The following is a 123733-nucleotide window of genomic DNA, read 5'->3' on the forward strand; positions in this document are numbered from 1 at the left end:
GCTTTGCTTCAAAATAGTGCTATTTTTGCAAAAAAAACAAGTATTGAATTATTGTTATCTTTGTGTTTCTGATTTATGAGCCTTTAGGATATGGCTAATCTAAATTTTCCTATTTTCTTTGCGAATATGAGTGCTGGATACTTTCTTATTAAAAAATCCAGAAGGATTTTACTCTTGCGTAATTATGGGTTTGCAGGAGCTCAAGCTTTATGGAAACACCAAATCTTTGAAATTCTTGATCAAATTGCAGAAGCTGGCAACATTGATGTTTTATAAAATAAAATTATTTTGTCTTCATGTCATCTAACAAAAATTAATTATTTTATATCTTTTTTTTTTCTTTTATGTGCATACCTTTGAACTGAGTCAAGACTGGAAAATTTCAGGCTTGAAAATCTTTCTTTTCCCAGAAAAGATTTTATAAGATTTTATTAGTAACTGAAAAGGCAGTTGTATCATTGTACAAAAATCATAGTATTTGCTACCCAAAAATCAATTTATAAAACATGTTGGGTAACAGAAGATAGTTCAGCATGCGGCTGGTGAAAGCAACACAGGTTAAAGTTCAGATTCATTTGAAAGAACATAATCCACAGGTTAAAAGAAATACTACAAGTAGCAGTTCAGTTGGAAAACATACAGGAAGGCTAGATCACCTAATTGACCATCCTCAAGAAACATATGTAGTTATGCTAAAGATTGAACAGTGAATTAAATAGTGGTCCATATAGCGTGTAATAGTACGTAGCTGGATTCTGGGTCTGCAGGCCTTAGGCACAGCTCATGGATCATTCTTGTTGCCTTCTATCTTAGGGGTTAGAGGGAAAAGGCAGCACAATGACTTTCATGGCAAATCCTGTCTTTCTAATGAAATGTCTGCCCACATCGCTGCCTGGCCAAGGCAAGGCAGGAATTGCCTCCGAAGTTAAAAGCAGTACTATGTCAATTCCTTTGGTTTCTACTCAACTTCAAGCCAAACTTTCCATGGATCTCAAGAGGGTTTGCCAGGTGAATGAGTCGCCCCACTGAACTGAATCACTGTCTGAGTGGTTTAGCTTGAGTTTGAAAGTTTGGAAGCTGAATGGACAGGTACCCATAGTGGACAATTATATAAAAATTTCCCATTAGGGGAAGTTTCCTATAATCCCAGTTATTCACTACGAGGCTTGGACTGTGGTATGTGAAGAGTTTATTTATCATTCTTAATTATCACTTTGCACTGCAAAGTACAGGCCACCAGCACCGCATGGCTGCTTGTATAATTGAGGAGCACCTTGCGCCAAGGACAGAGACAGATCTTGGTCTCCTCTGAATGTCACTGGAGGTTTTGGTCTGATGGTATCTCGTGGCAGGGAGTTTCACAGTTCAGTTGGACACGTTTCCCATTTCCATGCCTGTGTGTACATCATGTGCTTCAGCTTGAAAAAAAAGGAAAAGCAAGGAAGGACTTGTTCCACAGTTCATAGAATCATAGAATCATAGAATGGTTAGAGTTGGAAGGGACCTCAAAGATCATCTAGTTCCAACCCCCCTGCCATGGGCAGGGAAACCCTCCACTACACCAGGTTGCCCAAAGCCTCATCCAACCTGGCCTTGAACACTTCCAGGGATGGGGCATCTACAACTTCTCTGGGCAACCTGTTCCAGTGCCTCACCACCCTCAGAGTGAAAAATTTCTTCCTTATATCTAATCGAAATCTGCCCTCTTTCAGTTTAAATCCATTGCCCCTTGTCCTGTCACTACACGCCCTTGTAAAAAGTCCCTCTTCAGCTTTCTTGTAGGCCCCCTTTAAGTACTGGAAGGCTGCTATAAGATCACCCCAGAGCCTTCTCTTCTCCAGGCTGAACAGCCCCAACTCTCTCAGCCTGTATTCATAGGAGAGGTGTTCCAGCCCTCGAATCATCTTTGTGGCCCTCCTCTGAACCCACTCCAGCAGCTCCATGTCCTTCTTGTTTTGGGGACTCCAGAGCTGAACACAGTATTATTGCAGGTGAGGTCTCATGAGAGCAGAGTAGAGGGGCAGAATCACCTTCCTCGACCTGCTGGCCATGCTCCTTTTGATGCAGCCCAGGATACAGTTGCCTTTCTGGGCTGCCAACGCACATTGCCGGCTCATGTTGAGCTTCTCATCAACCAGCACTCCGAAGTCCTTTTCCTCAGGGCTGCTCTCAGTCCATTCTCTGCCCAGCCTGTGCTTGTGCTTGAGATTGCCCTGACCCACGTGCAGGACCTTGCACTTGGCCTTGTTGAACTTCATGAGGTTCTCACAGGCCCACCTCTCCAGCCTGTCAATGTCCCTCTGGATGGCATCCCTTCCTTCCAGTGTGTCCACACCACCACACAACTTGGTGTCATCTACAAACTTGCTGAGGGTGCACTCGATCCCACTGTCCATGTCAACAACAAAGATGTTAAATAGTACTGGCCCCAGTACTGACCCCTGAGGAACACCACTTGTCACGGCCTCCACTTGGACATTGAACTGTTGACCACAACTCTTTGAGTGCAACCATCCAGCCAATTCCTTATCCACTGAGTGGTCCATCCATCAAAATCATGTCTTTCCATTTTAGAGACAAGGATCAAGCACTAAAATATGGTCACTGATTTATCAGGTCAATAGTGTAATTCAGAGCACAAAACTTGACTTAAGGTCTTCAATCTGAAAACATTAACTCCAGTAGGGAAATATACTGGAGTTGAAATCATCTGGAAACCTCTGTATACAACCCCAGGTCTTCTTCATGTCCTGCTCCCATCTACCACCAGACCCAACAGTTGCATAGGCAGCAGATTGCATTTACTGCATTTTGCTTTGTCAGCAAGAAGCACAAATAATAACATTAGCGAGTTCTCAGACAAATTTCTAAATCACTCGTGGATCAACCTAAAAGATTGATTGACGGAAGAGATGCCATCCAGAGTGACCTTGACAGGTGGGCCTCTGGGCCTTGCCCTCATGAAGTTCAACAAGGCCAAGTACAAGGTCCTGCACTTGGGTCAGGGCAATCTCAAGCACGAGTACAGGCTGGACAGAGAATGGATTGAGAGCAGCATGGAGGAAAAGGACTTGGGAATGCTGGTGGACGAGAAGCTCAACATGAGCCAACAATGTGCGCTTCCAGCCCAGAAAGGCAACTGTACTCTGGGCTGCATCAAAAGAAGCGTGACCAGCAGGTCGAGGGGAGGTGATTCTGCCCCTCTACTCTGCTCTCATGAGACCTCACCTGCAATAATACTCTGTTCAGCTCTGGGGCCCCCAACATAAGGACATAGAGCTGTTGGAATGTGTCCAGAGAAGGGACACAAAGCTGATCAGAGGGCTGGAGCACCTCTCTTATGAAGACAGGCTGAGAGAGTTGGGGCTGTTCAGCTTGGAGAAGAGAAGGCTCCGGGGTGGTCTTATAGCAACCTTCCAGTACTTAAAGGGGGCCTACAAGAAAGCTGGAGAGGGACTTTTTACAAGGGCATGTAGTGACAGGAAAAGGGTTAATGGTTTTAAATTGAAAGAGGGGAGATTTCGATTAGATATAAGGAAGAATTTTTTTACAATGAGGGCAGTAAAACACTGGACCAGGCTGCCCAGAGAAGTTGTGGCTGCCCCATCCCTGGAAGTGTTCAAGGCCAGGTTGGATGAGGCTTTGGGCAACCTGGTGTAGTGAAAGGCGTCCCTGCCCATGGCAGGGGGATTGGAACTAAATGATCTTTAAGGTCCCTTCCAACCCAAACCATTCTATGATTCTAACTGGGAAATTAGGCTGAGCAGGTCTATGAAGATATAAATAAAAAGAAAGACTTAAGTATCAACATATATTCCCTATGTATTTTAGTCCTGTGCCTATAATGGTAATCAGTTCCCTCTTATTTTGGCTTGAGCAACAGCACTGATTTCCAATTAAGTGAGCTTAGTCTACCAGCTTGCTCTGCTCCTGAGCATTTCAGTCAGTAACTTGCTTTTTGCTTCAGTTTTTGATAGCATCATCATTTTAAGATCACCTGGCATGGTGAAGCCTTCAGGACGTCTTCATGAAAGACTTCTGTAAACAGAATCATCTAAGGGCTAAACTGAGATAGGGTGATGGCTCAAAATCTGCAAGATGGGTATTTTTCCATGCCCAAACATGAAAAGAAGGATTTATTAGACATCTGCTAAAAATGATTGACAGTGAATATCTGTATCTGCATTAATATCATTCTGATTTGTGAGCTTTAATGTTTCTGTGTTTGCTATAAGCAGGGCCTATGGTCAGTTGATCCAAGAGCTATGGAGTGCACTATCAATATTGTAGGAGGTAGGATATGTCACTTTTTAAAGTTTTAAACCAAGACCCTTTTCCTCACAGGCCTCCCAGACTGTGGGTTTGGAAGCCACGCTTGGGAAACAGCACCTCTCAAGCCATTGCTCAAGCCAATGAGAACCAGCTTGCTCAAGGTGTGCCTCATACACACCCTGTTCTGCTATATAATTCAGGGTAATTATATGCTCGCCGAAAACACAGAACAAAACCATAACTAGGAACAAATAGACAGTCTGGGAGAAAAATCTTTGGTCTGTAAGAGTTTTTAAATAGATGGCATTTGTTTGCTCCTGTAAAAGCTATCCTTAAAGCACAGCTGGACTTGTGTTCCTTACTTGCGACTAGCCTCACCCTTGCCGAGCTCTCACGAGAGTGGGCACAGTGTCAGGGTGTGGCAAAAGAAAGAGGTCCCCAGCGGAAACCTAACCCTCCCAAACTGGCATTAACACAGCTGTATTTTTTAAGAGGTGGGGGTTTGCTTCCCTAGACCCTGGCAACATCTCTGGTTTGACGTGTGGAGCAAGCAGGTGAAGGAGGCTTGAACAGCTGCCAGGCAGAACTGAGCAGAGCTTGCTCTCTCTTTGTGCTGGTGTAAAGGGAGCCTAGCACCCCTCAGTTTGAAGGCTGAAGTTGGTGATTTCTGCTTCTTTTTAAAACAAAAAGCCAAGGGGCTCGACTGGGGAGGGCAGAGCAGCAGGCCCTTGGTGCCAGCAGGTTTCTTACCTGCTTCAGGGAGCCATGAATGTATGGCTACACACTCTCCTCCTTGCTTGGCCTGACCTTTATGCAGCTGCCAGAGTCTCTTATTGCTCTTGATTTAGTCATAGCAAAGTATAAATTTGGTTTGAATTGCTGGGTTTGGTTTTATTTCTCAGGAGTTTGTTTCCTAAGGAGAAAAAGCATGGACTCATAATTCTCCCACTTAGAAGTTCACAGGCTATTTAATTTAGTGTAGTTGCAATACTGTGTTTTTAACAATTAGTCCCTACTAATTAGTTAATTACATTGTCACTAGTGTAGCTATGAATAGATGTAAAATTCTATTGCCGAGTGTGTTGACAGAATTAAACCCACATGCAATGAGATAACGCTCCCTACAGACTCTCCCATACTCCCCACAGTTGTTACTACAGAAAAGATGTGATAACAAAGCCAACCTTTTCCAAAATATTTTATATCAGGATATTGTTTCGAAATTATACCCCTTAAAGACCCCTGATGACACTCACTGGTGATCCATAGTAAGCAGTGCAGTTGGAGCCACGGACATTGGTGTTTTTTGGACACACCAGGGCAGGATTGTGTCCTCAGCAATCTCCCAGCCCTGCTGGAGATGCTCAGCTCTGCACAGCCCCTGGATCGCTGCAGTATCAGTTTTTGGGAGTCTCTCTGCATGTCTTGTGTGTGCTCATGGGGAATACAGTACAGTGTACGAGGCTGCTGGTGCCCATGAACCAGAACAGCTACAGGCATAAGTCCTATGTAGCCATGCTCAGATGAACATATATCCATGTGCTGTCATGTTTTTACTTTAGAGTCATGGGATCTTGATATAAAGAGTGTGTCCTTCATATGATAGTACACATGTATTTTCAAAAGACTGGGAGGACAAAGCCCCTTTGCCTGCTGAGGTCCATAGGCGATGCAGATGAGATTCTAATCCCAAGACCCTGAGAGCAGAAGCTGTACAGTAATTTTATTTCTCCACCACAAAGTGGCTGAGACCTGTCCAGTTGGATAGGGAACCAGCATGGTTACGGATGTCCTGAATAAGGCTTTTCTGTCAGCCTCCTTGTTGGCATCCCATGGAGGCCTAGCAGGAGTTGGGCATGGTCCTGCCACATCTCTGACAGAGGTGAGCACCAGCAGCCCCCAGATCGCAGCCTTTGCAGCTACTGGTTAACAGTCTGTACCCCTGCAGCTTTAGACGGAATTAGAGTCCTGCAGTCACATGGCCTTCAAAATATTAGTGTACACCAACCATATATCATACACAGGCACCGTGGTTATTTTGTAAGTATCCACATTCTGTACCACCTTATTCTATGGCCTGTGTGTACATTCACAAATATGTACTCATCCAGGCAAACTCTGCTGTCTTTTCTTGGTGAAGGGCATAAAGGCATAAGAATAAATCAGGATCCTACTCACTAAAAAAAAACCAAAAGAACAAAACATTCCTGTATAGAAGAACATCCAAAACAAGTCATCAGATATTTTAGAAAGGAAAATAATATTCCAAGTAAGAAATGGTAATAAGTCGATGGCAATAGTTGCAACAGTGAAGCTATAGATATGATACGGCAGAAGCAGCTGCAGGTAACCCAGAGCATTTCTTTTCAGTTAAAGAATACACTTTGTGAAGACTGCTTAATAGGGTAAAAATGTAGAAGGATTGTGAAGGATAGAAATAAAAAGTTTTATGGGCTAAACTATGTTTTGCAAATCAGAGGATGTGGAAGGAATTTGAATAGCTGAGTTTCATCATCTTCCGGTTGAAATGAGTGGTGCAATGCTGAATAATTTCAAGGGGAGAAAAATTAATTCCATTATTAGAGAAATTCGATCTAGCCATAGTAGCATGGTGTCACTGAGAATCACTTAGGAAACTCACAAATTTAAATGCGGTAAGACATTTAAATGACATTTTACTATAGACATCCATATGCAAATTAACCCTTGTAACCAATGCTACATGTATCTTCAAGTCTGGAGCTATTTAAATAATATATAACAATAGCTGATGCAGAATCATTCTAAGTTGATTTACCTGTTTCTTGTCTTCTTTTGAAATTTTAATTACATTATGACAGAAAGCTTGATGCTGTGAGCCGAAGTGAAAGGATTTGAAGATCAGAAATATGAACACTAACATAATGTGGACTGATATTCAAAAGAAAACAATGCCAACAATTGTGAATTTTAACCGTAAATGCTGGAAAAATAATTAAGGTTACATGTGATCTATCTTCATTATAATGAAGGCAACTCTCATGTAAAGCAATGTTTTCTTTGGAGATCTCCCTCTTGGAGATTCAAATTTTAAAAAGCAAAAAACTCAGAAAGGCAAACAAACAATGAAGTGTACAGCTTTCACATTTGTAAGAAAAGTTTGAAAACATAATGTGAGTGCAGAATGGGAAGGTAAATGCAACAAATCCCTCTGTTTTCAAAAGTGCAAGCATTTCAAGTTTGGTTTTCTGGTTTCTTAAGCCTGTCCAGTAAGTTGATTAATTTTTACTCCAGTGAAAACAGTGAGGCTTATCCGTGAAGCACATAACTCCATTGGGTGAGTAAGGGTAGTAGAATCTGGCCCGAATGAATCAGACAAATAACCATAATTATGTTAACTAAGTGCCTAAGGCATTACCTTAGTGTGCGCAAAACTCTGAGAGATGTCGAGCTCTTGATGAACCAGCTGCTCCTATTGGGAGCCAGGATGCTCCTTGCTGCTAAGGATTAATTCCTCTGTGGCTGGATAAACTGCGGGAAAACACTAAAATCAAGACATCCAGAAGATAGAGCATACGGACACTTCAGCATCAACAAATAGCACTTAGCACTAGGTGGTGCTCTTTTCTCTACTAAATTACTATTCAGTGGTTGTGAGACGAGGGGGCTTTTTCCATGACACTGACCCCTGTGTTACAGTAGGACTTTGCTCATCAGAAAACTCAAAAGCAAAACTGTAAGGCAAACCGGAATGCTTTCCTGTGTTGACGAGTCATTGCCTGTAAGCCCAGAGATATATAACAGGTCAAGTCGTCCATTTCTGTGGATGCTCACTGCTGTTGCTCCTGGTCCTTTTTTCCCAGTGCTGTTTGCAGTGTCCCGAGAGTGAGGGATTTCTTACTTCCCTAAAGAGATTCTCTTCGATCTGTACATAGGTCACTGTCATGAAATTTATTCCTGAGATCCTCTGTGTTCCCTTTACTTTTGTATTTTTCTTCTCAATCACAGTCTGTGTTCCACCCTAAGTCATTCTTCATTCATTCCCTCCACATATTTCTGTTCTTGAGTTAGGTGCTCTGTGGTTGCTATTTAGCCAACGATAGATGTATACATAATGAGTTATTTTAAGTCTTTTCCCTTGTATCAGTCTATCAGTCATTACAGGTCTTCCTCATTCCTGTTATTTTTCTATAAACAGTCTCAAATATGTCAATGCTTTTATCAACAGAGCCTCCTAAGAATCTTTGCTGAGATCTATGTTTTCCATGAAAAGCCAGTCAACGAGACAACTTTAATAGTTATGGAAAGATCAAGAATAATCTCCTAATATAGAATGACTTGGTGATTAACAAGTGGTAAATGAAATTCAGAGCACAGAGGAGAAAATGGTCTTTCATTTCGTGGGGGAAAAAAAATCATTATTACTATATAGGAAGAAGATGTTAGATGGTGGATAACAAATGTCAGCTCAGTGCCTGTCAAGCAGACATACAATCTCAGGACTTGCAAAAGGATTGAGAAAACCAGAGAACATCCTTGTGCCAGGGTAAGAATCCACAGTGCAGCCTACTCTTGATTTCCAGTCCAGTTGCCTGATCTCAGGCAAGAGGTAACTGAGCTGAAATGCATTCAGAGAAGGGCAGTAGAAGTGCTCGGAAGCACTATGAGGAGAAATCAAATGGAGTTAGAGCCTTCAGCTGGAAAAAGAGACAACTGTAAAGTCATGGCTATTTTGCTGCCCACTCTTCCTTTCAGTATCATTCCTGAAATTAAGGAATATCTGTTTTCATGCACTTTTTGGAGAGTGAGTCCTTTTGGTGCTATCCCAATCATCAGACTCATACTGCAAACTAAAGCTTTCTGTCTTTCTCCATCTATGTTTTTCTGAGCCTCGGTGAAGGGTCAAGGGGCTGGAAAATAAAACTTATGGGGAGCGGCTAAGGGAGTTGGGGCTGTTTAGCCTGGAGAAGAGGAGGCTGAGGGGAGACTGATTACAGCCTACAAATACTTGAGAAGGGATGGTGGGGAGGTGGGGGAAGGGCTCTTTCCATTAGTGATGGGTGATAGAACAAGAGGAAATGGGTATAAGCTTAGTCAGGGGAGATTCAGGTTGAATGTTAGAAAGTATTTCTTCTCTGAAAGGGTTGTCAGCCACTGGAATAGGCTGCCCAGGGAGGTGGTTGAGTCCCCATCCCTGGATGTGTTTAAGAAAAGGGTGGATGAACTACTTAGGGATATGGTTTAATGGGGGATTAGGGACGGTTGGACTGAATGATGTCTAAGGTCTTTTCCAACCTAGAAATCTATGAAATCTATGAATGGTTTGTTAAAGCCAGTTCTTTTTTGTCCTTTATAATGCCCTTCCAAGTCCACCATGCTGATTGCTGGCCTTTTCGGTGAGAGCAGCAGCACTTAGAACTGAACCCAAAAAAGCGTTAAGAAATGCTCTGCTGGATCAGATCAACAGCCATAAATGCTATTGTTGCCCAACACCTGTGATGGCACTGGGGTAGCTGCATGGGTGCTGGCCATCTGCCCTGATCAAGCCACGGGTTTTGAAGGCCCCAGCAGACCCTGCAAGGTCTCCCAGGCTCCCAGCGCGTTACCTGGGACAGAGCAGGCAGATCCAGATAGCAAAACCTGAAGAGTGACAATAGGAGATGCTGTTCTGGGAGAGCACGTGTGCCTGGCCTCCTCCCCTGGTCCAGTCTCCTAAGATCACAGTCATTGGAACTGCCTTTTCCTTTTAGTATCTGCTAATAGAGACATTGTTCACAAATCTTGTCTAATCCCTTTTTATACCTGCTAATAGCCTGCTTCCCCAACCTCCTGTGGCAATGAATTCCGGAAGTTCATTATCCGCTGTGCAAAGAAGTGCTCTTTCATTTCTTGAACAAACTATATCTACACTCCCTGTCCATAAAAGCAAACTTAAATAAGATTCAGTCTGTCACTGTTCTGAGCATTATCCTTTGGCCTAAGTGTTTCCAAGCGATACCCACACAATGAGTGTATGAAAATGACTTCAAATAGATATGAAGGAAAACAATGCTCAGTTTGTTGCATTTTTCAGGGGGAAGGTGAGGAATGGTTGTTTAGCCATGGCTGCTACCTGGATAATCTCCACCTACATGTAGCTCAGCGCAGACCTGGAAGCACGTGTTTTCTTGTGGGAAGGGGAGAGGAGGTTTGCAGCCTGCTGCAGAGCTTGGCACAGCAGCCCTGGCTGCTGCTGCCATTGTACAGCACATGGTACAGCAGCGGTCCTTCTGCAAACCCTGTTTGGGAAGTCCTGCTTCTCACATCTTCCAGCTCATTATATCACCATTTTGACTACTCCTTTTTTTCATGAGTCTGTGTGACAGTGCCAAGCCAGGCTGCTCACACATATGGAGTAAAGCAACTCATGCCATGCTTAATGTACAGCTGTCATCCCTTAATTTATAAATTCCATGATGCTATCAAAATAAAGACTCTCAGTTTTGTCTTGCAAGATCTATTCTTTACCCGCCCAACCCTCTGTTATGCAGGTGACTCTCCACCCACTCGCTCTTCCCCAGGCTCCCGTGCTGCCTGTGGCTTGTGGTCCCAGTATTGTTTAGGTAATTAGTCATGTCTTCACCCACCTTCCATCCTTATTTTTTTTGTTATTACTATTTATTGTTTTGATTGCGGTAATGCCTAAGGATGCCAATTAAGAAATAAGACTTCGTTGTAAAAACTGTATAGCAAGCTCTAACCCAAAGAACTCACCATCTGGGGCTTAGGCACACCATGGCTAGTGAATCCCGTATCCTGGGCTGCATCACAAGAAGTGTCATCAGCAAGTCGAGGGAATTGATTCTGCCCCTCTACTCTGCTCTTGTGAGACCCCACCTAGAATACTGTGTTCAGCTCTGGAGTCCCCAACACAAGAAGGACATGGAGCTACTGGAGCGAGTCCAGAGGAGGGCCACGAAGATGATTCGATGGCTGGAGCACCTCTGCTATGAAGACAGGCTGAGGGAGTTGGGGCTGTTCAGCCTGGAGAAGAGAAGGCTCCGGGGTGATCTTATAGCAGCTTTCCAGTACCTAAACGGGGCCTATAGGAAAGCTGGAGAGGGACTTTTTACAAGGGCGTGTAGTGATAGGACAAGGGGCAATGGATTTAAACTGAAAGAGGGGAGATTTCGATTAGACATAAGGAAGAAATTTTTTACATTGAGGGTGGTGAGGCAGTGGAACAGGTTGTCCAGAGGAGTTGTGGATGCTCCATCCCTGGAAGTGTTCAAGGCCAGGCTGGATGAGGCTTCGGGCAACCTGGTATAGTGGAGGATTTCTCTGCCCATGGCAGGGGGATTGGAACTAGATGATCTTTAAGGTCTCTTCCAACCCTAACCATTCTATGATTCTATGATTCTATGATAATATATAGACAAGTTGGAGGAAGCCTGGGAGAACAACACAGGAAGACAAGGAGCTTACATAGAGTAATCATAAAACTGGTCACTGACTCAACTCTACTGATAGTCATTAGCAGGCTCTGCATGGAAACAGAAAAAATCCTGGCCTCATTGATACTAATTTCATCTGGGTGTTTCACCAGGGATGGAGAACTTAAAATTTATTTCATCTGGAATGTGCTAGTGTTTTGATGCTTGTTGTTATATGTAAACATGTAAATATGTATGTCGTTGCATGTAAATATGTAAACTCACTTTCTCCTATCTTATCTAGAGCAGATTGACAAAGCTGCCCAGAGAAGTCTGCCCTGCAACTGCTAACACTGTGCTCACCGTATGCGTAGAGGACTCTTGCCATTCAGAACCTTCTACAAGGCTGAACCAAAAATTGAAAGTATGGTGGTGATGGGGGAAGGGGGAAGGACAGAGGAGGGATGAGGATACTATTGGGAGGGACATAATGAAAAATCCATCATGTTGGGTAACTGTATCCTTAAGGCAAAATTTGTGTTGTGCAACTGTGACACATTCAAGTCTGAACAGCTGGTTCTGGTGAGAGGCAACAGAACTGAATTTCTCGTGCAGCTTTTGTATTAATAATTCATCTCATTAAGGTGTGGTCCAATAGTGTTTGCATAGGCACAGAAGTCAGCCCTAATACTGGTTCTAACAAACATTTCTTTTACAGGCATCTGCGATTCTCACGTCCCTCTTGCCTCGATTTCCCCATATGAGAAAGGGGAAGAGCTGTACTTGCTTTGGTTCGAATCTGTAAAATTGTTGGCCTACCACTCTGTTCCTTTGGAGATATTTTGTAGTCTTCTGCAATAGCATGAAGAAAGCATAACATTCACTCATCCTGATTTAATAACATTTTGGGTTTATTTCAAGGCCTAGTGAATCAGACCTGAGGATCAGGTTTAGAAGCCCAAGTTTCTGACCCATGGTATGGAGTCCCTTGTAAAAAACTGTAGGACTTGGTTACACCTCAGGAGATATTTAGTAACCCAAAGCCACTGCAAGGTCACATCTTGCTAAGACCTGAGTTATTTTCTTCTTCATATTGCGCTAGATTTGAATAGAGTTATCCTAAATGACTAAACTAAATCACACTATTGTAATGGCTACTTTCTGACCTTTTTTCGCCTCATTTCCATTATTTATATTCTTCCTGCAATACCTGAAGGGACTTCCAATGGTCAGGATGAATTTGCAAGACTTCACTGCCAAACAGCTGATTGCAACTTTCAGTTGAACAACAAATTCTGAAAACACAGTGACATAAAAAGCATATCATCCTCAGTGTATATCCACTGATTTGAATCACAAGTCTGTTAAGATCATGTAGGGGAGGTTTTCCCCAGAGATGTGTTTTAGTCCTTTTCTCTTCCTTGTGTTTTCTTCTAGTCTAGCAGCACTGGGTTAGTAGGGATCTACTGTGCCTGTGTACTACATGGGATATAATGCAACATGTATATTTATATGAAAATATTTACCCTTAGATAATCATCTTAGTGTAGACAGCAGTTATAGTAGTACAAACTGTAGCAGTCCTTAGGCCCAGAAGAAAGATAAATAAATGTATGGGTATAAGCTCATTTTTGTCATGTAACACAAACACTCTGAGCTGCCAGGAGCAGAGGAAAACTGTACTGCTTTGTTAACAGTGATGCAGTTAACACAGTACAATTTTTGTGTGTAAAAAGTATTAATACATAAAGAAATTCTTTCTTTCTTCATCAAGTGTAGTGGTGTGGCTAGAAGCTCTGTTGCCATTGAATCCTCTGCTCATCTCAACCCCTTAATCACATGTTTCTTTCCATTATATTTTCTCCTTTACAGTTAATTAATTTTCTGGAAGATGGATTAAAAGAACTCATCTCTTTTCTCCTTGCTTTGGAGGTGCCTGATGCTCCTTTTCCTCTTGTGCTGACCAGCTCCAGAAAAAAACCTGTAGAACCATTGATTGACTTTGACTCCAGAGATCCATCTCCCTTCTCCTCTCTCCCCTTCCTGGTTTCTCTACCATCTTCTCTCCACGGTCATCTGTACTAAACCAGCCTGTTTCCTTTCCTTATCTGGTGTTATTCTGATTATTCAAACAGCATCTTGCAATTCTTTCTTCCTTCTCAACTTTGAAACTACCTTCCCCCACCCTGTCACAAGCCAAGTGATAATTTTCTTCAGCAGGCTCCTTTCTTTTCCAGTGTTATCAGAAGCAAAGACTCCCTTGTTGTATTTTTTAGCCTGCCAGTTTAGAGTGGCTTAACACTTTTCTTTCCTCATTGTTATTTAATCAAAAGTCTCTCTCAGTGAGTGATAAGAAGAAAATGGAAAGCGTTAGAAACACCTTTTATAAGCTTGACTGCTTTCCAAGACCTGCAGTTTGAAATGAGAAGCCAGTCAGAGAAGAAAAATACTACTGCTAGAAATTCCTTGAAAACCAATATGTAAGAGTTTTCAGGAGTTTAGTTTCGTTTGCAGTGAAGATCTTTCAAAAGATGACAATGGAAAAGCCTAAGGTTCCTGTAAGCCCAAGGCATCATATAGAAAATGCAACAGAAGTTTCACTTTGCCAAGTAGAAACCTGGAAGTACTATATATGTTAATGTTGAAGAGTTTAGTGTTTATTAGATAAAATGGAGTGATTATTGCTGATGAGTGAATACTGCTGACTTAATTTCCACCAGCAACAGCTCATGAAACCCAGTTCCACAGAAGTCCAGTTACCTTTCCTGTGTCAGAAGATACTGAATACAAGGAGTTACTGGGTCACTCAGTTCATAGAAAAAAAAGAAAAAAGCTATAGAGAAAATCCATGGTCACTTACATGAGCCAAAATCTCTGTGTTTTTCAAACTATCATATTAATGAATACAATAAAAATTTTGCTCATTAGAATGTATATATCATATTTATGTATACATTTAGGCTTCATGATGTGTCATTCCAAAATCACTGAATAAATTGTGGCATGTGTGTGGATAAAAAGATTTTATTTAATATGTACATTCAAGGAAACAATAGTCACTAATGAGATGATATACTAGCTCTTTATCGCGTGTGTGTGAATTTGATAAAACGGTATGAACTACGCAGATGATGAGATTTAATGACTTCCAGAACAAGGCACAAGGCATCAATACTCTTCTTCCATAGCACTTGAACATTTCGTGTTCCGCTGTCTGTATCCAAAAGAGCATCTGCCTTCCATGATGATGGTCCAAGTGCTTAACTTGGCAACACCTAGTAATTTTGCTTGAAGCCTTCTACAAGTCATAGTGCAGTTGGCCTAATTGATATAGATTAATCAGAAATTAGTGATTTCATATATTATTGTCTGTCTTAATGAGACAGTGTCACCTCCACTACTCAACAGAAAAAGCACCAGAGAACATCACAACTGTATAATGAATTTCAGGCTGTTACCTGATAAGGTTTTGTACAGTGAAATCTTTAATAAAAGATCATTATCAAACCATTAGAGGATAAATCCTCATGGTTATGAATTGTCTCAAAGTCAATATCTTCTAACACTGTTGTGCTATTTCCATCAACAGAATCTCTTCTCTGAACCAAAAGATATTTCCAGCAGGTCAAAGGAACAGGCAACCTTAGTGTGGTCTTAACTAACAACTTGAACCTTTGATTAAATTGGCTAATTTAGCACTGGTAGATTATCACAGTTAAAAAATTTGAAGTGAGTGCTCTGTCTGCAAACGTGCATAGGTCAAAACACAGGGCTCTGACTCCTGAGTGCAGTCAGCTTAGCTCATTCAGGTTGTGTACAGCACAGTGATTTTAGGCAGCTTCTGATGCTTGAAGGAACTTTACGGGCAGCTTCACTATCTGTGCAAGGTGAGCATGTGTGTGTCAGTCAGAGCCCTCACCCTTCCAAACGCAAGTCTTTGATTGCCCCAGCGGATGAAGCTCATGGTGCTGAGTCATCTGGCAGGAGAATGGAGGAGGTGAAAGCGTAACAGCCGTCACCTGGGATGGCTGCCAGGGGGGGATGTTCCTAGCAATCCTCCTCTCAGCACTGACCAGGGACCAGAGCTGTGAACTACCTTCCTGCTCCCCAGCCTTGCAGTTTGTTCCCTTGCTGGGAAACTCTGCAACTGATCAGGGGTGAACAGAGGTGGTTGGTACCCATGGGGTTGGAGACACAGGAGAGACAGGATACTCTACTGCAGGTCCTACCTGTAGGCATGCTGACTGAGGAGCATGAGGAGAGGGGACCTTCTGAGAACCCTCATTCACTAGCTGTGAGATTGGAAAAAAACCTGTAAATGTTACCATACAGCTTTATTAAAGATAAACAAGGTATTGGCAGTATGGCTAGGTAATTAGCCAATGAAAGAAAAAGGAGCAATTATGCCCTTTTTTATTCAAGTGAATCCTTCAACGAGATGAATAGGATGCTGGAGATCAGAAGTCAACCACATTATAAGAAACGAAAAGCCAGAGAATTGATTGAAGTTTCCTGGGGCAGCAAAGATAACATTATAGTAGACTGCTTGTTTACGTTGGATGAGTTGGAAAAACCAAAATAAAACAGTGTATTTTAACCATCCTTACAAAAGATTATACGCTTTCTGGAAATGGGGAACACGGAGAAAAATCTGCCATTGAAGATATAGAATTTTTGTCTTTTTCCTGTTTTACATCTGAATGATCACAAACCGGGCAATACACATGAAACATGACGAGAAGCTAAATGCGACTTGCTATATCAGTTTCAGAGAAGTCTGGCACTGGAGTGAAATATTTAAGATAGAAAATATGTGTGTAATACTGTAGGATTGAAATAACCATAAATTAGAAGAGAATAGTTTTACTGTAGCACCAAAATTTATTACTTCCTGTTTGATCCGAATGTGGATAACAAATCTTTGTCATTGAGGTCCGAAACCTGTAAATAGCAACCCATCTGCAAACATGACATTAAGCTCAGGAGGACTTCTGGCAGACTTTTTAATCTGCTAACCATCTTCATTTTCAACATGGAAGAGAGAGGGCTGGATGTGGTCAGGCTGAGGCAAAAGTCTAACGGGCGCACGATGGCCAGGAGAGAAATGGCCCTGGCAAGATCTGGAGTGTGATCCTGGGTCTGAGCAGCTGGGACTGAGAAAGTCACAGACAGCTCCTGCGGCTGCTGCTCCCAGCTGGGTTTTTAGCGCGGCTCACATGGTGAACTGGAGACACTGACTTAGCAGGATTTTATACGCATGCTCAGGGGGATGTGGATGAGCTTTGCTGTACTGAGGCCTACCCTGGAAAAGATGCTGCATGCACCAATGCAGGCAGTACTGCCAAGGTACAAATCTGGCTTGAGTGTGTTTGTTACACTAACCTCGTAGCTGCGTCAGCTGAAAAACCGCATTGGATACTTTTGGATAAGAAAGTATCCCGGTAACTGAACCTATTACAGCGAAAACATAGCGACCTTTGCCTTCTCCGTGTTTGCTTAAGCTTTGTTGCTAGCCTGATTTCTAAATCTGGTGTAAGTAAATTCTGGTAACCTAATTATGCCATAGGATTCCACTCACTGTGGATGGGCTGCAGGCATTTTTAAGTAGCTCTGCACACTGCAGGCAGATATATGACACAGTCACGAGCGCTTAGTCTCCACTAGCTGGAAACGCCCTGAACTATGAGCCTTCTATCGCTTTCTCTTTGCAGCCATTTCATACAAATGCCAACACAATTCACCTGCAGGAGCTTTTTATTTATCTGCTATCTTGCCCTATTATAATACGTTGCGAAAAAAGGAGAAGCAAAGCATCTGACCTATGGCATTAAGTAGAGAATAGCAAGCTGGGAAACCCAAACAAACACAGGCTTTGCTCTCCCTGTACCAGATTCCCTTGGCAACTTCAGGCTGAGCTATCTGTGTCTCCATTTTTCTGCCTTTCAGATAAATATTATCTGAGTATACCTCAGTGATATGTTGTGTAGCTTAAGGCCCCCATACTTTCAAACGCTGTCAGAGCTTTGTATGGTGGTGCTGTGTAATTCAGAAGAAACCAGATCATTTTGTGTAGCAACTTCCAGGTGGGCCATTTTCCAGAAGCAATCCAATTTCTTAATGAATAGAGAAAAACAGAAAAGGGTGAGAGAGTAACTAGGAGAAACACGCAGAGCAACAATAATACAGTTGATTTATTCTGAGAAGGAGGGGCTTGCCTTTTGAGAGAGCGGGGGACATGGCTTAGAGGCCCCATGCTGCCCGCAGACCTCACCTGCCGGTCTCCGGCAGAGGCTGGGGCCTGGGCGTGAGCAACCTTCACTATCAGAAGCAAAACAACTTGAACTGCAAGGTTTTTAGCATATCATTACAAATTCAAACTTGGGCCTATTCTGATGGAAAATCTTTCTTAGGAATGCGAATTGTTTTGGGCAAAATAACCCGGCTTGTTTCCTGGCAGGGATATTATTTGCATCAAAAATTAATGTCATCCACCCACTCAGTTTCCAACTGAAAACCAGGCATTTCATTAGCGAAGTGAGAACAGCGATGCCTGGCTGGAGCAGCTAGGGCAAACAAACCTGCCGAGTTTGGCCAGGAAAATGGGAGAGCTGCGTGCTCCCGCAGGCATGAGGGTCGTGACGCCCACACGGCGCCAGGGGAGGAACGAGGACATCACATTCCTGCTCAGGAGTGGGAAACAGGTGGAAGAACAAAAAAAACAGCAGGAAGGCCTCGAAAGCTGTGCTGTGCGGCTGTGCACGTGCGTGTGCAAGAGCCGTGCATGCTGATAGCACGAGTGGGGAACTGCGGGGGGGACGAGCTGCGTGTGCGGAGCACCGTGTGCGGGTGTGCAAGTGCCGCGCAGGCGTACGTGTGAGGGGAGAGGCGCGTGTCAGCCAGACGCCACGAGTGACATCGCTTGAGCCCATAGCTCCCAGCGTGCAGGCGCGTGTGGGGCTAACAGCGTGAGAAGAGCCGCGCGTGGAGGGCGAGCACTGCGTGGGAAAGGCGAGTACGAGGAGCTGGGCGTGCAAGACGTGCGTGTGGGGACGGCTGCGCGTGAGGAGCGTGTGCCCCAGTAACAGGTGTGCGCGTGGAGGAGCGGGCCGGGGAGGGGGATGCGCGTGGGCGTGGAGAGGAGGAAGGCTGGATGTGCGCGGGGAGCCGTGCCGGCGCCGTGTGCCCGGCCGTGCGGGGAGGCGCCCGGGGCGGGCGCTGTGCCCAGCGCGCCGCTGCCCGGGGCGGCGCCTGCTGACGCATTGCGGCTGGAGCGGGCGCGGGGCGGCCGGGGCGGAGGGGCCGGACGCCGGAGGGGCGGGGGGCCGGTGCCCGTCCCTCCGCCCGCCGCCGGGCTGACTGACAGCGCTCTCCGCCCAGGCACTGGAAGGGCCGGAGCGGGGCGGGGGGTAGGAGGAGGAGCAGCGCGAACCGCCCTGCGCTGCCGCGGCTCCTACCTATTCATTCAGGCACCTAAAATGGCTGGAGAGAGGAGGTGGCGGAGCAGGAGGAGGAGGTGAGGGGGGAGCTGCGGTAGTGTCCCCACCTCCTCCCCGGTGGGCCCTTCCTCGGCCCGGCAGCGCCCCCCCGCTCCCGGCAAGGCTCCCGACGGCCCCTCGCCTGCCCTCTGGCACCATGTCGGCCGGCCAGGACGAGAGCTCGGTGCGGGTGGCGGTCAGGTAAGCGGCGGCGCTGCCCGTCTTGCGGGTGCCGGGGCGGCGGGGGCTCCCTCCGTGAGGGGCCCTCACGCCACGGGTGGCCGCGGCCGGCCGTGCCCGTGAGCACCGTGGCGTGGGCCCACTGCGCGGAGCGGGCTGTGCGCGGGAGCGGGGTGCGCGCTCCCTGCCCGCGGGGAGCGGCGCCGCCGCGCAGGGACAGCAGCAAGGGACATCTTCCCTGCGGAAAGTGTGTCGCCTCGGCTCCCGCTGAGCCTCTTTTTCCTTACGGCAGTTTGGAAATAGCTGAAGGAGAGGGGGAAAAAAAAAAAAAAAACACGAGACCTCAGAATGGTGCTTCTCAGTCATTTCTCTCTAATTTTCAGCAGTGACCCTAAAAATATTCCAACTAATTATAGCCCGGTGCTGCAAGTGCTTACTCATGGAAGTGAAGCGGCCCCTATACTGTGGCGATGCCGTCTGCATCACGGAGCTTTGCGAGAGTGGATTCTGGCAGACTGGTATTTTTAGAAGGATAAAGGCTTTTCATCCCACGGAGGCTGTGTCTAACCTTACGTATCGGGAGGGATGGACTTCCATGAGGCTGCTCACAGTGAATGAGAATAGGTATATGTAGAAGTCATAATGGGAGTGGAGCTTAAATAATTTTAAAACATCAGCTAATTCAAATTATTCTTTTATCAGAGATAAAAATCTGTTGTTCATCGGTGCACTCTTGGCTCTTCCCGTTTTTCTATGTGAAGATGTTATTTTACTGTTTGAAGAACTTCCAGATTAGCCCACGGATGCCTTAATTTTCAAGATGTCTTTACATAATTCAAACATGAGGAGAAATATATATATATGCATGTATAGATATGTCTATATATGTATACGTACGTTAATATTTGGATTTTAATTGTGTTACTGAATCATTTATTTCTCTCCTTTAAAGAAGCTTATATTATATGCTGACATGCTTCGAGTATTATGCCACAAGAAATCAGACTGTAGTGGAAGGTCTGTTTCTACCAGTGGGTCCCTGGAACCACTACGTACATCTCACCTTCTTAGATAATACAAGGGAAGACAAAGAGGATGGATTGCTTTTTCTCTGAAAGGCATAGGAATAAGCGATGTTACTACATGCTGTTGTTGGTATGTGTGTGTGGGGGGAACCGTTCAATAACATTTTCAGTAAACAGAGAAACACCGCCCCTGCATGATAACATGGGGTGTATGCTGCAGTTGTTCATTAAAGTCTGCTTGCTGATTATGGCAGCGTTTTCTATGGGGAGAGATGCTTTTATGAGTGGTGTTATCTGTTGAAGCATTTTTCACATAAAGTACAGGGAAGTATTATTCCAGAGCATAATTAGGCAGTATTTTTCAAAAGGAAAATATGAGATAGGTGTGATCCTAAAAATAGGGTGTGTTACATGTTTATAGACTGCTCTGTCATTTGAAGAAAATATTAAATATGTTCCGAGCCAAAAAAAATAGTGACGTAGAAGTTCATTTACAAATACAGAGGTTTGTTGCAGGTAGGAATTAAATAAAATTTGCACCTACTGCTGCAAATATGTTTATAATTGTAGGTGTGTGATAAATAGCTTAGAAATAATACATGGCAAAGAATTTGTAAAAGTGAATTAAAATCACCCAGTTGTAGCTCTTGAAACCAAATCCCTGATGCTACAAAGCATATTTCTGTAACACACTTGTCTAACTAACGTCTCATGTTTGAGTGCAGGTCACTAGTAGTGGAGAATTGCATCTTTCCTCCTGTCTGCTTTCTTCCTTTTGGCAGATTAAATATTCACGTACAAGATTTCTCCCTCTGCTTAGCAATCATGAACAAAAGCATGCACACTTTTTTTTTCCCCACCAGTAGCTCTTTGTAGATGATTTTCTATTATTTCTGGTTGTGTATTTTGCACAGTCCTATAATTCAACTGGTCTAGCAACTTACTGTGTTATCAGCGCCATGCAGTGCCGTGCGCTATGAATATTACATCCTATTTTCTTGTTGCGTTTATTCTTCAGCTCTTTTTGGGAACTTGAGCTTAGTTCAATGGTCATCTCCACTGTTGTGATGAATTAGTCGTTGTTTTTGTTTGTATGTATGTTTCCTGAACAAGGCTTGCTCTACAGCAGGACCAGCCTTTAGTTTGGAACCCGTGTGGTAACTGAAGTAGGATATTGCAAAGGCATATTGTGCTGAACTTGCTGCAGAAGCTGAATTTGCTTAAACTTTAAACATGGGTAATAGAATAGACATAATTGAAATTATTTAGCAAATTATTTTTCCAGAACCTGGTTATCTCACTTAATTGTACATAACAGGATTCAAAAATGCTTCATTCTTTCCAATTAGCACCACCCTTAAGCTATCATCTTGCAGGCTAGTTGCTCCCCATTTTCTTTAGTGTAATAATGGGTTTGTGAATGATGAGCTACTCGGGTTTAGTGAAGCATGAAAGCTGAAAATAGTTTGGCACCTAATCCAGTAAATAATGTTAAATTCCCCAATTAAGAAAAAAATTCTTTCTCTTTTGTCAACCACCACTGAAAGACTTGTGGGACTTAATTTTGATGATGGTGTGCAACTTCAACAAAGAGCTTTGCTCTCTGTGGGACTGTGTATAGTGTCTGTTTTCAGATGAAATCAGAGCCCCCATGATAGTTATCTTATTAGATGACTATTTTTCCTTTTAAATGTGAAAAACTATCCTTTTGTAAATCTGAAATTGCCATCTTGCTTTTGTAAATGCCTTTTCACCATATGAAAAGTAACTTTCAATGAGAAGTCTATGAAATGGTATAAACATCATAGGCAACTGTTTCTGGAACCAAGTCCACAAAAGAATGTAGGTTATACTTCCTAATGCTTGTGTGTCTTTCCACTTTAGTGGTGTCCGCAGCTGAAATACAGCGTGTAAGCTGCTGCCATGTTGGGTAGATGAAGATTGAGATCCTCAACAGCCAGTGGTCTGTGTCAGTATTGCGTTTTAGAGAGTCACTGTATGAGCTACCCAGGGATTGGATGGTGTGACTGCAGTCAGTGCCCATAACCATTATGTCAGAGTTGTGCTTGCTTTCACCAGCCAGACCCGAGCTGTGGCATAGGAATTGAAATAGCTCCAACTGGAGACGTAACACTCAGTGCCTATCCTCACTCCCTATGGCTTGGAGCCGTAGAGTGAGGGCATCCTAGCAGCGATGACGTAAGAAGACAAGAAAGTTGGACTTGTATCCTTTGCATTTTTGCATACATACTAGACGAGGGAACTGTCAGAGAGCAATAATGTTTGGATAGACCTCACCAGAAGGCTTGCATGGAGAATTGCTACCTGATAAAGCATGAAAGGATGTCTGTTATTTGGATCGTGTTATGGAGAAGACACAACAATGTAGAATGTTGAAGTAAACATCTATCTTGTAGTCCTCCAAAGGAGAAAGATGGCCTTGATTCACTCTGAGTCAGTGGAGGCCCCAGACATATAGATGATAAGCCTCGGTGTTGATTTGTAATACTACCTTTTAAGACGCTGTGTGAAAACAGAAGAAGAAACAATGAAGAACAATGTGAAAAGATGAATAGCTGTGGAAGCTGACCAGCAGTCAAGAAAAGTAAGATGGTGGCTCAGACATGCTTGGGTGACACCTCAGATGGAGTGGACAATCATAGGACATGAAGTGATGGTGAAGCTAAAGGAAATAGGACTTTGGCATTGGGCATGTTGTTGTTGTGAAAGATGGAGCTCAGCTGAAACTGCATTAATGGGTGAGACACAAAGAACCAGGGGAGAGAGGAGTTAGGGATGGGGTTTTATCATCAGATAGGTTTAACATCAGTGAGCAGTAAAGAGAAGAGCTGTGCAAGTTTCCGCTCTTCGTCATCCTCAGTATGTTTGTGAATACGTGCTTTCTTCCCTACTTTGGCAAGAGTACCTGACTGCTACTGCTTGCACTGCTGTGACTGGCATCTGCTCTGTGTTTCGTCCCTCAAGCAAAGAGGAGCATTGGTACCTTCCTCCTTGTGTGTAGAGAAGCTGTGGGATCTGGCCACCCAGCTCTTCCCTGAATCATCTAAAAAGTTTACTTCTTGTACCCACCCTGGGTGTCTGCAATACGGTGTGACGCTGCTTCGCAAAGGTGAAATGTTGGTGTTTGCCAAGTATGGAAATTACGTGCGCAAAATGTAATGGATCTATTGGGGAAACTCTTTTAATAACAGTGGGAGTAATAAGTGTAGCTGATGAATTAAAACCATCCAGCTTCTGTTTCTGGTATTTCAAAGGGGAGATGAAGTACTCTAGAAAAACATACTGATTACTAACTCAATTTAGGAACAGAGATTTTGCAACTAATCAAACTGCTCGTGGCATGAAATCAGGATACAGTGTTAACTTCTGATAAGGCAAATGGGATGTGTTCATCCCTTGTAACCTTAGCCTTCCACTGCAGAGGTTTCTTATGAGAACACTGTATTTCTTCTTTTTGTACCCCCAGTTCTTGAACTGTGTGACCAGTTGGACCTCTACTGCATTTTTTTTTCTTCTTTGCTAGTTTCTGTGTATTTTCTCTGCCCATACAGAATCTGCTGTTTGTTGTTGTTGTGCCTCCCTGTCATGGTTTGATGTGGAGGGGGGGGTGGTTCTGGTGGCAGGAGAGGGATTTTGTTCCCTGCGACCTCCCCGGTTTTGGAACCGGGTTAGGCTTAGTTCTGGCCACCGGATCAGACTGCCATCCCCCTCGGGGTTGAGCCAATAGGGCGCCTCTGCGAATTGCCCTATTTAAGTCAGGACAAGGGAACCGGAAAAGGTGCTTCGCCCAGGATCGACCAGAGAAGGGAGGAGGGCACTGCCCCCGCTCCCTGGCTCCCGGCCGGGCGGCTGCCTGCGTCGGGCCGGCGCTGCCCACGGAGGATGGCGGCGGCGGAGCCAGCTGGGGAACTCGGGGGCACCCCACTCCCAGGGTGCCCACTGGGCTGAGTTCACCTGGAGAGGACTGAGATCTGAGAGAAACAGCTGCATCGACAGCAGGTCAGTGAGGATGGAGCGGGAGGAGGTGTGCCGGAGCCGAGTTTCCCCTGCGGCTGATGGTGAGATAGCAGGCTGCCCCCCTGCAACCAGGACGGCCTCGGTGGAGCAGCGACCCACTCGCAGCCCGTGGGGAGAAGATGCCTGAGCCCGAGGATGGTCGTGTTGGGGGCACGGCAAGGCAGAAAGGCATCTGGAGTCTTCGTGACGACCCACGCCGGAGCGAGTGGCTGCAGCTCCCTAAGTACCCGAGACTGTGGTATAGCCCACACCGGAGCAATCTGTGGGGAAGGATTGTTTCCAGTGGGCTGGACTCACGTTGGAGAAGTTTGTGGATTTTTCCTCGTGGGTAGGGGATCCATTGGAGCAGGGGAAAAGGGTGTAAGGACTCCTTCTCCTTTAAGAAAGAAGCAGCAGTAACAGCACGGAATGAACTGACCTGCCCTCCCCCAGTCCCTGCCCCCTGTGCTGCTGGGGGGAGGAGGTAGAGCCGGGAGGAAAAGGAAGGTGGGGGGGGGGGAGAAGGTGTCGGTTTTAAGATCTGGTTTTGTTTCTTTCTGTCCTCTCAAGTAATCGGTTTTTATTTCCCTTTGTCCTTCTAAGTAATCATTAATAAACTGTTTTGCTTTGAGAAAAGCGCTGCCTGTTTTGCCCAGGACCATGGTTGGTGGGTGCTCCCTCTGTTCTTGCCTCAACCCTCAGTCCTTTTGTGTTTTTTTTTTTCCCCTCTCCTCTCTACTTTATTGGAGAAGGAGAGACTGTGTGAGTTTTAGTTGCTGGATCAGCCTAAAACCACGACACTCCCTCTACCTTTTCATCTTTTTGCATTCCTCTTTTTCAGCCTTTTGTTCTAATAACTTTTATGCTGCACTTGTTCTCCCCTGTGCTAGATCCAGCTACTGTAGAAAATTACATTAGGAAAGATGCAGCTGAGTGGAAGAAACCTGTCTTTTTTTTGATAGGTGTGCTTTGAAGCACTGTGATGGCTGTTGAAATGGATTTTTTTTTTTTTTTATTGGGCTGCTGTCCTGCAAACACTTACAGCTGTGTTTAAGCTTTCTACCATGAGTAGATCCTCAAATGTCAGACGAATGGCCATGTATGCAGTGGTATATATCATCAGCTCTGGAGGGCAGATGTACTCATTTCATGCTTCCCGTACAGTGCCGAGCATTCTCATAAATCATTCTGTAACTAGATAAGCAAAAACAATGGATGACGGTACAATCCACTGGCTCCTTAAAATGAACCGAACTTTTCCTTTTATTATACAGTAACTATTACCCATCTGTAATCATGTGAAGCTGTGAAAGTTTTCTTAGGAAAATGTCTTAAAGTAATTGTATTAATGAAGTTCAGCAGTCTGCAAGAATGCCTCACCAAAGACAAAAAAAAATTGTTCAACAGTATTAAATAATAATTTTTTGGGAACATGCTAGGCTTTGGAGAGAGAGTCATTAGCGGAAAGCTACAAAAGAGACCTTGTTTTTGGAAAGCTCATGTTGCATATCTTTTGTTAGTTTTGATGTTTCTCTTTGCTCCCTGACTTAAACAAACATCCCCTTGTCCTTCACTGAAACTTTACTCTAACCAATCCGTATGTTTTGCATTTTGCCTGAAAAAAAGACACAACACCATCTGCTGCTGAATTAATTCGAGTTTCTTCATGTCTGACTTGATCATCCGTAACTGATATTGCTTGGGGCAGGCTGAAATCTGTGATCTTGCTTTCGAGGAAATAAATTTCCCTTTCCACCACTCATGTGATGTAAACACAAACTCATTCTTTGATGGAGGGGAAAGAAATCTTCATCGGACGTTTCCCTTGATGTCATGTATTCCTTGCCAAAAGATGGATATGTCTTGAATTTAAGCAGAAGAAAAAGCAATGAGTGATGTACACAAGTGGTCTGTTTGTGCTCGTGGATGAATTATGTTTCTAACTTGGCATTTCCCAAAGTTTGTATGAGACTTGAGAGTTTACTTCACTTTGAAAATCCATGGAGTTAGTCACCAATTTCCATTTAATGGTGTTTTCTTTACTAGTTATGCTCTACGTAGAGTTAGGATTTGTATTGTTGGCCGAGGCGTTCCTTTATTACTGAACTCAAGGCTTTGCATTTTCGTTTTTGTGTGTGATTTCTGCAATTTCTTCTATAGTAGTTGAAAGGCTCTTGTGTTTGGGATCAAGAGAGCCTTGCTCCCTCTCTCTGCTTTCCCTTTATTTGCTTTAAGTGTTTTATAGGTCACCCTTGCTGCCCGCTCAGAGATGGCTGCTGGAATTCTTGCTTTCATGTTCTGTTGCCTGATTACTTCTGGGGAAATAAAACCATTTTAGGTGTGTTTTTATCTGTTGAAGAAAAAGATTCAGTATCCTGCTGTATCTGTGGCTGCTGCAGCAGTGATTTTTTTTTTTGTTATGCTAATATTATTCATATGTAAAATACTTGCAAGAAGTTAAAAGTAGCACTTGAACTGGTGAACAAGAAAGTTTAATTAGAAATCAAACCAGATCTGAACAAGTCCAGCAAGAGTAACTACGTGAGCTGATGAGCTGTGCCTTTTTCTTGTACTTTCTTTCTCTTCTCTGAAATTGGTTTAAATCTTCATTCATTTTCTGCCTGTCCTTCCTTCTGTTTTATAGTTCTCCATGTTGATTTCTACTTTTCCCTGGTGAAACTTTTCTGGAATAAATGCATGCGCTCCAGTGTGACTGAAAGGAGAAATGCAGCCTTATTTTTAAACATGTTCTCTTGTTTGATGTGTTTACCATAGCAACAAGATGCAAATGGAGAGCGGGGAAAGGGTTTTAACCTCAGCATCACAGTGATTTTGATGCATAGAGAAAGTCTGTTCAATATTTATTTTAAAATGTGAGAAACTGCTGATTCTGAGCTAATGATTGATTAGCATAAAACATTTCCTGGATAGACTCTGTATGGAAATAAGGAGTGAGGAGGGGGTACCATCTGGTCCTTTATTTTTGTTAGTGTCCTCAACAGATTTGGTGAAGTCAAATTATTCCAGGCCACTGCTGGAATAATTAATTTTTGTTTAAAGAACTTTTTTTCCTTTAAAAAAAAAAAATCAACTGACAAATACCAAGTTTGCTGTCTGGGACAATACGCCCTTTAAGCATATTTAGGTCTTTAAGTCTACCTAAAAAAAAAAAAAAATAGAATTAAATATCACTGGAGCCTGTTTACTGTGGAGTTTCAACACAGAAAACTGAGAGCAACAAAACCTTAGTAAAGGGTTGTGATATTGTTGTTCTACTACACACAGCAATTCGAGTTGAATAGTGCATTTCCATTGTTGGATTTAGAAATAGATTAAAGGATTTGTTGTCTAGGTAATTTTTTGGTGTCTCACTGGTGGTTCTTGCACTTGTGCTGTTACAGGAACTCTGCATAGTTCAGTTGGTTAATAAATACCTAAATCTTTGCAGGACGTTTAAGATTTAATGCAGTTTTTCCCTACTTGCTCTTAAATACTCCAAGTTTCTTGAAATGCTTTTTCTTGTGTACTGTAGCTTTGAAGGACACTTATTTTCCCTTTTATTTATGTTCAGCATAATTGATCCTTTAAAAACACGGGTAAAGCATGATTATCAAGGCGTATAAGGGTTAAAGGGCTGTAGCATGACAGTTCAACTACCACAACTGAACACATGGAAGGTTATAGCTAATAGGACTAGACAGAAAAGGTTTGTCTTTTGTGAGGCATCTCAAAGTCTGACACTTTTTCATTTCTGCCCTGATTTCTTTGGTAATGGAAGAGTTTGATCAAACAGTCTTCTCTGCTCAGTCTAATCTCATTTGGGCTCTTGAACAAAGGTCTTCTACATCTTGATTCAATGCATCAGCCACTTGGTTATTGTCTTTGTTTAAGACTGTGAAGTTTTTTCATTAGTTTAATTAACTATTTTTTTCTTCCTATTTCTAGCCATGTTAGTCATCTTTTGCTTCATACTGCTAAAACAAAGTTCAGGGGGCATCTTAAGCTGAAAAGCTGTGTAGCTGTGAAGTGTTAATGTCAGTCTAGAGACTATTGAAGCATGTGACTTGTTAGCAATGTTGATTACTGATGACTTGCATAACCTCTTAATAACTTAAAACATAAAAGAAAGACTATCCTCTAGAAATATATTGCAAATAATGAAATACAATCTTGTATAATTCTGGGGTCGCTAGCAAGCCTCCTAAGAAATGTCCCATGTACCATATAATCCTTAGTACCGTACAGTATGTAGGAACACAGATAAACCACTTTCTTTGAAGTGTGTGGTACCATGTTGCCTGTGAGACTGTGTCTTTTTTGGAATAAAGTAATAAGAAGCTAGACTGACTGAAGTAAGATGTCTGTTTTATATAAACTTATCCAAAATATTGAAAATTAAGAAGTTACTTGACTAACTTTGTTTTTCAAAGCCAGTAATTCTTAGCTTTCATTTTGTTGGATGTTTCATCCCTTTAGCATGGGACTAATAGGGAGAGGAGTCCTGAGACCTTTTGTGTCACTCTGAGTAGCTCATTACCCCAAGATCTTGGTGTTGCTAATCTCTCACTCAATAGTATTGATTAAATATATTTGCCAACTGCAGCAGTGCCTCTGTCTTAGTTTGTGCTTGATTCTGTGCTAGGACAGAATGTCTGTGTCCCCATCTCCACACTTAAGAGGATATGAGTGGGCTTTGAGTGTAGGTAGTGAGCCTTTTGTCTTTTTTAATATTGTTTTCCTGCTCTTCCCTCCCTATGCTCTGCTGGCGCCTTATGTATTGTCATCTCAGAATTATGTCGTAAGATCCTCAGGCCAAAGATGTAGTTTTGAAGTATAATAAACACTTATGATGTGATATAAATAATACATGATGTAGTATCATGAGAAAAGCAACTGCTACCAGAACACCTGAGTTGGTGATTGCATTCTATGAAAAGTGTTACAATTAAAAATTCTGTTTTGCTAAAGCATGTGTATGGCTTTGTTTCTTCCTCCCCCCACCATTTGTTTCTGTGCGACGAGAAATAAAATTATGCCAGTACCAGACACTTTAATCTGTAGGAAATAGCAGACTAGTCTGGCTTTTTTTTTTTTTTAACCTGCTAAGCAAACTGTATATTGCTTCAGATTTCACTCTACATTGTTGTCCAGGTAAGGTTTATTTCACTCACTGGTCTCAAATGCATTCCTTTTGAAGTCTGGTCTTTAATTTTAAGTACATGTGAAATAATTATTTTTATACTCTGGCTCTGTAATGTGATACCTTTGAATGTTTTTTTTAAGAAGTCTCATCTAGACACATTACTTTGCAGACTAGCGATATTGATACCTTTTAAACATCTCCTGTGTTTTCTTTTTCTAGTTACAATTATGTCATGTGTGTTAATAACTGGTATGTTTGGGAAAGGTTGATTTGTTTTATTAGGAAACTGTTTGGAATACATTAAAGACCAGAAAAATATTTTCATGTTGAGTTAAGGGAGAGTAAATATCTGAATATATGTTTTTCTAAACATGATAGAGAAGAGACTTTTAACAGTGTTAGAAGAGGCAATATGTCAGAGAGAAGGCCGCCTGTTCAATCTATATCACTTAGAGTGCAGCTTATGCTTCTGTCTAATCTAATCAGTCAGGAACAATAAAATTGCCATTTTGATCTTCACTAGCAGAACTTTGAGTTCAGCAAAAGTGTTCAGTAAGATCTAAAAATGAGATCTGAGATAGGGCTGAACTGGTATTGACAGGTAAACTATTTGACAGTTAAACATCCTTCTTTTCTTTTTCTCAAAAGCTTCAGACTTCAGTTTGGGTTTTTTTTGTTGTTGTTGTTTGCTAGGTGGTTGTGTTTTTTGGTTTGGTTTTGTTTTGTTTTCTTCCCCACAAGATCCCCAAAGCGACCTATATTGACTGGTCATCCAGTCAACCCACTGTCTTCACCCTGCATTTTAAAGCATCACTGTAGATACATGTTGTTATTGTTAGCAACACTTTTGGGGGACAGATGGACTTTTCATTGTTTTCTAATTGTCAACAAGTAAAGCCTTGGTAGGACCAAAAGAGGAATAAGCATTGTACAGCTGAGAGCTTCAGATGAAAGTGCTTTGTTCTGTGCTTGCAGGGCTGGCCATGCCAGGCCAATGCTTCTGTTGATTTTTAACTCTCATGACTGCTGACTGCTGAGATGTTTCTTTGGGAAGAGGAGATTTGCATAAAATGGCATTGGCCTACGTCTTGGATGATAGCTGACTGAAAATAAAGGGCCACTGCACTCTCTGCTTCTACTGTAGGCAAGAATTAAAGTGACTATGAATAATATGTAAAAATTAATGAAACACCAGTGTTATATTGTGGCAAAAGAAGAAAATTAGTGTATCTAGAAATTGGAGGTTTTGTGTAAGGTGTAAAGTAATCCATACTCTTTGTTCAGTACTGCTAATGTCTTGGCTGATGTCCAGTGTTTGGTTTTGGGTGCCACAATTCAAGAAAAATGCGACTAACTAGGGGGAATTAAAAAGAAAGTGGAAGTGACTGTTTGTCTAGAAAACATGACCAGTTCCATAATGTGTGAGATATGAGGAGTGAAGATTGTTGAGAGGCACATCTTGAAATACCTAGACCCAAATACAAAGTAGAAGAGAGCTGAAGTGGATAAAAGTTAATAGGCTTAAATTATGGTAAAAAAAGTAAAATATAGGAAGAAAACATTTTTGTGTTGTAAGGATGGATGTCCTGGAACAACTTGTCTGTGGAGATGTGAAATTGCCCATATAGGAGACTTTTAAAAACAGTTCAAGCTGATAACTGCTGGGAATGTTTTGGACATAGTTGATGTTACCTTGGTCATAACTCTATCATCTTTCCAGCTGTTTCCCATCCCAGTTGTCTGTAATTCTGTGAAGCTGCATGTTGAGTGCCAGGACTTGAATTCAGCACAGTTGAATGACCCCGTTCAGATGTCAGAATGCATTTAAAGAGATGTGACAATGTCCACATGAACAATAAATTACCCTTACAGGTTTGGAAAGGTAAGCTTGGACTAATTCACGTTTGAAGATACCGCAGGAGGTCATCTGATCCAACATCCCACTCAAAGCAGGGTCAAAACTAAATTCAGGCTAGGTTGCTCAGGGCTCTGTAAAGTCAGGTCTTGGAAAAACCTCTGAGAATGAAGATTGCTCAGTCTCTGTGGGCAACCAATCCTTGACTGTCCTCATGGGGAAAATTCTTTCATTACGCCAAGTTGGGAAGTCTCCGGCTTTAGTTTATGACCATTACCTCTTGTCTTCTCGAAGTGAACCTCAGTAAAGAGCTTGGCTCTGTCATCTTGGTAATCATTCTCTTCTGTATTGGAAGAGAGCAGGCAAGGTCCAAAAGGAAGATATTGAAGAGCTCTGTGCCTATGATCTGTTGGAAAGGGTGAGATATTTGGGATAGCTTCAGCAAAAGGGGTGCAGCCTCTTCTACAGATGAGTTCTGAATATGATAGGGCAGATTCCTGGGGGACTGACAGTCATTCAGTGAAGCTTGTGATGCAGCTGCTATTAGGAGGTAATTTGTTTTAAGCATACACAGCAGGAAGTACTGGAGGCTTTTGTTTGCATGGGTTCTATCTATTCCTTCCACTGACCCAACCCTTCCCTACCTGTTGTGAAGACTATTTCATGGTAGATGCAATGTTGCTGCTGTGAAGGCATTTGGAGTGTGATTTGGTTATGGGTAACAATCTGCTTTCCTCTTCTCGCAGCGGGAATATGTGGTGGTCACCTTCTACCTGCATTTCCTCTGCCATAGTTTAAGCTCACTTATTCTTTTGGCCAAGCTGACTAATGAGAAGAATTAACCTCCAGCACTGTTTAATGTTTCTTTGCTTTTCAGAAGTTCATGCACTCCTCAACCATCTCATAGAATAATCGTGTCTGTTTCCCTGTCCCCTCCCATGACAGTTCATGTTTCATTCTTTTAGTTCTTCTGATTTGTTCAAACAATGTCTTCTGTAACTCAGAAATGCAGACAATAATCCGTGGTCTATCACATGAAGCACATGAAAATCTTGTGAATACAGCCCAAAGCATCAGTTACTTATCTGGAAACAGTTTCTTACGACTTTTCTGAAATGAATTATAATTTGTGCATTATCAGTTTTTATCTTGTCTATTGAAAAATAGATTTTAAAATTTATTTATTACTTTGAGTTTGTGTGTACATATAATGTGTGTGGAGCACTGGGCAAAGTTAAGGTTCAGCTTGGTTTGTATTGTTGGATGTCTGCCTAGTATCTGTGTCAGAGTCGTTTGGTTGAAGTTCAGCCTGTTTAAAACAGGGGACTGTATTGGTAGACTGAGGAAAGTGCTTTGATATCTGCATCTCTTGACAATATATGCTTTGGATTTCTCAGACTGCAGCTAGGAAATGCTGCTGACTTCCAAGTTTTATCAGATATGTCAAGGAAATTTGACTAATTGTATTCACAGACTAAACGACTGTGTTTTTTAATGTGTATTTTGCCCCTCTACTCTGCTCTCATGAGACCCCACCTGGAATACTGTGTTCAGCTCTGGAGTCTCCAGCACAAGGACATGGAGCCGCTGGAGCAGGTCCAGAGGAGGCCCACAAAGATGGTCCGAGGGCTGGAACACCTCTGCTATGAAGACAGGCTGAGAGAGTTGGGGCTGTTCAGCCTGGAGAAGAGAAGGCTCTGGGGTGATTTTATTGCAGCCTTCCAGTACCTAAAGGGGGCCTACAGGAAAGCTGGAGAGGGGCTTTTTACAAGAGCATGTAGTGATAGGACAAGGGGCAATGGATTTAAACTAAAAGAGGGGAGATTTAGATTAGATATAAGGAAGAAATTTTTCGCTCTGAGGGTGGTGAGGCAGTGGAACAGGTTGCCCAGAGAAGTTGTAGATGCCCCATCCCTGGAAGTGTTCAAGGCCAGGTTGGATGAGGTTTTGGGCAACCTGTTGTAGTGGAGGGTTTCCCTGCCCATGGCAGAGGAGTTGGAACTAGATGATCTTTGAGGTCCCTTCCAACTCTAACCATTCTATGATTCTGTAATTTATACATGCATTTTTCATTTTAAGATTAATCTTCTTTTGGGGCAAAGCCATATGTCTAACCAAGGAATACCCAGTGCGGCAGACTGCTTTTAATGTACTGCGCTGTTGTAGCGAAAGCTGTTCTCCTGTTTTGTTGCCTTCTTAGTGTAGAGGAGGATGTTCACTCAAGCACAGCAATGTTTGTGAGAGGTCCTCTCCTTTGCTCAGAAGTTACATGAATTGGCATTGTGTTATTTTTCCATTCTGATAATGGAAAATAAGCTGTAGGATCTTGACTGTTAACCCACTTTCTGTTCAAAAGCGCTACCACTTGAATTCAGTGTATTTAATGCTTTAAATGCTTTAGCAATAGTAATCGTATTTCAAATACTAAAATTGTAAACTTGTTTTTCTTGAGTCACTCCTGCTGTTTTCTGTAGGGTGTACAGTTTTGGGTTGTTCTTCCTTGTCAGCTAATAATGCGTTGGCCATTTAGTTGTCTCGCACTTCTGTAAGATCTGCCTCCAGCTTCTGAATGTCAGATCCTTCAGAATGACTCTGGGGGTGGCATTCAAATATTCAAAACCAATCAGTTTAAGCTATGATTTTAAGTTATGTTGTAAGCCAGGTTTTCAGGTATTAATGCATTCAACACATTGTTTTCCTTCCGAGTCACTTTTAAAGTGCGATATATGTATTGGATTATTGAGGCTTATTTTCCTTATCTGTTTGCCCTTTGAGTCTGAAAGCTCCATCTCTGGATATCTTAAAAGTAGATGAGGGGAACACCAGACGGAAAACTGCTAGGCTAGAAGAAAGACATGGATATACTAATGTGTGAGCACTAGTGTTGGTTGATGTAAGGTGATACTGGACGGATAACTTAAAAGGTATTGCTGGACAAATAGCTGAAAGAGTTTTGTGTTTAAGAGGTCTGTCTCTCTGCTGCAGCAGTTAGTAGTACTGGTTGTTCTCTGGATATACTACTGCCTGTTGGGGTGGATGATGCCATATATCCTATGATACCAGTGTCCCCATTTCTGAGTGCCAGCATGAGCAAATATCTGGTTAGGGGGCACTGGCCATTTCGCTTCCAAAGTTGGAAATGCTTAAATAATCTGTGTGATTTGTTTACTTTTTTTTTTCTTCAGTAAAAGGCTAAGCTACAAAGTCTTGGACATCCACTGCAGTTTATAGCATCAGCTCTGGTGTTGGAGGATCCATGACCCCATCTTCTGAGTATTCATTCAGTATTTAAAGAGCTGGGGAGACTCCTGTTGCTTATCGATCTAGGTACAATTGGAGCACAATGGAAATAGCTGAAAAATTTTGTTCCTAAAGGAGATGGACTTTCAAAGCTCTTCCTTTCTTCCCCCACAGCTAGACAGGAATGACTAGAGGGTGTAGAGCTGGGGACTTTCCCATTTTATTGTGAAGTCTGAAAGGTTCAAGGACAGCTAGAGCTTTTGTCCTTTCTTCTACTCCTCGAATCTTTCTGGATATCCTTATTATGTGCCATTGCATACTGGACTAGCGTGTAGTGTGCTTGTGAATGACGTAAAAATCACAGGAGAGCTACAAATTGCACAAGGACCTCTCTTATGCGAGGTGTAGGGTTTTGGATTTTTTAAAAGTAAAATTAATTTATTTTTTTTTGGTCAAGTTTTTGTCACTTGTTTCAGTCCTGGTCTAGTTTGTTTAGTTTAAATTGTTAGCTAAGGTAGATGACAAAAGACTTAAAATATTTTCTGTTTTTTAAAAAAAACATGATTCCAGCAAGAATTGCTGGAGGTACTGGAGCTAGCAGTTCCTGCTGTGACAGCAGGTTTTACGTGGCGCATCACTGCTGTGCTATCTTCCAGCTGCTGACTCTGTGCCGCTCTATTTTCGCTGCCTTTGCAAGACCCCTCTGCCTACACTGCTGCTGTAGATTAGAGGTCAACAACCCAAATGTGCTGCTTTGCAATGGCTGCCTGGAACACAGGGCTGAAGCCTTGTGACTCTGAACTGAAAACTGTTTGTGATACCTCCAGATTAGGATGAAAAGACACAAGAGACTGTGTATGTTTTTTGATCCATTCTGACACTGATAAGATTATCTGACATATTGTGTAACACCAGTCAACTGGATTTGGTAGAGAATCCAATTACACGTTTAGTTAAAAACATGATTGTATGTGAAGTGCAGCCAGTCCTGACCTCAGACTTCACAATGCAGGGAAATCCTCTCCTTTTATTAGTTCCAGGTAATCCTACTCTCTGTCCTGAATCTATTGCTCACTTATTATTTCAATTTGTCTTGCTCCTATTCTTTTGCCACTGATTCTTAATTCAGTGGTCTAGAAATGGTTAACTCTGGTAAGTATGGTTGGGAAATAAGTTATTTGTAGTTTCCTATGAGCCTTGCTAATTATTCATGTGATAAGGCTTACATAAGGGCTGCATTGCAGTTGCTCTTCATTTGACGACAGGGTTCTGTATTTCTGTGTAAACAAAAGTCAAGTGATAAGACATGGGCAAGCAAAGTCTATCTGAAACCAGGGATAAAACAAACTTTCTGGGAGGATCTTAAGGTGGTACTATCAGCTTAACTGTCGTGTTTCTTTAAAAAAAACCCACCCAAAACCAACCAAACAAAAAAACCCACAAAAACAAAACGAAAACAAAACCAAACCTGACAGTATTTTATTTAAAAAGAAAAAAAAAATTAAGAGCAGAAAGCATTTTCACTGATATCATTGTGCTTTGCTTTAGCATCTGCAGATTCAGTGGTGAAATCAGTTACATCGTACAATTAAAATTTTGTGTAGCATGACTTGGCAAAACATTAAAATTTAAAACAGTGCAGAGATTTGTCTCTTTAGCTTAAACACTGAGATTGTAAAAACAGACCGTCATGAAAGAATTATAAGTACCTGTTTTAGAGAAATTTGGAAATTCTAGAAAAATTAGATAGTATTGATCTACTAACACCCTTTTAAGACCTTGCTTAATACTTCCTGGCAATTTGTGTAGAACACCAATTAGCTTAAGAAGTTTTGTCTAAATGAGTGGGCAGAAAAGCCAGGAGGCCTGCATGGATGAACAAGGAGCTCTTGGAAAAACTCAAATGAAAAAAGATAACCTACAGAGACTGGAAGCAAGGACAGGTGGCCTGGGAGGAATACCGAGAAATGGTCTGAGCAGCCAGGAATTGGGTTAGGAAAGCTAAAACCCTGATAGAGTTAAATCTGGCCAGGGACATGAAGGGCAACAGGAAAAGCTTCTATAGATACATCGGTGATAAAAGGAGGACTAGTGAAAATGGAGGCCCTTTCTGGAAGGAAACGGGGGACCTGGTTACCCAGGATAGCGAGAAGATTGAGATACTCAGTGACTTTTTTGCCTCAGTCTTCATTCGCAAGTGCTCTAGTCACACTGCCCAAGTCACAGAAGGCAAAGGCAGGGACTGGGAGAATGAAGAACCATCCACTGTAGGAGATCGGATTCGAGACTGTCTGAGGAACCTGAAAGTGCACAAGTCCATGGGATCTGTGAGATGCATCCATGGGTCCTGAGGGAACTGGCGGATGAAGTTGCTAAACATTATCCATCATATTTGAGAAGTCATGGCAGTCTGGTGAAGTTCCCACTGACTGGAAAAGGGGAAACATAGCCCCCATCTTTAAAAAGGGGAAAAAAAGAAGACCCAGGGAACTACAGGCCAGTCAGTCTCACCTCTGTGCCTGGCAAGATCATGGAGCACATCCTCCTGACAACTATGCTAAGATACATGAAAAATAAGGAGGTGATTGATGACAGCCAGCATGCTTTCACTAAGGGCAAACGGTGTCTGAACAATTTGGTGGCCTTCTATGGTGGGTTTAGAGCGTTGGTAGATAAGGGAAGAGCAACTGACATCATCCACCTGGACTTGTCCAAAGCATTTGACACTGTCCCACACAACATCTTTGTCTCCAAATTGGAGAGACGTGGATTTGATGGATGGACCACTTGGTGGATAAGGAATTGGCTGGATGGTCGCACTCAGAGTTGCAATCCATGACTTTACATCCAAGTGGAGGCCAGTGACAAGTGGTGTTCCTCAGGGGTTGGTATTGGGGTCGGTTCTGTTAACATGTTTGTTGGGGACATGGACAGTGGGATCAGTGCACCCTCAGCAAGTTTGCAGATGACAGTAAGCTGTGTGGTGTTGTGGACATGCTGGAGGGAAGGGATGCCATCTGGAGGGACCTTGACAGGCTTGAGAGGTGGGCCTGTGAGAACCTCATGAAGTTCAACAATGCCAAGTGCAAGGTCCTGCACATGAGTTGTGGCAATCCCAAGCACAAGTACAGGCTGGGTGGAGAATGGATTGAGAGCAGCCCTGAGGAAAAGGACTTGGGAGTGCTGGTGGATGAGAAGCTCAACATGAGCCGGCAATATGTGCTCGCAGACCAGAAAGCCAACCATGTCCTCGGCTGCAGCAAAAGAAGTGTGGCCAGCACGTCAAGGGAAGTGATTCTGCCCCTCTACTCTGCTCTCGTGAGACCCCACCTGGAATACTGTGTTCAGCTCTGGAGTCCCCAACACAAGAAGGACATGGAGCTGCTGGAGCGAGTCCAGAGGAGGGCCACGAAGATGATCTGAGGGCTGGAGCACCTCTGCTATGAAGACAGGTTGAGAGAGTTGGGGCTGTTCAGCCTGGAGAAGAGAAGGCTTCGGGGTGATCTTATTGCAGCCTTCCAGTATCAAAAGGGGGCCTACAGGAAAGCTGGAGATGGACTTTTTACAAAAGGGTTTAAAACTGAAAGAGGATAGATTTCAATTAGATCGAAGGAAGAAGTTTTTCATGATCAGAGTGGTGAGGCAGTGGAACAGGTTGCCCAGAGAAGTTGTAGATGCCCCATCCCTGGAAGTGTTCAAGGCCAAATTGGATGAGGCATTGAGCAACCTGGTGTAGTCAAAGGTGTCCCTGCTCATGTCAGGGGTTTTGGAACTAGATGATCGTTGAGGTCTCTTCCAACTCAAACCTTTCTATGATTTTAAATGAAAACAATACTGACCAAAACACTACAGATTTGTTATTTCTGTGTGACTTTTTTAACTTTTTTTTTGGTTGAAGCTGAGTGCAGCCATGGAGTCATGTGCGTGTACAGGTGTGGGAGGCAGCTGCCTGATTCATAGCAGTTGTTGATGTAGAGTTTGTAGCTTATGTTAACATCCAGTTTTCTGATTCCTTGGTGCTGGTAAGGAAACAGTCTGAAACGGCTTTAAAGTTATGGGTTAATATGTAAACATATTTGTCTGTAGCTTTTAATAAATGTATGACCCTTTATGAAAGCTTCATATAGGCTTTAGCAGAAGACCCTCCCTGGCTGTTAGGCACTAGCAGTACTGTACTGCTGTTACTGCATTATTTGGTGCAAACTCATAGATTTCCATTTCCTGGTAAAAGTTTCTTTTAGCTTAGGTATTGGTCCTGGAAGACTTTGTGTGCACCTCTGTTCGTGCCTTGTCCTATTTAAGCCAAAGGAGCTCTTTCCTTGTCCTGTGTTACGTGCTCAGAGGAATGAGGTACCCAGTTACAAGATTTGTGGCAGGGACCACAGCCTCCTCAGCTGGTTTTACTGCCATCCTGATATGTAAACAGTTACTGTAAGCTTAATTTTCTAAGATGATTTAAAACAGTGTATTTTGTATAAGAATACTTGTTTTAAATTTATCTCTGGTACCTCCAGTGCGTGAGGGACTATGAGCTCTTATGCAGAGACACCGTGATTGGCATTGATGATTTCTGAGAGTAGCTGGGAAACGCACGATTTGAAAGTATTATGTGCCAAGAAGAGCTGATTGAATTCAGTCAAGACAAAGAGATGGGTTTTGATCCTGAAGAACCTTGTCAGGACAGACTTTTCTTTCTGTCCCCAAGGAGCTGCAGTGGAGCGTTCAGCAGACAGAAGTGATCCCAGGATCAGGTGTTGCTGCTTTGTGTGCTGGGGCTGAGGGAGGCTGGCAGAGCAGGGCCCAGGCCAGCAGCTGTGCGCAGGGAGGAGCATTGTTCCAGAAAGGGATGCAGAGCCTCCTGTGTGTGATGTAAAATTGGGAGAACTGCTTTTAGTTTGTGTGAGCTACCTTGCTGCATGATTCTTTTTTTCTTTTTTTTTTTCAGTGAGTTTGCATTAATAGTTTTGGAGTTCTGGTTGGATTTGTAATCTAATAGGGGAACCTGAGCCCTAATGAAAAATTAAGCTTGCAGCTAGAACATGAAGCAGAGAGTACTTAGTCTCGCTGTTATGCCAGCAGAGATACTAGTTTAAGGCATTTACAAGTAGCAAGGAGGTAGCAAGTTCTTTCTAGATTCTATTCCCAGTGTGTAGGTCATGAGTTAACTATGTAGTTGACTTGTGAACCTGTTAGTTTACATCATGGTGCATGACCAGGGTGCTTATTTCATAGACGTGCTCTGTCCTGGAGCTAAAATCTGAAATGGTATTACCAGTATTATTTTTATTAGTGGTAATTCCAGACTGAAGGCTTCCTAGTACAGTGAGGTCTGCATGCTAGTAGCAATTAAATTAGGAGAATGACTGTATTTCTGCCATGATTTCCACACCCAATTTGTTCAGTGTAGCCATCAGGGACTTTCTACCTCCTTGGAGTGGAAGCTCAACTGTTAGAAAATCAAGCAACTGTTTCTATTTTGTAAGTTATCAAAAGTCAAGAATATGAAATTAGCCCTTACTTTCCTTATGAGGTAGCATAACACACGTTTTTCACTTTCTCGTACTTTAAAATCTCCAGTGATATGTTGGATATTATAGTCAGTAAGTTATTTGGATAGTTTTGATGGGGAACTAGTAGGAATCATATTGAAGCATCACATCTTTAATTTTAATCAAATGATAAGCATCAGTCAGTTTTTAAATGTTTTCTGTGACTTAAGCCATCCTCTAGTATGTTTCTCCATTTCTATGTGGAGGATGTGGGGAGATCAAATACCCTAGGCAATGTAGAAGAAGCCATAGCGACTGCAGCTTTTTTCCTAATGTAGATATGTTTACCCAAATCAAATGAATAAGAAGTTGAAATATTCCAGTTATCCATATATTTAGTAAAATACAGAAATGTTTAGAAACAGTTTCTAGTTTATCAAAGTTATTTTCCATGCAGTATCTACATTTTGACACAGGTCTTCATTTTAATCAAATTCCCAATTTTCTACCAGAACTGTTTTCTTAAAAAAACTTTTGATCATGCTGGTTTCTTGCTTTTCTTCAGGGTAGTACATCTGAGTCTGTGCTTCAGGTGTTTTCTTCTGTGAGAACTGAAGATGTATAAATGAAAAGAACTGGATTTGTCTATGAGAAGCTACTACCCTGCACTTTTATAGTCCCATGTATATATTATCTTGTAAGTCCTTCTGTGTTACTTCTCTGACTGTATAAAAAGCTGAGGATGTGAAATGGTGGCAGCTCAGCCCTTGTTGCAGATGTTGCTGCAGCAGAGAGCTCTCTTCCTGCAAGCCTTGGGATGTGAGTTTGTGTGTGGAAATGGATTTTCTTGTGAAGTTTCAAATTCCAGTGGATTTTTGCACAGATGATGTTGAAAAAGACCCTGACAGTCTTCATAGCAGTACCAACTGCAAATTTGTTTCACTAGTCAGCTGTGACCAGTCCCTTTCTTTTGATTTCTCTTGTTATTTAAGCTCCAATTATTTCAGCTTTCTACTGTTTTTTTCCATATAAATGCTGAAATTCTCTCATCAACAATTTTTTTTTTCCTATCCCCTTTCCACTATGTCTGAAAATCAGCTTGCAATTAGCAGAACAGAAGGTTATGACCTGTAGATAATCCAAGCATTGCACCTGGTTGAAACTTCATAGGGAGTGTTGTTCGAATCAGTACCAAGAGACTTGCCAGCATCTCCACTGCTGGGGGGGATTGGAGAATGGAGGAAGGGGGAGGAGGGGGAAGTTTGGGGATTGTCAGTTTATATTTGCCTTAAATGCTGACTTAGAACAAAAGAGCATCCGACATCTTACTGAGCCATCAATTCGGAGCATGACTCAGTGTGGGAAAAATGCTACCTACTGAATTTCTAGCATAGTTTCCTAAATTACCCTGACTTTAAACTAACTTTTTAGAGGTCTTTTTTTAAAGCATCATCTGAAGCCAACAAAGAGCAGCGAGGTGGTCAAGTCTTCACAGGGCAGCTGAGTACAGCGTCAGCGCGTAGGAACGGAGGGATGGAAAAATTAATCTTTAATTTTTGACGCTGTTGCTGCTAATGTGGATGTTTTTGCAGCCTTGGAAAGAGGATGAATAGACGTGAAGGAAAGAATTAAAATCAGAGATTGGCATTCAAATATATAAAAATGTGTAGCTGAACCAGAAGGACTGAAGAAGTTAGATGATATTGTTCCTTTCTGTTTGGAAACAGATAGTACTAAATAAAGCAAGTGGATTATTTTCCCTTACTGCAGTTAGGATTTACCAGCTCAGAGCTTTCAGTCACTGCTTGAACAGTCTACCTTCTGTTTTGAAACAGAGCAACTTCTGTTCATTAGAAACAGTCAACAACAAATATGAAGAAGTTTTCTGTAGTTTGCTTTGGAACTTGGTGAATCGAGTGTTATGGATACAATGTTTTGGGGTTTTTTTTACAAGGAGTGGCTGAAAAGTCATACAGTGGTTTTTGTTCCAAGAATGTTGCACTGAAAATTAACAGAGTGAAGGCACTATTCAAAGCAGATTATAGAAACTGTTTTTAGCTGTCTTGTCTCATGGTGGAGTGTCTGGTTATTATTTCCGTAGTGTTTGCTAAGCAGTTGTTTCAGTAATGATTAATGACAGCTTGTAATTTTAACTGACCCGATCCTCCTTTTCTTTTATTGTGTTATTTAACTGTAATTACTTGGGAAGTGGCTTGTAGCTTTAGCTATAAGTAGTATGTCGGTAACTTCGTGTTTGTTTTGAGTTAAATGAAGTTGGTGAAATGTAATTCTTGGACCTGTGTCTTTGAAGTGTGAAGCAAGCAACTGTCCTAGACTTGAGAATATGTAACTGGGAAGATAAATCCTCTGTATGGAGGTGAAAGACACGAAAACAGTTTTCAGAGCTACAGTAGTTTTGCCATGAATGTGTAGCGATTTCTGGACTATAGCTTTAAGGACTGGAAGAGTAAGTGTATGTGTGTGGGTAGGTGAGCGTGTGGGTTTTTGTGAAAAGGAAAGGGAAATCTGGGTAAAGGAGACAAGAATTAAGAGTTCTCTGTTCCTGCAGACACAGGAAATCTTGCATTACATCAGTTTTGTTATTTTTTTTTATATGAGAGAAGACAAATATTTTCTTGTGAATAAACACTATTTTGTTTGGTTATTACTGAATATGTTTGTGGCCCTCATTCTTGATTTCCCTAAAGGTGTTGGTAACTTGGAATGTGAGGAAGTTGCTGGATATATGTACTTTTTCTTAAAATATTTCTCTTAATTGCATGAAGTAATTTTCTTTTAAAGTTAGTCCTTTGACTTCACAGGTAAGACTTTTATTTTTTTGTGGAGATGTACATTTTTGTGGAGAAATAGTGTCATTGCTCTTTAAGTGGGAGTGTTTAGCTTTTGAACCAGAAAGCCACTGTCAATGACATGTCTTTAATTGAAAATAATGTGTGGGCAGCATTATTTCATTCATCAGTGTACTGTGATGCTGTGGGCAATGTTTTTGAAACCAAGTGTCTCACAAAACTGTGGTTTTAGTGAAGTTTGACTCTGGTAATTATACAGTAGTTGTAAGCATGCTTTGTAGAGCTGACACCATCCACATTTGTGTTGAGTGGTGTACTTTTTATGGGCTTGGTGTGTTTGGATGTGTTAGGCTGATCGGACCTTGGCTTACAAGAGGTACCTGAATTACCCCCAAATCCCTGAACTGTAGATGTGACTGAGTTTAGGTTTGCAGATTGTCAGACTATGGTTTCGTGGTGTGGTAATTTTTTTTAATTCCTTCTCTTTTTTTTCCCCCTTACATAAATATTATTCTGTAACTTGGTAATGACTACAGTGTTTTGGGGGGCTTGAATAGCCTGTATTTACCACATTAGTTTTGACAGTATTGTTTTATCTCAGCTGAATTCATACACTCTAAAATTTCTGGAAGCAAAGTGTCTCTAAAATGTTGACAGCACTTGTCATCATGACTCGTTGCTAGGCTGCTGGGCTGTGCACTATGCAACAAGCTTTCCTTAAACTGTCTTTTGAATATTTTTTTTTTAATATTACCTTACCTATAATGACATTTATTTAGCAGATTTAATCTCTGCTAAGCGCTCAGTCATAGAGCAGAAAGACGCTACAGAAAGTGTATTCCTTTTCCTGATACTGCCCTAATTACATCATTTACACCCGGCTCTGGCAAGCTTTACCTGTGGTGTGACTCAGCCACTCCTTACAGCTACACACTCCAGAGCAGGAATGATGAGAGCCGGTAACTTGTGTTAAAGCTAAATTTTAGAAGAAAAAAAGAGATCATTTCAAAAGAAACGTAGGGTACCATGCTCTCTTTTGTATATAGAATTGCTTTTTCATGAATCCTTATCCACAGAAGGATACACTGGATTGCCCAATTGGCCTCTTTGTATCCATGAGCATGGTAGTTGTAGACAGTGGTCTGAGGACACACCAGAAGACCTTGCTTTCCTTTTGAATTTGTGATATCTATGTTCTTTAAGCAGTGTGACTGCCAGGTGCTGTTACCATAAATTTTTCATAATGGTAATCTTTACTGATCTTCAGTGTTGTCAGTGCTAGTGATTGATGTGAAACAACACCAATGAAATGAAGATGGTGTTTCGTACTTCTATGCGTAAGTTCATCAATTATAAAAGCTAAACCCTACTTTTTGATAGAAGCCTTGAACTTACAAGAAGTAAGTGCACTCATGGGAGTGACAGGTTTAATGTGCACTTTAAGGCAGTCCTTCTGTCCTTGATTTGATTTTTTGGTTATTGGGCTTGGTACACAAATATATCCAGAGCACAGCCAGCAAATTGCAGGCTTCTAGCTGGTTGAACCCTCTGGGAAACTACAGGTTTGGTGACATGGAGCAGTCATCCAAACTCAGAGTCACAGATGGCTCTGCTTCCTTGTGTTAAATTTTTGGGTTATGTATTTCCTTTGTGCCTGAATTTCCTTTGTTGGCTCTGAAGGCATTTCTTTGATTTTTGACAGGCCTTTTAGAGATGTTGGGTTTCCCAGAGCACCTGGGGAAGGGACCTGCCCTTCATGCCTGAACCAGCTATTTGGGATGTCTCTGCTGTTCTACTGACTGTGGGATGATGTGTGGAAGTACAGCGTAAGCAGGCTGACAAGCTGAAAGCATACATAGGGTTTTCTAAAAGACTAGAAGCTACTTCTTAAAATAGAAATGGAAATGAACTAACACCTTCTGGAGTTCATTTCTGCTCCTTTTTTTAAAAGGTACAAAAGATTCCTAGGGATTATATTTTCAGGATTAATCCTTACAGGAGGAGGAGCCTGTGAGTGACTTAAATATTTCAGGGTATGGCCACATTTTTGGTACAACATAGTGTCCAGACCTTGAGCTAATGCTGACCATGTTACTAGTACAGCTGAACACTGTGTTCCACTGTGCTATAACCACAGAGCTACTTACCCATGCTTTTTAGTCTCCAACATTACTTGTCCATGCTCTCTGATAAGGGGAGGCAGCCTCTCCAGGCTAGTTAGCTATGTGGACATCAGGTGTCTGTAGTCTCTTTCAGCACTGGAGTATGACTGATGATTGCTGGGACCAAAGTCTCTATTCTGTGACTTTATTGCATGATACAGATGTGCCTGCATTCTTATATGGTATGAAATTAATTTTGGACTTTATTTTTTAGGAAGGCCTGACTCCTTGTTTTATTTCTTGGTAATAAACCATAAATACTTCAAGTCTTAATTAATAAATTAAACTTTGCTGCATTTGTTTAGATCTCATTTTCTCTAAGATATTGTGTTGTTATTTATCTTCTAGCTTTCTGAGTGGTGAGACATATAACACAATGTTCATAAAAAGAACAAGGCAAGTAGCACAGTAGAACAATTTAAAAAAAATCTGTTTGCCTTAGAAATGTCACTTCCAGTATTAGTTTAGTTCTAATCAAATTGCACTTGAATTTGGAGGTGATCCAGTCCTGTGCTTGGCAGCCACGTAGAAACTTAGGTAGTGCTGCTTTTCTGTTGCAGCTGACCTTGTCTTGAACTAGAAATAATCAAGGCCTGTACAAATCCTGCAACATGGTCCTCCCTTCTCTCTCTCAAAAGACTAATTGTTCTCAAAAGCTATGGATTTATTTGCTCACTAGAAAGTAAATTAGTCCAGGAGAAGTCATAAGAAGGAGGTTTAGATGAAAGCATTCGTTCATGGAGAAGAGAAGAGTCCAGGGAGACCTTATAGCAGCCATCCAGTACCTAAAGGGGGCCTACAAGAAAGCTGGAGAGGGGCTTTTTACAAGGGCATGGAGTGATAGGACAAGAAGCAATGGTATTAAACTGAAAGAAGGTAGATTTTGATCAGATCTAAGGAAGAAATTTTTCACTTGGAGGGTGGAGAGGCACTGAAATAGGCTACCCAGAGAAGTTGTGGCTGCCCCATCCCTGGAAGTGTTCAAGGCCAGGTTGGATGAGGCTTTGAGCAACCTGGTGTAGTGGAAGGTGTCCCTGCCCATGGCAGGGGGTTTGGAATTCAATGATCTTTAAGGTCCCTTCCAACCCAAACCATTCTATGTTATAAAGAAAGATGCTGGAGTTAATCTAGATCTACTGGAGGGTCTTTTTGCCCTTCTGTGGAAGGTGGGGATGGAGAAGGGAGTGTGCAGAGCAGTAGGAGGTCTATGTGATGTCAGACTTGGTCCTTTCCCCTCCCTTTGTTTTCTTTTCTTGGCAAAAGCAAAGGACTGTGCCTGTCAGTGTGAAGATGCCATCTGTGTTGTGCAGCCTGCTAGACTGTTACACAATTGCACAAGAATTAACTCTGAAATCATACTGTTAAACTGTTTTCTGGTGAACTGTAGCAGCTGCCCGGAGATGCAGCTATTGTACGGGACTTCAGGAACCAAACGAAAGCAGCAGCCTGTGAAACCGCCTCAGCCTGGCACTGGGAACGTCATCCCCAGCATGAACAGTTAATGGGTAGATGAGCTGATCAGATGCAAGCTGGGTAATTCGTTTATGAAATTAAATTTGTGTTTAAAAATTAAATTAAAAAAAAAGTACCTGAAGAGGCAGAGATTGAGCGTAGAGGAGGAGAACTGGACAAATCTACTTACAGCAGTGGTATATTTCTTCAACTTAATTTAATTCCAGTTTTCCGTTTGCTGACTTCTCATTATGTCCAAGCTGGAAGTGACAGACTGCAGCACTGAAACAAAATACTCTGCATGTGTATTTTTGAATAGGAGGGTTTTTTTTTGTTTGCAGTAAAATAAGTTAGCTATTGAAAATGTATTATCTCAGAGCCCAGTTGATAAATTAGTGGCTGATTTTGCTGGATGTTTTAAGCAAGGGGCTTAATGGTCATGTTCAATGGACACACATGCATTGAAGAGATGCTGATACCTTTTTATTGGCATATTAATAGGACTTTGGAGTAAAATCTGGACCACGTAGATCCTGCTCTAGCTTCTGCCACAGTCCTTAATACATTTCTTATGTCCAAGAGCTGTCTGGGAAGTTTTATTCTCTAGTGTTGCCTAACTTGCGTCCAGATACCTACGTGATGTGCTTGAAAGTTTCCTGGTATCTAAAGGCAAGCACTGGTACACCTGCAGAACATCTGCCTCGCTTGTGCTTGCACAGGGAGCTGGTGTAAGTTTAGGCTGAGTAACACCTGGACTCTGCCTAGTTCCTGTGGGCCCTGGGCACACACGACACCGCTGCCAGCACTGAGCTCAGTCTAGACCATGGCAACTTCAGAGAAACATTGATGGGAGCGATGCCCAAATCTTGTGTAAGAGCGATTGAGTTACGGTCACAGCAAGCTCATGCTCGTTGCCCTGGCTGGGTGGCTGGTGTGTGCCCATGCCTCTTGCAGGCAAAGCAGGTTCACAGGGTGGGAGCTGACCCCTGGTGGGGGGGAAAAACTTGGCAATGTGTTGAGTGTCCAATAGCCGCAGCTTGGCTGCTGAGCAGTGTCTCGTGTAATTGCGGTAACTTGCATGTCTGTAATTGCGTGTCCTTTTTATGTCTTAGTATGTATAATACGCGTGACTGGTACCATTAACATGAAATTGTGCCGTTAACTGATACCACTAAATACTAGTGTGCATCCGGAAACTCAGGTAGTCTTTCTGCAGAAGTGGCATTGTTACAAACGTATCTTGAATTTGTCTTACTCTTTGTTTGCTTTTGTTTATAAAGACAACTTTTATTCCATTATTCATTCAATTGTTAAAGTACTTTATGAAGGCTTGTTTTTTTTCCCTCCGTTGTAGGCACCCAAAACAAGCGGATTCCACCCTGAAGGCTGTCAAGGGCTACTGATAGTACAGTATATTTATGGCTTGCTCAGGGACGACTGCCTAGCTGGCACTTAAAAAGAAAAGCAGAGGACAAATGACATCGACTTTACCTGTAGTTTGCCATAACAGTGTAGGGAGTTATTTTGATGCTGAGCTTGTGAAAGAGTGCTGTATGGTATTATTTGTAGGCATTAGGTTTGAATTTAGTTTGTATTTTGTGGTATTCTGAAGTGGAGCTTTTAAAATCAACAAAAAAACCCCAAACAAACAAAAAACCCCAAAACAAATGACAAAACCAAAAAAACCTACTCAAAAGTCATTGTGATATTTATTCAAAAGGAATTGGGCTGGAAGGTGAGATATTGACTTGTACTTTTGCGTTTTTATAAACTATAGGGGTGCGTGTGTGTTTCTCTTGGATGAGGCTTTGAGCAACCTGATCTAGTGGAAGGTGTCCCGGCCCATGGCAGGGGGTTTGGAACTAGATGATCTTTAAGGTCCATTCCAACTCAAACTATTCTGTGATTCTTTACTTGTTGCGAGGGAGTATGTTTAATGGGAGTGGTGTGATGAGTGTAAAATCTAATGGAATAGAGAGGGAGTCATAGCCTCATCCAGCCTGGCCTTGAACACTTCCAGGGATGAGGCAGCCACAACCTCTCTGGGCAACCTGTTCTAGTGTTTCACCACCCTCTGAGTGAAGAGTTTCTTCCTTAGATCTAGTCTGAATCTGCCCTCTTTTGGCTTAAAACCATTACCTCTTGTAGTATTGCAACAGACTGTACTAAAAAGCTTGTCCCCATCTTTCCTGTAGGCCCCCTTTAAGTACTGGAAGGCTGCTATAAGTTCATCCTGAAGCCTTCTCTTTTCCAGGCTGAACAGCCCCAACTCTCTCAGCCTGTCTTCATAGCAGAGGTGTTCCAGCCCTCGGATCATCTTTGTGGCCCTCCTCTGGACTCGCTCCAGCAACTCCATTTCCTTGTGTTGGAGACTCCAGAGCTGAACACAGTATTCCAGGTGGGGTCTCACGAGAGCAGAGTAGAGGGGCAGAATCACCTCCCTCGACATGCTGGCCACGCTTCTTTGGACACAGCCCAGGATATGGTTGGCTTTCTGGGCTGCAAGCACTCATTGCTGATTCAGGTCCAGCTTTTCATCCACCAGTACCTCCAACTCCTTCTCAGCAGGACCGCTCCCAATCCCTTCATCCCGCAGCCTGTGTTGATACTGGGGATTGCCCCGACCCATGTGCAGGACCGTGCGTTTGGCCTTGTTGAACTTCACGAGATTTGCACAGGCCCACCTTTAAAGCCTGTCAGGATATCTCTGGATGGCATCTCATGCCTTGGACATGTCAATTGCACCACATAGCTTGGTGTTTTCTGCAAACTTGCTGAGGGTGCACTCGTTCCCCCTGTCCATTGTCATCGATGAAGATATTAAACAGTACAGGTCACAGTACGGACCCTTGAGGGACACCACGTGTCACCAAATTGTGATGCTGAAGTAAGGGAAGGAAGTGTGATTTTTTTTTTTCTGCTTTTGGAGAGCTTTTATTTGTTTTTCCAGTTTATATTGCCTGCTACACTTAAATTAAATGCTTTATTGGGTGCTCTTTGATTTAATAGTTTATATACCCACATTTGAAACTTAATTTTTTGAAGTTTAATAGGCTTTGTGTAGTAAGAGAGGAGTATGGGAGAGTCTTGGGTTTACAGGTTAACTTATTTCCTACTCAGTGCAGCATGTGGTTTGAGTGATGTTTGAATTTATGCTTTTCTGAGAAAGCTGAAAACAGTCATAGAATGGTTTGGTTTGGAAGGGACCGTAAAATCATCTAGTTCCAAACTCCCTGCCATGGGCAGGGATGGGATACCTTCCACTAGATCAGATTTCTCAAAGCCTCATCCTGCCTGGCGTGGAACACTTCCAGGGATGGTTCAGCCACAACTTCTCTGGGCAACCTGGTCCACTGCCTCACCTCCCTCAGAGGGAAGAATTTCCTCCTTATAACTAATCTAAACCTCCCCTCTTTCAGTTTAAAGCCATTGCCCCTTGTTCTGTCAATACTTGCCCTTGTAAAAAGTCTCCCTCTAGCTTTCTTGTAGGTCCCCTTTAGGTACTGGAAGGCTGCTATAAAGTCTCCCTGGAGCCTGCTCTTCAACCCTCAGTCCTTTCCTCGCAGCAGAATTTTTAATGAAAAAGAACTTTACATGGGACTTCATCGTCATCTTTTCTTCTTTCCGACATGCGACTTCTGGCTAGTTGTTGCTATCTGAAAGATTAATCTGTGTTCTGGCTTTGTTGTTCCCCACCCCCCACTTCTTTCTGTAAAATCCGATGCCCTTTATAGGTCACTCTTAGAAGTTCTTGTTTGCTTATTGTTATTCCGTACAGGTGCTGAGAAGGTGTATGGTAAACACTGTGATAATGTACTTTTGTTAGAGTAATATTTGCAATACTTCACATGGAGATGCAAAATAAAAAATTTATTGGTTTCATTTTGTTTAGACTATTAAATGAGGTTAAGGGATGGTTTGATCAAAGATGTGTGGAGATTCCTGGGGAAAAATTAGATAAAAGGGAGGTTCTTAAATGAACATGCACAGCAATAAAACTGTTCACTAGCTGAAAGGGTGTGTGTGTGTATGTATATGTATCTACCTCTACTTATATCCTTATGTCTCTCTATAATATATATTTAAATCACTGATTTAAATATATATATTTTATATATGTAACGGACAATTTTCCATCCCTAGAAATAAACTAAGGATGTTTTTCAAAGGGATATTATGATATTATCTAGTTTAAACAGGAATAAATTCTGGGAAGTCTGGTGTCTTGCATAACAGGGTATTGACCTGATGACTGCTGCAGTCCCTGAACTGCATTATCGGAGTCTGTTCTAGGTGACAGTATTTTTAGTAGAGACACTGTGCACCTGTTCTAGTGAGAGATTAGTTCCAGTACAATACAGTGCATTACTGTGCCACCACTGGCTATTTTAGCCCTTCCTAATTAGACAGCTTGTCCCAGTATGCTGAGTAGGGGATTAAGTTTCATGTGTGTGGCCTGGAGGCTCTGCAAGGTACATGTAAAGAGGAGTTGAGTGTGTTCATCGTTTGGAGAGAACAAGAGGGAAGGATGCAAGGCAAAACGTTGTTTGGGGTGTTGCCATGCCTAAGGAGATGTGATTGGAAACAGGTAGAAAATACCTGACAGTATACAATTAAGAGAGTTGCCTGAAAAACAGATGAGATAGGGTCATGTAGAAGACAAAATGGGTGAAGTCAAATTGGTTCTGGAGAAAAATCCCAGTGGCAGACTGCCAGGCTGGGAACTGGGCAAGAAGAGATAACCAAAATGAACTCTCTCACATTTTAAAGCATGGGTGCTGACTGCTTTACTGGCAAATGTGGCCGCATTAAGACATGAGAGTGGAAGAGGTTTGGCTGTAAGCAGAAGAAAACAGTCATTCCCATTTGATGTGTGGAGTGGAGGAGGAAGTGTTCCAATAGCCAGTGCTGGAGCAGAAGCTGACTTGCATGAGGACTACAGCTTGCCGGACCTTATGTTCAGTGTGAACGGTAATGCTTTGAGAGCCATGGAGTTCAAACAATCCACTCACACTCTTCATAAGTGGCCAGAAATCAGGTTGAAGGTGAGGCACTGGTTGCTTACTTATTAAGGTCATCCCATTAGCTTGGTGCTAAACTTACCAAGAGAGCAGTATGGATTTCAGAGCATGAAATATCCCTTGAGCAGACCTGAGACTGGGTGATGAACATCTCTTGTCTGCACATCATTTTTGAGGAAGATGTCTTTCAAACGTGACACATCTGGAATCTCGCTCTGGGTGGTACCTGCCTACTCCGTGGCAGAATGGAACATTGTATAAGAGCAATTACGAAACAAGGAGAGAGCCTGTCCTTTGGGGTGAAGCTTTCCTGATGCAGCGAGTCTTGCTTTGTTTTTTTTTGTTGTGCTGCGTATGTGCTGATGCAACGCTGCTTTCTGATTTAGTGGTGAGTCAGGGAAGAAGGACACAGTCATCGATCGCTGCTGGGTCTCTGGATGTTGTGTCACAATCTAGGGGAAGTGATTGAGCTGGTAACAAGCTGCAAGTAGTGACACAGATTTCCACCAGCTCTGCTGGTCTGTGGAATGGTATCTTGCTATGTCTTGATTATGGTCATACATCATGAACTTGCAGCTTGTTGTTGTCCTGGGTTTTATAGCAGCTGAGTGCTCGGCGCTGCTGCCTGGCTGCAAGGCAGTGAGCTAGCTGGGAGGATTCTCATGGGAGGTCTCCACAGGCCAACATCAAAACTGCTTGCCTGACAGCCACTGTAATAATTGTCATGCAAATGATTGATATTTTAGGTATGCTGTTCCTCTTTGTGGTCACTCTGAGCCTTTACTTAGTAGTAGAAAGAAGAAAATTTTTTGACTTCTATCATAATCACATCAATTTCTCAGCATAGAAAATTCGTTTGGAACTACTTTTTTTTTCTTTCAGAAAGACAGAATGGAAATATATGAAGAAAAACTCGTTTATTTTTTTAGTTGTTGATCTGCATTCTCCAAGTCAGTACTAAAAGCCTTTCAGAACTGAGGGAGAGCTGTGTTTTTGGGATACACAAAAGGTTACTTCGTTTTGAAAACGTGTTTTCCATCTTGATTTTTTAGAAAAGATCTTTCTAGGCTTTCTTGTACTAGAAAACAATGCAGAAAGGAGCTTTAGAAGCCCTCAGAGTTCATGCTTGTAAGAACAATTGATTGCCTTTGTGCTGTCTGCACGGGATTAGTGAAAGAATAAGAGTGCTTAGTCTTAAAAAGAAGCTTGCCCTCTGTCTGGCTTCACAACAAGCCTTTGATACAGTTTCTCATAGTGTTCTGGTTGAGAAACTGGTAACTGCTGGCCTGGATAGGCACACCCTCCTTTGGGTTAAAAACTGGCTGGATGGCCGGGCCCAAAGAGTGGTGGTAAATGGGGCTAAATCCGGCTGGAGGCCGGTCACCAGTGGGCTTCCCCAGGGCTCAGTGCTGGGTCCAGTTCTGTTTAACATCTTTATCAATGACCTGGATGAGGCGATTGAATGTACCCTCAGTAAATTTGCGGACGACACCAAGCTGGGAGGCTGTGTCGATCTGCTCGAGGGTAGGGAGGCCCTTCAGAGGGATTTGAACAGGCTGGATTGTTGGGCTGAGGCCAATGGCATGAGCTTTAATAAGGCCAAGTGCAGAGTCCTTCACTTGGGGTATAAAAACCCCAAGCATCGCTACAGGCTCGGGGAAGAGTGGCTGGAGAGCTGCTGGCGGAGAAGGACCTGGGGGTGTTGGTTGACTACCGGCTTGATATGAGCCAGCAGTGTGCCCAGGTGGCCAAAAAGGCCAATGGGATACTGGCGTGTATCAAGAATAGTGTGACCAGCAGGAACAGGGAAGTGATCCTGCCCCTGTACTCGGCACTGGTGAGGCCGCACCTGGAATATTGTGTCCAGTTTTGGGCCCCTCGCTTTAAGAGAGATATTGAGCTCCTGGAGCGAGTCCAAAGAAGGGCGACTAAACTGGTCAAGGGGCTGGAAAACAAAACTTATGAGGAACGGCTGAGGGAGTTGGGGCTGTTTAGCCTGGAGAAGAGGAGGTTGAGGGGAGACCTGATTACGGCCTACAAATACTTGAGAAAAGATGGTGGGGAGAAAAGCTTAGTCAGGGGAGATTCAGGTTGGATGTTAGGAAGTATTTCTTCTCGGAAAGGGTTGTCAGCCACTGGAATAGGCTGGCCAGGGAGGTGGTTGAGTCCCCATCCCTGGATGTGTTTAAGAATAGGGTGGATGATCTACTTGGGGATATGGTTTAATGGGGATTAGGGATGGTTGGACTCGATGATCTCTAAGGTCTTTTCCAACCTAGAAATCTATGAATCTATGAAACATTAAAATAAGGCAGTAGAATAACCTACCATGTCGACATTTTCTAAATATTGTTATAGGCAGCATGCTACAATATTTTATTTGCTCAGCTCTTCCTGTTGTGTAGAGTGCTTTCAGGAGATGCATATGATTGATTTATTTTTGTAGACTTTCTCTCTCTACCTAGAAATAACAGTTATTTTGTTATAAAATGTTCACTAGTCTAGAACAAACTAAATTTATTACCAGTTTAGGTATGTGTTGGTCAGGATTTGTGTTTAGTGGACACAGGTGCTAGTTGATCATTGATCAAGTTGTTAGTGAAGGAGCTATGCAACTCCTGAATTATTTTTAACATTTTTATTTCATTTAAGAGAAAAAACCTTATGATAATCATTATGTTATTAGAGAGAAAATCTGACCCATATTACACACTCCATATCATTAAATGCAAATACTGTTTGTAGAATATTTGTGCCTATTTTACACATCATATAATAATTCCTTTTAATGATATTTTTCAAAGGTTTCGTTAATTTCCACTCCACACTAGAGGGTATGCTAATAAGGGAGGTACCTCCTGATCACTAGTGAACGTTCCATAAGGGAATTTGCATGCAGAAAACATGAGAAATAAATTATAGTTATTCTCTAGTGTCACACAGTGGAATATAATGAAACCTTTAGAATAAAAATTCTGAAAGCTATTCCTGATGGCAATGCACATCCCTGGGTGAAAAACTTATGCATCATGCTCTGTGTGACCGTTATATTTTTAATTTTTTTTTTACAGGGTATTTCTAACTTGAACTATAGTATACTGATATAATTTGAATTAGTCTGCAGCAGTCCCCTCAGAGTTGTTGGAGACTAGCTCTCTCTGCATCAGCAAGCATTGGCACAGTCGCAGTAGATCAGCAGGTAGCTTTGGATCCTTATGTTTCCATTAGATTTTTGGAACAAGTTTCATGTGTCTGGAGTGGAGCATTTTGGCTTAGTTTGCTCTGAAAAGGATATCATTTGTGCACACTGAAACTGCTCTGTGATCCAAACCAGCACGTAGTAAGTGAAGATGTCGGGGAAACTTGCTTCAAGACGGCACAGCTACTCCAAGCCACACACTAACGTAGACATGGCCCTTAAAGAACGGAATATGGAATCAATGTGTGCCTTTGAAGTATCCTCGGTGTATACAGACATTCAGCTTTGATATTGTGTAACTAAAAGTAGCCACACCGAGATAAATATAGGTACTTGAAGTTTGGTATATATGGAGAAGCTATATAAAATATTTCATGATTTTTGTCTGTATGTGACTGTACTGATGGTGTTTTATCACCCTTATATATAGCCTTGTTTGTTCCTGACTTTTAAGCTGCACACTTTTTTTTTTTAAATTTGGTGCTGCTTTAAGAACTTGGAATCACTTTAAAAAAAAAAGAAGGTAATTTTGTAAAGAAATAATTGGTTAATTGCAGCTAGAATAATATGTTGGCCAGAGTTTTTTCTTCCTGATAGTTAATCATTAAACCAATTGAATCACAAACTTCCACAATCTTTTTTAGTCATGGAGCTAGTATATTAATTCAATTTTGACCAGAGTGCAAGAATGTTAAAAATGCAGAGTAATTAATAAAATGATAGTCATCTCAGACTTTTTATATTCTGTGTTCTATGAAGTAGTTTGTCAGAAATGGAACAAACTGAAATAAAAGCTGGAACTTGTTTCAGTGGGGAAATAATGAGGAATGAGACACTCTGACCTTTAGAACTTGTTAGAAATTGTTCCTTTTTTTTTTTTTTTTCCTTCCCTCTGAAGGTATGCTGCTTCACTGAAACCAAACATTTTACAGAAGTGTTCTGGCTGTGACAAAGCTCCTTTCCTGTCAAAGGAAAAGGAGAAATGTGAGCCTTCTCCTTGCTTTTTTAGCAAGGAGGCTTTTATTTAAGATGATATGTAGGCTTTGGGGTTCCGTGCTCCTAAATCACTACTTAAACTATCCTGCATTGATTTCATATTTCTGTTGCTATTAAAAAAAAATAAATGAATCTGTTGCTACAATTAAAGCATAAAGAAACCTAATAAGACTGGAAAGCTTGTTTTCAAAGTCTGAAACAGATCGTGCAAGTTACTCTTTAGTAATGTATGGTATATGTACAGAAACATTCAGAGTTCTAGGCAGGTCATCAACTTGAAGTTGGTAGGTGAACCTTCAGAGAAGATAACACCATTTGCATGAACAGTTGCATGAGTGGGGCTCTGATACAGTCAGTACTGTGGCTCAGACAGCTGGAAGCTTCCTGGCTTCGTGAGAAATTCTCATTTTTCGATCAGTAAGGAATTCTTTTCAGATCTTATTTACATTGTTTGTATACTCCTCGTTCTGATGATGAGAATTTCTAATAGTTCTTTTTGTCTCTTCCAAAACAGAATTAGACCACAGCTAGCCAAAGAGAAGATTGAAGGATGCCATATTTGTACATCTGTCACACCTGGTGAACCTCAAGTGTTCTTGGGAAAAGATAAGGCCTTCACTTTTGATTACGTCTTTAACATTGACTCACAGCAAGAAGAGATCTATATACAATGCATAGAAAAACTGATTGAAGGTTGCTTTGAAGGCTATAATGCCACTGTCTTTGCTTATGGCCAAGTAAGTGTTAAAATTTTATTTTAAAGCATTTATTTTGTTACAAGAAACAACAGTTTCTTGTAACTGATTTTTCCCTTACATTTTGGAGTGCATGAACCTGTTTTTTAGTGTCTTCTATTTATTTAAAGCAAGATATCCTGGAAGAGACTATTTAGGAGACATAGATTCTGTACAGAATTGCAGTTGAAACACAGAAGACATATATAGGCAGTAGGTCTGAAATAATAGTAATGCTGAAAATGGCATGAGTCCATATAATTCCTGAATTCACCCCAATGCAGCAATACAAATTAGTTACTTAATCAGTTCATAGAATCATAGAATCATAGAATGGTTAGGGCTGGAAGGGACCTTCAAAGGTCATCTAGTCCAACCCCCCCGCAAGGAACAGGGATATCTCCAACTAGATCAGGTTGCTCAGGGCCTTGTCCAACCTGGCCTTGAACGTCTCCAGGGATGGAGCATCCACCATCTCTCTGGGCAACCTGTTCCAGTGTTCTACCACTCTCATAGTAAAAAATTTTTTCCTAATATCCAACCTGAACCTACCTCCCTCTATTTTAAAACCATTACCCCTTGTCCTATCATAACTGGCCCTCCTGAACAGCCTCTCCCCATCTTTCCTGTAGGCCCCCTTGAGGCACTGGAAGACCGCTATAAGGTCACCCCGGAGCCTCCTCTTCTCCAGGCTGAACAGTCCCAACTCTTTCAGCCTGTCCTCATAGGAAAGGTGCTCCAGCCCTCTTATCATCTTCGTGGCCCTCCTCTGGACCCTCTCCAACTGGTCCATGTCCTTCTTATGTTGGGGACTCCAGAACTGGACGCAGTACTCCAAGTGAGGTCTCACGAGGGCAGAGTAGAGGGGGAGAATCACCTCCCTTGACCTGCTGACCACGCTCCTCTTGATGCAGCCCAGGACGCGGTTGGCCTTCTGGGCCGCAAGAGCACATTGCCCGCTCATATTGAACCTCTCGTCCACCAGCACTCCCAAGTCCTTCTCCTCAGGGCTGCTCTCGATCCAATCACCACCCAGTCTGTATTTATGCCTGGGATTGCCACGACCCAGATGTAGGACCTTGCATTTGGCCTGGTTAAACTTCATGAGGTTGGTACGGGCCCACCTCTCCAGCCTGTCAAGGTCCCTCTGGATGGCATCCCTCCCTTCCAGCGTGTCGACGGCACCACACAGCTTGGTGTCATCGGCGAACTTGCTGAGGGTGCACTCCATGCCACTGTCCACGTCACCGACAAAGATGTTGAAGAGGGCCGGGCCCAACACGGACCCCTGAGGGACGCCACTTGTGACCGGTCTCTTTGGACATTGAGCCGTTGACCACTACTCTCTGAGTGCGGCCATTGAGCCAATTCCTTATCCACCGAGTGGTCCATCCATCAAACCCATGACTCTCTAATTTAGAGAGAAGAATGTCATGCGGGACAGTGTCAAAAGCTTTGCACAAGTCCAGGTAGATGACATCCATTGGTCGACCCTTGTCCACCGATGCTGTCACCCCATCGTAAAAGGCCATGTATAGTTGATATATAGAGATAGGTTATACTGATATTCTTTTCTGAGCAGTTTTCATCAGTCTGCATTTTCAGACACTTTTGGGAAGAGGACCTTTTTCAAAATAGATCCTAGGGAACCAGGCCACATTATTTGTTTGTGTGCAAAATGTAGAGATTCCAAAGTTGGAGAACTTTTCATAGAGAACACACCCTCTCAGTACACTGGGCAGGCGTTTAACTTCTCAAAGCTGAAATATCATTTAGCACAGAGTACTAAATGTGCTATGGATGCATTCTTGTCTTCTGAATATTTCTTTAGGATTTGATTCTATAAAATTTAGTCTTGAATGCTGAATTTCACCACTGTTTCATGTCATATCTCAAGTTAGCTAGATGAAGTGTAGTTATAGTGAAACAAAGCAGTTTGCAGATCCAGTTTAGTAGATTATGCTCAGCTGTGTGATACTATCTTTGTCTTTGACTTGACCTACTAATTAAGTGAAAACACTACACTACCTTGTATTCCATAGGACTTCACATTTAATTAAGCTATTTTCCAAGTGAAGGTACAACTTGTGTTCTTCAGTACTGTCTATAAGGTGAGAACAATGTTAATATTCTACCTGAGATATTCAGACATCGTAATTAAGGAAGTCATTTGATCTACTTCAGTAAAGAATTGCAAATGCTGCTGCTACCTCCAAAATATATTCTTTAATTAGCAGTTTTTGTTGAAAACATTAACTGTTCTTTTGACCTCAGAGATGACAGCTCAAGGCTGATGTAAGCAGCTTAGAGGAAGCTTGTGGGGTAAAGGTCCTGAAAGATTGAACTGGTTCATGCCTTCTTGTATGTGACCTGTGAATAAGCAGTAGAGTTTGTCCAGCCTCTACTGTTTATCCGTTTTTCAAAATGGCCTGTTGTTGTGCATGTTAATATTGTGAAGATGATGGACTGACTTACTAGTCACTCTGTAGCACTAGTGTTCGCAAACTATATTTCTCTATGATGATTTGGTGCTATTGACGTGTTCTAGTGACTACTCCTTTTTCAATTTAGACAGGTGCTGGCAAAACATACACCATGGGCACTGGATTTGATGTGAACATAACAGAAGAGGAACAAGGCATTATATCACGTGCTGTTAAGCATCTTTTCAGATGTATTGAAGAAAAAAAACAAGCTGCTATTAAACAAGGACTTCCACCTCCAGATTTTAAAGTGAATGCACAGTTCTTAGAGGTAAATATGGTCTGTGTTTGTGTGTATATCTTCATGTATTTTTTTTTTTTGGGAAACCAATTAAACTTTTTTTCTGGTTGCTACTTTTACATTCTTTTCCCACAAGATGTTTGAATTAATCTTCAAGATTTCAAAAGGGAATTTTATGCAGTTTTCTTCAGCTCTTCAGTTTATGAAAAAGGGCCTTTTAATCTTATTCCAATTATTTTAATAGCTACCTTTACAGCTTTGTTTTGAAGTGTAGAAATAGTTATATTAGTAGTTATTTATCCTTTTCTGCAGCACACATTTGTTTGTGGAGCCTGTTCCTCTTGCCTATTTGTAATTCTCTACCAAACCTTAAAGCAAGAAACTATAAAAAAAAAAAATTGATTGTATTTTGTGCCTTTGAATAGTGACTGTGCTTCTGCTTTTGTCAGTTTGCCTTGAATTTCTTCAGCTTTCAAAATCCGTTCAGGAGACTTGTTCTATTCCTTTCACCAAAGTAACAACCTAGCATGAAAATACTTCTTTCTGTGATGCCCAACGCTTTAGGGTTGGGCTTCTGTGTAACTGTTCCCTCTTTCATTAGACCCAGAGAAAACCTGGGTCAGTGCTGTGGAAGAACTGTTCCATTTGTGTTTTCTTGTAGACCCAGCTACTGGTAAGAGTCCATAACGTCTGTGATCTCTCTGACTTGCAGCAGCTGTTGGTTTGTCTTGCAGCTTTTATGCTGTCTCCTGCCCCTGGAACTATTTTTTTGATTGATTTGGGCATTACATATTTACATTCACTACCAAGCTACAAAATCTGATACTTTAAGTACACGGAGGGGAAGAATCACTCTAAGGAAGAGCAGGTGTAAATATGTGTTACTTAGTTCAGTATTTGCAACTTTGCTTTATCTACTTCAAGGGGGAAAAAAACCCCACTTTATTACTCAAGAGAAAAGCTGTTGGTTTTATTACTGCTGAAGTAAACTAGGTCCTTTAGTCATATGTTCCTATGACTGTTTTAAAGATTAAGCTGACATTAGTTTTGCACTAGTGTAGGTTTGTCACTGCTAACCTTAAGCAGAGCTTTTTGTCGCCTGATGTTTGCCTAGAGAGAGTCTAGGCATGAGCGTGGGCTGTGGGAATGCTGTACTCTCCTGTTCTCTCTGCTCGAGCATTGAGGAGCTGCAGCTTCACTTCTGTTAAGGCAGCTGTCACAGTAGTAGTGTAAGGACTAGTAACCAGTGTAGTTTCTGAATTCTTTGTGTTTTTTGAAATAACATTACGAATATGACTGTGAGTCCCAAAATATAGAACAGTAATTGAATATTATAGTGATAATGATGTGCGGAATTGCAGCCATTACAACATATTTCAGATGAAATGTACATACTAAAACCTGTCTTCTTTATCTAATTTAGAGAAAGATTAAAACTATAAAACAGTTTTTCCCTTAATAAAATGTCACTTTTTTCCCCATAAATATCTTTATTGTACTGAGGCTACAGTACAATATCCTCTTCCTCCCATCCTAACTACCATTAGAGCTGGATTACAGAAACAATTATTTAGTCATTGAACAAGTTGAAGGAACGTTTTATTTTGGAACAACTTTGAAGTCTGACAGCTGGATAACAATTGGGAACAATGAGTTCTGTTTGCTACTTTCTTTCTTTTCTTTAGTTTGCTGCAGTCTACCTCTCAACTCCTTGCTTTCCTGCTGACTTTTGAAAAAGATACGCATATGCAATCCCGTGCAATTGTAGGTACATTATCAGGTTCCTCTCTAAATCGTGGCATCAGTTTGCACTTAGCAAGGTAAAACATTAGCAAGAAGGCGCTTACTTAGAATATTTATGCCTAATAATTAAATATAATTCCTTTTTAATATGCAAAGAATTAAAAGCATCACATTCACAAATGCTGAGCCTTTTCTTCTCAGGGATGCATCATTTTCCCTTGTGAGAGGAGAAAGCCTCTTGCTTTCAGTGCATGAGAGAGTACATCGAGTGAATAGAGATCTATTGCAGTGGTTCTTTGGCTTTTGCCTAGGGACTTTGATCAGGGATCTAATCAGTGTGACCTAAGCTCTGCTGAAGTGAATTGATATAACAAATTAAAGACACTGGAGCTGTTCTAGTGTACATCAGTGGAGACCTGAGTCATGAGACTCCAGTGGGATGCTGCTTTTTCTGTTTGTTTTTTGTGTTTTGTTTGGGTGTGGTGTTTTGTTTTGTGTTTTTTTTTGTGTGTGTTTACCCGGATGTCTTCAATTGGATCTAAATACCTTTCCTAAAACTCAGAAGATTCTTATGAAATTATAATCCATCTCCTCTAACACCAATAACTGCATAGTAGTTTCCGATATCTTTCCTGGTTCTGATATCATTTACTGATCTAAAAGTCTGATGTGTTTAATGATACTGAGTTGAAGGATCATTAAATGTACATGTACTTACCTTCAGGAGACCCAGTGAAACAGGCAGTAAACATTAAACTTCCTGAAACGTGTAGTAAATAGTTGCTGTGGCTCATATGATTGTGCCTGAAAGTTGTAACTAAATCTGGAGCACCAAAGTATAGGTGTTGTATGGGGGGAAAAAACAAAACACCTGCTCAGGAAACCATGCCATAGTATTTTTGGCCTGCTAGTTGGTGTCTTTAATAAGCAGCTTGCACAAAACCTATTATACGTTAAATTCCTTCCAGGGCAGGAACAGTTTATCTAAATGAAAGAGACATATAGAATTATTAAGGTGTGAGAGAGGAGATGAGAAAAGGTGTGATGGCAGGGAGAGCAAGTGGAGTGAGTTTGAAGTGTTTGGAGGAGGGTGCAGCCAAGTGAATCAACAAAACAAAACAAAAGCCCAAGGTCAGACCTGAAGACAGCAGGTGCCTGCCACAGAAACCACTGCCACCCTTGTTTCTGCTGGCATCCAGTGCGTCTCCTTGCCTGGTTCCACCAAAGAATTTTCTCCCATATCTGATGATGTGGAGGAAGCTACTGCTTCTTCTGGTGACATAATAGTAAGGTGGGCGGGTGACTTAATTTGCAGCTGCTCTGTCTAACGTTCCATTGTCCTTTTAAGTCTGGATTCTTCACAGCATCCTCTTTCGAGAGCCTTGACATTTGGATTTTTAGAACCTTTCGTATGTGCCATGCACAGATTTGTTAGTCTTTGGAGGAATTCCTAAAGTAATGTATGTGTGTGTTTGTTTTTGTTTTTTTTTTTTCTCCTCAGCTTTACAATGAAGAAATTCTTGATCTGTTTGATACCACACGTGATATTGATGCAAAGAATAAAAAATCAAATATTAAAATACATGAAGATTCAGCAGGAGGAATTTATACAGTGGGTGTTACAACCCGAACTGTGAATGGAGAATCAGAGGTGATCATTGGAAATACATTCCTATGTAGCGTACCAAGTGCTTTCTAAAAATGTTGTCTGTCTGTTTTGATAAGCAGTGAAAAATAGAGGTTATGCTTGCTAACATCTGCATCTCAGACAATTTTGGTGAAAAGTTTAGCTGAAATTTCTGTTTTCTTTAGTTTCTGTAGACTGAAATGTGATAAATGTCTGGTGTTATATGCGTACCACTTTCACTTCATGCTAGAAATGGACTTTTCTCTCCCAGCAGAACTGTACTATTAGCAAAATTTTAGCATGTGTGTAAATCTAATCTCCCAAATCTTATGTATGTTATTTTTTCTGTGACAGGAAAGGTTTGCGTGATGACAGAGGTGATGTAAATTGCCATTCATAAGTATCTGTGCATTGCAAATCTGAATACAAACATTAATGTACTGTACTTTTTTGAACAAAGTAAAAAAAATTGTCCGCTTTTGCTGCGGGTTAATGAAAGGAAGATTGCTGTGTTACTACCAGGGGACAATAAAAAGAGCACTTAAACAGATACAAGTATTCTCTTTCAGAAATGACAAAAAACCCTCAACCTTTTAGTTTGCTTATTTAAGAATCTTTTTGCTTTTGGCATATAGGAACTGACATCATAGCAAAGAGAAAAAGCTTATTTATATCCAAAACAGTAAGTGTTGTAGGAACACTTTTTGTTTAAACTGCAAGCAATGCAGCGTACTTGTTTTCTGTTTTCTAGATGATGCAGTGCTTGAAGCTGGGGGCTTTGTCTCGAACCACTGCCAGCACTCAGATGAACGTTCAGAGCTCACGGTCACATGCGATCTTTACCATACACCTATGTCAAACCAGAGTCTGTCCTGCGTTTAACACTGTACGTATCTTTACTATTGTTAAACTTCATTTTAGGAACCATTTTTCAAAATGTGAATTATTGTTTGGCAATCACTGCTATTTGAATTGCACTTAGTAAAGGTGCTACAGTCATCATTGTGCTCGATGAATTTGCTAAGCGTTATAATAATTTGATGTAATCTGTGCATATGTAACCATCCTCTCTCTAGCCAGAGGCAACAATAAACTGCAGCCTCTCACATGAACCTGCCCATTCTCCTCTAGTGTTTTACTTCAGTGTTTTATTGCAACATACACAAGTAAGAAAGTTAAAATGTAATTTGTCTTTAATTGGGAAAGTGTTTTTAAGTGTCTTAGTGGTTAGCGGGTTTAAGCTTGCAGTCAGCTAACTGAAAATGCTTGGATATTCCAGATTAAGTGCTGATGCCCAACAGGGAGCAGGTAGGAAAGCATTAGATTCTGAAGCTTAGCATATTTATTTTAAGTAGGTATATATTTGAGGTTTAGATGTGTTGTTAAGTCTATGCACTTAACCTCAGATTTGATCTGTGAGTGTACACAGAGCTGTTCTACAGAAGATTTTTTTCATATGAATGTTCACTTGTTAGTTGCTATTGGTGTATCTTGTAAAGAGGAGAGCTCTGAATAAATCCATACTACTGAAAACTACAGTAGCATCAGGGCAACTTAATTTGATTATTCTAAAGGTATCAAATTTTTAAATATTTCAGTGAACGCTGAAGTGTACCTGGCTAGCATTTTACATATAGATACCACATTTTTAAGCCTGTGGAACAGTGAGTTGGATTTGTAGTGCTTTTTCTGGGGAGTTGCTTTTTCTGGTGTGTTTTTTTTTTTTTTTTAACACTACAAATAATCATTTGCAGGCAAAGTGAGGGTCACTCCCTGGTTCTTTGCGGTATGTAGACCTGCTTTATACACCTGTTAAACACCTGTTAAAAATACTTCTTCCCACTTTCTGTGGTGAAACTGTGTGGACCTGGTGGTGTGGCCAGCTGTCTGTCTTCTCACTCGGGAGGGACTGGCATCACACTTGGAGACCAGGCAGGGCACCTCAGTCACTTCATGGTGATGTTGTCCACTCAGAGGTTTTGCTGAAAACTGTCCATGTTGCTGGGGAGTGAGAGAACTCATCTGGCAGCCTCATTTCCTTCAGGCTGTCAGCACAGCAACCCCTCCATACTGGTGGAGTTGCAGCCTTTCCCACCAGCTGAGCCACCTGCAGGACCCTTGCCTGGCCCTGCCTGGTTTTTAACAGAAGCTTGTATTCGGGGAATAGGCAGCCACCTTCTGCCTTGTGTCAAAATGTGTTTTGTTCCTTCTTTTTTGGGAGATATGAAGAAGATAATTTGACTGTCTGGAGCAGGACGTTGCTAGATCCTGAATCTGAAGACAGCACCCTCTTCTTTCCCTGCAGTATTTAGGAGAGTAGAGATTAGACCTGACATTGGCCTCTGAACGCTACTGGAATATAAATTGATATGAGCCCGTATTGAGTGGCCAGGATAGATGCAGTTCAAGTTTCTGTTGTTGCTGCTGTCTGTAGACAACGGTTGTGGGAGACCTTTGTTACTAGGGCAACACAGTTCCTGGGATGACGGTGTCTGCTCTATGCCTGTCTCTCCGTGCATGGTCTTGGTGTCCTGGGTGGGCAGGCAGCCAAGGCTGCAGTGCACAGACACGCTGCTCCTTGCTCATCGTTCACGCTGCCTGTGCTTCTCAGAAGTTTCTGGATGTACATTTGATTTACTAAGTGAGAGAGAAGAAATGCTCTTTGAGGGCTGAGAAAGAGAGATCCACCAGCAGTGTAAATGCCAGTATAGCCAGAAAGATGTAATAGTCCAGTCTCATGGAAATAACACAATTCCCGTTCTCTTCTGAAACTGCTACAAAAGGAGATCACTTAAGAAGCGTGAAGTGTTTAACTGCTGTGAGAACAGTTTGTTCTGCAGCCACACGAACTACCCCTTGCAATAGCAGAGGGACCTGTGGGCTAGCTAAGGACATAAAGATTATTGCCACAAAATACCTGTTTCTTTTTACCTTTTCTTTTTTAAAAGAAAAACCAGAACAATCCATGTTTACTGTGATAAAATACTCCTAATAAAGCCTGTGTGAATATAAGTCCATTGTACACTCAATATATGCCTATTACGTGCTGCCTTGGCAAGTAGGTAGAAACTGCCCTGCAATGGGTATCTTAGCAGGAAGGTCAGGAACTGAGTGATTCAAAGTTTTTTTCTCATTCAGTGTTCCTTTCATGGCAACAGTTCCAACTACAATTACAGTAAAATAAATCTCCACAGTATATGGTACAGCTACACTAATTGGCAGAAGAAAGCTTAGGATTATCTAATGAAAAAGGGTAATTATACTGCTGTGCTTTGAGATGTGAAGTGGAAAGAGGCTGAGACTACAGTACCTGCCCATAACACAGTGTGTTCCTGGGCAGGAACTGATGGAAGTGTGTGTGTGTCAGACAACAGTCATTGCAGCTTACTTGGGGGCAAAAAAAGAAAGGAACCTTTTCTCCCTTGTTCCCTCTGCTGTCCTTATTTCTGGGTCAAGTCAGAAGTGCTGGTGGAATACTGACTACTGGGAAAACTGACTTAAAAAATAATTCCTACAATGAAGTTGAAGAATTATACCACAGGGAATATGATGATGGAGATTAGAGAGGTGTAAAACCAAAATATCTTTCAGTTATTTGGTAGGCTTATGAACTGGTAATTTAGGAGGATAATATTATTGTTACTTTAAAAAAAAAAAAAATCAATTTCCTTTGACTACTGATTTAAGACTTGCATTCCAGGAGAGGTATAAATTTTGTTGCCTAACTTGCTGATGAATTTTGTATTTTTCAATATATGCATTCTCCCCTGCCCTGAAACAATTGCAGCCCATGCTTAAAAGTAATCGGTGGTTTGGTATTTGTGTGCATCTAGAGCTGGGTCTTCAAGAATGGTATGTTAGTAGATATGACTAAAGTGGAGACATTTTTTTGAGATACTGATGTTGTTATAAGAGAGTGGGTAAATAAGGAAGGAGATGGACGTGACAAATAAGTAGCCTTGTAAATAGTTCTGATCTGAACTTTGCAGCAGATGAATGTTAATGTGAAAGATCTTATCAAGCTTTATGGGTTCTTATTTATTTCAGGATAATGCCACCGATAACAGGATAATATCTGAATCTTCTGAGATGAATGAATTTGAAACTCTTACTGCCAAGTTCCATTTTGTTGATCTAGCGGGATCTGAAAGGTTAAAGCGAACAGGAGCTACAGGAGAAAGGGCAAAAGAAGGCATTTCCATCAATTGTGGTCTAGTAAGACTATACAATTTGTTTCCATGGGCTGTTGGTACCATCTTCTCTTTCTTTTTGGATCACTTGTTTTTAGTAATCCCTAAAGTAGAAATGCACCATGTGCAGAACAAGGACTGTAGCATGAGACTAACAGTGTATATTGATTCTCACCGAGTTCTGGCTTGCTAATGTTTTCTCTATTGTGCTAGTCCCTAACCAGCAAATTATAGTACTTATAACTGTTGTGACATACAGTTAGTTACTCTATCTCTACGATATCTTTTAAAAGCTATTCCTTTCACTTTTTTATTTTTTTATTTTTTTTTCTGGAAAGACCCAAACAATTGGAGAATGTTACGAGCAGTTTGCAAGGAGTACAGGCATGTGAAACGTGGACAATGAATAAGCTTAATTGATCAGTAAATGCTGGTTCTTTGTTATAGTTATGAAACTTAATGTAAAACAATCCTAGGCAAAATGCTTCTAAGTAGAAATAAAATCTTAAACATATAGCTTCTCTTCATTATTTTTTTTTCCCCCCGTGTACTGGCTCTCTATGCAGTTTTTCTAGTTAACTATATTAAACGTTTAATTATGACTACACTGAAAAGTGGGTCTAGTGATTATTAGTGAAGATTGTATTTTTATGTCTTTGAGCTACTTGACTGTGCAGAGGCTCTGTGCAATTCTCTATTAAAGACTTTAAAATACATGGTTATTTTAAATGTGAAAACATGCCTTTTTTATTGGTCTAGTGTGCAGTACCAGAGAGGGATTCTGCAACTAGAACTTTCTTAGTGATTCTCTTGCCATCATGACAGCAATTATATTTTGTAGTTATTCTGGTTATGTTATATGGATGAGAAAGAGAATTTAGTTGAATTTCATAATTGATATAAGCATAGAGCTAACAGAAATTTGGAGGTTTAGATGACACAGATGCATCCTTAACAAATACGGTACAGAATGCATGAAGGTGAAAATCGGTGTGAAAAAAGTAAAATTTTATGTGGTCATAAAACTTTCATTTACAGTGAATTCCAGCCTTCAGCTTTGGGAAACATATTGGAAGTGATTTAAACACTTCAAAGCAGTCTCACATTATAGTGTATACACAGTTCTTCGACTGCTGGATGCAGTAAGGCCATTTTCAAGACTACGAACTGGCTGTACAGGGTGCCATCTAGAGGAATGTTCTTTGATTTGGCAAATGAATAATCTGATGGAAATACATGTGATTGCACATTAAAAATAATTTTACAGCCAAAGTTAGGTTGTTTATAAACATGAATTAGACTCTTTCTTAGAAATGAAATAGGATAGCTATGGACTATGTAATTTCACGCTTTAAATGCTTAAATCTTCATCAGACATTCCTTATTTCATATCTGTAGAAGCAGTAAATCCTGAGTTGTGTGGGGGTTTTTTTTAAATTAATGCTCCATATCTTATTCTGAATCTAGCTTAAAGCGCATTGATAAAATTAATTTTAAAAAGAATATAGCTACTGCTAGAAATAGAGATTAAATGTTTACTTTTGTAGTAGTTCTGACTTTAGTTTGTGATTGACAGATGTCAATAGACAGTGCACACAAATTGTGCTAAGCACTTTGCACTTGCAGATACCAAACTGCAAGTCATCTGATTCACTGTTGATATCATGAAAGTTTATAGTTGTCTACTGTAAAATGTAAAAATCTTTGGAATTTTTCTTATTAGGTTAACTTTCATGAGTATATTCATTTTTTTAACAATGTGCAGACCTCAGTTTATAGCTGTTTGTAAAATAAAACTACTCAGGAACTGATTCTAACTTGTGTATTAAATGATTTGGTGTTTTATAGCTGGCACTTGGCAATGTAATAAGTGCACTGGGAGATAAAAGTAAGAAGGCAACTCATGTACCATACAGAGATTCAAAGCTTACAAGGCTACTTCAAGACTCTCTTGGGGGAAACAGGTATGAAAATGAGAACGTTTTATGAATTTAATTGTGAATAAGCATGAATGAGTTCATAATCTTCAGAAAGTAAAATGAACATTAAGCAATGATAAAAATAGCCACTCTTTTTGTCGGAGGGAGGTTCCAAAGATAAATTACTATCATGATAGAAAACGCTGGCAATGTAGGGAAAAGACTTTTAAAAAAGAGGCTTTTCGCATCGTTCTTTTCAGTGCTATTGTAGCTTTACTAGTCACGAGGCTTTGAGTTACTTGGGAGTTACCATTTCCAGGACAAGTCCTTTCCATGAAGATGTCTTTAGATTATAGACAGCGTAAATGGTAAATGTTGTTGTGTTACAGCCTTATTAATTGCAGCATAGTTTAAACCTGTGATGAGTTTCTCCTGCAGAGATTTTTTTGGTGTTGTGTTGTGTTTTTTTTGTGTGTGGTGGTGTTTTGGGGTTTTTTTGGTTTTTAATGGTGCTTAATCGTTTGCTGTGATTGCCATACGCAGGAGCTTGGAGTCAGCTTATGACAGATGCTGGCATGTTTTTGTAAAGGTTGTGTATCTCGGGGTGTGGTGCATATGTTGAGTTATCTCATGGATTAAAGCCTAATAAAAGCAAACTACTGTATCACCAGAATTGTTTGTAGGAAACTATTCTGTATAGTTCCTGCGCAGACTTGGGAGAGAGGCTTTGACCTCTGGAAGTTTTGTCTAAGCAAACATAAATTTATTAAAACAAATTTTATATTTGTAACATTAACATGTACACATATGAAAGAGGATGTAGTTGAGTATGCTTTAGCAAGGTAGTACTCTTATTCCTCTATTTAATCCGATATGGCTGACTGCTGTTTTTAGGAGGGCAGGAAGTTTTCTGGACATTTCACAAAGGAATAGGGAAAGGTGGAAGAGAATTCTTAAATCGTTGCTCTGCTTTTCAGAGAGATAACTTCAGCAGCACCTGGCAGCACTACAATGTGAGGAAAAGCAAAGAGCCAGACAGAACAAGTAAAGTAAAGGCTACTAGAATTTTCAGAAATGCTTAAGGGAGGAAGAAACTCAAGAATTATGAAAAAATCAGCAGAAATAACGTAGCTTTTCTAAGCTCTTTCTGGAAATAACTACAAATAGCATTTCTTGACTAAATTTTATATCAAATACACTAGCTAATGAACATTTTTTTCAAGCCACTTCTAAAACTGCAGTTTTGTTGAAATATTTTGACTCGAAAATGTTTTCCTATCTTATAGCTCTGCTACTCCCCCTCCTGCTCTTTAGGAGAAATCACAGTTTAGTATGCAATGTACAGATAACAGCTGCTATTCCAGAGCATTTACGCGGATATTCAGATATATTTTGTCTGTTTCTGACTGATGTTAAGTTTGTGGGTACCCCACACTACCACCACCTGTCTTTATTTTAGTGATATACATGTTAAGACATGTCAAATTAGCAGTTTGATGTTAAGGAAGATTTATACATATTGACATGATTCAAATATTTTCTTATCTATGATTTGGCAACCAAAAAGTGAGAGAATTTTAGAAATTTTAATAAATATATTGTTTTCCTTCTGGGAAATGAGAAAATTCCAAATTCTACTCTAGGTGTTACAGTCCGCATTATTGATTCTCTTTTGGAAATACATAAAAAATATTTTCTGGTAAACTATTCTAAAAAGATTACTGGTACACTATTCTCACAGTAATCTTGACTTTAAATATAGTACTGTAATAGTTCTGAAGCAGCATTTAAATATTAATGTTTCTTGAATTATTAAAGTAAGACTGGAGTATTTGTGGTTTTGGAAATGATTTTTATAATGTATAATATAAAAATTGAAAACTTTCATAACTTTGGGGGGTAGTTTAACGAAGTGGTAAAATAAAAGGAGTAGAACAGTTATTTTAACAACTAAATCATTATACAATTCAGTTAGGAAAGTAGAGTTCAAGTCATTCAGTCTTCAGACAGAACCAGTCATCTGAGTTTTAGAAAAGTAATCACACTCTGAACTGAAAGCACAAGTAAGTCCTGGTGTCAGAATTAAAAATTTGTTGTTCTTCTCGCATATTCTTATTTTGAGGACTAAACTTAGTTGCAAACCTGACACAAAGGTATGCAGAAAGTCTGAAGAAGAATTGCTGAAACAGAATCTTTTTTGTATCCTCAGGCTACTTCTGTAGTATCCATACTACAGAATCCTTTCTATATCCTTAGGCTAGTTACTTTTTCCAGTTTAGTTTCCAGGTGTGTATGGTGAAGGTAATTGCCTCACAAAGGATTTCAGGGATTAATTAGTTTGTCTCGATCTGAAATTACGAAAGGTGAAGATCTGAATCCGGTCTGCCTAATGCAGATGTTGCGCCATTGCTCTGGAGACAGTGCAGTCTTCCTAACGCAACCACCTAAGCTTTCCCATACAAAAGGGAAGTAAATTACTCTAAAGCCTGGTGGAGAGGACTCAGCCCATCAAATGTAGGTGTTTTCCATTATCTGTTGAGAATTTAGGCGATGTAGGCACCTTCAGAGTATGACCTACAGCTGGAGCTCTGGTTCTGACCCCTTTATACAGTTCTCATCTGATGTGAAATGAGAGTATGTTCCAGAGAGTGAGGGAAGGGACTCTAATTCCTCCATTTGCCTGTTGAATGATGAAACCACTTAGTTGGAATGCACAACTTTTTTTGCCTTTTTTTGCTTTTGTCTTGCTGGTCTGTCTGCTTGATCTTTCATTTGGAGCAGGGAGTGTGCTCTCACTCTGCATATCCCATGATGGGATGGCTAGAGGGTGTTGTGGGAACCCGAAAGGAAAATGGTTGTTCATAGTCCTCTGAGACTTAGAGCTCAGGTCCTGCTGCTTTTTATGGAAGTGCTCTAAGCAGTGATGGTATGAAACATGGAGTAAATAGTTATAGCCAGATGTAGTAAGAGTAAGTACTAGCTTTTGGGCTTCTGTTGGATAACAGGAGATAGTTTGCAGTGGAGAATTCAGACAGTTTGGATCTTGGTAGAACCCGAGGTAGACAATAGGTACCTTAGGCAGTTGTGCACATGCGTGGACAGCTATGTTGAGCATTCAGGCAACTTTCAGGTTAAGTAGGTAGGAACCTCAGGAACCAATGAGAGTAGGCGGTCTTGACTACTACGTTATCCAGATCACTGTCTAGGACTTAAGGTTGATCTTAAGGACTTAAATTTCAGTTTAGGTGTGATTAGGCAAACTGAATATAATTTGAAAAACATTTGTAGGAATACCAATTAATTGCTCTTATAATTTTACATGTAGAACAATTAATGATCTAGCATCTCTTATGGTCTGCTAGGGTGATACAAGTTGTAACAGTGGTGAACTTTGTGGTTGACAGTCTTCTACTGTGAGTTAGGTAGAGGAATATTTCCACAAAAGTTATGAAGTCACTATTCTTGTTTCACCACCTACCTGAAGACCTGTTAGGTTCTCTCTACTCTTTTTGTTCTTAATGTGTAACGCTGACCTCTATGTTTGTAACTTACAGTCAGACTCTCATGATAGCATGTGTGAGCCCTTCAGATCGAGACTTCATGGAAACCTTGAACACATTAAAGTATGCCAATCGGGCACGGAACATCAAGAACAAGGTGGTGGTTAATCAGGATAGGGCTAGTCAACAAATAAATGCTTTGCGCAGTGAGATTGCAAGGCTACAGATGGAACTCATGGAATACAAAACAGTAAGTTTATCCTCTTAGGACTACTTCTGCTTTAAAATGCTTGCAGTTCTACAGCTTCTTTTTCTGTTGGCTACTTCCACTTCATACACTAAAAATGTTTGAATGGCAACCCTGACTTAAACAACACTTCTGATTCCAGTGATTACCAAATGTTTTTACGAAACTTAGATTGCATCCCCAGAGAAAAGATAAATCGGTGAATGCCAATGATATCAACAGATGCTGCATACTGTTTGCTTTTCAAAAGGCAAATATTGACCTTGTCATGCTCAGCAATAAGAAATAGTCACTTCCAAAGCAAAAATGACCACAATTTAGATTGGCACATAAATTAATGTGAACAGTTATCGTGTGTTGCTTTTAAAAACTTAGCAGACAGCTAAAACAATTTATGTTTTTAAAAATACATTTTAAATTATGTAACGTGAATAGTCATACTACACAATGCCCATTTCTTCCTGAAATTTTAAACAAATAATGTTTTCCAGCAATAAATGTGGTTACCAAACAGTGTCCTCCTCCTTTGTTATCTTTGAGATAGTATTCTGATTTGATAAAGAATTGTCTTCTTGTTTCTTAACCTCTTCAAGAACTTGTATGTCACACTATGATGGAATTACGCAGGACCCAAATGCTAAGGGGTTGGCCAGACATCAATGTTTGGAAAACTATCTATTTATCCATTGTTTTAAACTTTTTGAGAGAAGATTATATTTTGCTATCTATTTGGAATTTCAAGTAATCTGTGGATTGCCTTTGCCAAGTTAAAAATTTTTCATATGTAGGGCAACCTTTACTAGTAACAAAATACATTTATTTTCTTAAGGGTAAAAGGATTATAGATGAAGAAGGTGTTGAAAGCATCAATGACATGTTTCATGAAAATGCGATGCTGCAAACAGAGAACAACAACCTACGTGTTAGAATTAAAGCAATGCAAGAGACTATTGATGCACTGAGAGCCAGAATAACACAGCTTATGAGTGATCAGGCCAACCAAGTGCTAGCCAGAGCAGGTATGCCGTGTGTGCGTTGTGTGTGGGGGTAAATTGCTTAATAAGTTCATGACCTTATCAGTTATACGTTCTTGCTTCATGGGTCCCTTGGAATGAAGTGATGCCTTTGTAACAGTGATGTAGGACCTGCTTTGGCAGGGGTGGGCCCCCATCTAATTCTTTCCTCTGTTTCTGCAGACTTCTATTAATAGAAATAGTTTGATACCCCAACTTGACCATTCATTTAGGACTATGAGCAACATGAAATCATAGAATCATTAATGTTGGAAAGGACCTTTAAGAGCATCAAGTCCAACCTTCAACCCAATACCACCATGCCTACTAAACCAACCTGTGCCAATGTAAAGAAATTTTTCCTAATATCTAATCTAAACCTCCCCTGGCACAACTTAAGGCTGTTTACTCTCGTCCTATCAGTAGCTAGCTGGGAGAAGAGACCAACACTGACCTTGCTACAACCTCCTTTTAGGTAGTTGTAGAGAGCAATAATGTCTCCCCTGAGCCTTCTTTTCTCTGGCTGAACAACTCCATTTCCCTCAGCTGCTCCTTGTAAGACTTATGCTCCAGACCCTTCACCAGCTTTGTTGCCCTTCTCTGGACACACTCCAGCACCTCCATGTCCTCCTTGTAATGAGGGGCCCAAAACTGAACACAGTATATGAGGTGTGGCCTCACCAGTGCTGATCACTTCCCTAGTCCTGCTGGCCACACTGTTTCTGATACAGGCCAGGATGCTGATGCTGCTCTTGGCCACCTGGGCACACTACTGGCTCATGTTCAGCCAGCTGTCAGCCAGCACCCCCAGATCTTTTTCTGCTGGGCAGCTTTCCAGCCACTTTTCCCCAAGCCTGTGGTATTGCATGGGGTGGTTGTGACCCAAGTGCAGGACCTGACACATGGCCTTGTTGAACCTCATACAGTTGGCCTGGGCCCATAGATGCAGCCTGTCCAGAACCTTCTGCAGAGCCTTCCTACTCTCAAGCAGATCAACACTCTTGCCCTGCTTGGTGTCATCTGCAGACTACTTAGGGAGCACTCACTCCCCTCATCCAGCTCATTGATAAAGATATTGAACAAGACTGGCCTCAATAGTGAGCCCTGGGGTACACCACTTGTGACCAGCTGCCAACTGGATGTACCTCTATTCATCACAAATCTCTGGGCTCGGCCATCCAGCCAGTTTTTTACCCAGTGAAGAGTACACCTGTGTAAGCTATGAGCCACCAGCTTCTCAAGGAGATGCTGTGGGAGACGGTGTCAAAGGCCTTACTGAAGTCCTGGTAGACAACATCCACAGCCTTTCCCTCATCCGCTAGGTGAGTCACCTGGTCATAGAAGGAGATCAGGCTGGTCAAGCAGGACCTGCCCTTTATGAACCCATGCTGGCTGGGCCCAGTCTCCTGATTGTCCTGCACATACCCTGTGAGCGCACTCCAGATGAGCTGCTCCATGATCTTCCATGGTACTGAGGTCAGGTTGACAGGCCTGTAGTTCCCCAGATCTTTCCTCTGGCCCTTCTTGTAGATGAGTGTCACATTGGCAAGCCTCCAGTTGTCTGGGACCTCCCCTGTTAGCCAGGACTGCTGATAAATGACAGAAGGTGGCTTGGCAGGGTCCTCTGCCAGCTCCCTCTGTACTCTTGGGTGGATCCCACTCAGCCCCCTGGACTTGTGAGTGTCCGGGTGGTGTAGCAGGTCCTTGACTGCTTCCTCCTGGATTATGGGGGCTTTGTTCTGCTCTCCGTCCCTGTCTTCCAGCTCAGGCTGAATACTCTGAGGGTAAAAGGTCTGACCATTAAAGGCTGAGGCAAAGAAGGCATTAAGTACCTCAGCCTTTTCCTTGTCCTTGGTGACAATGTTCTCCCCTGCATCCAATAAAGGGTGGAGATCCTGCTTGGCTTTCTCTATGTGGAATAATACCTTTGGATAGCAATTACTTGTATGCTTAGCTATACATGGACTTAAATATTTTGCTTTGAGTGAGAACCTGGACACAGACGGGTGAATGTTGGCTCACTTCACCTTCTAGAATAATCAACCAATTGACTTACCATGACTGCATTGTTCTGGTGCACAGTTTGTCAGGTTGCTTTAGGCTTATGGTACATGCATTGTTAAAAGGTGCCAATATGGAAAACAAATGAAATGGGAAAAGGTACTTGTAATAATTCTGATCATGTGACACAGAGGAACCAAAAACTTAATGCAGCTTAAGGAGGAAATATATTTTACAGATCAGATAAGATCTCAGTGTGTAGCCCGTATGACTGTTTCATTTTGGTACCTTGTGCCTAGTAACTATATTCAGATATTTATACTGTTATTGTCCTTTCTCAATCTTTCTCTTTCCCCCACCCTCTCTTTCTGTCCTTCAAAGGAGAAGGAAATGAAGAAATTAGCAACATGATTCATAATTATATCAAGGAAATAGAAGATCTCAGGTATTTGCATGATATGTATTTGAACAATTTTTATTAAAAAACCTCACAAGAACTAGAAGTGTTAACAAGTAAATACTTTAGCTGCTTTCCTGTGTGGGCATTACTTTAGGACAGTGGTTCTTCACCTTCTAAGGCCATCTGGTGTTGCTCTTGGCCACAGAAAATGACAATGCTGAAGTTGAAGCTGACAATAGAAATTGAAGTAAGATGTTGCATAAATAATTATGATAAGTTGATATAGTTGCACAAAGGAAAACAAAACTTGAAAAAATTGTTTTATGATAACTTTATAACCTCATATAGAAACGATAGTACTGAGAAATTACTTGTTACTATTTAGTGTTTAAAAAAAATCTGTTTTCCTTTAATGCTACTTAAAATCTAAAATATTTTAGGTATTTTATTTCTCTATTTCTTGGAGGTGCATCATGCAAAAAAAATTATGTGGCCTTTTCCCAGTTAGTGTTAGAGCCATATAATACTGTAGCTTTTGTGTAATGTATGTATATATACAGATATATATCTGTACATATATCTGTGTGTATATTTATATAGACATTTATATTCTAAATATTTATATTATAAATATTCTAATATTATATTTGTATTCTAAGGTATATGATATACATACAATATACATAACTTGTGTAAAATGGTCTCATCAAGGGATTTCCTACGCTTATATTTTGTGAGACTTCACCTTGGTTTGTAGTTTCTTTTTAAACTGAAGGTAATGCATTGCAGTTACAGATGCTAAAGAATATACATCTCATGCATTAGCAATACTTGTGATTCATGGTCTACAATTCTTTTTCTTTTAAGAGCAAAATTATTAGAAAGTGAAGCAGTGAATGAAAATCTTCGACGCAACTTGTCAAGAGCTTCAACAAGATCCACGTACTTTGGTGGACCATCAGTGTTTTCTGCTTCTATGCTTTCTTCAGAGAAAGAGACAATGGAAATTCTAGATATAGCCAAGAAAGATCTAGAGAAGCTGAAAAAAAAAGAAAGGAAAAAGAAAAAGAGGTGGTTTATGAATTATAATTCTGTTTGTTTTCTCTTTATTAGTAGAGAGGTGTATGTTTTTAACCACTGAAACTTTAAAATTCATTTGTTGTTGCTGTGTGGGTTTGGATCCTAAATTGCTGTTCCTTCAAACCCTTTTACACATTGAAGTTATAGGTGTTTTTCTTTTGCATCTTTTCTTCCAGTGAAGTATGCAGTATTTGTAGAATGAATGTCTCTGTAATGAGTTTATCTAGATAATTAGTAACAGGTGCTCTCCATAAATTTTGATAATTTAAATTTTTTTTTTAAATGCATCTGAAATTCAACAGATGTTTTCAAAAACAAAAATTATAAACTTTTTTCTACTGTATGTCAAAACTGAAACAGCTTTCTGAAGAAAAGATATTCTGAATAGCTGGGAATTCTTTGGTAGCTCTCGGAATGGCTTCTTTTGCTTTGTCTTTCTGCTTTTATGAATGTTTTTAATTTGAGGTTTCCTAATTCTCTGCAACATCATGCTTTGCTGTTTTTTGCTGTCAAACTTCTCATCTACTAAAATGCTCGTAGACATTGATATAAATGCCTGTTCAGACAGCAGTTAGTAAAGCAAGGATCTGTTTGTGTGCTCCGAGACTTTCATTCCATTAGAGATCCTTCCCTTTTCCTTTAAATTTTCCATGCTTCTAATATGTTGGTCTTTCTACTAATGGTCCTTCAGACTTCTACAAGTTCAGAGTAAAACGAAAACAGTATAAGCCTGAAATGCAGCTGAAGTATAAAGTAGATTTGAGTTAGGGATATCTGCAATTCAAAGTCCTGTATCTATAAATCCATTCACCACACAAATGTCTGATACTTGTAGAGATCACTTATTTTAATAACAACTGAATTCTTCATTTGTGTATCATTTTTCAGGAAGCTCTTAATCTTTTCTGGGGATTTTGATAGATTTTGTCTTGTATTTGTAGGAACTTGAGGGGAGGATGGAAGTAATAAGCGAAATCAACAGAATGTTCTGGCCTCTCTTCAGCCAGACACTCCAATATGATCTTTAACTGTAAACGCAAGAACAAAAGAGATTTGATTTCGTATGTTTCAACACATTTTAAAATCAAGCATGCATTTAAATACATGCTTAAATAGAGCCTTAGTTCTTAGGTTGGAATGTGAGTATTAGGTAGCAGATAGGATTGTGACCAGAAAACAGGTAAAGGTTACTAGATATACTGAATAATATCTCTTGTTGTTGTAGAAGATCCCTTTAAAAAAACATTTGGAAGTTTTACCCTATGTACAGTAGTAAGCAAAACACATGTTGTTCATTTTAGTCTTTTTTTTTCCCTCAAAGAAGCTTCTATGTCCAGTCACACTTGCTCACACTAGAACAACAATCTTGTGAATCAGATAGTCAAGTGGTCTGATCCAGAAGTAGGCACTACTTACCATAAACTATTTTTGAGATCAGTTTTCTATCCTGCTATTATAGAATTAGAGAACTGTAGAAAAATTTAAGTTGGAAGAGACCTCTTCATGGTCCAGCCTCCATCTTAAAGTGAGTCATGTGCTCTATAGAATGGTGTCATGCTCTTCAAAGTGCTGGTGAGGTTTGAGTCTATCTACTGGCTCATCTGCACACTGCTTTGTAATAAATGTTTAGAAATTTCTGAGGTGCATTTGTTAGGAGAAAAATTCTGTAGAAGCTAAGAAATGTTAGAATTTGAGGGATCAGACATATAGCCTGTCAGACTTGTTATCTGCAGAGTGCTTCTATCTAATTAATGAAATACAAAGCCTTTGTTCAGGATATATCACTGTGGATTTTTGTTCAGGAATTGGCAATGGAAATACTAATGTGTTGCAAAGGGACAATTTAAATTGCAGTTTGGTAGGGATTCTTTGCTCTACTTCTGTCTTCTACAGGCATTTAGCTGCTTTTACTGTACTATTTCTTTTAAAGTTGTCTAGCGTTTTCCTATTAAAATGGAATCGCTAAACCTAGTTACTGGTTCTGCCTCATCTGCTACCTTTCTTGATGTCTTCGTTTCCTGGTTATGGGTCAGTATGATGAAAGGTGTATAATTTTAAATACATGCTACTTATCTAAGTTGTGGTAAGCTAGCCTGAAGATCTAAGAGCCAGTTTCTGAGTGAGCAACAGGTATGTACTGCTATATATCTGTAGCCTTTAATAAGCACCTGTCATAAAGTTTATTGGAAACAGTTTACCTGTTTTGGCTACCAAAATACTGTCATGCTTGATTAGAGTGTCCCACAGTGTGACCTACTCACTAGAAGCCCCAGAGCAAACCTCCCATGTCCCTGTCAATCATTAGTCAGCCTTACATACCTGGTAACCTTTTTTGACTGTTGTCTTTTGACTTTCCTAACCTTTTTTAGACTAAATTAGTGATAAAATTACATGGAGTTCAGTGTGTTAGCTCCTAGCTGATACTGAAGGAAGATGGCAGGCAGTGTAAGGTGAAAAGGCAACAACAGCTCTTGTTCAAAAATTGCTCTTAATGGGAACATGAGGAATTTTGATAGCTGTTGAAATTTAAGCTATCTCTACACTTATATATCATGCAGACATTTTTTTACTGATTCATCCACATTTGTTCAAGAGGAAAAAGTACAAGTAAAAATACTAACACTTTGTCCATCTCATTGCTTCTGATGCATTTTTTTTGTTAATTTATTAAAAAATAACAAGCAATCATTGGCATGTACTTTTTGAATCCCAGAAAAATAAACTGCAATTTTCTGGTTTTTATTTAAAAACAAACAACAAAACCCCAAACAAAAAACTAAATGCAGTTTGAAGACTTTATATGAATTATATTCAGAATATATGATTTGGAATATTATTACTAAAAAATTCCATTACTGTTTTATATTACAATATGTTATCAGCGTATATAAAACTAGTGCAATGTGGTTTTTTTCTGATATAATCTTGAGGATATATAACTGTTTCAATGGCAGTACTTGTTGCAATTTTTGATATTTTTGTCTGCCAATTTTAAGTGGCAAAAGAGGAGAGAGCTTTTTCTAGAACTAAGATGTTTTTTGAATCCATGTTAGAATAATTGTCAAAATGAAATATTTTGTCTATATCTAAAATGTCTTCCTTAGTGTAACTTGAATTTACAATTGTTGACAGTGACAGATTAGTTAACCTACAAATGCTGCTTCTTTGTTTTCTATTTACTTTCCAACTGTGCAAAATGTATTGCCTTTTTACTACTTGTTGTCTCTTGATGATATCTTTTAAAATTTCATTTTAAACTCCACAAGCTCATATATCATTTTTTACCTTCTTATCACTTTTGCTTTTCACTGTCTGGTTTGTCCTTCATTGGCTTGGCCTTCCAATACTGTACCTCGTGCTTTTGAAGGCTACAGAAACTTGAGGAAAGCAGTCAAGAAGAAAGAAGGTTGGAATATTTCCCAGGTTTTTAATTACCTGTCATTTCACTTAACTGGTTGTCATACATGAAAAGAAGTTGGGCAGATTCATAAGTACTTCAAGAGTAGTTCATTTGACTTTTCAAATTTCTTTCCTGTGTTTTGACTTTCAACAAGTGTTTTAAAAGGAAGAAACCTCTGTTGTGGAATTGAGGTTGACTCTGGGATTGCACAGTGTTGAGCGTTTGTGGGGCGGTGGTGCTTTTGGGAATTGCTATAGAATTAAGTTCCTTCTTGCATGGCCTGTATGGAATGAAAGGCAAGAGAAAAGCGCAGTAGCTCATGTTATGAAATGTATAACAGACAGTATACGGCGATAACAATTCTGACGTGAGATCAAGAAGGTCTTGGACCTTCACACCTCAGTTAAGTCTGCTTCTTTTGTTTTTGAAAGTATGTGACTGAAGCCTTGACTGTTCTTTCTGTTCAGTTTCAGCTAAAGCAGTAGATAAAGTAGTAAGTTATAGAGGGCAGCTGAGAGGTCTAAAAAGAGAAATATGCTGTCACTAAAAATGAAAGTAAAGGAGCTTTTATTTTTCAATTGTCTACTTTGATCCAAAAAGCCCCCACTGAATTCATGCAGATGATGCAAATCTACAGATCAGTAGTACACAAATTAAGCAGTACATTTCTGCCTGGGAGAGCTGTTGGCTCTCCTTCCTCCTGCCTCTTCCCATTATTAGGCAGAACACAAATTCTCTGCAGCAGTGAGCTCCCTGCTGTGTGCAGGTGGAAGAGAAACTGGGGATTTGCCTCCATATGCATGAAGATTGCAGCTAAGATCGTTATCGTTTAGACTTATTAACTAACGTAAAAGAGAATGTGTTGTGGACTGAGTGAGGTGCGAATCTGTGGAAATGAGATTGTGTGGCTCAGCGTTCCCTGTTTGGCATTTGTTTTCTGTACAAATCTGGTTAGACATTTTACTTCCCGCTTCCCTGGCTGCTGAGTGGATTCAGACAGTCCAAGCAAAAGCTTTCTGCCTTGCGCATCATTAGCTGTAGCTGGAGTCAGTCTCACTGGTGATGAGCGAGGCAGAAGGAACAAGTTAGCACTGAACAGGTTAAAAAATAGTATAACAAAAACGTGCGTGTGCACAGAAGCACTGTGTCACTTTCCTACCCATTGCAGAGTAGAGCTGTCTTAAAGGTGGGTTTTAGGTGTCGCTTGTCAAATTATAATGTCTCAAATCTACTGAACATTTCTTGTCACTGCACTGAGTACTGGATTTGTCTAAGAGTTAGACCTCGAGCCTGAGCTTATTTTGGTGTCAGTAGAGGAAGAGCAGCATTTCCAGTTATCAGTGCCTGATCGGTGACTGACAGCACATAACTTCCCAAACCTTTATGCAGCTGAAGTTAGATGAGGTGGATTCCATGTTATGCAGTCCTAACCACGTTTTTCTTTATTACCTGCTATGATGTCTAGCCCAGTTCTATCACCATTTCCCATCTGTTGGGCATGGTGGGTTTTGCACACGTAGCGCTAGAGGGACTGACGTTTGGTCCGTGACAATTTGCAGAGTGCCATTGATTTTTGAATTTTACATTTGCATGTGGTGTCTCAAATCTGTACTTAAAAATGTAAAAACTGGTCCTAATGACTAATAGATCACACCTTTAAAACAAAACCGAAAAAAACCCTGCTATAATTTTCATAAGCAATCATTACAGTTCAGGTTGCCAAGGTTGGACTCAATGATCTTGAAGTTCTCTTCCAACCAGACGATTCTATGATTCTATGAGAGGAAAGAATATAGAGATACCTGTATTTTAAATAAGTTTGGAATGATAGTCTGAAAAACAAAGGCATGGAAATATACTAAAATGTAATCTTAATGGTTGGGAAAAGTTTCTTTATGAGATGGACAGACCTATTGCAAAAATTCAGTATTTCTCAACTCTTTTTGTTGTTGTATCGATGCCTATTTCGAGCATTCCTTTGACTAAAAGAGTAGTTATAGTATGATAAATTAAGATATTGCTTAAGGCTTATACATACATTTTTAGATGATTGTAAGCACAGTAAGCTCTGTTATAGCTTGAGAGTATAGCAATACCTGTAATGTATGTTGCACCTGCACACAATGTTCTTTCTTTTTCGTAAAAGCTATTCTGGGTACACCGCAACTTCCATGCAAAATGAGTGCTGCTGTAGTATATGAGGATGTGTATTCTGATTGTCCCAGTTGTGCAATATACCCTAAAATAAGATGCTAATCATTAATGTTATTTTGCAAGCTAAGATTAAGAGTAATTAAGTGTTATTTTATTATCTGCAGGAGTTCGGAAGTTGTGTTTTACCCATGCCCAACACCTGTACCTTTGTCTAACTACACTTTGGTTTTTGTCTTTATGTGGAATACAATTTATTGGTTTGGGGGATGGGAGGAACATGTCATTTCGGTTTATGAATGTTTTGTCTCTGTGCCTCTTCTGCTAGTGTTAAAGAGGATAACACAGATAACGAGCAGGAGAAGAGGGATGAAAAAGGCACTTCCGAGAGAGAGAATAATGAATTGGAAGTGGTAAGTATTTAGAAGTGTTTGGTTTATTTGTCATTGTCTGCTTAAAGATTTACAAGTTTATAGAAAGGAAATTAGGAACAGGTCAGGTGAATCTTGTGGGTTCACAGTGGTAGTCGAAAGTGATTGGGGGATGGAAAAGTGTGGGTGTACTTCAACATCTTTCTATTTTGTACATTTTATAGGAGGAAATTCAGGAAGTAAGTGATCATGAGGATGAAGAGGAGGAAGATGATGAGGATGAAGATGACATGGAAGTTGTCGAAAGCTCAGATGAATCAGATTCTGACTCCGATGAAAAAGGTGAAGTCAGTGCAATATTCTGTAGAATTTTACAAATACTGTCTGTCATTCCTTGGGTTTTGGTAGGCAAGATAGAATGTTGTCAACCCACTGTATATAATTCTCTGTGAATTGTATGTCCAGTGAATTATTTTTTTGGTTATGGTGCTAAAACATGCAATAGACACCATGTCAAGTTTTCCCAAACTGGCTTGAAAATTGACCAGAGACCATCAGGTGTTTGATAACACATTTCTTCCTTAGTTAGAATATCCAAAGTGTAAGGTTTAAGTACTGGGTTATTCTTATGTCTCAGGACTAATCACTAAGGTGATAGCTCTCATCCAGCTAATTTGGAAATGAGTAGAATTTAAATTTAAAGACTGGAAGCCTATCAGCCTTCCTCATTTTCCTGTGGCATGCAAATTAGGACTACTGGAGTCAGAGACAGCATCAGCAGCAATTGTCTCATGTGAGTCTGGCCAAATGGGCAAACCAAGTCTGTTGGTTCCTTCTCTTTTGAGAGTCACACAAAATACTAGCAGGAGTTGCAGAACCTGAAAAAAAAAAATCCTCAACTGACATCTTTATTCTGGAGCACATAATCTTAAGACAAAAAAAGACCTAATTGACTAAAGAAATTAATTAAACTTTTAAAAACTCAGCATGTGGGTTAGTCCTTTTTTCTTACTTTTTCCTCCTACTTTTCTCGTTCCCTTTGCCATTCCACTTCCATGATAGAGGTGGCTCCTCTCTTCTCAGAATTTTGGCTGTATCCTTTCAAGAGCTAGAGAAGGGAAAGTTTCCCTTCGGAGTCTGCCAGCAGTCAAATTTTCCTTTTATAACCTGCTGGGTTTATGAATGATAGTTGTTCTCCAGCTCCGAGGTGTGACTGAAGTCTCTCAACCTTTTGTATGGGGAAGGGCAGATTACTGATGATGAAATTTAAATGTAATTACACCATACAGACAACTCTGATGCAATGAGAGATATCTTTCCCTGTCTGTTTCCCAGTTCTAGGATGGAGAGTGTTTAAGACAGAGTCTTTATCTTGAGTTGAAGATAAGTTTTGCTTGCTGCATGGTGCTTTGTGTAAAATTCTCCTATGCACAGTTTACATGTCAGAAAATGACCCTACCATTGCAGAGAGTGTATTTATGTAATCCGCGCTGTCACTTGAACACAGAAGTCTTAATTTTTAATTAATCAAATCTTTTTATTTTAGAAAATTATCAAGCTGACTTGGCAAATATCACCTGTGAAATAGCCATTAAGCAGAAACTGATAGACGAGCTAGAGAACAGCCAGCGAAGACTGCAAACACTCAAAAAACAATATGAAGAGAAGCTAATGATGCTACAACATAAAATTCGAGACACTCAGCTTGAAAGAGATCAAGTTCTTCAAAACTTGGGTAAGTAGAACAAAATCATTTACCATCATTAGATGTTCTGTAAGGTATTTATGTTGAATTGTTTGCTACTTCTTTCACTTCCTTTTTCAGATGTGATAAGAAATTGCAGAAAACCGTGATAGGTTTGTACCTATAATGACAGTGAATCATGCTTTACTTGTTCTAGTTTCTGCCAGAATTGAGAGAGATTTTTTTAAAAAGATAGTGCTACTGACAAGTATTCGATTTGTATTCGATTTGGTTAAATAAGCATTTTCAGTTTTCTAGGAACTCTCATTTTAACGTAGTCCTTGAGATAGTTCCTGAATTAAAAGTTCTTTCTCACTCCTCCCTCTCCACTTTCTTTTGATTTGCATAAAAGTAAGAACTAGAATCAGTGGCCTTTCAGAGATGTTTTACTGACCAAACTTTTTTGAATATGTAATAGTGTTGAGATGAAAAACTAACTCTGACTCAGGAAGTCTTAAGCCACAAATAGTTGAACTTTGGGAGAGTATTGGGGAAAGTGTTTTGTTTCTTTCTTTCTTTTTAAAAATATACTATATATGCTTTATAGTTATATACTTTATATGCTTTTGCTGTTCCCTTATCCTTCCTTAGACCTTTCCTTTTGATTAGTGCCAGAAAAGGGATACTAGGCTTGATGGCTCTTGAACTGTTGTTATGATCTTATGCACATATGTGTGAACACCTATATGTGTATCTGTGTCTTCAGGTGCTCAGGTATTTGTTGTCTACTGCAAAGAAATCAGATGTAAAGTGTTAATACTTGATCTCTTATCCAAGAACATATACAAGGTGGAGAGTTCAAAGCAGTGGAGGTGACAGGAGCTAGAAAAAAATTAATTTTTTCAAAGATATTGCAGGTAATGCTAAAAGCAGAGGAAGCAGTCATCTGCTGTGGCTGGCAAAATGCAAGTGTCCTGAACTGTCGTGGTTTTAGGCTGATCCAGCAACTAAAACTCACACAGTCTCTCCTTCTCCAGTAAAGTAGAGAGGAGAGGAAAAAAAACACCAAAGGGATTGAGGATTGAGACAAGAACAGAGGGAGCACCCACCAACCATGGTCCTGGGCAAAACAGACAGGACTTTTCTCAAAGCAAAACAGTTTATTAATGATTACTTAGAAGGACAAAGGGAAATAAAAACCGATTACTCGAGAGGACAGAAAGAAACAAAACCAGATCTTAAAACCGACACCTTCCCCCCCCCTTTCCTTTTCCTCCTGGCTCCACCTCCTCCCCCCAGCAGCACAGGGGGCAGGGACTGGGGGAGTGCAGGTCAGTTCATTCCGTGCTGTTACTGCTGCTTCTTTCTTAAAGGAGAAGGAGTCCTTACACCCTTTTCCCCTGCTCCAATGGATCCCCTACCCACGAGGAAAAATCCAAACACTTCTCCAGCGTGAGTCCAGCCCACTGGAAACAATCCTCCCCACAGATTGCTCCGGTGTGGGCTTTACCACAGTCTCGGGTACTTAGGGAGCTGTAGCCACTCGCTCCGGCGTGGGTCGTCACGCAGACTCCAGATGCCTCTCTGCCTTGTCGTGCACCCCAACACGACCATCCTCAGGCTCAGGCATCTTCTCCCCACGGGCTGCGAGTGGGTCTCTGCTCCACCGAGGCCGTCCTGGTTGCAGGGGGGCCGCCTGCTATCTCACCATCAGCCGCAGGGGAAACTCGGCTCTGGCACACCTCCTCCCGCTCCATCCTCACTGACCTGCTGTCGATGCGGCTGTTTCTCTCAGATCTCAGTCCTCTCCAGGTGAACTCAGCCCAGTGGGCACTCTGGGAGTGGAGTGCCCTTGAGTTCCCCAGCTGGCTCTGCCACCGCCATCCTCCGTGGGCGACACCGGCCCGACTCAGGCAGCTGCCCGGCCGGGAGCCAGGGAGCGGGGGCAGTGCCCTCCTCCCTTCTCTGCTCGATCCTGGGTGAAGCACCTTTTCCGGTTCCTTTGTCCTGACTTAAATAGGGCAATTCGCAGAGGCGCCCTATTGGCTCAACCCCGAGGGGGATGGCAGTCTGATCTGGTGGCCAGAACTAAGCCTAACCCGGTTCCAAAACCGGGGCGGTCGCAGGGAGCAAAACTCCTCTCCTGCCACCAGAACCACCTCCCCCTCCACATCAAACCATGACATGAACAAAAGCAGATTAAGAATTCCCTTTTGCTCCAGGTTCTGTAGAGACCTATTCAGAAGAAAAGGCAAAAAAAAATCAAGTCAGAATATGAAAAGAAACTCCAAGCCATGAATAAAGAACTACAGAGACTTCAAACAGCGCAAAAGGAACATGCACGATTGCTTAAAAATCAGTCTCAATATGAAAAGCAGCTGAAGAAACTGCAGCAGGAGGTGACAGAGATGAAGAAAACCAAGGTATATTTCAGTATATTGAAGTGTTGTACAATGAGTGTTTACTGAAAAATGGGTTGAAATCTCCTGTGCATTTATCTACCAGATAGCTCTCTTCTTGCTGCCAGCTCAAGAGTGTGAAAACACAAAAGATATGAACGCCAGGCTGTTCCTGGGGTAGAGGGGCAGCTTTTAGATTTAATGAACAGTACCAAGCATGGAGAGGCTTGCACTACTTATTAGCTGTTATTCAGCACTGAGTGAAGAAGATGCGCTAGACAGAGGAGATAAACTGCTAAAAGCATTAATATACTGGAAGATGGCAATTGGAAGAAGAAACTCTGTATGAGTGGGGGCAGGGGACAGCACTTCAGTGTAAACAGACTTTCCAAGTGATGACCTTTTTGCAGGTTCGTTTGATGAAACAAATGAAAGAAGAGCAGGAGAAAGCTAGAATGACTGAATCTAGAAGAAACAGAGAGATTGCACAGCTTAAAAAGGAGCAACGCAAACGAGAGGTGATTTGACAGATAAAGAATTTTCATTTAGAATAAGCATCTATCATTATGATGTGCATCTGCTTGCAGGCACCCACCATGTGTGTATGTGTTCACTGAGACAGGCATGTACCTGTGTATGTTCACCAGTCAAAATGCACATAATTGGGTTTAACTTCTACAATAGCACAGTTCCTAGCTTCAGGTGATAAGTGCAACAGAATGTAGAAGGGTTATTGAATATGTATATCAGTATTATTTTATTAGTTAATGTTCACTGTTGTCACCACCTTGCTTGCATGCAAGTTTTCTTTTTGCTAGAGAACTGATAGAGTCAAGCAATCACTTTCATTCTGCACCAGAAAGAGCAAGAAACAATTGTAACTTGACAACTTCATGTCACAACAATTTTGCAAACTTGTGTTAATGTGTAAAGGTCTTTTTTTTATACAATACAGTCCTTGTTGCAGATGATGAAAACAATATCATATGCTGCTTATATATATTTTTTTTTTTTTTTTTCAGCATCAACTCAAGCTTCTGGAAGCTCAGAAAAGAAATCAAGAAGTTATCTTACGTCGCAAAACTGAAGAGGTATTGTGGTAAAACAGCAGTGCATCTTTGAAAACAGAATGATGATGTTTTGCTGTAACTTAGAACGCAGTTCTGGGGAGAGATAATGGTGTCTCTGCACTCTGTTTCAGGTTACGGCCCTTCGTCGGCAAGTACGGCCTCTGTCTGATAAAGTGGCAGGAAAAGTAAGTCGAAAGCTGAGCCTGCCTGAGCATCCTATACAGGAAGCGAGTTCTAGCTCATCAGTCGAGCATGATGGTTCGAGAACAGCAGCACAGCAGAAGATGAGAATTCCTGTTGCAAGGGTTCAGGCATTATCTGTAACTGCAACAAATGGAACAGGGTAAGGATTGAAACTGTTTAGCACTCTCTTAGGAGAACTGAAAATTACATTGACGTTCTAGCAGATAACCTTGTTATGATACGTATTGCAGTAGTTGTTATTTTTCAAACTGTTGTCATATAATGCTTGTAAAATGGACACTTTGCCATTATCAAATGCAATTTGAATTTTGTGGGTTTAAGACAGTGTGTAACCATACAAAATGACATCAAAGAACTAGTCACACAAAGAAACTTCAAAATTTCAAAATCCAGTTAATCTGTTCTTAAAGAGAAATGCCTTTGGTGGTCCAATGCCTGCAGTGTTCTTAAGTAAAAAGGAAAACTTGTTGGAAACACCATTTAATATATTAGGTTTATTGGTGATCTTCCACTGTGGTTTGAAGCAGATTCCCTTCCGCACACAATGCCTAAGTGGCATTCTATTTCAGTGATGCATCCTATAAGATACCACACTGCTTGATACTGTTTTTCAAATGCAATATATTAGAGTGCAGTGGAGTTCAGGGGTGGGTGCAGGTAGCTGTCTGGTGCAATGAAAAACTGCAAGAAATGTTTAAGTTATCTGTGAAACACATTCTGACTTGATCACTTCCACATTCAAATGTATAATTGGACTACTTTAGACTTAGCTGTGTATTTCTTTTGAATTCATCACAGAAGGAAATATCAGCGGAAAGCAGTGACAAGCAGAGTTTACTCCTCAAAGGCAGCCAGGATGAAGTGGCAGTTACTTGAACGCAGAGTGACTGATATCATTATGCAGAGGATGACCATTTCCAATATGGAGGCAGATATGAACAGGTTACTTACGGTGGGTGATCTACTAAACACTGTTGGCTGTATAGTCGTATTAAATAGAGAGAGAGCAGTGCATTTACGTTTGCTGTAAGTGAGTTGCTGTGATGGTGGCATAGGCAAAGTGACTTGGAATCCATTGCAGCAATCCATTCAATGAAGAAGCTCTTAACAAGTCCAGTAAGCGTTTGGAGCATGGGATTGCTTAGTAAGAAATAAAAAGTGCATTAATTGGCTCATGTGCAAATATATTAATATATTCACCTGAATAATTTCTTCCTGTAGAAATCATGATATGTTAGTTAAAGTATAACAAGGAAAGGAAAATAAAACAAAAAGACACTTAAATTCTGTGTTTACTAATTCCTTTTTATGTAATATTATGTCTTTGGGAAAATAGCAACGTGAAGAACTTACAAAAAGAAGAGAAAAGCTTTCGAAGAAAAGAGAGAAACTAATCAAGGATGGAGGTGGCAGTGAAGCAGATAGAAATGTCCAAAACATAAATGAAGAGATGGAATCACTAACCGCGAATATAGACTATATTAATGACAGCATTTCTGACTGCCAAGCAAACATTATGCAAATGGAAGAAGCAAAGGTAGGTCAAATATTAATGCAAAAGTGGTAAAATGGAGAAAAAGCCAAACAACTGTGTAAGCCTTGAAAATATTTTAGTAGGACCTGTAGCAATAGGACAAGGGCTAATTGTGTTAAACTAAAAGAGAGTAGATTCAGACTAGATATAAGGAAGAAATTCTTTTACAGTAAAGGCTGGTGAAACACTGGAACAAGTTGCCCAGAGAGGTGGTAGATGTCCCATCCCTGGAAACATTCAAAGTCAGGTTGGATCTAGCTGGAGATGTCCCTGTTTATTGCAGGGGGGTTGGACTAGGTGACCTTTAAAGGTTTCTTCCAGCCCAAACCATTCTGTGTTTCTATGATGTTCTCATTTAGAAATGAGTTTTGTTTTCATTGTGTAATTATTGAAACAGGAAGTGAAAATTTGTGAAAACTTGGGTGAAGTTTGAAATGAATAGTGTTCATACAACTGAACTTTCAGATCCGAGTTTTAGTGTCAACAGTGTAATAATGCCTGTTAAGATTGCAAAGCATTTAATGTCAAAGTTGATGCTTTCTATTCTGCTGGCATTAAATTAATGTAATTCTCGAGACTAAAGGCTAATGGCTTGTATCTTCTTCCTGCAACTGTTGATGTTTCTGCTCCTTTGTATTGTTTTTGCATATTTTAAATATATTTAAATATTTTTGTATGTAAGAACTTATGTAAATTCTTTATATTGCATTTTAGTATATTTTCAAATACGGAAGAGTGGCTTTGTGTGACTAAAGAGCCTTTTCAGACCAAGTTGCTCGTTTAGGGTTGACTTTTCGAATAGTAATCTAGTAAAGGGAAATTGTCTATTACAATTGATGTACAAATTTGAATATTACCAAAAGCAGTGAAATCCAACATGAAAACTCTTATAATGCACATCATACCTTCCATGATCTAGCAGGAAGAATCCACCACATACAGCCTCCTAGATCTCTTGCACACAGTAGCATGAAATCCGAACTGTAATACTTATCGATATTTTTATATGGCAGTGCTCGAGTTCTCCCTCTGCCGCTTTGGGCTGATCTTTGCTTTAATGCATGTTGCATTGCCAGCAGCTTTTACTATTTTAATCAGATCAGAGTTTCTTGAATTTTGGACAGCATGATGCAAGGTTATAGACCTTTACCAGTAAAGTAGTAGTGAACACAAAAGGCTTAGTATTTCTTAAGGATACCAGAGTGCTTAATAGTGACCGAGAGGAATTAGAAGAAAAATGAGGAATAGACTAGGGGGAGAAGTCTTTGAATGCATGAAGGCTGCAGAAACTGAAGAAATGCACTCATTTCTGCATCCACTGTGAATAGGTTAGCTTGTAGAAGGTGTCTGAGTCAGAAATTGCATAAGAACTTTTTAGTAGCAAGGAAACTGAAGCACCGAAAGAGATTGGGAAGGCTGCCAAGTCTGTACTGCAGGATGTTTTGGGGATCGTTTGGAAAAGAAAATCTTTCAGGCATGGTTTAGAGGTGCCAAGGGGGTGAACTGGGTGATATTGCAACATTTTCACTGTTTGTTTTCTATGATTACTGTAAAGATTTAAAAAAAAAAAAAGGCAGCATTTTTACAATCTGACTGTTTTTATTGTTGCATATGTAGGAAGAAGGAGAGACCTTGGATGTAACAGCAGTAATTAATGCTTGCACTTTGACAGAAGCTCGATATCTGCTTGATCACTTCCTCACGATGGGTATCAATAAGGTAATGCATTAAGTGAAATATGTGTGTGCCAGGACTATGCCTTGTACCAGGAGCAGAGCTGTGCTGACATAGACTGTGCATTAAGCAAAGCAAAGCTGGTCAACACTGCTGAGTCACGTGGGTTCTCAGTGTGAAGGCCTTTCAGATCCATTGTCCCCTTCAACCTGTTGCCTATTTGTCAACCCCTAGTAGAACCTACTTCACTCTGCTAATTACCTTATGTTGTCCCTATAAAAGCACTAGTTTTTCAGAATCAAATGTATCTCTTTCTATGTTTTTCAACAAGCTCCTAAAGAATGCTCAGGATCTTTTGACTGACTCAGCCACTATCTTAAAAACATGAACCTTTAAAAAATTTGTTGATGCGTGGGATACTTTAGTCAGACTTCTACTTTTGAGTAGAGCAATAGCAGCTTTTTCTGAAAGCCTTGGATAGTAATATTTTCAAAATTAGTATTTGGCAGTTTATAACCCTGTGGACACATGTATCATATGCTCTTGCTGCCGCTTCTCTTTCTGTTTGGAGGTCGTACTCGGTGTCATTGAATCAAAGGAAAGATTTCAAGGCTATTGAAATGGAATTTGGGTCAGTCTTACTGACCAATTCTCTGTTCTTTTTTTTGCATTCTTGATTCATCACTATGCAGGTAATCAAAAAATTTGTGGGTTTTTTTTTAATTTTAAAAAAAAGAAAAAGAAAATAAAATTCCCACAATCACATTGGCTTCTGCAAATTTCTATCTTTTAATTTTTTTCAGCCCTTCGGTGGGTTGAATGGATACCTGATTCCTTGCAGCAGAGTTAATATGAGAGAAGTGCCTCTGACTTACTCTCACAATTTCTCCTTCTAATGTTAAAAAACTCCATTATGTGAAGGTGTTTCTCCTCTTTCTGATAAGTAATTATCATGTAGAAAAGCTGAAGGTAGGTTTTCTTGCAAAATTAATCATGACTGCTGGTCTATTCTATTGTTTCCACATGCAAAATGTGTGTATTGATATGTTGTTTTAGTTAATGATAAAATCAGAATCTAATGTGTAAGTTAATAGTACTATTCTTCTTTCTCAAGTGCTAGCACTCCATGTCCTCTGTTATCCTGCAGGCCTTTGAGAAGATGTGTTGTACCTTCATTTTTCCCTACTGTTTCTTCTATTTGGAAACCATTCTCTAAATTCCTTGGCTACATTTTCTGCAACCAAAAAATTCCCGCTAATCCATAGGTCTAGAGAATTTCCCTTAGAATGGATTCTCTCTTAAGTTGGGCCATGAGATCTTTCAGCATAAGCTGAAAGTTCACTAAGTGATTATGTAGGAAAGATTATGGTTCTGGGGTTGGTTGTTTTTTTTTTTTTTGAGGGAGGAGGGATGTATAATAAAAAAAAGGTACTTATTTATGAAAAATGTAGGTGTTGATTTTTCCAGATGCTTGCTACTCCTAAATGCAGAGTCTATAAATTATACGTGGGAGTCACATCCGACTTAGACACTAGGTGCATATTTGCTATGCAGTCTGAGGAACACAAGTTAAATGAATGCTTAATGAGTCACTTAAAAAAGAAAAATAAACAGCCTTTAATTGACACCTGATCTTTAGGATGTGAAAGCAAGGTTACAACAGACACATTACTTGTGTTCATAGTTTTTAAAAAGTTTTGGCAATTCTCATTTTAAAACAAAAAAGTTGTGATAAAGTATTTGTCATCTTTTTCTTTTTCTCTCCTAGGGGCTCCAAGCAGCTCAGAAAGAGGCTCAGATTAAAGTTCTTGAGGGACGCCTTAAGCAGACAGAAATTACTAGTGCTACTCAGAACCAACTGCTGTTTCATATGCTAAAAGAAAAAGCTGAGTTAAATCCTGAACTTGATGCTTTGCTGGGTCATACTTTACAAGGTAATTTTGTCATCTTGTATTGTGAATAGTCAGCTGCATGTCATGTTTGCCTTTCATGCATGCTGTACTGGGCATTCTAGGCTATTTCTTTTCTGAATAGATGCTGTATTTTAACATCTTATGCTTAAGCTCAATGTCACAATTGATGTGCCTGTGTGTCATTTTTAAGGATATCCCCTTGGCAGTGAAATGTAGGAAATAAAGAAGATTTTTTTTATTATTATTGAGACTTTTAAAATTCAAATAATCTGTTTCACAAACACTATGCATTTGCAATTCGGTACAATTTTAACTTCTGAATGTGAAATTCTAAATATGCAATCCTATTCAATCATCATATGTTAGTGATTTTTGAAAGTGACATCGTATGTCAGTTACGGCATCTATTCTACTTCTCATGAGATGATATCAAGAAAAATTTAGAATACATTCGGGTACTTTTGTTTTATTTCTTTTTATAAATGGATATGTTTTGATTGGAGTGTTGCTTTTTTTTCCTTGTTGCTGTTATTTACACAGACCTAGATAGCATACCACTGGGTGAGTATGTTTAGCTTTCTGTGTACTGTACAGCTGCATGAGTTACTAATTCATTCATGTTCACTAACTGGTGCATCTTAGAGTTTGTGAGTGTGTGAAGTTTGCATGAACTATTCTGTAAATGTACTCATTATCATGAGCTTACAGAGCATTTCTTCCTCTCTGAAACCATCCATAGCCCTCATGTTAGTCAGATTTGTCAGACAAGAAGCGAGCACAGTAAGCAGAACTGTGTTTCAAATTTATGACTTACTACTTACAAACCTATAGTATGTTCAGACTTCATAAAGCTATTTTGTGATATACTACTGCTGTAGTTGTGACAAATTCTGCTCATCTTCTTAGGTCTGAAAAAAATAATTGTTTAACATGCAGGTCATTTTTAGCCATTTGCAGATAGCTTATATTGTAATGTAAATATTTTACAGAATGCAGATTATATCTCACTCTTTTCAATTGAATTTAGTTACTGACTTCACTGATTTTGAGGAGTCTTTTGTTGTTGTTGTTGCTTTTAAATGATTCCCAAATAAATTATGCTTATTTTCTTCCATCCCTTGCTCCTAGCCAAACTGGCTATGTTTGAAACCTGAAAAAAAATATTCCTGATGTCAGTAACAATTCCTTTTGTATTGTCTTGTGTTACTTCTAATCCCATTATGCAATCCTGTGCTATTTTGCATAGACATGTGAAACATTTCAAAAGCACAAGACTTCCTGATAGTGTAGAGATCGTCATCGGGTGTAAGCTGGTGAGAACTTTGTCAGCTTCCTGACAGGTGACACCTGAAGATCTGTGTCAGAGCATCTTGCTGCATACAGCCAGCATTTATCCAGGAACCTCAGTAGTTACTAATATCATAGTGTATCTAAAATAGACCCTTAATGTGTGTGCATGTGTGTGTGTTCACCCCTGTTGGAGGGAGAGCAGTGCTTCTCCAGTCAGGAAGTTAGCATTGCATTTTCTGCAGCTTTTGTTAACAGCATCTGGAGCAGTGAAAAGACACTTGTTAACTGCGTTGGAACAGTAGCTCTATCGTGAAAATTTTTGTCCAGTATATCTCATTAAAGAAGCTTTTTAACAATTTGCAAGCATGAACTGAGGCTTTTAAAACACCTAAGCCACTCAGGGCTATGCTAACATTTTATAGATATGAAACTTCACTGTGGGTGTGTATCTTGGCTCAATATACCATACTAACTTCAGTCTACATGGAAATCCAAACTGTTGATAGTCCATGTTTTGTAGATCACTGGTGTGTGAACCCTTTGAGCTGCGTGGAGTTCAGACACCGTTGTAGTGAGGCTTCAAGGCTGGGACAGCCAGCTGGCTAGCAGGGACCCTGTTAGTGCAAGAGCTCCCTTGTAATGTGACACAGTTCCCAGAGGTGGAAGTGTGGGTGGCAGCAGATGCTGAAATGAATTTCACCAGGCCGCCTGACAGCTCAGTGGCAGTACCCAGCCAGCACCACCCCTAGCAAAGGGGTTGCACTTCCAATGTGCTTGTGAACCACTCCCTTGATGCCTACTTTCAACTCCGATATCTTCACGAGTTCTTAGCCATTTAAATACACTTGATTTGAAGAAGTTTGGGCATTCTCTAGTGTAGTTGTGCACCTGCATTCAAGCATAGACATAAGAAAAAGGTTCGGTCTGCAGCAAAGCACATCACAGGCTCAGGTTTTGACCATCAGAATGAGTTCTAAATGCACGCCTGCCTTGTGTGTGGATGAACTAGCTGCCATTGCTATCCCATCTGCTCTTGTGAAGACTTAAAATGACCATGAAATTGCGTTCTGCGTATTGCTGAGTCTACCTGGACTTGTCCAAAGCATTTGACACCCACACACCATCATTGTCTCTAAATTGGAGACACTAGGTAGATAAGGAATTGGCTGGATGGTCACACTCAAAGAGTTGTGGTCAGTGGCTCGATGTCCAAGTGGAGGCCAGTGACGAGTGGTGTTCCTCAGGGATCAGTGTTGGGACCAGTGCTGTTTAACATCTTTGTTGACAACATGGACAGTGGGATCGAGTGCACCCTCAGCAAGTTTGCAGATGACACCAAGCTGTGTGGTGTGGTCAACACACTAGAGGGAAGGGATGCCATCCAGAGGGACCTTGACAGGTTTGAGGTGGGCCAGTGTGAACCTCAGGACATTCAACAAGGCCAAGTGCAAGGTCCTGCACGTGGGTCGGGGCAATCCCAAGCACAAGTACAGGCTGGGTGGAGGATGGATTGAGAGCAGCCCTGAGGAAAAGGACTTGGGGGTGTTGGTTGACAAGAAGCTCAACATGAGCTGGCAATATGCGCTGGCAGCCCAGAAAGCCAACCGTATCCTGGGCCACATCGAAGTGTGGCCAGCAGGTCGAGGGGAGGTGATTCTGCCCCTCTACTCTGCTCTCGTGAGACCCCACCTGGAATGCTGCATTCAGCTCTGGAGTCCCCGACGTAAGAAGGACATGGAGCTGCTGGAGCGGGTCCAGAGGAGGGCCACAAAGATGATCTGAGGGCTGGAGCACCTCTCCTATGAAGACAGGCTGAGAGAGTTGGAGTTGTTCAGCTTGGAGAAGAGAAGACTCCAGGGTGATCTTATCGCAGCCTTCCAGTACTTAAAGGGGGCCTACAGGAAAGCTGGAGAGGGACTTTTTACAAGGGCATGTAGTGATAGGACAAGGGGCAATGGCTTTAAACTGAAAGAGGGGAGATTTCTATTAGATCTACGAAAGAAATTCTTCCCTCTGAGGGTGGTGAGGCGCTGGAACAGGTTGCCCAGAGAAGCGGTGGCTACTCCATCCCTGGAAGTGTTCAAGGCCAGGTTGGATGAGGCATTGAGCAACGTGATCTAGTGGAAGGTGTCCCTGCCTGTGGCAGGGGGATTGGAACTAAATGATCTTCAAGGTCCGTTCCAACCCAAACCATTCTATGACTCCTTTCTGAAGAATTGTGAGAGCTGCTTTTTCTTCCCACCTGTAATATCCGCATGTTCATGGATGTTACTCACAGGTGTGTATGTGCAGATCTTGAGAAGGCTGGTCAAACATCGTTTCCTCTGGATGAACTGTGATGGTGTGCTGCATTGTACTGGTACTGTCCAGTTGCCTGTGCATGAGGATGAAGACAAGTCATGAGAAAAGCTTTCCACTGTTCTTCAATCACTGGTTTATTAGCAGTCGTCTCTGCTGCTCCTCGCAAGCAGTACTGCCTTTACTAACTTCATTGCTCCTTTCATCTCTTTTCACTCCGGACTTCTTGCAGAATCTTGCTCTTCTGCCTCTTCTCATTTCTTTTTGTTGATTCTGTGTGCTGATCTCTACCCGGGGGGCTTCCTGCAGTCTTCCTGTGCTGAATTGCAGCCAAACTGAAGAAGAATATCAGTACATATCAGGTCACATGAATCTGAGCTTATGAGTAAAATCCCATCTTTTGTGGCCATCTTGCACTTTTTTGGTTACCCGTAAGAGCTGATCGCAAGTTCTTTATGAGAAGAAGATGAAGTAACATCACCTTTATATAAATCTTATATTTTTTTTTTAAATTCATTTATTTTCTTGATGCTGCTTTTGTGCCTTGCTAGAAGCAGTAATCTAGATCCTCTCTTCTGCAGAAGGTATAGAATAATAACATGTACAGGAAAGGTTTAATGTGGGCTCAAATCCAGGATGCAACACAACAAAAAGTTCAGAATACTATTCCTGTGACCCTACTTTCTTTATAATGTTGTCTTTCTGATAGTTAAGGTTACATTGTTAAAGCTAATATGGCAGTTGAGTATGTCTGAAGTGCATTGTTGGCGTTGATGCTAGATTGATGTACGGTTTTGACTTTGTCAGGAAACGTTTTTAGATGTAGCATACACAAGAAGGAAGCGTTTTGCTTTTCTTCATTCCTTCTCTGAACTCACTGGAAACTGTGTATCTTTCCTGCCTTTCTCTAAAGCATGAATTTGCAATTAAAACGTATACATGGACAAACCTATTTTAATACGGGTACCAAATATGTTAGTTCTATGCACTACAGGTGGTATCAACTTTCTGGCAGAAATTAAGTAAATAAACTTAAAGCTTCTCTAATAATAAAGAAGAAACGTAATGGAATTTCATGAGCATGTTCAAAATAAGGGATCTTGCTTGCAGGAATGTATTACTTATGTCCTTAAACTATGCTTAAAAATGTATTATTAGAATAATAGGCAAGTTAGGGGATTTGGTTTCCCAGCAGTTTGGAGTTGATTGTACAAATGCCCTGGACTGGTTGTCTCAGCTGAATGTTTTGTACCGTTTGCATGCAGACATGTTAATCTGATGTTTGACAGTGTTAGTGTGTGACATGCATGCTGGTTTTGTCTTTTGTGGACAGGTTTGTGTACCCATTTTACTTCAGGAGCATTTCTACTGAAATGTTTCATTTTACAATTGACTTCAATAGAATTAATCTCTTTTATAAGAAGCAATTCTGAACTATTAAATGATGGCATCATCTTGTTTTGAAACATAAATGCTTTTATACTGATAAAGTGCTTGCTTTTTGTCAGCCCAGATGATGCCATTCTATATAAGCTGAGGCTGAGTCTAAGTCTCAGATCACTAGCTAAAAATACTTTCTTTTTCTTCATCGTAGCCAGGCTGATTCTGACTCAGAGCAAGACGGTTACCAAAAAAAAAAGGAGGAAGAGACATCCTTACTGTCCATTGATTTACATCCTGTCTCTTCAATGTCTTGCAGTTAATTTCCTTTGCTTTGTCTTCTTTCTTCCAGATTTCCTTCTAGAATTTATTTCTAGTTTTCTGTCGTCTCTGTTGCTCTGCTACAATAAATAGAGTGTTGTATCTGGCACAGTATGCCTAGGTGTATGATTATTTAGGTTGTATGAAAAAAAATCAGAGATACTAGGAAAATTTTGAAACTCCCTGCCTTTCATATGCTGTTCATCTACATTCAACATTGAGCTGTTTTGTATAGCACTTAAAACCTGCATGTCCTGTTGTAGATGGACAGATTAACATTATTCTTTTGGAAATTTTCTAGAAAACTTGGAAGATAGTACTGATGAGGATGCCCCCTTGCATAGTCCTGGGACAGAAGGAAGGTGAGCAATCTTTGTTAACTGGTAGCTGGATCTGGTTCTAGAAAGATTACTGTTGCTTCCTCTTTTTGTAGTGTATCATGTATCTATTAGAAGGTACCTCTCACATATCATTCTACTTTGTCCACCGTTTCAATAGAAAGAAGAATTAAATAACAGTACACGTTCTGCAAAAATATAACTAGCTTCTCTCTAACTGTGATGCATTTTTTCTTTTAGTTCATTATCTTCAGATCTTTTGAAGCTTTGTGGTGAAGTCAAACCCAAAAGCAAGGTAGGCTGTACAATGATGATGGTAATAACTCATACTTCTATGACACCTTCTAGGGAATGCTTTTGCTTCGCTCTAGAGACGTTAATGAATTAAAGACAAGCAAAAGGTGAACTGACGTACTGTTCGTGTGATTTGTATGTAATGTGCTTTTGTCTGATACTCCTCTCTGAGGGGCAATGATAAAAACGTACTTTTTCAATATTTTGTGGTTGAATTTTTACAGTTTCAGAATGAGATACTTTCTTCCAATTCGTAGCACTCCAAACTGGAGTAGGCTTTTGATTTGGTATCAGTTAGGCTGCAGTTTAATGTTAATGCCAGTGGGAACTGTGAACATGCTTGTTGTTTGCAATTTGCTTCTGCAGTCATGGAAAAGTAAAGGAAATTTATAAAATAAGTAGAAGTTTGACCTTCAGGCTTTTAATTACACTTGGCATTGCAGAAATGTATCTAGGCTGTCTGAAGGTTATTATTAATGGCAGTGGGAACTGGAAACATGCACACTGATGAGGATTCTGCTTCTGTGCTCACAGGATTATAAACCAAGTTTGCGAAGTAAATAGACATTTAGCCTCTACTCTTTTAACTGTAGTTGGCTTTGAAGGAATATATGTAGGTTGGCTGTTGCATTACTGGTGGCGTTGACTGGTGTGCAGCTCTTTGGGCAGGTACACTGAGTGAGTTTGGTCTGAAAACGTTTGCATAAAAGAAGCATTTCATTTTTGTAATGGTTGTGTTCAGACTGGACCTTCATCTTCCCCAGTGGCCTGCCTTTCCCTGAGGAACAGATCTTAAATTCACATCATCACATATAGCATATATGATCACTTTTTAAAAGAATGACTGTTGCACAAAGCTTGGCTCCTTTGTGAGGTTTTCTCTTGTTTTCAAACTGTTGAAATGCTGAGCAAATCTTAATTCGTGTTGGCTTAAACTACTTTTGAAGTGACATAAACTAAGTAAGAAGCAGAATTTTTATATCAAAGGAAGCATCGGTGTAAGAAGTCATGCCAATATAATCGTAGCGATTTAAATTCACACTTTGCTTTATTTCCTCTCTGCTTTATACCATTTCATTTGAATAAACCTTAGGAGAATAATATTGTACTCCTGTAGTATTGATAGACACTTGTAGTTGGTTGAAAGGATATCCTTGGAAACCAGTTGTCAAATCAGTGTTTCATGCTATCAAAGTTGACTTGCCTCCTCTGAGGCTCCTCCTTGCCAAAGAGTAGAGGTGAGCTGCTTGGTTTAGTTTCCAAAGGTAGTTGCCAAGTGAACTGAGGGGGATGCTAATTACCAGCTAATGATAAGTTTAAATGTAGCACTTCTGACACATACCATGAAACGTTTAAAAACCACAACTTGTTTTTTATTTGTCTCCAGGCGCGCCGGAGGACCACTACCCAGATGGAATTGCTATACGCAGACAACAGTGATTTAGTCTCTGACATTAGTGCTGCAGACTCTTCTTTGGCTGGCCCTCTTGCATCAGTTGCAGAAGCGCAAGAAAGCGGGACGGCTGCTGACACAAATGATACTCCTGCTAGGGACAGAGAGTTTATTCCCCCACCATCAGGCTTACCTTCTAAGATAGGCAGCATGTAAGTTTGGCCATGCTGTACTAACTATCCTTTGCTTTAAAAAAAATGCATGTTGCCAATTTCTTGTAATCTGTTATTTTAACTTTACAAAGGAGGTTGATATACTTAAAGCTTACTAAATCATACTGACAAAGCTCCTTTTCTACCATCACCACTCTAGAAAGTATTAAATGCACTGTTGTAAATAACATGTTTCTTACTGAAGATACAAGTTCTGTTAAGTTACTCTGTCACAGTAAAACTGTTGTAACCCTGTTTCTAAGTAGTGGGAAAAACCCATCTAGTACCTTGGATACTTGCTTTAATAGTGCTATGAGAAGTGCACATTCTAGGGAGGTAGTGAGAATCTGCTTAGAACAGCAGAGAGATTTTTTTTTAAAAAAAGCAATGAACCACCCCAAAACTCAACCCAAGAACTTTATATTGTGTAGTCAGAGTATCTGTATATGGTCCTAATTATTAGGTAAAATCTTTCTGTGAGTCATCTTGTGTGGACCATACTTAAAATGAAGAAGTCTATACCATAATAGAGTACGTAAGCGTGAAGTTGAAAGAAACGTGTTGGGTATTATGAATCCTCAAAAATCCTTTCTATTTGCAGGTCGCGTTTGCCTGCAGAACAGTTTTTAATAATTGAAAGTGTTACTTGATGCCAAATAGAACTAAAAATATTATTTTTGTCTTTTTACTTTGGGGCCAGCAAGTCTCTCACACGCACTCTCTTTTTCTTCTACTTGCTCTTGCTATTCTTTTCGTATCCACCAATATCACTGTTGGTTATTAGCCATTCACTGCTAGAGACCCTTTTCTTGGCTTTTTAGGTACTAGCTCCTATATTGCACAAACTCATACGTAAACTGAATGTGCTTGCCACATTCAGTGGCCTGGAAAAACTGAGTCCCATAGCTATCTTCATGTTACAGATTCTGGAATTATGCGTCTTTCGCTATCCGCCTGTCCTATTTGCATAATATTTTTTACAGCAGTCTCCATCTAATGCATATTTGCAACTTGTATTATTTTTACTGTGTATTTCTAGCATGTGCTTGAGGTGGCAATCATGAACAGTAAAACACTGCTGACAGCAATTATTAACCCATGCTGATGGCTTCAGTGCGTTTTACAAGTAGAATCTGCTTGGAAAGAATGCTCTGGGGGGTGAGGATAGGTGGAGAAACCCACTTGTTTCAGCAGTTAGTGTGAGATCACTAGAGACTTTTGAAGCTTCAAGATTTAAAACATCAAGTGTTATGACCTGGCATCCAAGACTCAGGTAATACCAACTTTTGCCTCACTCCATCTTCTAGAATGTATCCGTTTATGAAAGTAAGCCAGCAATGAGGCAAAACAGGATTTTCCCAAAACTATGTTCTGTGGGCATTAGAGAGTTATGCACTGTCAGTAAATCAATTCAGTCAGCTGTAGGCCTCACGTATATTTTGTTTTTTATTGATCGTGTTTTAGCAGATAAGTAATCAAAAATTCCCACGATCAGTCTGTAGTGACTTCCTCAGTGTAACTGAGATGCTTTTTCAGAACTAGAGTTCGGTATACTTTGTATGAAGTATTGCTCTTGTTGCTGGTCACTGGTCATTGTTGAAGACAAGCTGTCTTTGTGAGCTGTCTGGCCTTCCTATGTGGGCCTGCAGTGCCATCATATCTCTTGTAAAAAAATACGTTCTTCTGGAGCAGCATTTGACCTTATCTGCAATAAATATCATCTCCCTTGTGCCACTTAAGTGGCATTCAGGGATGTAGAAGCAGTAACAGTGACCCAAAATATGCGTTCTTTGGAAGCAAATTTAGATGTCTTCATATGTACAAACTGCTCCACTCTGGAAACCTTTACGTTTTCTCAGCTCTATGGTGATTCAGAGAGGCACCTAAATGCACATGGGCAACAGCTAGTTTGGTTAGAGTTCGGTTTACAAAGATGGTTAGTGCCATTATCCTTTGACATGCTCAACTCATCTACAGCAGCTTCTTCAGAGCAGAGTGGCCTACTGTAGGTCTAGTTCCAGCTCTTCAGATGTCTGATATCCTGGGAAATCCAAAAGGGCACTAGAAACCTGTAATTAGGTATATGTATGTCTTGCTCCTTTTCATTCAGGTCGCTGACATCATACACCTGTTTTTTACATCTATGCTTGCGAATTTCGTTCCATCAAGACTGCTGCATTTTTATAATATCTGAATTTCCAGGCTTTCAAAAAGAATTCATAATATGATCACGCTCTTTACATCTTCTTCTGAGGGTGTGCCACTGTGGAGTCAAGGATGGAAGACTCAAGGGGCTGACAGAGAGTGAGCAAAAAAGAACTGGCTCCGTGTCTGAGTATGCAGAATGCTGGTGTGAGTCAGAGGAGCTTGGGTTCCAGTTTCTGGTGTGGTTCATTTAATCTAGTAGCTGCACGGTAGACACATAGGCAGCCATGGCAGTAGAGACTATAACCCAAGTTTGTCATCTTTGCTGAAAGATCCAGCTATCAGGCTGATCATAGGATTTGCCTTGTGACCCCTCAACTTTTGCATTCCTAAATGCATACTGGTCCAGCATAAACAGAGGGAGGGAGCGTGTCCTGCCCCACCTCTTTTTATGTCCTTTGCAGGGTATGCCCAGAGGTAAGGGAGCCCTTCAGAGAAATGGGTGCTCTGGCCTTGATTGAACCCACCTTCCCCTTCTTTTTGTGTGCTTTTAACTGCTAGGCTTTTGTGCAAAGCTAGACAGGTTATCACTTGTCCTCCATTTCCTGTCTATTGAAGATTCAGAGGAGGCCTCTAGGGTCTGCACACAACTCTTGGCCCTAGATCCTACAGGTAGGACCTTCACCTTTCAATTAGGGCTTGTGTTCAGTGTGCACGTGATTGCTTGAGACAGTCAGTCTCAGCTACCTGAGTCAAGTAGCTCTTCTTGGTTGGTTATGCTTTCCTTGGTAAATCATGTTATTCTGCATACCAGTCCCCAGATGGATTTTATATAGCACAAACTTCCTCTCAAGGGAAACTGTTGCAGCTTTTCTCATGTAGAAAAGTTTCAGCTATGTAGAGCCTGTAGAGCTCTGAGACCAGATGCTCGTAACTGTGTCAGGCAGGTGGCCTGCCAACTGAACTTTGTCTGCTTAATAAAGTTGTGTGGCACAAAAGCACTTTCAGAATCTGCTTTCTCTCTTTTAGTGAGTGTTTCTAGTCCTTATATTCATAGAAACAACTTCTAAACACATGATAAAAAAGGATAAACCAGAGTAAATGTTGCCTTTCGTATGCCCAGCTAGTGATAAACGGGAGTCCAGAAGAGTGGAGACCATCCAGATTATCATCTTCTTTTTTTTTCCCGTTTTTTTCTTTTTCTTTTTTTTTTTTTCTATCTGACTGTGGTGAAATGACGACATTTCAGTGTCAGCATTAATATTGCACTCTTGATCTTTTAGCTGTTTTTAATGAGTAGTAAAAAGTTGGGAGAAAGACCGCAGTGACTGTGAACTGGAATTATTTTAGAGCTAGAACTAGAGAGACAAAGCTGAAATGGAAAGCAGGGAAGGAGGGACAAAGAGAAGCAATATTACGATAGTCAGGCTGTCAATGGGATACTTTTTCTCACTTCATAATTTTGAATCTAATATTGAAACATTAATACGTTAATGCTAAGTTTAATTCATATGTGAAGATCATAATGATTTCTCTGTTCTTCATGTCTTTAAGTGGTCTTTTGCAAAGAAAAGTTGTGGAATCTGAAATTTTAGATCTTAGACATTCCATCTTCTCTGTGGTCTTAATTTGAGATGCATACTCTGCTGTATTTCTTTTAGACAGTCTCTTTTATTATTGAATTAGTAGATCTCCTTTGCATATTCAGTATCTGGCTCTTCATACGTTGACGAACTGTGAAATAAACTTGGCGTATTTTTATATTAAAATGTGAGAACGAATTTATTCTGTAGATTCAAGAGAGACAATAATAGATGAAGCATGTTCTGAGATTTGAAATCTGAGTGGGAGAATGACAGCTAATGAAAGAGAAGAAAGTTTATAAAGAGCCTTAAAGTAAGATAATGATTCCTCTTGCTTCAGTTCTAGACAGCCATCTCTGTCAGAGAAGAAGATACCTGAGCCTTCTCCTTTAGCAAAGAGAAAAGCCTATGAGAAAACAATGGAAAAGACAAAGGCAAAAGAACAAAAACTGTAAGATTCTTTTAAATTTGTTTTCTCTGAAATAATTTAAGCCTTGGTTGTATATTCTTGAAAAATAAATCCGTATTCTTCTATTTTTTTAAAAATTCTAGGACAGTTTTTATTTTTGTCAGTGAAATTATTCACTGCTCAACTTTTTTATGTTCTGTGTTGTTCTGTACAAAATAACTCGGGAGCAGAACCCTGAGAAATGTCCTTTGGAGCATTTGCAAATGACCTGGTTTTTTAATTTCTCTAAGAAACTGCAGTTTTATGAAAACTTCTTCATTTTACATTTGTGTGTTTTCTGCCTGGAGCTTTCACTGTTAGCACGTAAACTTTGCCACCTTGCACTCTGCAGCAGTTTTTAGTCTTAAGTTTGTTAGCTTCTCTGGGAAGCATCGGAAGCTAGCATTGTGATTTTATTTATTCGCTTAAGAGAAGAGCATCTAACATTTGAGGCATGTTGCATTTAACTTCTCTAACCATTCGTAACCTGTTTAAGAAGATGTTCTTTTTTTTTTGTAGCTCAGATTCTGGAGCCCCAGAGGCTAGTCTGTCACCTCCTACTTCCCCACCAAGCCGGCCCCGTAATGAAATGAATGTTTTTAGTCGTCTTACTGTTTCTCAGGGAAACACATCAGTTCAGCAGGATAAGTAAGTCACAGAGGGAAGCCTCAGCTCCCAACCAGGGAACTGCAAAGTGCACTCAGTATAGTATCTGTTAGATATTTTGCCCTTCTTCTGCAAGACAGGAGGAAACATTTCTCATGTTTTTATGTAGTTTTCAAAGAAAATATTTTAAACTTCCATGGAACCATTGTAAAAATTCAAGAAAAGCAATTTCCTGCTGAACCTTGTTTCCTGTTTTCTAGGCTATGTCTGGTATTTGTAGTTTGAAACCTAAAATAGAAGAGAACAGTAGAATTAGATATGTGTTTTTGCGTGCGTGTTTCAACTTGAAAGTAGGATTTAGGTGACAATTTAGGTGATGGAAATAGTGCTTTTGATAGTTATTTGGTTACTCCATCATTGCTCCAAGTGCTGTCACAACAGCACCCTGGAGAACGGGATGTTGAAACGGATAGAACATGTTGCTTAGAGATTATCCAAATTATTGAACAGATTGACTTTAGGACATGATCTGGAGGAGCAGATGATACTCACACCTTGTTTAGAAGAAGTAGAGCTCAGTTTCCGGGCATGTTAGGCATCTGTTTCTGTAGGAGCCTTATTCCAAATTACGGTGGACTTGAGCAGAATCTTTATTGCAGGTTTCAGTACGGATACTAGTGCCACGTAGCGCTTATGGACTGCAACTCAAACTTACAATAAACCATTAGTTCTGACCGTAGCAAGACAAGAAATTGCTCTTATCTGTTTACATTATTCTTTTTTATAAAACTCTGGGCTTTTTCAGTGGTCTACAGAGTCACCACGTACCAACCAGTGGCTTGCAAGGCTTTCAGTAGTTTAACTGTGCTTGTAACTTCTTTATCTTTGCTATGTTGCCTTTATCTTATTGCTAACTCCTACCTAACCCTTTTCGTTTTCTCTAGACTGACTTTGAAGTCAAGTTGAAATGACTGAATCTGTTTGATTTGAGTTGAAAGTGAAGGACATCTTAGGACATACTGCAAATGTTCATGTGGGGGGGGAGTTTTTCTTGTTGTGTGTTTTCTTGTTTTTTATTTTTAAATATTTTTGAAAATGAGAAGTGAAGGATTTTGAACTTAGGATCGTTTGCGAATTGCTGGTCTCATTTCAGTGGGCTATCAATACATTTCATATGTATATTTTTATGGTTAACATTTTACATGTTTCTTCTACACTTAACAGGCATTGATGTTCAGAAAATTTTTTTCCTTTTGATATTTTCAACAAGCAGTATGTTATGGAGGTTAAATTATGCATCCATCTTCCCTTTTACTTTGCCTTTACTTCTGTAAGAAAATGTTGGGGAAATAAGAAATGGCTCACCTGGTGTTACTCAGCTTCTTGGGCTGAGACAGTCTACCAGTAACTTACTGCTGAGAGTGCTATTTGAAGATGATTATTCCCCCCTCCATATTATCACAGGTTTAAATTATACTCTGAGCAATGCTGCATACTGTATGTGGATTTGCATTGCTTTCTGAATGGGCCGTGCTGTTGTTTGTTCTTCTCGTATGGAGGCTTTACTTTGCTGATACCTATATTCTTTCTCCTCACAATTCCACCACTGTTGATTGTAGGTCTGATGAAAGTGATTCCTCTCTGTCGGAGGTACACAGGTACTCTCTCTTTCTCTTTTCTTTTTTCTTGGCATCTCTCACTGAAGTTATTCCAGTTCTTAGGAAATTTCATTTTGTTGCATGAATTTTCTTGATACTTGTGCACTGCATCTTTTTTGCTTTTGCCAGAAGCTTAAAAATCTGAAATTTTGTTCAAGCATGTCTTTCCTTCTCCTTTTTTAGGATATTCTTTATCGTTGTTGAGCATGTCAGGTTTTTTCTTTTTAAATGAAGTATGATGTAAACCTTTCCTTAGACATATTCTTTCTCCCCTTTGTCTTCTTTAAAAAAAAGCAGACGTTTTCTTAGGTTTTAAATGCTCTCTCTTTCTTTTCATATTTCTTGTCTAGTAATGTGCTTTGGTCATTAAAAATTACATCCCAGTATAAATAAAAATGAGTAGTTTTTTTATTATGTCTTTCTGACAGAATGCACAGTGGCTTAAGAGATGAAAATAATATCTCAACCCATGTTCCTAAGCTGTGGCTTAGGATTTTGATACTCAGTGAAAAATTAGTTTATCAAGAGAAGGGCAGTCAAAGGGTTCATAGTAACGTGATGGTGGCTTAGTCTGGTCATGGTAGCGGTCGTAGCATATTTTGTCTGTAGATTTCAGAGCACTGTGCATGGGTAGAGAAATAGCTCCGAGACACATAGCTTGCCAAGGAGCAAGTGATTGAGAACAGTAGCAGGAATAACTCAGGCTAGAGGCAGCATGATTGACTAGGGAGTACTATAGAGAAGACCATATTAGTTTTGTGTGCTGTTAGAAAACAAAAGCATAGAGACCTAAATTAGTAATAATAATGAAGAAAATTGTGCCTGTATTCTTGAAAACATAAAAAGGTGCAGATTGAAAGGTGAATGCCTTTCCAAAATGAGGAAGTTAATGTCAAACAATTTAAGGCAATATTATATTGGTAAAATCTATAAAAGAATTGTGGAGGAGTAATGAATTATATGAATAAAGATGTCTTGAGCAGTAAAAATGTATAAAATAGAAATTTCCGAGACTTCTAAGCTAGATAAACTAGCTTACTGTACCAAAGTTAGATAGTATCAGGAAGGACTTTTACCTTACTGTAGCAAGCTTCTGGGCAATATTATGAAATTTTTACGTTTCCCTAATTCATCTGACACTTTTTTGTGTGTGTGAGACAGTGCTATGGCTTACTTTGTTTTTCTCAGTTATGTGCGTGATCCCCAGATGGGCATGACAGTGAGTCTTAACTAGTGAGGTCACAGCGTTGTGTTGCATGTTTGTGGACATTACCTTGAGGCTTTTCCACACTTCACAGAAATCAGTGGGGTGCGTGTGTGTGTAGAGTTGTATGCATGCGATTTTAGGCTAATAACAATTTTTGTTCGGCGATGAACTGTGGGTTTTCGGTTTTTTTCAGGCTGAGTTAGTCTTTTGGCATCACCACAGAACTAGCTATAAATCCCCAGGAAAATTCCTGTGGGATATCTGTACTCCAACCATACTCCCTTTTAGCCATTTGAGTACAAGTGTGGTGTTGGGTACAGGGTGCAGTAGGAACCTTACTCAGGCACAGAAGTTAGCAGCAGTTCTTCGAGCTTGCCTGTAGAAGGCAGTTGATGCGAAATGCCTACTGAGGTTGGAATTGGCAGTGTATTCTGTATTTGCTCCTTTTTTTCAAATCTGCTATTTAGACTAAGGTGTCTTTATGCAGTTTGCGGTCTCAAGGTTCGTCCTATGAATCCAGGAGCTTTAAACATCCTGGTTCTTTCAGCATTATGCAGACTTTCTCATATATGCAATACTCAGCATCTTGTCTTTTTTGTTTGTGTAGTTTTTGTATGTATTTCCTCTAACTGATAGTCCAGAGTTGACACTTGTTGAAGCTAAACAGTAAAAATCCTTACATAGTTTATGAAAGGCGTTCAGCTGTTCTGCCCAAGTAAGAAAATTAGATTATTTTTTCCCTTACATCTAAGTAAATTAATTTGACTTGTGTCTATTACTATGCCCAATTCACATTCTCTTTTTTTCTTTAGGGGGATAATTAACCCATTCCCTGCTTCAAAATGCATCCGATCATCCCCGCTTCAGTGTATCTATACAGCTGAAGGACATACTAAGGCTGTGCTTTGTGTTGATGCAACTGATGATCTTCTCTTCACTGGATCTAAAGGTTAGGCAAGCTTCATGCATCAGTGCTGCCTACAGAGGCTGCTTTGACAACTTGGAGTATTGTGAAGTTCTCAGTTGGTGCTTAGTGCTGTAAACACACTGGAAAATTATGAGGATCCATTTTGCAACATAAGCTGAAGAAGGATTTACAGTAATTATGTACAGATTTTTAGTTCCAATGGGTAGTATTTGGCTGTTTGCTTACGGTGGAAGAAGTAACTTCCAAGAATAACATTAACATTTGTTGAGTGATATGATGGAACCAATCATGGTAACATGCACATATGATGCGCAATGCAAAGTAATAGCCTCAGGGTAGGGGCAGAGGTGGAAATTAGCACATCTTTGGCTGTGCTACCTACAAAGTTTGAATAGATTCTTCCTGCCATTGTTGATTCTTTGAGCAGAGCTTGGGCCATTTTCTGCTTCCCCTGTGCACCTCAGTCCTGTCTCTTGTGGCTGTAAGAGCTGTTTGGGAGGAGCTACACCTACTAGTCACTAAATTCCCTACTGGATGATGCAGCCACTCTATGAACTCTTCAAGATGGTAGAAATAGTGTTTTGGAAGAAAGGTACAGTTTCTGTGGCTATTCTACCATCTGGCTGTTAAAAATAACAAGATACGTTCTTACAGTGAATTGGCAAACTTTTGGTCTAATAAGTTTTAAGCCAATGTTGCCTAGTTAATTTGTATTGAGAATTCAAACTTAGTGGCTATGTGGAAAAATAAAGGCGCTTTTTTTTGCATTTTACATCTAGATTTATGTTTTAAAAAGTTCGTTTATTTTAACATAGAGGTGCTTGCAGCAGGTGTTGTAAATATTTGCTCTTTCTTGTCAGATTCCCATATTTAAAAGTGGAAAACTTTGCAAAGTATATTTGTACTTAAGAGTACAAAAGTGTAGACAGTGGTTTAATTGAAGTTAAATCCGTTGGAAATTGTTGCTGAAGCAGAAAGCCTCAGCTCACTAGCAGACAGTGCCTGCCAATTCAGGAATGCCAATAAGCTTTCAGGTGCACTGCGGATATTGGGCTCCGGTCTTGATAGTTGGAATTTTTAAGTGGCTGTCGAGTTCTTAGTATACTTACCTTCTTCGTGCTCTTATAAACACTGTCTACACATGAAGTTTTCTCTTCATCCTCCCAGTACTTATTCCAGTAAAAATGTACTTCTAAAATGTATGGGGTGATACAGACAGGGTACGACAAGGAGAGTTTCCTGTGTGGACTCCATTTGTGTTGCAAAAGTCTCAAACTTCTGGGTCTTTAGTACACAAAAGGTTGCAATATTTAAATCCTTTGCCCGTGAATGAAAACTGTGACTAAAGCACTTACACTGGGGTTTTCAGAGGCTCCCAAAGCACCAAATAGTTCAGATCACTTTTTGGCTTTGTAATTTTGTTGTGGCAGTCAGTCCGCTTGTCATGCTGATGATGCTCAACGCCCCTCCTGAACTATGTTCTTGATGAAGAATTCGTGAATTAAAAATTGAGTTGTTATCTTGATCTGTCATCGTCTAAGCTTTACAGCTTTCAAACTGTCTGTTTGACAGTTTGGAGTTGACATGGGATTTTATCCTTTTAAAAAGCTGTGGGAGCTAATATGCACATCTTCAGCACGATGTTTAATGATTAACCTTGCTTAGTTTTGATGATGGCAGATGATGCCCATAAGTACTCTACAAAAACAGATTAATTAAATAGGTCTTTAAGAGTGTGTACCAAAATGGAAGGTTATGTATAAATGCAAATAAATACATGGACTTTTTTTAATTAATTGAATTTTGGAAAAACATGTTTTCTGTGGTGTTTCTTTGGGTTTTTTTATTTGTTTGTTTTAAATTTTTGGTTTTGGTTTTTTTTTTTCCTCTTTCCTTGTCTTTATTTAGATCGTACCTGTAAAGTCTGGAATCTGGTAACTGGACAAGAAATTATGTCTCTGGGGGGTCATCCAAATAATGTTGTTTCTATAAAATATTGCAACTACACTAGCCTGGTCTTCACAGTCTCAACCTCCTATATCAAGGTGTGGGACATCAGAGATTCTGCTAAGTGTATTCGGACATTGACGTAAGTATACCAAACCTCAAATGCCCAGAGTTTAAATGAATCTTACTTTTAGATTTAAAAAAAAAAAAAAAGATTTAATTCAGTAGTGCAGCACAGTGTAATTTAAGAACACTGTTTGGGGCTGGAAACTTCCTTTACATGTTCAGGCTAAGTCAGTGTAGCGTATTGGTAGTATATGGAAACACAAAACAATTTGCGTTCATGCCTTTAGTGTTCAGTATTCATAATTGGCTTATTATGAATACATAATAAGGGAGACTTTTTTTCTTTTTTTTTTTTCTCCTTCCTCCTTGTACTCAGGTCTTCTGGTCAGGCAATGCCTGGTGATGTGTGTTCAGGAAGTACTAACAGAACAGTCACTATCCCAGCTGGAGAGAACCAGATCAATCAGATTGCACTAAATCCAACTGGCACATTCCTCTATGCAGCTGCTGGAAACTCAGTGAGGATGTGGGATCTGAAAAGGTACTGAACAGTAGCAGAAGAAAACATTCTTTAGGTGGTTACTAATCCATGCCATGGAGGTTACTGAGATAATGAAGGTGCTCATGATCTCATGTGTTAAGGTTATGGTGAATTGTTTCAGTAAAAATGATTGGAAAAATCATAGAATCATAGAATAGTTTGAGTTAGAAGAGACTTTTAGAAGTCATCTAGTCCAACCCCTCTGCAATGAGCAGTGGCATATTCAGCTAGCTAAGGTTGCTCAGAGCCTCGTCCAACCTGACCATGAATGTTTCCAGGGATGGGACATCTACCATCTCTCTGGGCAACCTGTTCCAGTGTTTCACCACACTCATTGTAAAAAATATCTTCCATATATCTAGTCTAAATCTTCCCTCTTTTAGTTTAAAACCTCTTGTCATATCACAACAGGCCCTACTCAAAAGCCTGTCCCCATCTTTCTTGTAAGCCCCCTTTACGTATTGAAAGGACAAACACAGGAAAGGAAAAAGGACAAAACACATTGACAGGAAGGCCACAAGGTTTTGTTTAAGACAGGCACTAAAAACCAGACTTTTGTAAGATGACAGATGCATGAATCCTGACTAGAAATTGTTGATGAGATGATGAAAGCCAATTGATGTAATATAATATAATATGGGGCTATGATGACCACACTATAATAGCACTTTTCCAAACAGAACCTGCAACCAAATAGTGTGTTCAAAATACAGAGAGTACTTTGAGGGGCCAGATTGGTCTCATGGATGCGAGCAATAGAGTATATGTAACCAAGGGATGAATAGTGAAGACATGGGGAAAATAAAGATCCATGCTGGCAGAAGCTGTGCTATAGTTTGTATTGGATACATGAAAAAATAACAAATCCTCATTTCTGCTCTTATTATTCTTGAAGATTTCAGTCTACAGGAAAGCTAACTGGTCACCAGGGTCCTGTTATGTGCCTTACTGTAGATCGAATTTCCAATGGACAAGATCTTATTGTCACTGGTTCAAAGGATCATTATATAAAGGTAAACTGTTAGTATTTGCTTATTTATTTTAACTGTTCAAATCAGCATGGGATGTACTCTTCAGCAGAAGTGACTCTCAGCTCCATATCTGAAACATGATAGCCAAGATGGAAATTCTTTCGTTAGTTATAGATTATTGTGCTGGGTTTATGTTTATAATAATGTTCAATCTTAATAAATGTTTATCACTTCAGTGCAATTTTAATTTGGATGGCTGTCTGTAGTTAAATTCTTTCTTAATCCTGAGTAACGTGGACATCAGGTGTATGAAGTTTTGAAGAAACACTCATAACACCTACTCTTAAGTAACATTTAGCTGGGGAAAGTATCTTATGTCAGTGCCTCTGTTTTGGAGTGCAGACCTGATTCCCTCAGCAGAGACACTCTGTGTGCTCCCCACAGAAAAGAGTCTGGGGTCTAGCTCAGACTCTTGCTTAAGTGTTACCTAAGTTCTGGAGCGAGGAAGAAGAGGTCAGCACACCTCAGCCAAGGTGCCCAGTCTATTTGGTGTATTCGTTAGCAGGCAGGTTGTTCTGAGTTGTGTTCAAAGCATAGCCAGTGGTGTTAACAATACTTTCCTGCTTTTTGGCATTGTGATGAATCCACTCAAGCACAGAGAATCTGTCTTTTGGGGGAGGGGGGGCTCTGGTGGGTTCTTTTCTTTTCTCTTTTTTTTTTCTTTTTTTGAGACCACCTCAGCCAGGGGGTATTTGAACCCACAAGCTCCTGTTTCTCAGGGGTATGCCCAGAACACCAGGTTATGGAAACTGTACATCATCTGACTCTCACACTGCAAAGAACGTGTGATTCATGAGGCCAGCGAAAGAATGAGCAAGATACTCTAGCGTGTTTTGAGGGGGTGCCTTTTGTTCTTGTCTTTGTACTCCTCACACACTGGAAAAAGCTGTATAAACACATCTGGGAGTGGAGCAGGAGCCAGAACCCGAGTGAGCTTTCTCACTGAGCTGGGCTTTCTCTTTTTGACATTATCCTGAAATTCTTGGATGCTTGACTGTGCGCTGGGCCAGCCTCAGATGACTGCCTGGGAGCTGGGTGCGTACCTTGATGGTTTGGACTGTGAATTTGAATCTTGTCAGCAGTCCATATGGTTAGAGGCCAGAGGATTCTTCGGTAGTAGGGTGACAGAGAGAGGCGCTCAAATAGTTACTTCTCTGCACAGTTCGGAATATTGGGTTAGTTAAGAGCTGCCATCCTGGCACTGTAGTGAGTGTAGGTCTTCAGCGGGGACAACAGGATGTGATCATGTAATGCAAGTTTGTCGTGCTACCAACTTATGTGACAAGCAAGGAGGTGGAAAGACTTGGAAACCATAGCTTGCAGCAGTCAGAGAAGTTTAACTGCCATTCTTGTGTGCTCCCTTATCGTGGTCAGGGTACATAAATCCTTGTGAGGCCACCTGCTTCTTGAGTTACAGCGCTAGAATATCCAGGGATATTTTAACCATGTGTATGTGCTGCAAAGTAGTAGGTGTTCCACAAGGTGAATGCTTCCACAATTGTCAAGCTCCTTTGGATAGCACAAATGATCTGTATGTGCATGGTCAATGTAGCAGTTTGGGAATTCTCCTACCCACCCATATGGGTAGGGCCACTGGGGTAGTAGGTCTGGTCACAGGCACTGCTTTCTCCTGCCACAGGAAACTACTGTCTTGTCTACTGAGCCAGGAATATTAGTCACTTCTGTCTAAATGCCTAACTCTTCTGGTGTATCGCTGAACTTGTGTTACAACTGGAACCGATGCATGTTAATTGAATGCGGTAACTTTTCAAACACCTTTAACTCAGTTAGGGTATTCTTTTATGCTACCAAGCTGTCCCTTTTTTACTGCCAAGCTTGTTCATTTTAAAAGGTCAATGAAGAGCAAATAATAGGGGATGAAGTCTGACATTTGCTTGTGAAACAGAGGTAGTGGTTTAAAAACTTGTGGCTCATCTATTCCTCCTCAGCTCAGTCTAACTGGGTGAGTTCTGGCTCACCACAATGCAAAATGAAACAGGGTTGCTTACACTGCTCCTCTATGGACAAAGAGCTCGAAAAATCAATGGGGTTGATTATGCCTCAAATTGTTAAAATGACCTCACTTCAAGAATCTGTTTTAAGACCCCGTTCTTGGAGCACAGGCAAGGAGAGAGGTGTATCCAGTCCATGGAAAGCATCAGCATGTAATGGCATGTAACCCTTGCCAAAACACCTTGTCTAGAAAAATATATTAATGCCTCTTCCTGCAGCTGCCTGTACAGTTCTCCTAGTGTGAGTCATGTTTCCCATACTCACTCATGAGCTTTTTTTCTCTAGCCCACCACAAAGTGTATATATAGGCTCTTCCTTGTGAGGATACCATGTGTTTCATAACCAAGTAGTAGCACTTCTTCCCAGAGGAGTCTTCTCTGAAGTCAGTGAAGCATTCCTGCTTCAGGCAAGAGGTAGGAGAAAGGAGTTATTCTGGTAGACAAATTCTGTCAAATATACATCCTGATACAGTGGCCTGTAGTAAGATTTTCCAAGTTTTTCCTCTGAAGTTATTCACTGCGTGTCTTCCAAGCTGGTTAGATGGCAGATAATTTTGCTTAACGTATTTCATCATTTATTTGTTTATTTTAGATGTTTGATGTGACTGAAGGGGCTCTTGGAAGTGTAAGTCCTACACACAATTTTGAACCTCCTCATTACGATGGCATTGAAGCACTTGCTATTATGGGAGACAACCTTTTTAGTGGATCCAGAGATAATGGAATTAAGAAATGGGATTTGACTCAAAAAGACCTACTTCAGGTAATGGAAAAAAAATGTGTGGCTGATGTGACAGTCACGCTGTAAAACCATTTTCAGGCTGCGTAAAAGTTCAAGGCTCATACAATGACTATGCACTGAGATACTCATGTTTCTAATAGGGAAGGCACAGAGCACTGACTAAGAAATCGATCATGTGCTTGATCTTTATACTAGGAATGCACTTGCTTTTCTTTTCCATGTATGTAGTGTCAGGAAATTCTGATGAAGTGGTTAGCCTTCTGATTTAACTCTGAGTATGTGGGGTTTGATTTTTTTTGTTTTGGAATGAAAGCAGCACTTGCCTCCTCTATGATTGGAACCATTAGATGTCATCCTTGTCATTGACAGGTTCATAAATTTTGGACTGGGAACTCATAAATGACAAACAGTGCTTTAGATCAGGCTATGGAATATTTTCCTGTGAAGAAGGTTTACAATGTACCTCACTTCACACAGTCCTTTTTCTAAAAGGACTTAGATCTCCATTCATCTTGTTACACAGTGCATACATTATATAATGTATACAACACACACATAACAATGTTTCCTATTAGAACATATTTGCTGTAAGTTTTTATTGTTAAAAAAAAAAAAGAAGAGGGGCAAAAAGCACCTCAAATCCAGGGCAACTTCAAAGTTCAATGTAATTCATTTGACATGGAAAGCTTTGATTTTTTTGTTTGTTTGTTTGTTTTGTGGGTGCTTGCTGTAAGCCAGTCTTTTCTTTTAGGTCTTATGAGAGCTTGTTGTGGTAGAGATACAATTATTTAAGTTGAAAATGTGTAAGAAATTGAAGATAGAAAAACAAACGCCAGCATTAGACACCAATCATTTAATAGCTTTTGGAGGGATGGAGGAGCACGTCTTTTATGTACATTTAATGTGCAGACTGATAGCAAGAAAACAAACAGAATATTAGTTTTGGGACATGAGAGAACAATGGACTGGTCACCTTAAGAAGAAAACTTCTATATGGGCACACTTAGCATTCTATAAATATACAAACTTTCTTGACCTTCTTTCAAAATTGTCCAATTGGGTGCCAGTTCTTTCTCAGAATACTGTTAAGACTTCACAGTTAAAATAGGGATTCAGAAATTCAACTTCTTACTGAAAATCTTCGCTTGACCATATTGGGACGTTTACCCTCATATCTGTCTGTCTAGGGAAATGTACTAAGCAGCTTGTGAGCAAAAACAGGACCACAGGAACAGGAAACATTTTTGTATTCTCAGGGTGACTTCGAAGTTCTAAGAAGCATCTCCACTCTCGCATTTTACACTCATTAAAATATTATGCAAGGTGCATTTTTGCTGTTGCAATTAACTTAACATCAGAAAGAATACAGGGGCAGGGGTGAAGTAGTATGTAACAGTGGACTCTTAGTTGTATTCCTTTTCATATATGTGCATTTCATAACTTCTATACTTCACGTTCCCTTGTTTGTTGGTTTTAAAAGTAGAATAGAATAAAAATGATCTCACACTTTTCTTTGTATTTATGTAAAATGTTGTGTGTTTTTCAAGGAGGTGAGAATAAAGCATTTGACAAAACAATAGAAATAATTTTTATTCACTGTCTTTTTAGGGAATGAAGAAAAGTGCTGTTACTTTTGCTAATCATGGAGTAATTCAGGGTGAAAGGGCCCACTGGAAGCCACACAGTGCAGAGCTGGCCTTCTGATCCAAGCAAGGCCAACTGTGTGGTTAGATCTGGTTACTCAAGGCCTTGCCCAGCTGAGTTTTCAAAATCTCCAAGGTCACAGATTGCACAGCTGCTCTGGGTGACCCATTGCACTCTTTAAACTACTCGTGTATGAATTTCCCCTCCCACTCATATCCAGTCAGAATTTCTGTTGTTGCAACTTCCTTTGGTGTGTATGCTTGACTGTTTTAGATGAAGGAAAAAAAACGAATAAACCTGAAACAGAGCTGAACTGCTGAAAGTATAAATGCTAACATTTCAACAGAGGTCTGGGTTTAGCATACAGGTGTTAAACAAGTCTAATCCTCTAGAATTGAAGAAAATCACTTAACAAATATGCTATTGAAAGAATTTGGAGATCGTCTACTTGGTGCTATACATCCCAAAACCAATTCTGTGGCAAAATTTAGATTTATAAGAACCACTCCCCCTGTCAGTTTAATGAAGTGCTGCAGGACCAGACCACCAGTGTTGTGACAGCAGTGTATATTATAGATAAAACACCAAGATGATTCTAGAAAGCTGAATGTGCTCCATAATGTGAGAAAGGCAGCAAACCAAAGCATTCCCTCTTTGGGGACAGGGAGCTCTCCTCTTCTGGGAGAACCACCACTCTTGGTCCCCTCGAAAGACAGCAAACCTGGGCTATTATTTCCCTGGTGTTGGTACCAAATGGATGTTGTTCTCAGCTGGCATGTGCGGCGTTTTGCTTTCTGAATTACCAGTAAATGCTAATGCCCTTCCTCAATAAAGAATTAATGTATTTTCTTAAGTGCTTCATCCCAAAATCAATTTATAATGTGTAGTGGGAAAAGAAGAAAGGAGGAAGGCAAATATAAAAACCATTTCTGTCTCCCTGGTGTATTTTTTTGAGCACTATTTGGGATTTTCTTTTTATGTGCTTTATAGCTGTTTTACAGATAGACTTGAAACATATACAGAGACCATATGTTCAAATATGTATTTGAACATAAGCAGATTTAGCATTATCCTAAATTAATTTCTATTCCACGTCAGGTCAGTTGTGCATATTGGATTTTCTTCTTGTTTTGCAGTACTATTTCACAAAGAGAAACAAACTTATGGTATAGAAGTAGCCTCATAGAAGGTGGCAGCCTCCTTGTTGTAAAGGAGGAGAAGCCACAGGGCTGGGATATACCCAGAGTCATGTACCAAATCTACTTTAGGTCAGGAATCTGGCTTAGAACTTGGGATTTTTCCATTTCTGCGCTCATTCCTTTAGAAGTTTTTGCAGCGCAGTGAGACTTGCTTGCCTTCTCTTTTTCAGCAAGTTCCTAATGCTCATAAAGACTGGGTGTGTGCTCTTGGCCTGGTACCTGGTGCTCCGGTTCTGCTCAGCGGCTGCAGGGGAGGCAACCTCAAGCTCTGGAATGTGGATACCTTCGCACCCATTGGGGAGATGAAGGGACACGACAGCCCTATAAACGCAATCTGCATCAACTCCAGCCAGATTTTCACAGCAGCAGAGTGAGTTTTTCTTCTCCATGAATCTTCATTTTCTCTAGCTCCTGCTAGAATTCTGCCCATGCAAATTCCTTTGAGATCTTCAGCTGTGTAAGGCAATTCAGAGCAAGCATGGGGACAGCGAGTCCATGACCCTAAATGCTCATAATCTATTACAGTGGTCTCCAAAGTGGGGTGCAGGCACCCCAGGGGAGGCACAAAATGATCTATTGGGATGTGGGAAGAACATATTAGAACTTCAGTAGTACGTGTATGTAACCTATAAATTAATAAATACGCATACACTGAGGCTGAATACTCAAAATTTTTTTTAGTGATAAGGGTACGTGTCAAAAATGTTTGGAGACCACCAATCTACAGCATGTCAGGGACAATTTGGCAACAGTGAGAATTTTACCAGCTCGTCTCTATAGTTGGGCTAGTTACTGCTGGGGCTGACTCCAGACCTGTGGGAATTTTCCTAAAAGCTGTGGTGTGTGGGTTTTCTGTTTGTGTGTTGTTTGGTTTGGGGTGTGGTGTGGTGTTTTTTTTGTTTTGGGGTTGTTTTTTTTGTTTGTTTTTTTTTAAGCACTGACCTATAGCAGAAACTTTGCAAGCTGTCCTACTCTCCTTTAAAAACCTTGATTTGAATATTTGCTTCCTCAGTAAAAGTGAGCAACTTTAGTACCTCAGGGGACTTGACCAAGAAAAATGTCTCCTTCTGGAAAAAGTGCAGGAGTCAGCAACAGAGCTCACTGAGTGGAGTAGTCTGAGCACAGCAGCTGTGAGTGCTGTCATGTTGTCTTCTGGTGCCAATCACAGAAGCTTCCTGAATGAAAGCAGGACCTTTTGACCATGAAGCAGGACTACTTCACATTTGGGAGTTACTAAGTTTCCATGTTTGGTGACCAATTTTTATGGTTAAGCATTCACGGATAGGGGTAGAATCATCAAAGATTATGTCTCTGCCTAAAGATTATTAATATTTTTAGAACATACATTCACATGAAACTTGTTCTTTATTACTAGCAAAAGAAAATCCCATCCTTTTGGCACTTGCTATTGTGGCAAAGGTCAAGGTCTATAGAACTTGGGCTATTTCTGACAAGTGAAGTGAAGGCTCAGGTCAGAAAACCTCCGTACTGTGATAAAGTCTGTCATGACTGCTGCCTCCTGGCTTTTTTTGAGGAGGATATAAGGAACACCGGAGTCAATGTTTGCTGGTCACATGACTCAATGTTTTTGAGAAATTCATAACTTCTTCTCTTTCACAGGATAAATTGCTATTTAACAAGACTAATTGTTTACTATCATAATTAAAAAGTAAAATAGAGCTTTGTAACACATTCCATGTGATACTTTTTACTTACACATACTTTAAAATTGTGTAAATAGTGATTGTTGCCAGAAGTACAGAATTACAATTTGCTTTTCCTGGGCTTGTGAACACCAGCTCATTGAGGGGAAGGGTTTTGGGATTTTGAGTGGATTTTTGTTTGTTTGTTGGGTTCATGTTTTGATTTTTTTTTTTAAATTTCAAAAGATTTTAAAATCTTTGATTTAACTTACTGCAATTTTTCAGACCTTTTTTTTAGGACAATGTCTTGTCCTAGTGAGTCTGTCTCTCAAATTCTGTAGTCCACTGGCTGTTTGTCTGTGGTCTGCTGATTTCCAAACAGTTACATGTTGGAAGCTCTTCTCTGATGTCAGTCTACTTCAGCCTGTTACTGTTAGCTGTATCTTAAAAAATGAAGTCATATTAGAGCAGGATTTTTACTTTGCTACTTTTCCTACTTTTTTCCATTGTATTTGCCTAAACGTTTAAAGGTAGTAGCCAGTGCTGTGATAAGGTTAGGGAATCTTAAATGTTGTAAATCCTTGATTTCAAAGTCTCCTGGAGGTGGAATGACCCTTGGAAGTCCATTAAGGAAATCTTGTTTCACCAACAATGCCTTTCTGAATAAGACACCCGAGCTTTTAAGAAAGCCCTTTTTTTTATTTTTTTTTTTTTTCCTTCCTCTCCTGTCTCTCCTCCTCCCCAATTTAATTACCTAGCTCTAATACTGCTTTATTTTGTTTTTCAGTGACCGGACTGTGAGGATCTGGAAAGCTCGAAATGCAATAGATGGACAGAGCTCAGATACAGGAGATGCAAGTGAAGATCTTGCCAGTAATTGAAATGATGGGGATAAGTGAATATATTGATGAGTTTGAGGTGCACTCTATGCAGTTTGCTGCACGCTTATTAGGTAAACACTGATGACTGGAATGAACAGAAAAATAGAGTGAACTCTTCTACTTAGACCTGCTGTCCTTAAAATATGTACTGTATTTAAGAAAAGAAATAACCTCTTGGTAACATGCTTGTGTCTCAATGGTCACATATATATGTCTATATATTATGGCTGAATTTGTGTGAGTATGTAACACTTGCAGTTAAAATTAACTGGAAATCGGTCTTCTCTAATGACCATCGCAAAATTATAACCTGGACCATATAACAAGTGCTCTGCTGTACTTCACTCACAAGTATGATCAGCTGTTTTGCATTTTAGGGTAGCAGGGGAATGATGATGTCCCAGTAATAAGCCTTTGATTACAACAGACGTTGTGTCAAGATTCTAAAGGTCACTTACACTGCTGTTAGGAAAGTGGAGTGAATAAAAGATGGGAAGAAGCCGTTAATGACACATGTATCTGACATGGCTGTATCCTGCTAACAGTGAATGCCACATGATTTGTGTTAATGTTAGCGTATAATCCTTGTTGACCAAAGTTGTGCAGCTATGTATACTCTGTGCTCAGGACTAGAACTCAAATGCTCAGAAATTGGTATGTTTTATTAGTGTTTTGCCTATATTCTGTAATGACTAGGTGTTCTTAATGTCATAACAGAAATATATCTTAATCTATTTTTCTTATGGATTTGTTTCTATCATCTCACATTTTCTTTTTTAAAGCAAAATGTCTTTCCTTTTTATCTAATTTTATATGCTGCTAAATGTATTTTAAATACACTGTTTTGCAAACCTAGGCAGTTACTTTGAGAACTGAACCACGTGTACTGGAAAAAGCTATGTAAATAGATGGTTGTACAAAGAAAATACCTTATCTTGTGCCTGTATGACTTTTAAAGCTCTTAGAGTGTGGATATTGAGGAAGGATGTATAATTTACCCAACTGCTCTGAATATTAATTTGTAAATTCTGCTAATTTTAAAAATTTATGTAGATTCACATACAGTGTTTTGGATATTGAGGTTTTTTTGGTTGTTTTTTTTTCTCCCCAGAAAATATCAGTCTGTAAATTATAGCTTATGTAGTTAACACTTAAATAAAGATGTGAATGTGAACTACTTCTCTTTGCCTTTTTCATCGTACTTCCTTAAAAAAAAATCACTTTCTTTGCGAAGACCCTGAATATAAAATGCACAATTTTATGGAATACAAGAGAATAGCTTGCTGAGTGACCAGGACAAGCCCATAGGTTGTTCTGGTATCCCATGCCTGAGTTCTCGTTGGCCATTATTTGTATTTTGATAGTACTTAAGAAGCCTAGAAGGATTCCCTCATACTAAGTACAGTACAGATTTAAATTGAAGCAGATGGCTCCTGTTCCTAAGAGATGACAGTTCTTACCTTATTACATGTGGTCTGTCAAACAAAGAAAAGTTCTGATGCCTCTTACTCATCTTAGAGGAATTATTTCCCTCTGAGCTTGAAAGAAGATGAAAATGCATACTGCTTGCAATTTGAGGTTACTGACTTTTTCCAAGTTTTGGCAGAAGTGAGTAATGATAGATATTGTTAAGAAATAACGTATAGGTTAGTTAAAGTAAACAGCAGCAACACCAGTTAGTGTTTCTCTGTCATGCTTTCTGACTGCTCAAGGAGTGTACACGCACAAAAGATTTGAGACCCTTTCACAACTTTGAGCAAAACTCCCAGTGGAGAGTGGATTTACATGTGAGACTTGTGTGAGAGGCTTTGTGTGTGGGGGGGAGGGTCCCTGTTCTGCCTGGCCCAGTGGGTACCGGCCACCCACCCTGCCAAGCTGCATGAATGATGCCAACAGCTCGGTGACCCCTGGTTTTGGAGTTGAACACTCACAGCTGTCATCTGAGAACCCTGGGTAGATGGCGGTTGTTGTTGTGTTTTGTTTGTATATGTGTGTTAGTGTATGTGTAAGATCCATATGGATATTGTGGTTTTCCGCTGCAGGACAAAAGTCCTTACAAATTTAAGAAATTACTACCTGCTGTCAGGCTCCTTGGCTTTAGCAGGCATATGGTGAGGAGCTGTGTGGCGGCAGTCTGGATTGCCCATGCTTCTCTCTGGTGATGCTTGACAACATGGACGTTTTGTTTTACGAAACTATCTTCTGATAGGCACCAGTGTAACTTAGATAATGTGTGTCTAGAAAGACACAGGCACGCTCCCCTCAAGAAGACGTTCCACCTAAACCAGATCTTACCATAGAACGCAGCTTTACTCTGAAAGTTCTTGCCATCAAGTAGCTGGAAGAAAATTGTCATTATGTAAAGGTCGCAGTATCAGTGTCTTGTTTTAACGGAGAATTCTTCAACTGTCCGTTTTACTCCAAACTTTTCAGTTGTACTATAAAACTACACTTGTGACACAAGGTAACATGAAATCAGAAAAAGGTAAGCACTGGACTCTTGTCTGAAGAGGTTTGTTTAAGAAAAAAATTAAGATAGTATCTGAAAAACAAGTTTTCTAAGAATTCTAAGAAGCCATGGGAAAATCATGTTCTGTCTCAAAGTTGGAATTCAGAAGTTG

At 40.4% G+C, this 123733-nt stretch overlaps 2 protein-coding genes across 2 annotated transcripts; both read left to right on the forward strand.

The window, feature by feature from the left end:
- The first annotated feature begins 19295 nt into the window (after nt 1-19295).
- KIF21A (kinesin family member 21A) lies at nt 19296-113755 on the forward strand. The gene is made up of 30 exons (XM_086609871.1): nt 19296-19339; nt 56242-56464; nt 59033-59215; nt 62430-62579; nt 63307-63441; nt 66603-66770; nt 68594-68709; nt 72219-72414; nt 73241-73430; nt 75807-75870; nt 82785-82869; nt 83052-83169; nt 84374-84562; nt 85278-85285; nt 87321-87428; nt 87933-88001; nt 88112-88323; nt 88983-89136; nt 89521-89721; nt 91336-91437; nt 93161-93326; nt 98896-98956; nt 99173-99227; nt 100614-100831; nt 105527-105655; nt 109291-109427; nt 111315-111495; nt 111796-111960; nt 112856-112973; nt 113663-113755. Exons 1-30 carry the CDS (start codon nt 19296-19298, stop codon nt 113753-113755), a joined length of 4038 nt encoding a protein of 1345 aa, XP_086465997.1.
- A 1840-nt stretch (nt 113756-115595) lies between these two features.
- LOC147528823 (kinesin-like protein KIF21A) lies at nt 115596-121112 on the forward strand. The gene is made up of 3 exons (XM_086609704.1): nt 115596-115766; nt 118759-118958; nt 121019-121112. Exons 1-3 carry the CDS (start codon nt 115596-115598, stop codon nt 121110-121112), a joined length of 465 nt encoding a protein of 154 aa, XP_086465830.1.
- Nucleotides 121113-123733: the final 2621 nt, after the last annotated feature.

This window comes from Tauraco erythrolophus, chromosome 4 (genome assembly GCF_009769465.1).
Source record: "Tauraco erythrolophus isolate bTauEry1 chromosome 4, bTauEry1.pri, whole genome shotgun sequence".
NCBI lineage: Eukaryota > Metazoa > Chordata > Aves > Musophagiformes > Musophagidae > Tauraco > Tauraco erythrolophus.

Bases quoted from the DNA above. Each gene is read 5' to 3' on its own strand.
- KIF21A (XM_086609871.1), top strand. From the start codon at position 19,296: ATGTCGGCCGGCCAGGACGAGAGCTCGGTGCGGGTGGCGGTCAG. The intron at 88,324-88,982 runs GTAAGGATTGAA...AATTCATCACAG, and splicing joins ACTGCAACAAATGGAACAGG to AAGGAAATATCAGCGGAAAG. The intron at 89,137-89,520 runs GTGGGTGATCTA...TTGGGAAAATAG, and splicing joins ATATGAACAGGTTACTTACG to CAACGTGAAGAACTTACAAA.
- LOC147528823 (XM_086609704.1), top strand. From the start codon at position 115,596: ATGTTTGATGTGACTGAAGGGGCTCTTGGAAGTGTAAGTCCTACACAC. The intron at 115,767-118,758 runs GTAATGGAAAAA...TCTCTTTTTCAG, and splicing joins CTCAAAAAGACCTACTTCAG to CAAGTTCCTAATGCTCATAA. The intron at 118,959-121,018 runs GTGAGTTTTTCT...TTTGTTTTTCAG, and splicing joins CAGATTTTCACAGCAGCAGA to TGACCGGACTGTGAGGATCT.